General features: G+C 46.4%; 7 protein-coding genes across 10 annotated transcripts; 4 read left to right on the top strand and 3 right to left on the bottom strand.

The window, feature by feature from the left end:
• The first annotated feature begins 28,165 nt into the window (after positions 1-28,165).
• LOC136490679 (uncharacterized) lies at positions 28,166-58,076 on the top strand. 2 transcript variants are annotated; one of them, XR_010767838.1, is made up of 6 exons: positions 28,166-28,454; positions 28,630-28,707; positions 28,807-28,874; positions 28,971-29,164; positions 55,747-55,940; positions 57,739-58,076. XR_010767838.1 is itself a non-coding variant. In XM_066486879.1 (5 exons), the coding sequence occupies exons 1-5, from the start codon at positions 28,270-28,272 to the stop codon at positions 57,817-57,819; spliced, it is 606 nt and encodes a 201-aa protein (XP_066342976.1). In that variant the 5' UTR covers positions 28,166-28,269; the 3' UTR covers positions 57,820-58,071. The 2 variants fall into 2 exon arrangements, 1 of the variants encoding a protein (XP_066342976.1); XM_066486879.1 differs by lacking the exon at positions 55,747-55,940 and having other exon boundaries at positions 57,739-58,071.
• Positions 58,077-60,315: 2,239 nt separating this feature from the next.
• Positions 60,316-63,683, top strand: LOC136490680 (uncharacterized). Of its 2 annotated transcripts, none has more exons than XM_066486880.1 (5): positions 60,316-60,597; positions 60,772-60,849; positions 60,949-61,016; positions 61,111-61,304; positions 63,333-63,683. In XM_066486880.1, exons 1-5 carry the CDS (start codon positions 60,413-60,415, stop codon positions 63,405-63,407), a joined length of 600 nt encoding a protein of 199 aa, XP_066342977.1. In that variant the 5' UTR covers positions 60,316-60,412; the 3' UTR covers positions 63,408-63,683. The 2 variants fall into 2 exon arrangements, with proteins under 2 accessions (XP_066342977.1, XP_066342978.1); XM_066486881.1 differs by having other exon boundaries at positions 60,421-60,597; positions 60,678-60,849.
• A 7,523-nt stretch (positions 63,684-71,206) lies between these two features.
• On the bottom strand, positions 71,207-71,605 carry LOC136491928 (arabinogalactan protein 1-like). Its single transcript, XM_066488124.1, has one exon. It carries the CDS (start codon positions 71,603-71,605, stop codon positions 71,207-71,209), a length of 399 nt encoding a protein of 132 aa, XP_066344221.1.
• Positions 71,606-76,263: 4,658 nt separating this feature from the next.
• On the top strand, positions 76,264-78,636 carry LOC136493072 (histone H3.3). Its single transcript, XM_066489111.1, has 5 exons — positions 76,264-76,384; positions 77,568-77,668; positions 77,846-77,922; positions 78,018-78,108; positions 78,210-78,636. Exons 2-5 carry the CDS (start codon positions 77,597-77,599, stop codon positions 78,378-78,380), a joined length of 411 nt encoding a protein of 136 aa, XP_066345208.1. The 5' UTR covers positions 76,264-76,384; positions 77,568-77,596; the 3' UTR covers positions 78,381-78,636.
• Positions 78,637-81,912: 3,276 nt separating this feature from the next.
• Positions 81,913-84,329, bottom strand: LOC136493074 (uncharacterized). 2 transcript variants are annotated; one of them, XM_066489113.1, is made up of 3 exons: positions 84,089-84,329; positions 83,735-83,873; positions 81,914-83,539 (listed from the first exon to the last, which is right to left on the bottom strand). In XM_066489113.1, the coding sequence occupies exons 1-3, from the start codon at positions 84,106-84,108 to the stop codon at positions 82,103-82,105; spliced, it is 1,596 nt and encodes a 531-aa protein (XP_066345210.1). In that variant the 5' UTR covers positions 84,109-84,329; the 3' UTR covers positions 81,914-82,102. The 2 variants fall into 2 exon arrangements, with proteins under 2 accessions (XP_066345209.1, XP_066345210.1); XM_066489112.1 differs by lacking the exon at positions 84,089-84,329 and having other exon boundaries at positions 81,913-83,539; positions 83,735-84,081.
• A 14,761-nt stretch (positions 84,330-99,090) lies between these two features.
• LOC136493075 (uncharacterized) lies at positions 99,091-104,916 on the top strand. The gene is made up of 15 exons (XM_066489114.1): positions 99,091-99,332; positions 100,234-100,299; positions 100,389-100,437; positions 100,557-100,696; positions 101,183-101,284; positions 101,367-101,423; positions 101,543-101,643; positions 101,730-101,811; positions 102,131-102,223; positions 102,317-102,381; positions 102,976-102,988; positions 103,082-103,162; positions 103,996-104,104; positions 104,188-104,360; positions 104,630-104,916. The coding sequence occupies exons 1-14, from the start codon at positions 99,195-99,197 to the stop codon at positions 104,304-104,306; spliced, it is 1,215 nt and encodes a 404-aa protein (XP_066345211.1). The 5' UTR covers positions 99,091-99,194; the 3' UTR covers positions 104,307-104,360; positions 104,630-104,916.
• Positions 104,917-109,442: 4,526 nt separating this feature from the next.
• Positions 109,443-111,458, bottom strand: LOC136490681 (7-deoxyloganetin glucosyltransferase-like). The gene is made up of 2 exons (XM_066486882.1): positions 110,866-111,458; positions 109,443-110,792 (listed from the first exon to the last, which is right to left on the bottom strand). The coding sequence occupies exons 1-2, from the start codon at positions 111,380-111,382 to the stop codon at positions 109,828-109,830; spliced, it is 1,482 nt and encodes a 493-aa protein (XP_066342979.1). The 5' UTR covers positions 111,383-111,458; the 3' UTR covers positions 109,443-109,827.
• Positions 111,459-143,524: the final 32,066 nt, after the last annotated feature.

Raw genomic sequence — 143,524 nt, forward strand, 5'->3', positions numbered from 1 at the left:
TCTCTGGAATCGACCGGACGCTGGGTGGTAGCGTCCGGTCGCTACCACCGGAGCGTCCGGTCAGTGGATCTCGCGCGTCAAGAACTCTTTTCCCTTTTCCTTTTCTGTCGCGTTTTGGGGTTATTTATTCGAACCTTCGTTCTTCCTCCTTGACCTAGCCCGAGCCGCCGCCGCATCGCCACCGTGACCTGCGCCCAAGTCGCCGCCGCACTGTTGCGCCGCCGCCTCCTTGCGCCTCACCTCACGCCCGCGCCTCCGTACCGCTGTCCAGCTGCGCCGCCGCAGCCTCCCGTGCCCGTAGCCGAGCCTCGTGCCCCGGCCTAGCGCGCCACCAAGCCTCGCGGCTCGTCCCACGAGCCACCGCCTGCTCAGCTCCTCGCCGGCCTTCTCGCACCCAAGCTCGTCGTTCCATCGGTGCCAAGGCTGTAAATCCTCGCCAAGTGATCTAGCCCTATCCTCCCATTGTTTGGTAAGGCAAATCTTGTGGTTCAATCTTGATCTCCAATTGTGACCTAGATCAAATTCTAAATACATTGATTCCCCATTGCATTCAGGGCGCTTGACCTAACCCTAACCGGTTCCGAGATCCCCCACGTGACATCTTATCTATTCTCGGATCACTGATCGTCAGGTAGAAAGCCATTCGTTTCAATTTCGCACCTACATTGCTTTCTCTGCTAGGTTTTCGCATCTATTAGACATATGGTATTTATTTGTATATCCATCTATTCTATCGTGCAGCGAGTCGGTTCTGTTGTGGTTCAATTGGCAGTTGGCAGTAAACTCGGAGCCAAGCTCGCGAGTAAGGATCGAGGCCAAGCCTCGAAAGTAGTAGTTTGACAGTTGAGCTTCATTAGCGACAGTTCACCATCTTGTCAGTTCAGATGGCTCGCACCAAGAATGTTGGTGGTGGTCCAGGTGATGATGATCGGAGGCCCCCGCCTCGTCAGCCAGCCGGATCCAAGGGTAAATCAACCAAGCAAGTGACATCCAAGAAGCGGAAGTACCCCGACGCAGAGACAGCCAGAGCAGCAGCTGTTGCAGAGGCCGCAGAGCGTGCCGAGAGAGGTGGCACCCGCAACGGAATTGTCATTGCAGATCAGCCAGTTTCACCCACAGTCAGAGCTGCGATTGAGGAGGTTGAGCGTCGTCATGGTAGTCCAGCTGGGACTGCCACGTTTGCAGGACGACGGGTTGCCATTGAGGAGGGTCCGTCAGCACAGCAGCAGCCTCCACCAGCAGAGCCTCAGCTAGCCCAGGAAACTCAGGAGAGTCAGGAGACCGAGCCGGCACCTCAGCTATGCCGCTCGAGTCGTACCAGTGCTGCAGTTCCACCGAGGCCAGCTACACGGCGCAGGGGTTCACGCCCTCCGCCCAGACCACAGGGTCCGCCTCCAGTGGTTCACCTTGACTTGAGGGCCGCTACAGCCAGGCAGGTTCAGCAGCTACGGTTTGTTGAGTTTGAGGTTTGGTTTCCTCCGAGGAGGGATGAGAGAGCAGCTGAGGGGTTCTACACGCCACTGCAGGAGGATTTCTACAATGCATATCTAAACAGTGGGGCACTGTTTAGATCATAGAGGGTCTGTTCGATAGAGTCCATTGTGGCAGCAGCCGAAGAGGGCATTCGGCAATACTTGTCATATTTGCCAGGACTGTCAGATCTGATTGGACGGACAGGGATATATGTACCTTCTTGGGTTCGTCAGTTTTATGCCTCGCTCTACATCGATCCTCATCACAGATTCATTCACTTTACCTTCAACGGCAAAGACTATAGAGTGACGAGTAGCAGGGCCAGAGAGATACTGAGACTACAGGAGCAGCCTGTAAGGATGCATGAGGTTTGCTATGGACATCAGGAGCCTCCCAGGCGTCCTCATGGAGGGTTGGTGCCCCCTACAGACTTAGTGCGCCATTGCTTCAAGGAGCCGTTTGGTGAGGGGTCGAGCAGGAACCCCAGTGACTTGACTCCTACAGCGAGGATACTAGAGGCCATCATCAGGAGGACATTGCTTCCCAGGTTGGGATACAGGGAGGGCCTGACTCGCTTACAGCTCTGGCTTCTCAATGCCATCATGCAGATGACAGTGTTTGACATCTGGGACCTCCTTCTTTCAGAGATGGAGGATACTATAGCTGAGGGATTCAAGGGTCGCAGGCAGCTTCCCTATGCTCACTGGATCACGTTCCTCATCCGCAGAGTTGTGATTGATAAGCCCCCTGGCATGATGGATGAGTATACAGGTGCCACTACAGAGTTCCCTGCTTACAACCTGTCACAGAGGATCAGACACGCCACTCCTCCGGCACCCAGACAGCCTAGCCGTCGTCCCGACGTGCCAGAGTCCGTAGCTCAGCAGGACGAGATCATCAGAGGGATTGCAGCCACTGAGGAGGCGGAGCTAGAGGCACAGCAGGAGGTGAGTGAGTACAGTGACAGCTCCGACGACGACTACCAGCCTATACCTCAGATGCCTCCACGCAGACATGATGCAGAGGCCGGTAGCTCCAGTTCTGCTCCACCTGCTCCACAGACAGACCCCGCTCTCATTGCTATTCTTGAGCGGATGCAGCAGGATCAGACACGACAGGCATAGGAGACAGCTACAAACTTCGCACAGTTTCAGGCTCGTCAGGACGAGTTTCAGCGGCAGCAGTAGCTCCTTCAGCACCAGCAGTTACTTATGCAGCAGCAGCTCATGGGATTCATGCAGCATGTAGTGACAGCCATTGGGATCCCACTGCCACAGACTTCGCCTCAGCTTGCACAGCCTCCTACCACTTCGACGACTCCAGCAGTACAGCCCATCGGGCTTCAGAGTCAGGGACAGCCTCCAGCTCAGTTTACTTCACCTCCTGTACAGGTGTCCCAGTGGTTAGCTTCACCTGGTGTAGCCCTGTAGTTCACTCCTTATCACATGGGTTTCTCACCAGAGCAGTCTTCCTCGCTATTCGTGCTTGAGTCGTTAGTCTCCAGGAGTCTTGGAGCATCATTCAGCGAGTTGACCGGCATGCCTACTCCGCCTCACATGCATAGTGCCGGTCCGTCTACAGCAGCTCCAGCTATCATGACTACTCAGAGGCTCCCCTCGTTTGTCGCCTCGTCAGATCCTACGACAGACATACTTGCAGCTTCACAGGCAGCACCAGCCCCAGCTCAGACCCAGACCGCTTCAGCGACACTTCCTGCTTCAGAGGGTCAGTCAGTTCAGAGCTCAGGGTCAGATGATGATGGCGCCCAGTTCCACCTTGCTCCACGTACTTCAGCGCCCGACTCGTCCGCTGCAGCCCCGCCGACCGACCCTTAGGTTTTGGTGTTTGACGCCAAAGGGGGAGAGGGTTTGTGTATGTAGACTTAGGGGGAGCGAGTTTTAGGGGGAGCTAGTTATCTAGTATTAGCTTATTATATACATTTGGAGTTTTATTTGTGTGATACACTATTACTTATGCATTCGTTTGTTTTCTTTCATGCATACTATTATATATTCATGTGATAGTGCTATCTACATGAGTGTGATATTTGACATATGTGATCTCTACTTTGCTTTATCTATATGTCATATCACTTGTGGAATGCTCATTTGCTTTTGCTTCCGCGCTTTTACTTCGAAGCAAATGAGCTTTGTTATTTGTACTCATGCTTAATTCATATCCTTTGAGTACATTGTGTTGGCTTGGGTCATATAAGCTTGACTAACTCTTTTGTTCTTATTAACAAAAGCTTATATGAACCAAGCCCGTCAAAAACCTCACTCCATAACATACTCGAGGTGGTATTGTCATCAATCACCAAAAAGGGGGAGATTGAAAGCATCTAGGCCCCTAGTTGGATTTCGGTGATTAATGTCAATACAAGATTACTATGACTAATGTGTGTTTTGTAGAGGCAATTAAGTTACGTCATGGTAATGGAGATCGATTAGGCAATCGAGGTTGTCATGCCCCTACGATGGAAATCGTTTCGGTTTTCAAAGGATGGACGACAAGGTTAAGGATGACTAGTTCTAAGTGTCGATTGGAGTTGGAGAGACACTTAGAGTAGTTTAGGACTTTGTTTTTCCTTTGGCCGTACTATGAAGGGGGGTATGAACGGGTAGCTTGACCTAGTTGAGTCTAGTGAGTTAGGTGTGGTACACACTTGTTAAAACTAGCATAGGTAGCTCCTATGAATGCCTAAGATCCTTTGGAGCAAACTTCATTCACATATGTTCGGAAGTTGGAAGTGAATGGAGGGTCAAATACTGACCGGACGCTGGCTCCGGTGCGACCGGACGCTGGCCGCAGGGTCCGATCAGTTCATTTGACCGAGAAGTTCAAGTCTGGTGTGACCGGACGCTGGGAGGTCATGTGACCGGACGCTGAGGGCCAGCGTCCGGTCAACTCCAGTAAGGGTCCAGACTTAGAAAAGTGTGACCGGACGCGTCCGGTCAGTGTGACCGGACCCTGAGTATCCAGCGTCCGGTCGTTTACAGTAAGCATCCAAGAGCGACCGGACGCGTCCGGTCGGTACTGACCGGACCCTGACAGCGTCCGGTCATCACTTGAATGCTGGTTCACGGGTTGAACTGACCGGAGCGTCCGGTCATCACGACCGGAGCGTCCGGTCACCCCGCAGAAGCTCATAACGGTTAGTTTTTCAGGCTGGCTTATAAATAGAAGCTCCACTCATGAGTGGAGCATCTTTTGCTCATTCCAACAGCTGAGAAACACGTTTGTGAGTGCCAAGAAGAGCAAGATCCTAGTGAGGTGTTTGTGATTTGAGAATCCAAGAGAGTAGCCTCACTAGCAAATCAAGAGTAGCAAAGTGTGCATCCATCTTCTCATTAGGCTTCGCGTGGTCAAGTGAGAGTTCGTGCTTGTTACTCTTGGTGATCGCCATCACCTAGACGGCTTGGTGGTGATTGGGAGTTTGGTGTTCACCCGGCGGAGCTTGTGGGTGACCCAACTCAAGTTGTGAGCGGCTTTGGGTGATTCGCCGCGACGGAGTGTCGAAGAATCAACCCGTAGAGAGCACTTGATTCTTGCGCGGATCAAGGGGGAGCTACACCCTTGCGCGGGTGCTCCAACGAGGACTAGTGGGGAGTGGCGACTCTCCGATACCTCGGCAAAACATCGCCGCGTTCCTTTCTCTCTCTACTTACTTTGAGCACTTACTTTGAGTATTTACTTTGAGCAATTCAATACTTGTTTTACATCCTTAGAATTGCTTGCTAGAGTAAGTTTGGAACATAGGTTGAGAGGTTGTCGTGCTTTAGTTTGATATAAACACTTTTCTAGGCACAAGGGGTTAATTGGGCTATCCGTAGGATTTGATTATTGCAAGAGAATTTAGAATTAGCCCAATTCACCCCCCCTCTTGGGCATCTTGATCCTTTCACCCCCTTTATGTTTTGGATCGGGCCCATCCTTGTGATGGCTGATATCTTCTCTGGGTTGGCTTCGATGCCGCGTTCGGAGATAATGAAGCCAAGCAGCATGCCCCTTAGAACCCCGAAAACACATTTTTCGGGATTGAGTTTGATGCCGTTTGCCTAGAGTTTCGCAAAGGTTTGTTCGAGGTCGGCGACAAGGTGGTTAGCCCGTTTGGACTTAACTACGATGTCATCGACGTAGGCCTCAACGGTCCACTCGATGAGGTCCCCGAAGTAGTTGAGCATACAGTGCTGGTAAGTTGCTCCTGTGTTCGTTAGACCGAATGACATTGAAATGTAGTAGAACGATCCAAAGGGGGTGATAAAAGACGTCGCGAGCTGGTCGGACTCTTTCATCGCGATCTGGTGGTAGCTGGAGTATGCGTCAAGGAAGCAGAGGGTTTCGCACCCTAAGGTGGAATCGACTATTTGGTCTATTCGTGGCAAAGGAAATGGGTCCTTCGGACATGCCTTGTTGAGGCCCGTGTAATCAACACACATCCTCCATTTCCCACTTTTCTTTTGCACAAGAATGGGATTTGCTAACCACTCTGGGTGGTGTTCTTCCCTAATGAACACAGCAGCCAATAGTTTTGCTATCTCTTCATCGATGGCCCTGCGTTTTTCCTCGTTGAAGTGGCATAGGAATTGCTTCACCGGCTTAGAGCCAGGGAGGATTTTCAGGGTATGCTCGGTGACCTCCCTTGAGATGCCCGACATATCCAAGGGTTTCCATGCAAAGATGTCTTTGTTATCGTAGAGGAAGTCGACGAGTGCGCTTCCTATTTAGAGGAGAGCACGGTTCTGATGCGGACTTTTTTGCCCTCGGAGCTGCTGGGGGTCCACGAGGACCTCCTTGGACCCTTTCACTGATTCGAACAATCCGGATGACCTCTTTGCGTCAGGTGTTTCTTCAACAACCTCCTCCCTGAGGGTGGCGAGCTCTTCAGAGGCAACGACTGCTGAGGCATGGCCATAGCATTTGACTTTGCACTCGTAGGCACGACGGAAGGAGGTGCCGACGGTGATGACCCCGCGAGGGCCTGGCATCTTCAGCTTGAGGTATGTATAGTTGGGGATGGCCATGAACTTCATGTAACATGGACGTCCGAGGATGGCGTGGAAGGTTCCGGGGAACCCTACCACGTCGAAGGTTAGGGTCTCAGACCTATAATTGGACTGATCCCTGAAAGTGATGGACAGATCAATCTACCCTAGTGGTATGGCCTGTATGCCAGGTACGACGCCATGGAAGGGCGCTTGGATGGGGCGGAGGTTTGTTCGGTTGATGCCCATCTCGTCGAGTGTCTTAGCGTACATGATGTTGAGGCCACTGCCTCTGTCCATCAGTACTTTCGTGAGTCGCTTTGGGCCAACAATCGGATCGACAACCAGTGGTTGCCTTCCTGGGTGTGGGACGGCATCCGGATGGTCGGTCCGGTCGAAGGTTATGGCGGATTCTAACCACCGGAGGAAGGCAGGCGTGGCTGGTCCAGCCGTGTAGACCTCATGACGTGTGACCTTCTGGCGGCGTTTGGAGTTGTAGGCTGCTAATCCTCCAAAGATCATGAGGGCATCGTTCGGAGTCAGGAAGGCATTGTCCTTCTCCTCTGCGTTGTCTGTGGTAAGGATAGGTTCCTTCCCCTGCTCCCCTTTGTTGAGACCCCAGACAAGTATTTGCGCATGAGGCCACAATCCTTGTATAGATGCTTGGCCAAGAAAGCATGGTTTTGGCATGGCCCCTCGAGCATTTTCTCAAAGTGGTTTGGAGCACCCTCCATGGGCTTCCGACCACCCTTGCGGTCGGTGGTGGCCATGAGCGAGCTGTCGTGCTGTTGCTTCTTGTTTTTTCTTTTGGCGGGACGGTTGGAGGTGCCCTCGCCGACGTCCTTGTCCCACCTGGCCTTGCCGTCGGAGTGGTCGAAGATGGCTCCGACCACCTCCTCCCCTGAGGCATGGCTAGTGGCAATGTCTAGGAGCTCCTTGGTAGTCCACGGGCCCCTTCGCCCTAGCTTGTGAACCAAAGACTCATAGGTTGTCCTGGATAGGAAGGCTCCTATCATGTCGGCATCGGTGACATTTGGGAGCTTGTTGCACTACCGGGAGAAGCGTCGGATGTACCCGCGGAGGGTTTCATCGGCCTTCTAGCAGCAGTTCTTGAGGTCCCATGGGTTTCTGAGGCGTTTGTATGTGCCCTGGAAGTTCCCCACAAAGATCTCCGTCAGATCCACCCAACTTTGAATGGTGTTGGATGATAGGTGCTCCAACCATGCTCGCGCCAAATCGACCAAGAATATTGGGAGATTGCAAATAATGAAATCGTCATCACTCGCACCACCGGCCTGACATGCAAGCCGATAGTCTTCGAGCCAAAGCCCGAGGTTTATTTCCCCAGAATATTTAGGGATGTTGGTTGGCGGTCGGTACCTTAGTGGGAACGCAGCGTTGAGGATGTGTCGGCCGAAGGCCTGAGGGCCTGGTAGGCCAGGGCTCGGGCTTCGGTCCTCGCCGCTGTCGTAGCATCCACCGCGTCGAGAATGGTAGCCACGGTGGGCTGCCTCTCCTACGTCGCCGTGGGCGCGCCTGCGGGCGTCGATGGTGCTATGCACGTCGCGGTCGTGACCGAGATGTTGATGTACCAGGACGGTGGAGGGCTACCTACCACCTGGCGGTGTCTGGTGAACAGACATGTCCTTGGTGGGGCGCACCGAGCGCATGCACTGGCTGGCGTCGGGCTCGCGTCGTCAGGACAATGAGCTTTCTGCCTGCTGCGTCGCCGCACGCTTGAGCAATGTGCGAATTTCTTGGTGGGTGCGATGATCCTCAGACATCGCAGCCTCCGAAAGGCCGTGCAGCAAGGCCGTCGCAGCTGTGATGTTTTGGCTTGCCCGAGCGAAGTGAGGGAGGGTCCCATCGTCGGTGAGGATCCTTTGGTGTACATTTCGGGCCATGGCGTGCGCGCACCCCCCCCATCTACGCGGTGTTCAATCTCGCGATTGATGTCCGCGTACTCCTGGACAAGCCCTTGCCCAGCCTCATTGATCTCTAGCTTGCGGGCCCTCAGCTGCTCCATCCTTAGGCGAGATAGGGTTGCCGCCTCCTCCCCGGACCTGCCGCTAGGGTTGCTTGGGGTGGCCTCTTCCCCGAAGACACTTTCGACGTGCCCCTCAGGGGTCTACGCTATGAAGCATTCCCGAGAAGGGTGGTGGCTCTCCCTGCTGGAGTTAGAGTTGGAGGACGATCCTGGCTCCTCTGTGAGGAGCCTATGGAGAGTCTCCGTATCATTTTCAATTATCCCCATGAACTCACTGTCTATGGGCGGCTGAACCATGCATAGTGCCAGAAGGTGGCTAGCGGTCGCCGCGGCGTTGCGGAGACCGAACAGAAACGCTATCGGGGTGCTCCGCATGGGGCCTTCTAGAGAGAGGGTGATGCAGCACGGGGCCTCCCTGGAAAACTAGGGACCAAGGGAGTCACCGGGCTGGCCCTCAAGCCTCTAGTGGCTGAGGCTAACGAAAGGGAGAGATTGCACGACTGTGTGGGCTAGTGCCAGCTCTCCTCCTAGTGTGACGATGAAATCTAGGTCACCGAAACGCACGTGTGCACCCGGAACCTAGCTGATTGCGTGGGTGGCCATCTGAGGCCTAATTTGGAACACGCAAAGGCCCCTAGCTGGCACGCCAACTGTCGGTGTTTCGTACAAGCACCGGCAAGTAAATTTATAGTAATACGCGTTAGGCCTAGATGGTGCGCTAAAGGACACAAGATTTATACTGGTTCGGGCCGAATGTCCCTACGTCTAGTCTGTTGCTGCTCATGTTATTAGCACCGAAGAATAGTTCGTAGTAGGGGGTATAAATGATCGAGAGAGGGACTGGTCCCAAGTCTCTGATGGAAGGGTTGAAAGGATGCCAAGAGCTTGGTAGCAGCTTGACTGTGTGTGTTGTGTGTTGTGCTGTCAAAAGTCGGTCCCCTTGTTGGAGGAAGCGCATCTCCTTTTATAGATGAAGGGGACGGCTTTACAAGTGAGAGGGCTAGGGTGCGTACGCTACCTAGCCTTGTTGTTCACGTCTACCCAGCCTTGTTGTCCATTCCGGTGGGTGCGAAAGGATGATAAGCGCCTACAATACTGTCGATGCCACTGTAGAATGTCAGGATGGCTTCAGAGTACTGCCCCATGCAGGGTATGGACTTTGGTACAGTGGTTTTGACTTATGAGCCTCGTCCAGCCTTGCTCCGCATGCCTTCTGGTTCCTATGAGTCTCTGTCGGAGGGACGCGGGGTTGGGTTCCGGAGTAGCGCTGTGGGCAAGGTCTTCCGATTGGAGAAGGCGTCCGGAGGCTGAAGAGAGCTCTCCGATCTGGTGGACCCGAGGGGTCAGGAAGCGGACGCCGTTCCCCTGCGATCATAACATGGTGACCGCACATCCATCATTTGTGGAGGACGCGAGTCCTTTCCTGGACTGTAGTGGTTGTCGTATATCTTCGTCGGGTTTCGTGTCCCAGAGCTGAAGGCGGCGCCTATAACTCTACAGGGCGAAGAGCATGCACCCGCAACACTTTTCAGACTCTGCTACGTCCAGGAGGGTCTAGAGCACCCATCCCATCGTTCCTTGGCAGTACTTTTCCTGCCGAGGTGTAGGGTATGGTCCTTGAAGCCGTGGTTGACCCGAATGTCTTGTCCTACCCTGCACCTATCATCATGAGGGAACGGGGAGAGGTTGTCGGGCGAGGCGGAGTCTAGTCCTTGGACATCGAGTGAGGCGAGGTTCACCCTCAGACGTCGGGTGAGGTGGAGTCCAGTCCTTATCCCTCGGGTGAGACTGAGCCCATCCCTCGAGGGTTGGGCGAGGCGGAGTCAATCCATAAGCTCTCGGGCGAGGCGGAGCTAGCCCTTATCCCTCGGGCGAGACCGAGCCTGGCCCTCGGGGGTTGAGCGAGGCAGAGTCTATCCCTAAACCCTCGGGCAAGGTGGAGTCAATCCCTAAGCTCTCGGGCGAGGCGGAGCTGGCCCAAAGGCGCCGGGCGAGGCAGAACCAAACTCCCGTCACTCGGGCAAGAAACGCAGCGGCGCCCTTGTCCGTCCAAAAGTTTTTAACGTTCAATGTTTATCGGTTCCACCACCTGGGGTACCCCGGTGTTAGGTCCCCGACAGTAATGATATTTCTCTAAACTTGAAAAATTACGATGGCATCAATAAAAAATACTATTCTATTCTACTACGCGTTCCAGTTTCCACGTGCCTATTTTTATTACGTTGCGGTCTTTTTCTGTACAAATGGCCACATCATCGTGGTTCTCCTTCCCGTCCGCGTTGCCCTACCTCCTCGGTCTCACCTTCGCACTTGCCGACGACCAGGAACAGCAGGCTCCCCAGCAGCTGAGGCACCTGCACGCTCGATTGTCGCGCGTGGCCATCGGCGCGCCGAACACCTAGCACGAGTTCTGCACGGACATGGACACGGATAGTGCCGCTGCGACGACGCCCGCCGCCAGGACTAGGAGTGTGGATGTGAGGTCAAGGCGGGGCGGAGCTCCCGCGTGACCATGGTGGAGTGGAGCTCCAAAGTGCACGCACGCCGACACCTAAGGGAGGTCGAGGTGGATCAAGGGGGCGAGCTTGGGCCAGGATTGTGGCGGCGCTCGCAGATCAGAATGGCAGCAGCTGGCCGGAGCTCTGCTGCTGCTCGGCGGTGCTTCGCGCGAGCTCGGAGCGAGAGAGAGATAGAGAGAGAGAGAGAGAGAGAGAGAGAGAGAGAGCAGAGAAGACCAAGAAGAAGCTGCTCGCCTGCGACGCCGCTGCCATCCTTCTCCCACTCTCAGGCTCGCGCCTGCGTGCTGCTGCGCCGCCACCGGACGAGAAGGCAGCCGCGTCACGGCCGGCGAGCGCGCACGAGCAGGCCGCCGCACTGCTGCTGAGCAGGCGAGCGAGCAAGCTGCCGAGCCGCCGCCGGTCTCGCGCAGGGGCCGGGGGGGCTGCTGTCGCGCAGATGGTGGTCGGCCTCGCCCCCGACTAGCCATGGCAACGACGAGCGCGTGCATCTGGAGCTCCGCTCCGCCTTGGCCGCGCAAAGGTGAGCATAGCCTACATGAGCACGCCTCGGAGCGCGCCGACGCTGGCCCCAGCACGGGTATGGGCACGCTGCCGGTTGCCGGTGAGGAGGCAGGCGAGCAGCTGGCCTGAATGTGCAGCCCCTTGCGACGGCCATTGGTAAGAGAAGGAGAGGAAGGGGATGACCAGTGGGGTCAAAGCGTCAGTGACTGCAAGGAGGGGAGTAGCTGAGTGCAATATAGTCTAGACGAAAATACCAGTATGTCCGGTACGTCTGCAGGTGGGGTCCAAGCCTTTCCCAAACGTACGCCGTGGCGTATTTGATTGAATTGAAAAATTATAATGACGTCCTTCAAAATAGGTGAATAGTAATGATATTTCTCTAAACTTTGAAAAATTACGATGGCACCAATAAAAAATACCATTCTATTCTACTACGTATTCCAGTTTCAGCGTGCCTATTTTTATTACTTTGTGGTCTTTTTCTGTACAAATGGCCACATCATAACCCTAGCTTGGGGAAAAAAATGGCCACGTTCTGACTGACCACGTTCTCCTTTTTAATATACTGCTAGTTTTTTTTTTAGAAAAAGGGAAGTATATTTCATTAAGCGAATGAAAAAAGTCCCAGCCTCTAATATATAGTGCTAGATGGCTCACAGAGATAGATCTCACGGCAAGGACAACATCCACTACATAGAGCGAGATAAGCAAGAAGCAGCACAAGCTTATTGCTTCAAGCTTCAGCCCTTCAAATCCCATGGCTGCGCTCGGTTCTTCTGTTACCTCCACAGGCTTGGCACTTCACACCTCTGTGATTCTTCATCGTCGCCAAGGGAATCCAGTGGTCTCGGCATCCTCTCATCACCAACGAAGTCTTAATGGCTTAGCAACGAATTCTTCAGGCATGAACAATGCCTTACCTATCAGAGGAACTACTACACGGTAAACGCATATCTTGCCATCAGCTGCCGTAGTCTTACCTATCAGAGGAATAATGCCTCCTAGGATTCACCATGTAGCAGGTCTTCTCCAGACTTTACCTTTTTGCATGAAGTTCACACGAGGGGCTATTGCTTGAAGTTCATTGTACTACCACAGTACCACTTCTCATAATGTTCTTTGTGTTTATTCGTTTGTTGGAGGTACGTGCTGATCTGGTAGTCTAGTGCCTAGCATCGTCGTGAATCACGACTCGTGATCGTGAGAGTGACTTCTTGCATGCATGTGAATAGGAACGAAAACGGTAAGCATATTTTCCGACCGTATTCGAAACCGAATCTGTTTAGAGGGGTTGAGATTTGTCCGTATCCGAGTCCGGATATCCAACATCCGATACCGTATCCATATCCGAATACTCAAATCGCATATTTATGATGTCGATATCCAATCGTATCCTATCTGACATAGTTGACACTATCCGTATTCAAATCCGAATTCGAACAGAAATATGAAAACAAATATAATATCAGCGATATCCGTCGGTATCCGATCCGTTTTTGTCCCTACATATGAATGCAACACTTTTCCACGTTTGGCGGGCATGGGGCCGGTTTCGAACTGAACGAACGCTCTGCGCCGTGCGATTCCTGGCGTGGAAAGCGTGCGCTACTTTTTTCCGTTATTTTTTCTGTTTTCTACATTTTTTCTCTATTTTCATTTTTTTCCCTTCTTTCTTATCTAGTTGAATCTCGTGATCCCAAATCTACAAAAGTTACGATGAAAAATTATTGTGATACATTGTCACGTAATAAGTTATGCTTATAACTTTGCAACTTTTTTAAAAAAAAGATCATGAAACTTATTTAGAAAAAAGAAAGTAAAAAAAGTTATTACGAGACATTGTGGTGATAAGCTGTCACCTAATAAGCTATGTATATAAGTTATGCATATAACTATGTAACTTTCTAAAAACGAAAAATATGTAAATATTTTTTTTGAAAAATGTAAGCCAAAAAAGTCATGATGAGAAATTACGGTGATAATTGTAATATAATAAGTTATATAGATAAGTTATGCATATAATTCCGTAATTATATAAAAAGAAAGTTACGTAAATAGTTTTTCCTAACAAAAGAAAGTAAACAAAAGTTATGATGATAAGTTGTGGTGATACGTTATCACGAACTCCGTATTGTAGAATGTTATACATATAACTTTGTATTTTTCTAAAAACAAGTTGCAAAAAAAAATTTGCCAAAAAATTAAAAAGTTGCCGGTTCTTTTTAGTAGCCACAATTTCGTAGCCCCTCGTGTAAAATATTTCTATACGTTGAGGTGAACAGCTGAAAGACAGCGGCTGACCACACTTGAGGAGGTGTATGCGTGTGGCGAACTATGGTGGTTGGCAAAACTGACCCTTAGGATGCATCTACATGTGGTTATCTTTTCCCCAGTTATTAGCATAGCCCTAGCTCCAGGATCTGGTTTAGATCTATAGTTTGTATAATTTAATTTAAAATGGTTTGAATATTGGCATTTGATCTAAACTATAAATAAACAAAATGGATCAACCAGGTACAAGTACTCTCAACTTTTCTTCAGCTCTAGAACCAATATTTCATAGAAAGCTACAAATACTCAGCTATATAAATCCATGAGCTAAAGCTCAACAAAATTGTGTCTATATATATAAAAATAAATATAAAGCGGATAACTATTGTGCTCGCTTACCATGAGCAGGTTGGCGAGATAAAGAAAGAAGTGGATTCAACTGTGAATCCTATAATCAACAAGTTTGTGAAGGATAAATCCTAGAGAAGGAACCAAGAAGGATGAGAACAAATGGTGAATTAAAAGGAGCAAACATTGCTTGGAAGGTAACCAGAAGAAACTACAGAAGCAACGTGACGCGTCTAGTATCATCTCCTGTTTATCTCATTCGATGTTTATCAGTCACATGCTTATACAATCATTGGCTTCCTACAAACTCCGAGATAAGGCCTAAGAAAGTAGACGATTTTATACTGTACTTGCACGTTTCCGTGAGATGGCCCTGTTAATGACATGAGCAAAATATATAGCCGAATTTAACATTGTGTTTGATTCGGAGATAAAGAGCGATAGAATGAGGCCATTCTAATTTCTCTAGGGTGGGATGGTTCGATGTATCTGTTTGGTTTAGCAGATGGGGGGTATGGTGTCTGTTTTGTGCTTGGTACGATGGAGGTTGACCAATGAGTCGGTTCGCTGGTTGGTTTTTGGGCTGATAAACCCGGCTGATGCTAGTTTGTTGTGAGAGGAAAATACTGTTGGCTGGCTCATAAGCCCTGGCTGAAAGCTGAATGAGAAAGAAGGAGTGACTCTAGAGGTTTGCCAAGTTGACACCGCCATTTGTTGCTAACACAATGTATAGCCAACTATGGTAGCTAACGAAACTTGTCTTTAGTGTGCACCTGCCTAAGATTAAGTACAAATATAGCGAGATTAATGTTCCCCTCGGTTGCATTGCTTGAGCTGGTTGATGAGATATAAAGAAAGAGGTGGATTCAATAGTTGATCCCATAATCGATAAGGTTGTGAATGAAGGAGGGATCACATAGAAGCAACCCATAAAAGGGTTGGAGAAATTTCACCCTTTTTTATTTAGCCTGTTTTAATTTAATATTTTGGTGAATAGCATGCAGAAAACTAAATTTTCAGGAAGTAGGGTTTTTTTGGTCAAATTTGGTCACATCAAGCTGCCGAGTGATGAGACTATTGGGTGTGGTGTCTGTTTCGTGTTTTGTACGATGGAGGTTGACCAATGAGCCTGTTCGCTGGTCGGTTTCTGGATCGATAACACTAGTACAGAGACAAGTTGTACTCTCGGTTGGGAAACCCCGTCAGTCCCGGTTTTTCAATCAGGAGTACGAATCCAGGACTAAAGGGCCTCTTCTTTAGTCCCGGTTTCTCACCCGGGACTAAAGGTCGGTTGGTAATACCAACCGGGGCTAAAGAGGCTTTTCGGCCTGGCCACGTGGGCCGGCCCTTTAGTCTCGGTTGGTATTACCAACCGGGACCAAAGGTTTTTTTTTTCTTTTTTTTTTTGTTTCTATTTTCAATTGATGATTCATTTTGGTTTTTGAATATGTTTTCAAATACGCATTCTACGTTGCTAATAATATACGTATTCTACACGCTTATAATATTCAAACATTTTGTACAAACTAAAGTATGAAACTAACGTATATATTACATGCATATACATATATTGTATGTTATTTTATGTACATATAGTATGTATATATATATATATATATATATATATATATATATATATATATATATTACAAATAAAGCTTGCATTGTATATTCTATCATATCTTTGGGATAACAAATTCACTATATCTGGTTTGGCTTTCATGTTTCGTTCATGTCATTGTAGAACTCGTCGGCGGGGTTTAAGACCTGGTCATTAAGAAATCCTGCTATGGTCTCTTGAATTGCTTTCAGTTGGTCACGTCGTATGACTTTTTCCTTCAACCATAGAGTCTTCAATAAAAGTTAAAGGAAAAGTATTAATATATATATATGTGTGTGTGTGTGTGTTGGTCACGTGATTACTTATATATATGAGTAATAAAAGAAATTGTGAATATATGAATATATTTATATAACATATTGTGAGGATCTCTTCAAAAATTCTTTTTGAGTACGCCATGATGAACTCGCAAACATAGTATCCGCAGTAGTTGGTCTCTGTTCTTTCCTCAGAACTCACTTTTACGAGAAAAAAGATCCGATAAATTGAAAGCATGCATGGTGTTAATTGAATTATATATATATATATATATATATATATATATATATGTAGCGAGTACTTACTTTATGTGCGATTACATCCAGTGGCGCTTTGCAATGTTTCATGTGGTGTTTCTCAATGAAACTTTTCCAAACACTACGTCCAATAAAATAAAAAATTAATTTGGCCTTTAATAATTGTTGCAGTTAAGAGATCGGGGTATATATAGTTGCTAAAGAGACCAAATTACCCTTGGATAATATCTATCATGTCTTGGTACTCTGTTTGCTCTTTTCTTAACGAGTCTAAGATGCTCAACCGACTATTGGCCATATCGATGACCATCAATATTCAGTGATTGCTGCATATGTTTTTATACACAAATATGATCGACATTAACTAGAGTCAACATATATATATGAAAGATATCTTAGTTAGTAATAAAATAATTGAACAAATGTTCATATGATCGACATTAATTATTTAACACTCACTTGAAGTTGTAGAGGAAGAATATGTCCTTGTTTTGTTGGTTCACTAAGAACCTCATGAGATTTTTCTATTGTGCTCGCTTACCATGAGCAGGTTGACGAGATAAAGAAAAAAGTGGATTCAACTGTGGATCCTATAATCAACAACTTTGTGAAGGATAAATCCTAGAGAAGGAACCAAGAAGCATGAGAACAAACGGTGAATTAAAAGGAGCAAACATTGCTTGGAAGGTAACCAGAAGAAACTACAGAAGCAACGTGACGCGTCTAGTACCATCTCCTGTTTATCTCATTCGATGTTTATCAGTCACATGCTTATACAAACTCCCTGAGAGGGCCCTGTACTTGCACGTTTCCCTGAGAGGGCCCTGTTAAATATATAGCCGAATTTAACATTGTGTTTGATTCGGAGATAAAGAGCGATAGAATGAGGCCATTCTAATTTTCTAGGGTGGGATGGTTCGATGTATCTGTTTAGCAAATGGGGGGTATGGTGTCTGTTTTGTGTTTTGTACGATGGAGGTTGACCAATGAGCATGTTCGCTTAACACTAATATAGAAATAAGCTGTACTCCTGGTTGGAAAACCACTTCAGTCCCGGTTTTCCAACCGGGAGCACGAATCCGGGACTAAAGGGCCCCTCCTTTAGTCCCGGTTTCTCGCCCGGACTAAAGATTCACCTTTAGTCCCGGTTTATAATACCAACCGGGACTAAAGAGGCCTCCCGACCTGGCCACGTGGGCCGGCCACCAACCGGGACTAATAGTTTTCTTTTTTTTTTGTTTCTATTTTCAATTGTTGATTCGTTTTGGTTTTCGAATAGGTTTTTGAATACGCATTCTACGCTGCTAATAATATACGTATGCTACACGCTTATAATGTTCGAACATTTTGTACAAACTAAAGTATGAAACTAACGTATATATTACATGTATATACATATATTGTACGTTATTTTATGTACATATAATATGTATATATATATTATAAATAAAACTTGTATTGTATATTCTATCATATCCTTGGGATAACAAATTCGCTCCATCTGGTTTTGCTTCCATGTTTCGTTCATGTCATTGTAGAACTCGCCAACGGGGTTTAAGACATGGTCATTAAGAAATCCTGCTATGGTCTCTTGAATTGTTTTCAGTTGGTCACGTCGTATGACTTTTTCCTTCAACCATAGAGTCTTCAATAAAAGTTAAAGGAAAAATATTAATATATATATATATATGTGTTGGTCACGTGATTACTTATATATATATGAGCAATAAAAGAAATTGTGAATATATGAATATATTTATATAACGTACTTTGAGGATCTCTTCAGGAATTCTTTTTGAGTATGCCATGATGAACTCATAAACATAGTATCTACAGTAGTCGGTCTCCTGTTCTTGCCTCAAAACCCAGTTTTACGAGAAAAAAGATCCGGTGAATTGAAAGCATGCATGGTGTTAATTGAATTATATATATATATATATATATATATATATATATATATATATATATATAGAACTACTATCCTGTAGCTGGCTACAGAATAACTTATTCTGTAGCCACTTTGAGTTACGATAATTACTATGTTAATTTACGAGATTATAGTAACTCCTTACTAAGTGGTTTAATATAACGTTATGGTAAATATCCCTATGTGTTATAGTAACTCAACTATCGTAAATATGTATTGACATTATGGTAAATTAGTATATAAAATATATATATAAATGTAGCTAGTACTTACTTTATGTGCGATTACATCCAATGGCGCTTTGCAATGTTTCATGTGGTGTTTCTCAATGAAACTTTTCCAAACACTGCGTCCAATAAAATAAAAAATTAATTTGGCCTTTAATAATTATTGCAGTTAAGAGATCGGGGTATATATAGTTGCTAGAGAGACCAAATTACCCTTTGATAATATCTATCATGTCTTGGTACTCTGTTTGTTCTTTTCTTAATGAGTCTAAGATGCTCAACCGACTATTGGCCATATCGATGTCCATCAATATTCAGTGATTGCTGCATATGTTTTTATACACAAATATGATCGACATTAACTAGAGTCAACATATATATATGGGAGATAGCTTAGCTAGTAAGCAAATAATTGAATAAATGTCCATATGATCGACATTAATTATTTAACACTCACTTGAAGTTGTAAGGGAAGAGTATGTCCTTGTTTTGTTGGTTCACTAAGAACCTCATGAGATTTTTCTCGAGTTCAGCTTTCCATTCAAGCGGGGGGATTAGGGTGTTGGAATACGACATTTGGATCAACGAAACCAACATCATTATCCTTTCTCTTTCTGAGTTCTATCATCTCATATCTGCATATATAAAAATATAGTGTGAGGATATATAATTTATATATATACATGTAGCTTTATATATATACTTTAATAGTAGAAAATAATCACACTTATAGATAATAGCAGCTAATAAGACTTTTATCGAGAGAGTCTAGGAGGCATAGTTGGTGTAATTCTAAAAACTCGACATATATAATGTCATCGCCACGATAGTAATGTTGGTTTCTAACTCTAACAGAAACAAAGGTTGTCTCTCCCCGTTCACACGTCGTCATGTACCACTTGTTTAGCAGGTATATTTACCTACCTAGTTCACCTAAGGCCTCAGGATTGTATAGACTCTTTTCATGTTTAGATTTCTTCCAATGATCCACTTTCGGAGCAGATGGTCCTTCAGCGAGCACTTGGGCAAGGTTCAAACCAGTATCCTCGTAAAACCAAACCAGGTCCTCAAAATCGACGTCCAGTAAGTCTAAGTTTGAACCATATTTATTACGAATGACAAGAGGGGGGACTGATTGTTGCGATTATTGTCTAAGTTGTGCAACACCTTTCCCTGCTCTAGTCTTTTTCTACGCCGCCTCAAATGACGTGGTGAGAGAGCGGTCGTAGTCCGATTTTGGCAGGGTCTTTTAAGATTCCCGCTTTTTTCTGGTCCACCTTCTTTCTTAGAAGATTTGGAGGTAGGTAGAAGTACGGGTTCTCCGGGTTCTCCCTCGCTTCTCGTTGCTTTCTTATTTTTTTGAAGAAATTGTTCGCATCTTTTTATACTGCAGCATTTAATTCCTTTTCACTTTTCTTGTAAGACAGTTTTTGGGGAATAACTAGATTAGAGGAGGCTATCTTCTTTGTCGGCTGGTGGGTCAACGACTTCGTTTGTGGGGGCAGACCTCTTGGAGCTAGCTGCTTCTTAGTCATCAAGGGAGGCGGGGCAGCCGTTGGAGACCTCCTTGGAGGCGTTGGAGACCTCCTTGGAGGTGGCGGCAGTGGCGGCATTGTATAATCATTGCCTGGAGCACTATGATGATCTAGAGATTGAATAATTGGACTTAAGTTGGCGGAGGCCCTGCTGTGTGAGTACAAAAAAAATAATTAGGTATAAGAAATTGTTATTATTAATCATGCATGTCAATAGAAAATTAGTGAAAAAATTATTTCGTTCCCTTTTGTCCGCACCAATTGTCTGGTAGTTGAGAAAGCGGCGGTGGACTAGAGACCCTTGGAATAATGATGTAGCGCTTGCGTCATAGTATGAATGTCTTCTCTGCTTCTCCTAAAGTCTTCTCCCCATCACCTCCTAGAATGTCAAGAGCCAGATCACCAAAACCTTTGTTAACTCTATCCACTGAGACGCTAACATATCTAGGTGGTATTATTGCCCTATGCATTCTTGGTGTCTTGGTAAGATCTGAAGGAGAAAAAACACCGAGAGCCACCATGATTGTAGCATTCCCTTTTAGAATATGTAGCTCACATGATGTAAATGGTACAGTGATGTCATCCACGGGGAAACATAGCATTGCGTCATCTTGATTTGGCAACTCCATGAAAGCGTGGCTGCTTTTTAACTGATCAAGGAGGCTAATATTAATGTTGATTCCTGGATTTGATGCCTGCCTTTGGGAACTCATTGCTATTTGCACTTGCTTTATGATTTCCTCCTGCATTCTAGCTTGCATGTCTTTTTCGTGCTCCTGTGCTTGAAGCAACGCCTCCCGTGACTCACGAACATATTGCTCCAACCTGCTGATCTACGTTGCTTCCTCATCTTTTCTTCTCTGCCGGCTTCTGTAGGTATCTTTGTCGTTAGAGAAACCATGCTCCTAAGAAATGTTCCGTCCTATACCTCGCTAGTATTTTTTTGCACAATATTTTCTTGCTCATTTTCAAGAGCCAGGTATTGACTCCCGTCATCTACATCCTGCTGGTCACCATTGGCAAATTAAGTGCCGGTGTTGATAATATCCATCATTTCTTCATCCATGTTGTCTCTTGGGACAGCCATCTAGCTTTTACACCACTAGATATATCTATAAAAAATAAAAACCATATATCTATAAAATAGATCGAGTCATGTGCTTAAAATTAATTAAATAACTACACTCGAAATTCAAGTCTCCAAAGTATAACTTTGATTTCTTATTTTCTAGAAATATTTATTGGCAAGTGATATATATAACAAATATATATATATGACAATATAAATTTAAAACTATATAATATGTATAACAAATATATATATATAACAATACAAATTTATAACTCTCTAATATGTATGTATAACAAATTTATATATATAACAATATAAATTTATAACTTTAATATATATGTATAACAAATTTAGCTATATAACAATATAAATTTATAACTCTCTAATATAGATGTATAACAAATTTATATATATCAAAATACAAATTTATAACTCTCTAATATATATATAACAAATTTATATATATAACAATACAAATTTATAACTCTCGAATATATATATATATATATATATAACAAATTTATATATATAACAAATTTATATATATCAATACACAATACGGGGCCGGCGGCGTTGGTGATGGCCGACAGCGTTGGTGGCGGCTGGCGTTGGGGCGGCCGGCCGGCCGTCGCGGAGGAGGTGCACGGGGTTCTACGGCGGCGTTGGTGGCACGCGGGGCGGCCGGCGTTGGGGCGGCCGGCCAGCCAACGTGGAGGAGGCCGGGTGGCGCGTGGGGCGGCCGGTTCTACGGCGGCGGGAGCCGCGCGACGTCGAAGAGGTGGCCATGGGCGACGGTGACGAGGGCGGTGGCGGCGACAGTGGCGATGGGCGACGGTGACGAGGGCGGTGGCGGAGGAGGAAGAAGAAACGGCCACCTTATATAGGGGAGGGACCTTTAGTCCCGGCTCCTGTAAACGCCTAGGACGAAAAGACCTTTAGTCTCAGCTGGTATTACGAGCCGGGACTAAAGGTGTATTTTGGCGGGCCGCAAAAAATGCATCCCACCTTTAGTCCCAGGTGGTAGACCTACCTGGGACTAAAGTTGGGTTATAGTTTCACTTCCCGCCCATTTCAAGCTCTATTTGTTTTTTTTATATATTTCTTTCTATAAAATGTTAAAGTCTTGTTAATTGCACAGTAAATTAAATACAAGGCATAAAATTGTTTTAAAAGAATATGAATTTACTTTTGCTTTATTGCACACAGAAAAATTATGTGACCTAAAGTTTTTTGTTTTTTCTTATAAATATTGAAACATAATGTCATTAATAATTACTATTTTATTAATGCAAAAATATAGTGTTTAATTTAAATCATTAAAATTTTTGTTTTCGATTGGAAATTTGTTTTCACATCATTTTAACATAAATCTTTTCATTTTTTTTCATCACTCATTGTCCAAAAGCGACATGGAAATCCCACCATCAAACACAAATTTAATCTGAACTGTGTAGTGTGCTTTATTAAAATAATTGTCCGGCGCACCAATATATGGTTTCTTCCCTAGTGTCCCCTTTCCACTTAGTCTCCCCTCGTATTGTGATTCAGGAACACCAATCGGGTCAAGGTCGGGAATAAAGTCAACACAAAACTTAATGACCTCCTCTGTTTCATAGCCCTTGGCGATGCTTCCTTCTGGCCGAGCATGGTTGTGAACATATTTCTTTAGGACTCCCATAAACCTCTCAAAGGGGAACATATTGTGTAGGAACACAGGACCAAGAATGCTAATCTCCTTGACCCGGTTAACTAGGAGGTGTGTCATGATATTAAAGAAGGAAAGAGGGAACACCAACTCAAAGCTGACAAGATATTGAAGCACATCATTCTATAGTTTAGCTAGATCCATTGGATTGATTGCCTTCTAAGAAATTGCATTAAGGAATGCACATAGCTTCACGGTGGCTAGACGTACATTTGAAGGTAGAATTCCTCTTAATGCAACTGAAAGCAATTGCGTCATGAGCACGTGGCAGTCATGGGACTTTAAGTTTAGGAATTTCTTCTCTGGCACATTAATTATACCCTTTATATTCGAGGAGAATCCAGATGGTACCTTGATGCTTGCTAGGCATTCAAACATGCTTCCCTTCTCTTCTTTACTAAGAGTGTAGCTAGCAGGACTTAAGTAATAACGTCCATCATCTATCTTCTCTGGATGCAGATTGTCTCGTTCTTTCAAACACCGTAGGTCCTGTCGTGCTTCAAGTATGTCCTTAGGCTTCCCATACACACCCATGAAGCCTAGCAGATCACACAAAGATTCTTCGTCAGGTGCATCACGTCGATAGCGCTACGGACCTCTAGGACTTGCCAATAGGGTAGCTCCCAAAATATGGACTTCTTCTTCCACATGGGTGCATGACCGTCGACGTCATTCGGAATAGGTTCGCTGCCATGTGCCTTTCCAAATACTACTTTCACATCCTTGACCATATTGAGTACATCCTCACCAGTTCGGTTGCCTGGCTTGGTCTGGTGGTCTGCCTTTCCTTTAAAATTCTTGCCTTTCTTTCTTAGGGGGGTGATTGAAATCGACGATGGCCAAGGTACATGACCTTTCGATATTTTTTCAAGAATATACCTTTAATGTCATCGAAACAGTGCGTGCATGCATTATATCCCTTGTTTGATTGTCCTGAAAGATTACTTAGAACAGGCCAATCATTGATTGTTACGAACAACAATGCTCGCAGGTCAAAGTGCTCCTATTTGTGCTCATCCCACACATGTACACCTGATCTGTTCCACAAAAGTAGAAGTTCTTCAACTAGTGGCCTTAGGTACACATCGATGTCGTTGCCAGGTTGCCTTGGGCCTTGGATGAGCACTGGCATCATAATAAACTTACGCTTCATGCATAACCAGGGAGAAAGGTTGTAGATACATAGAGTAACAGGCCAAGTGCTATGACTACTGCTTTGCTCCCCGAATGGATTCATACCATCCGTACTTAAAGCAAACCTTAAGTTTCTTGCGTCATTTGCAAACTCCAGGAATTCTCTATCGATTGCTCTCCACTAGGACCCATCAGCAGGGTGTCTCAACATATTGTCTACCTTACGGTCTTCTTTGTGCCATCGCAACAACTTTGCATGGTCTTTGTTTCTGAATAGGTGTTTCAAGCGTGGTATTATAGGAGCATACCACATAATCTTGATAGGGATTTTCTTCATGGGACGTTCGCCCTCAACATCACTAGGGTCATCTCGCCTGAGCTTATACCGCGATGCATGACATATCGGGCATGCATCTAACTTCTCGTACTCCTCGCCGCGGTAGAGGATGCGGTCATTAGGACATACATGTATCTTCTAGATTTCTAATCCCAAAGGGCAGACTACATGTTTTGCTTCGTACGTAGTGGCGAGCAATTCGTTATCCTTCGGAAGTATCTTTTTTAAAATTTTCAGTAACTCCCCAAATCCCTTGTCAGATACACCATTCTTTGCCTTCCATTGTAGGAATTCTAGTGTGGTACCCAACTTTTTCTGTCCCGCATCATAAGTTGGGTATAGCAATTTCTTATGATCCTCTAGCAAGCGCTTGAACTTGATCTTCTCCTTTTCACTTTTGCATTCTCTTTGTGCGTCACAAATGGCCTGACCAAGATCATTAGCGAGCTCATCTTCTGCCCCTACCTCTTCTTCAGTTTCCCCCATTGCAGTATCATTGAAGGCACCATATTCAGCAATAATGTCATCATCGTCCCATTGTTCTTCTTCACCTTCTTCCATTACAACCCCGGTTTCTCCGTGTTTCGTCCAACAAATATAGTTAGGCATGAAATCTGACTTCAACAAGTGTGAATGAATACTCTTTGAGCTAGCATATTCCTTCAAATTTTTACATATGGCACATGGGCAGCACATGAAACCATCGCGTTTGTTTGCCTCGGCCACACGTAAGAAAGAATGCACGCCCTCAATGAACTCTTGGGAGCGGCGATCAGCATTGTACGTCCAATGCCGGCTCATCTACATTACATGACATACATATCATATTAAAACCTAGAATATAATTAGTTAATTATATGACATGCATGCCACCACACAAGGTATTAATTTATGAAAGTCTCGCTACAATGTAGACAATCCCAACTACCACTAAAAAACCTAAAGCTAAAATGTACTTCAGTAGCATAAGGATTTCGCAACCAATCCCAACTAAAACAGACAGATCATGCGTTTATTCAACATCTATGGGTTTCTTTCGTAGGATCACTGCCTCATCAGCCGCCGTAGCCGCCTATGCAAGAGAGTTTTGCACGTGTTCAACATACTCTTCCTCTCAGTACTAGCCTGAACATCCAGTGACATCCCACTGAAATTAAAACAAAAAATTAGAACTTTAATCACACTCATCATGAAAATAAGTATAAATTAACCATAATCATCAAATACGATAAAATAACTCACATTACGATCCGGACACTTATAGAAGATACGGCCCTTGTTGGGACACTCCTTCCTCACCCGGTACTCCATCACAATCTTCTCCTCACACTTGCCGCATGCAATGAGAGGGAGGTCCGACCTCAGTCGCTTTGGAATCCGATGAGAGGCCGAGGACCTAGAAGCAATTGCCATCTACTCTCTATACTCATTTTTGATATAATATAAATTTCTCATTTTATAAACAAATAAAATTAAAAAAACTCTAAAATTCTCTATATTTCTAAACCATGAAGTGTGCTATGCATGCTAGAAATGAAAGCTGAATACTAGTTTTGAATAACTACTTTAACCTTCCTTCATCCAAATATGCAAACTTTAAAGTGATTTTGAGCTTAAATGACTTACAAATAAAAAAATCTACCATAAAAAAACCATATATATCTAGTCCACAAAATGAGATATGCTACAGATGAAACATGAGAGTATAAAGTTGGTAACCTTTAGAACCGAAGAATCGATGGAGGAATCGAAGAAATCTTGTGATTACCGGTGATGAGTAAGAAGAGAGGCCAGCGATGAAGCAAGAACACTGAGTTCGAAGTGGATCAGGCTCGGGGAGAAAGAAGGGGTATATAGGAGGAGATCTTTAGTCCCAGTTAGAGATAGCAACTGGGACTAAAGGTCCCTTTCTAGTCCCGAACGAAGCCTCCAGGCGGAAGTAGACTTTTACTCCCGGTTGGAGGGACCAACCGGGAGTAAAAGTTAACCTTTAGTCCCGGTTAGTAGCTCCAACCGGAACTAAAGGTCCCCTGCAGCAAAAGCCTACCACAGTAGCCGTTGGGCAGGGACCTTTAGTCCCGGTTAGAGCTACCAACCGGGACTAAAGGTTTCTCTAGTCCCGGGCGCAAAAAAATATCGGGACTAAAGCCAAATTTCAAAGTGGATCAAAAGTCGTTTCTCTACTAGTATTTCATTTAAAAGTCGGTTAGACTGCACCTCGATTTCATTTATTAGAATATAGAAATGCATATTTAGAAGTGGCTATTACAAAGACAGATTTAAGAACACGAGAGCTCGTAGTTTTTTTTATTGCGAGAGCTTTTATTCTAGGGTTATTTGAATTGATGCCATTGTAATTTTTGAAGTTTGAAAAAGTATCATTACTATTTACATATTATGAAGGGTGCCATTATAATTCTTCTCCTTTGACAAATGTCACGCTATACGTCTTTGGGACCCTTGGGCCCAGCTGTAGCATATGGGGAATTCAAGTATTTTCGTATGGACGATATTGCCCTCAACTACTTCCCTCATCCTCGTCACTGACGTGTAGGCCCCACTCATCATCCCCTTCCTCTGCCCGTATCAATGGTGGTTCTCCTTCCCGTCCGCGCCGCCCTACCTCCTCGGTCTCACCTTCGCACTTGCCGACGACCAGGAACAGCAGGCTCCCCAGCAGCTGAGGCACCTGCACGCCCGATTGTCGCGCGTGGCCATCGGCGCGCCGAACACCTAGCACGAGTTCTGCACGGACATGGACACGGATAGTGCCGCTGCGACGACGCCCGCCGCCAGGACTAGGAGTGTGGATGTGAGGTCAAGGCGGGGCGGAGCTCCCGCGCGACCATGGTGGAGTGGAGCTCCAAAGTGCACGCACGCCGACACCTAAGGGAGGTCGAGGTGGATCAAGGGGGCGAGCTTGGGCCAGGATTGTGGCGGCGCTCGCAGATCAGAATGGCAGCAGCTGGCCGGAGCTCTGCTGCTGCTCGGCGGTGCTTCGCGCGAGCTCGGAGCGAGAGAGAGATAGAGAGAGAGAGAGAGAGAGAGAGAGAGAGAGAGAGCAGAGAAGACCAAGAAGAAGCTGCTCGCCTGCGACGCCGCTGCCATCCTTCTCCCACTCTCAGGCTCGCGCCTGCGTGCTGCTGCGCCGCCACCAGACGAGAAGGCAGCCGCGTCACGGCCGGCGAGCGCGCACGAGCAGGCCGCCGCACTGCTGCTGAGCAGGCGAGCGAGCAAGCTGCCGAGCCGCCGCCGGTCTCGCGCAGGGGCCGGGGGGGCTGCTGTCGCGCAGATGGTGGTCGGCCTCGCCCCCGACTAGCCATGGCAACGACGAGCGCGTGCGTCTGGAGCTCCGCTCCGCCTTGGCCGCGCAAAGGTGAGCATAGCCTACATGAGCACGCCTCGGAGCGCGCCGACGCTGGCCCCAGCACGGGTATGGGCACGCTGCCGGTGCCGGTGAGGAGGCAGGCGAGCAGCTGGCCTGAATGTGCAGCCCCTTGCGACGGCCATTGGTAAGAGAAGGAGAGGAAGGGGATGACCAGTGGGGTCAAAGCGTCAGTGACTGCAAGGAGGGGAGTAGCTGAGTGCAATATAGTCTAGACGAAAATACCAGTATGTCCGGTACGTCTGCAGGTGGGGTCCAAGCCTTTCCCAAACGTACGCCGTGGCGTATTTGATTGAATTGAAAAATTATAATGACGTCCTTCAAAATAGGTGAATAGTAATGATATTTCTCTAAACTTTGAAAAATTACGATGGCACCAATAAAAAATACCATTCTATTCTACTACGTAATCCAGTTTCAGCGTGCCTATTTTTATTACTTTGTGGTCTTTTTCTGTACAAATGGCCACATCATAACCCTAGCTTGGGGAAAAAAATGGCCACGTTCTGACTGACCACGTTCTCCTTTTTAATATACTGCTAGTTTTTTTTTAGAAAAAGGGAAGTATATTTCATTAAGCGAATGAAAAAAGTCCCAGCCTCTAATATATAGTGCTAGATGGCTCACAGAGATAGATCTCACGGCAAGGACAACATCCACTACATAGAGCGAGATAAGCAAGAAGCAGCACAAGCTTATTGCTTCAAGCTTCAGCCCTTCAAATCCCATGGCTGCGCTCGGTTCTTCTGTTACCTCCACAGGCTTGGCACTTCACACCTCTGTGATTCTTCATCGTCGCCAAGGGAATCCAGTGGTCTCGGCATCCTCTCATCACCAACGAAGTCTTAATGGCTTAGCAACGAATTCTTCAGGCATGAACAATGCCTTACCTATCAGAGGAACTACTACACGGTAAACGCATATCTTGCCATCAGCTGCCGTAGTCTTACCTATCAGAGGAATAATGCCTCCTAGGATTCACCATGTAGCAGGTCTTCTCCAGACTTTACCTTTTAGTAGTAGCTTGTATCTTGGCAAGATATACGGTAAGTTTCATGCAGCTACTTCGTCACCTGTTTTGGTTCAGAATTCCTGCAGTTGGTCCGAGCCCTGCAAATCCGTCACCGTCTAGAGGAAACCTCCCAATACCCAAGATTCTTCCATTGTGAGTGAAGAACAGATACGCGCGTTGCTTGTTAATTGCTTGTTTCTGAATGTGTCTGATCGATTTTCTTCTCGCGCGCCAAACCCATCCGCTTCTCAGGGCCAAGTGGGTTTTTAGTGCCGCCATATTTGCAGTGCCTATGTACAGAAGGTTCAGAACATTAGAAGGTAAACAGAGATCGTATGTTCATCGATTTGTGAAATCATTTCCTACAATTTCTAGCATGCATATACATTTTTTTATTGTGAATCTCGCGGTAGCAGATAAGATAGAGAAGACGGCAGAGGTGGCAATCGAGGTGATCGACAAGGTGGCAGAGGCGACGGAGAAGGTCGCCGATGAGGTTGCGGAAGAGTTCCCCGGCAATGAGAGTATCAAGAAAGCAGCCTCCAAGATTAAGAAGGTCATGGACGTGATCGAGGAAGATGCCGACAAAGCTGAGGCCCTGATCGAGAAGGTTAGTTTGATTACGCAATCTATTGCTAGCTAGTTGCTACTACATCAGATTCAGAGCACGTTAGGCGTTTGACTACGGCAGCTGCTAATAAGACTATGAGCAACTTCATGAGATTGACCAATTGCAATTCTGTTTCACTATAACGTGAAAAACGAGCTTCAGCTGATCCTTTTTTTCTTAAAAAAAATCTCAATCCTCTAAAATCTCCCCTCTCATTCTCACAGAAAAAAAAACCCAGCAATTTTCTCACTTCTCAGTCCCTTTTCTTACCTTCCTGTTCGTTGACATCTCGGGCCACCGCAGCACCGTACCACGTGAGCGAATAGTCCGTCAAGCTGAGCCGGGCCGCCACCAACCCTCAAGAGTATACAAATAATCCTTAACTATTTACTAATGACAAAAATTAGAAAACATGAATGAGATATCCAGCATGTAGGAGAATATTCCCCTACGAGGGATATCCATATCTAACTCGTTGGCGAACTAAACATGGCTCGTTCATTGACTGCCATCTCCCATCCAGAGATATCCATCAAACCAAACATATCCTTTTTTTCTAAGTTAAATTTCTCTAAGTTGATCAAAATTTAAGAAAATATAATAGCGTCTAAAGATTCACGTAAATGAACTATCAAAACCTATTAAATGGATAGTTTAATGTTGTAGATGTTGGTACATTTTTCAAAAAAACTTTTTCAAAATTGGGAAAAAAACATGTTAAAACTAAGGTGGCACTCGAAACACTTGGCTAATATATAAGGCGGAGAGGTGTAGTCAACTAAACAAGTCCTTGGCAAATGAGTCTCACGTTTAAACAATCAAATAATCTATCTTCTTATCCTGGCTCGAGGTAGGAGCCAATGGAGTTCGAGGTCAGGTGTTACAGACTTCTAGAACAGAGCACTGAATACCAAGTAAAGGTGGATATAGCAGAGAATGCAGATATATAAAGGTGGAAGCAAGTAGATATAGGTTAGTTGTTAGGGTGACTATGTCCACTTGAGATATAGCACAAGGTGAGGCATTCTCTTAATGGTTTCTGTGCCAACGGGTGCAGTATCCTTTCTAGAGAATGTCAATAAATTCCAAAATACATTTCGTCACCCAGTAGCTACGACCGTTTTTTTAACCGGTACTGCAGTAGCTCTTTGGTTAGGTATTGGAGCAACATTACTCATTGATAAATCCTTAACTTTAGGTCTTTTTTAGTTTAGGGATTTTTCGAGTTGATTCATTCCACCGCGAAGTCCCCTGCATGGGTATCTAGGAAATAGTTACTTCCAAGTAAATCTTCTCTAGATACCTAAAATCTATTTTATTATGATCCATTTCGTGAAAATATAGATTGTGCCAAAGATGCAAAATTGCTTTCTTTTTTCTTTTTATTCTAACTCAAAAAAGAAGAAGAGGAAAAAATTGTAATGATTTAAAGTGAGAACTTGTTCTTAGGTAAATTAATTGGGAGATGCTTTACATGCGTTTTTTTCTGGTTACACGTCAGCTGCTGCTATTGCTTGAAGTTCATTGTACTACCACAGTACCACTTCTCATAATGTTCTTTGTGTTTATTCGTTTGTTGGAGGTACGTGCTAATCTGGTAGTCTAGTGCCTAGCATCGTCGTGAATCACGACTCGTGATCGTGATAGTGACTTCTTGCATGCATGTGAAGCACCGGGGTCCGGGTGTCTAGGTTGCATGCAACACTATTCCAAGTTTGGCGGTTTCGAACTGAGCGAACGCTCTGCGCCGCGCGATTCCTGGCGTGGAAAGCGTGCGCTACTTTGTTTTCCCGTTATTTTTCCTTTTTTCTACATTTTTTCTCTATTTTCGTTTCTTTCTCTTCTTTCTCATCTAGTTGAAATCTCGTGATCACAAATCTACAAAAGTTATGATGAAAAGTTATTGTGATACATTGTCACTAAATATGTTTCTGAAAAAAAAAATCCTGCATCTTTTCTTTTTGGGAAAGTTACAAAGTTATGTATATAACTGATTGTACTATCTCTGTCAAAAATTATGCAACTACGTGTTGCGTGCTAGTTAAAGTGGTTCACGTTTGACTAAGTTTTCAGCCAATGTTATTCACATTTATCACTGCAAATCAATTTACTAGTAAAATATATTTATAACTAATTTAATGATATTTATTTGATGTCATAAATATTGATAGTTTTTAACCTATAATCGGTCAAATTTAAGATACTAAAACATGACACTGTGCTAGAATTGCATCTTTCTAAGACGGAGGGAGTACCACTTTTTTGTGATAACTTATTATCACAGTGAGATTCTTCGTACTTGCGACTCTAGGAGTAACATCCATCTCTTGAGCACTTGTGACACTCGCCGGTGATTTGGTTTTGGATTTGTTAGTCTTGGGTTCTTGGAACCCTAGGCGGCTAGGTGTTGCCCGTTGAAGCACTCATCTCTTACTTGTGAGGTGCTCCCGGAAGTTTGTATAACCCTCTTTGTTCGAGTGATATTTCCTGGATTGATCTTTGTGGTCGCTAGGGAAAGAGGAGAATTGAAAGAGACTCTAAAGACCTTTGTGGTCGCCTCAACAACGGGGATGTAGGCACAACTTTGTGGTTTGGCCGAAGTGCCGAATCTCAGATAAATCTTGTGTCCCCATGTGCTTGTGATCTTGTGATTGCAAATCTTGTATTATTTGTTGTGGTGGCCCGATCTATATTGCGTATAGGTATTGGAGCAAGCTATAGCGTGGAATCACTTCATATTATATCCCTATACGGTGGTAAAAACATATTTGTATTTTTGTATAAACTGAATTTTGTAACCCTAGTTCGTTCACCTTTCACCTGGGCCATGTTTTGCCTATTCACCGCCCCCTCTAGGCATTGTGATCCTTTTAGTGACACCATCATCGTTGGAGTGGTCAGGAACGTCTTTAGCTGATCGTGGGCCTGCTCCAACTTCTTGGGCAACTGGTATGTGGGCATCCCCCACTCTCCTAGTCGGGAGATGAAATGGCTGAGCACCGCCATGCATCCCGTGTGTTTTTGGGCTTCCTTCAGGTTGTTTATCAACCCCATCTTCATGGCTACTGAAATTTTCTCTGGGTTGGCCTCGATGCCATGCTCATAGACGATGGATTTGAGTTGCTTTCCCGATGGGACCCAACAACATATTTTCTAGGGTTGACTTTGATGTTGAACCATCGTAGGTCCGTGAAGGTCTCCTCCAAGTTAGAGATGGAGGCAGCGACGGTGAGGGTTTAGGAGAGGAGGAGGCACCGATGAGGTTTGAGAGAGGAGTTGCGAGGTGTGGGGGGTACGACCCTAGATACCCATGGCAGACCACATGGGCTGCGCCCCTAGGGGTGGCCCAGCCCACAAGATGAAGCCTTGCGGGGCACGACGCTGCTCGGCGTCTCCCGCAAGACACCGGAAAGATATCCTGAAGATAAGTACGAGATCTATTAGGATACGTATAATCCCATGATTCCTGTAATCTGTTATTACTTTTCCGTTATCTCCCAGATCTAACCAACTTTTAACCCTGCCCCCGGACTATATAAGGTGGGCAGGGACCCCCTCCAAACTCACGCAATATCATACGATAGCCAATACAATCCACCAGACCACAAGAGTAGGGTATTATGCCATACGGATGGCCTAAACCTATCTAACTCGTGTGTCTCTGTTGCCTTTTTATTCTCGATTACACGCATCTCTACCGATCAATCTACCTTCGTGGGATACCCCTCGGAGGACTGTCGATGATATTCTATCGACAGTTGGTGTGCCAGGTAGGGGTGTGCGTGCTGTTTCCACATCGAACAAGATGCTATGTTTTGCAGGCTCTTAGTCCCTCCCATAGGCCAACCAAATCTTCACGGTCGGATCGATCTCATAGATCATCAACGCTGACGGAGTCGGAGAGCTCATCGAGCTGGTGTAGATTGATTCTGCGCTGATCACCCCAACACATGCGACTGCAGATCCGATCTTAGAACCGCTTCTGAGGTCATCTTCGCCGACAACTCGCTGCCTGCTCCCCTGCTACCAGAGGAGGTGAATTAACAACGATGATTTGATCGCATCCATCGATAAGGTCGGCCAGAAGCTCGCCAATTGCCTCTCCATCACAGAATCAGCTCTGACCACTCTGGTTCAGCACCGACCACCCTCCAATCTAGATCTAACAGTGGCTGCTCAGGAAATTCCAGGGGTTATGGCCCTACCCTTTGGGCTCACCAACGTCGCCGTCGCCTATCAAGATGCCCTAGGGGCAAATTCGCCGACCAGGTTGGAGATGTACATCCTCTCGCCGACCAGATCACCGACCAGCTCCCGTCGGCTATCAACATGCTACACGTCGGTCGACACCCTGCAACATCCCTCCAAACTATCCTGGAGGAGAATCCAGACTCTGAGTCCTAGGGCTCTACGGAGACTGTCGTCGAAACCACCGCTGAACAACTTCCTTTCCCTCCCTTTCGTGGAGGCGTAATCTTCAATGTCAGCATCGATGGCCCCCTGCGGGAAGGGGAAACCAAGGAGGACCGCGCCGCCCGCATCAATAGGAACATCAACCGTGCGCAGCGTCGAGCAAACGAGGCTACCCTTGCCATGGCTGAGGCTCAACTCGACTCACAAGGAAGGCCACGCCAACTCCAACACAACCTCAACAATGAGTTTGTCCATGTTGACGGCCACGATGTCTACAAAACCCCAAGCGCCAACTTGGCTGTGGCCGCCAATGAGCTCGCCCAGCTCCCGTAGACACAGGAGGTCACCAAGGTCACTGCCATGCTTAAAGCGGAGCACTGTCAGGTCAATGAGATCCGCCAGGATCAGAGACCTTCATACTCCACAAGCTCGATTCGTCGAGATCTGATCGCCGCCCAAGTTGTTTCACCGACCAGCACCATGACGACAGGCAACCCCTCTAGGGGGAGCTAGGGGCAACCGCATTGAACACCCTCACCAACATGACCAGGAGGTCGACTAGGACGTCCGAGTCCACCTCAACAATCTCTGAGACACGCGATGACGTATCAACGAGCACTGCTTCGATCGCCATGAAGAAGAAGTATGCTGCCATCAAGAGTACGAGCAAGAGTTCGATAACCCAGACTTAGCTCTCGAGCCGCTCAACACCGGCAACATTGCAGACCATGGCGCCGACAATCCCGAAGGGCCCCTCAGCATTTACGAAGGCACTTCGAACACTCCAGTGGCCCCGTGGTTTCAAAATCACTGGGGTTGAGCCCTATGAGGGAAGGATGAACCCCACACAGTGGCTATAGGCTTACGCCACCGCTGTGTGCGTCGCCGGAGGAGATACCAGCGTCATAGCAAACTATCTTCCCATCATGCTCATGCCAACTGCGATGAACTAGTTCACAAGACTTGCCCCGGACTCCATCGGATCCTGGGAAGAGCTAAAGAATGTCTTCACCGACAACTACATGGCTACGTGTACTTGGTCGGGCACCAAGCATGATCTAAACTGCATCTATTAGAAGCCGTCCGAGCTCCTCTATAGATACATCCGATGCTTTTTCGAGATGAGGAATTCTATTCCTAACATCACGGAAACTGAGGTCATCGCCGCCTTCGTCCGAGGACTCCATCACCATGATCTCTGCTCCAAGTTCAACCGCAAGCCACACATGAGGATTGGCGGATTGGCGAGATGATTACGACCACCAACCAGTACATCGACGCTGAAGAAGCCAAAGTGCATTTCAATGAGGATATGGGCCCTCATCGCCCAACTCGCCACAGCGATGATCGCCCCAACAACCGACGCCACAGTGACCGCCGCTACGACAACTGCAGTCACCATCGGGATAGTGGCCATGATCGGCCAGAAGGATCCAAGTCTGATCAATATCGCCGCCGCCCACCAGACCACATCGTCGCCGCCGTTGATGAACCTCGCGCCAAGCGCAACTATGACGAGTAGTACAACAAGATCCTCGATAGCCCATGCCCTTTCCACAATAACACCAAGCATAAGATGAAGGACTGTCTCGGCTTGGCTAAGGAGTTCTAGGCTAAAAAGCCAGACGACGACAACAATCACGGAGCTGGAGGCCACTGACCACCTAGGGGCAACAACAATGCCTTCTAGGATCATGACAAGGTGGTCGCCACCATCTTCGGGGGCCTCGCCTCCGCCAAGAGGAGAAGAGAGCGGAAGCTCACCGCCCACCGGGTGCTCTCCATCAATACGGAAGACATCGTCGCCAACCCCAGCTATCGCCCCTGGTCTGAGGTCCCCATCACCTTCAGTAGGGCCGATCAGTGGATGGATATTCCTGACATAGGATGTTTCCCCCTCGTCCATGATGTAACCGTCTAGAAAGTGCTCATCGATGGCCGGAGCGCTCTGAACCTCCTCTTCACCAGAGCCCTAAAGGAGCTGGGGCTCAAGATAGAAGATCTCACACCCTCCAACTCCTTCTTCTGGGGTGTGGTACCTGGTAGGGCATCCAAACCACTTGGAGAGATCACCCTACCAGTACAGTTCGACATGGCAAGCAACTACCGCGTCGAGCACATCAACTTCTACGTCACCAACTTCAACACCACCTATCACGCCATCCTTGGTCCTTTAGCTCTGGCCAAGTTCATGGCCGTACCACACTATGCATATTTGGTGTTGAAGATGCCTTCGCCTGCAGGAGTCCTGGCCCTACAGGCCAACCTCTCCATCGCCTACGCCTATGATATGAGACAGAGAGTCTCGCCCTCGCCAAAGCCACCGACCTCTCCATTCAGATGGCCAGTGTGGTCATCAACGCCAAGACGGTGTCTGCCGATGACCTGGAGATCCCATCGCTGGAGCCTCCTCACTCCTCCACCAAGTCTAAGGAAACCAAGGAGGTCGGCCTTGGCCTCAATGACCCCTCCAAGACCATGAAGATTGGGGCTCACCTTGATCCCAAATAGGAAAGCGCGCTCGTCTCCTTCCTACGTGCCAACGCCGACGTGTTTGCTTGGAAACCTCCAGACATGCTAGAGGTACCATGGAAGAAGATCGAGCACTCCTTGAATGTCTCACCGACCACCAAATCGATCAAGCAAAAACTCTGATGATTCACACCAGACAAGAAGGAGGCTATTAGGGTAGAAATAAAACGGCTCCTAGCTGCTGGATTCATAAAAGAAGTGTATCATCCTGAGTGGTTAGCAAACACTGTTCTAGTTCAAAAAAAGAATAAAGAATAGAAAATGTGTGTTGATTACACTGATCTTAACAAACACTATCCTAAAGACCCATTCGGTCTGCCTCGAATAGATGAGGTTGTAGACTCCACCATCGGCTACGAACTACTCTCCTTCCTTGACTATTACTCCGGCTATCATTAGATATCCCTGAAGGAAGATGACCAGATCAAGATGTCGTTCATCATGCCTTTCGGTGCGTACTGCTATACCACCATGTCCTTTGGACTCAAGAACACCAGGGCGACCTATCAAAGAGCCATCCAAATGTGCATTGATCAACAGATCGGCCGCAACATCGAAGGTTACATGATGAGGACATCACTACTTCATTGCATACAAGCCAAGGAGAGGAGGAGGTCTAGCATGGGCATCCAATTCATCTTTTTCATGGTGGAAGCCCAGTCCAACTCAAATTCGAGTCCAGCTCGGGCTCTAGGACCAGTCTACCTTAAACTGGTCACCCAGGACGCATCCGGACTCCATTTTCGATGATCCACATATGGATGGAAAGCTAATTGGATAAGGAAGCCAACCCAATTGGTTTCATATCGAAAGCCCTTCGAAATCAACAGGAATCGTCGAAACAAGTCAGCATCCAGAATCTGTCAGGGTGCTGCGACACTGTCTTTTGGTCCGTTGGACCGTGTATCGTGTTTGGGCCCATTAGGGGCCATGTCTAGGGGGTGATGTGACAGAACCGCCCAATTTATACAAGATCAAGTATGGTTGTCCCCGCTAATACATTGACACTCTGATACTTTCACTCATATAAACCCGGTAGTCCGCCAAGTGTCCCGAAAGACCTCGGTAAATCAACATCACAACCAAGATCGCGTGATTAAGCAAATACACATCACATACATTGGGTTGCAGCAGAAATAATATTACAAATGGGTTAGCAAATAATAGTACAAGTTTGGGTTTCAAAACCACTTAGTGAAAACAACATAGCTTTCAAATGATTACATTAATATAAGTTCCAAATATATTGCTAGCATAGTGACATCATCCGACAAAAGCATATAGATGAGAAGTAAGTATAGAATCACCGAGCCCATCGGTGGTTTGCCACCATCATCAATAGGTCGAGAACATCACCTACAATAAGGTGGGATAAACCCTAAGTACTCGAATGTACTCAGCCAGACTTACCCGTCTTAAACCAAAATAAAGCGACACCAAGGATTATGCATGGCTTTCTTTAGTGGGCTAGCTGACTTGTTTGCGAAAAGCATAAGCTATCATGAGGAAACCATTTTAAGTACTTTGCATCATCTTTATTATGACCTATCCATCTAGGTAAGCACCTGTACTATAGCAATCACTTGATTAACCAATAACATCCAGTTACCAATTTAGATTTAGCATATCCCATACCATCTAGATAACCGTCATTGTTCCATAATAATTACTACGATGCAGTAACTCGAGTCAAGTGCTCACTATCCAGGAGCGATGGCGATTCGAATCGATTCCTAACCAGCTGGTGATTTATTCCTTACACAAACCTCACTCACCTGCTAAAGTGAGATATTGATCACTGAGTCAACTTTCCAGGAATCTCGAGTTTGCTAGGAACCACATGTACCCGGGGGCCGACCGACTGCACTTTGGTCTTATCATCTCGCCCCCGTGTCCTACCATACCTGCTCTGGCATAGTGCGCTGCGGCCAATCTACTCGGCCCGAAAAATCTCCCAGCTTCGCGGTCGGAAGGTACTTTATCCGACCAGCTAAATGTAAGGCATGCGTTCAACATGACTCGAGGGCCAACAACGGTCGGTCCTTAATCGACACAGACGGAAACTAACAGCACCCCAGAACCCTGTCTGGTTGCCTCCAACTTTTTCTGTCCGGTCTCCAATTATCCATCACAAATGATTAATTCCAGGATATCATTCTTTCCATAGCTAAATTCTTCCAGTAACCACCTATAATGTAGGTGACCGGATATCACCGATCGCTACCGGTCTAAGCAAGGCTAAGCAGTTATTCGATCCTGACCTAACAGGGTAACAAGGTAGTAAGGTAGTCAAGGATAGTAATAAATGCATCAACGGTTTCAATCAACTCCTACAACTTAATGCAACAATATAGATAAACACATATATATAGAAAGAATTGCTTTTATAAAGTAGGAGACTTAGAATGCTCCGGGGTTTGCCTGGGATCCGACACAAGTCAGTTCAGTTAGCTTGCACCATCCTGGTGACATCTCAGGTCCGAGCACTGGCTTAGTCCTTCCATCTTCAGGATAGATCCATCAAACACTGTCTTCGGGTTCGGCTCCAACATCATGTTCTTCACGTGGTTCATCTAGCGCACCTAGATGAGATGCAAGATGCGTGTGTATGAATGTGATGAATTGTAACACAAGATGCATCACATAAACATTCAAGACAAACACAAGATTATGCAAGACATAGACACCAATAGCTATTTAACTAACCTCACACCACTAACTATAGAGAGCAAGCCACTCACATAAACTCATATCAAGCAAACAAGTTATTCACAGAAATCACAGAGTCAAGGCTGCAACAGCAGCAGCTAATTTTACTCATAACAAGAGTTGTACTAATCCAAAAGACATGCAACAAGACAATCTGGAAAGCTTATGGAATTTTCTACAATTCATCTTTAATCATCTTATCATGATTCTCAAGTTAACTAAGTCAATTATATCCATTTACAGAATCTGGACCACAATTGACAGAAAGCAGCCATTTCTGAAACCCAACTTTAAACAGGCATAACTCACAAACCACAAGGCCAAATACCACCAAATTTTAACAGCAGCTAGATACATGAATTATCTACAACTTTTGTATAAACAAGTTTCACAACAAAGCACATTATCATAAAGAACTTTGCTAGGTTCCCAGATCTGTCCAAAACCACATTTGCAAGAAAATAAATATTAACTTATGTTGCAAACACATAATTAGGCAAAACCAACTTTACCAACATGTCACACATGACTAAAGAACACCAGAAAACCTAGTGTCCATGACCAAATAAATTCTTTTAATGCATTTCTTAATTTATTTTAGATAACAAGGTGACTTAATGAACATATACCAAAAGTATACAATAAATTCTACAAAACTTACAGTGGCTCACATATCCTCTCAATAGTATACTGTACAAATTTCACTCCATTTGAATATGTATAGCAACCTCTATGAAAAAGACAAGTTGCTAAAGCAAGAAATCATGTGAGAGCAAGATAAACCAATAACTCACTCATACTTCATCCAATACTCATGAAATTTTTACCACACATCAACTATCACATTAGTAGCATGCCACAAAAATTTCACTTCATTTGGAGCCCTAGATCTTTAGTTATGAAAAAGACAAATACAACTAGAATTAAAAACCTAGACGCATAAATCTATTTTTACAGCTAAAACTTTAACTAAAACATGACATCTTATAGGGCTGCGCCCCTAGGGGTGGCCTAGCCCACAAGATGAAGCCTTGCGGGGCACGACGCTACTCGGCGTCTCCCGTAAGACACTGGAAAGATATCCTGAAGATAGCACGAGATCTATTAGGATACGTATAATCCCATGATTCCTGTAATCTGTTATTACTTTTCCGTTATCTCCCAGATCTAACCAACTTTTAACCCTGCCCCCGGACTATATAAGGTGGGCAGGGACCCCCTCCAAACTCACGCAATATCATACGATAGCCAATACAATCCACCAGACCACAAGAGTAGGGTATTATGCCATACGGATGGCCTAAACCTATCTAACTCGTGTGTCTCTGTTGCCTTTTTATTCTCGATTACACGCATCTCTACCGATCAATCTACCTTCGTGGGATACCCCTCGGAGGACTGTCGATGATATTCTATCGACAGTTGGTGCGCCAGGTAGGGGTGTGCGTGCTGTTTCCACGTCGAACAAGATGCTATGTTTTGCAAGCTCTTAGTCCCTCCCATAGGCCAACCAAATCTTCACGGTCGGATCGATCTCATAGATCATCAACGCTGACGGAGTCGGAGAGCTCATCGAGCTAGTGTAGATTGATTCTGCACTGATCACCCCAACACATGCGACTGCAGATCCGATCTCAGAACCGCTTCTGAGGTCATCTTCGCCGACAACTCGCTGCCTGCTCCCCCGCTACCAGAGGAGGTGAATTAACAACGATGATTTGATCGCATCCATCGATAAGGTCGGCCAGAAGCTCGCCAATTGCCTCTCCATCACAGAATCAGCTCTGACCACTCTGGTTCAGCATCGACCACCCTCCAATCTAGATCTAACAGTGGCTGCTCAGGAAATTCCAGGGGTTATGGCCCTACCCTTTGGGCTCACCAACGTCGCCGTCGCCTATCAAGATGCCCTAGGGGCAAATTCGCCGACCAGGTTGGAGATGTCCATCCTCTCGCCGACCAGATCACCGACCAGCTCCCGTCGGCTATCAACATGCTACACGTCGGTCGACACCCTGCAACATCCCTCCAAACTATCCTGGAGGAGAATCCAGACTCTGAGTCCTAGGGCTCTACGGAGACTGTCGTCGAAACCACCGCTGAACAACTTCCTTTCCCTCCCTTTCATGGAGGCGCAATCTTCAATGTCAGCATCGATGGCCCCCTACGGGAAGGGGAAACCAAGGAGGACCGCGCCGCCCGCATCAACAGGAACATCAACCGTGCGCAGCGTCGAGCAAACGAGGCTACCCTTGCCATGGCTGAGGCTCAGCTCGACTCACAAGGAAGGCCACGCCAACTCCAACACAACCTCAACAATGAGTTTGTCCATGTTGACGGCCACGATGTCTACAAAACCCCAAGCGCCAACTTGGCTGTGGCCGCCAACGAGCTCGCCCAGCTCCCGTAGACACAGGAGGTCACTAAGGTCACCGCCATGCTTAAAGCGGAGCACTGTCAGGTCAATGAGATCCGCCAGGATCAGAGACCTTCATACTCCACAAGCTCGATTCGTCGAGATCTGATCGCCGCCCAAGTTGTTTCGCCGACCAGCACCGCGACGATAGGCAACCCCTCTAGGGGGAGCTAGGGGCAACCGCATTGAACACCCTCACCAACATGACCAGGAGGTCGACTAGGACGTCCGAGTCCACCTCAACAATCTCTGAGACACGCGATGACGTATCAACAAGCACCGCTTCGATCGCCATGAAGAAGAAGTATGCTGCCGTCAAGAGTACGAGCAAGAGTTCAATAACCCAAACTTAGCTCTCGAGCCGCTCAACACCGGCAACGTTGCAGACCATGGCGCCGACAATCCCGAAGGGCCCCCCAGCATTTACGAAGGCACTTCAAACACTCCAGTGGCCCCATGGTTTCAAAATCACTGGGGTTGAGCCCTATGAGGGAAGGATGAACCCCACATAGTGGCTATAGGCTTACGCCACCGCTGTGTGCGCCACCGGAGGAGATACCAGCGTCATAGCAAACTATCTTCCCATCATGCTCATGCCAACCGCGATGAACTAGTTCACAAGACTTGCCCCGGACTCCATCGGATCCTGGGAAGAGCTGAAGAATGTCTTCACCGACAACTACATGGCTACATGTACTTGGTCGGGCACCAAGCATGATCTAAACCGCATCTATTAGAAGCCGTCCGAGCTCCTCTGTAGATACATCCGATGCTTTTTCGAGATGAGGAATTCTATTCCTAACATCACGGAAGCTGAGGTCATCGCCGCCTTCGTCCGAGGACTCCATCACCACGATCTCTGCTCCAAGTTCAACCGCAAGCCACCCATGAGGATTGGCGGATTGGCGAGATGATTACGACCACCAACCAGTACATCGACGCTGAAGAAGCCAAAGTGCATTTCAATGAGGATGCGGGCCCTCATCGCCCAACTCGCCACAGCGATGATCGCCCCAACGACCGACGCCACAGTGACCACCGCTACGACAACTGCAGTCACCATCGGGATAGTGGCCATGATCGGCCAGAAGGATCCAAGTCTGGTCAATATCGCCGCCGCCCACCAGACCACATCATCGCCGCCATTGATGAACCTCGCGCCAAGCGCAACTATGACAAGTAGTACAACAAGATCCTCGATAGCCCATGCCCTTTCCACAATAACACCAAGCATAAGATGAAGGACTGTCTCGGCTTGGCTAAGGAGTTCTAGGCTAAAAAGCCAGATGACGACAACAATCACGGAGCTGGAGGCCACTGACCACCTAGGGGCAACAACAATGCCTTCTAGGATCATGACAAGGTGGTCGCCACCATCTTTGGGGGCCTCGCCTCCGCCAAGAGGAGAAGAGAGCGGAAGCTCACCGCCCACTGGGTGCTCGCCATCAATACGGAAGACATCATTGCCAACCCCAGCTATCGCCCCTGGTCTGAGGTCCCCATCACCTTCAGTAGGGCCGATCAGTGGATGGATATTCCTTACATAGGATGTTTCCCCCTCGTCCAAGATGTAACCGTCTAGAAAGTGCTCATCGATGGCCGGAGCGCTCTGAACCTCCTATTCACCAGAGCCCTAAAGGAGCTGGGGCTCAAGATAGAAGATCTCACACCCTCCAACTCCTTCTTCTGGGGTGTGGTACCTGGTAGGGCATCCAAACCACTTGGAGAGATCACCCTACCAGTACAGTTCGGCATGGCAAGCAACTACCGCGTCGAGCACATCAACTTCTACGTCACCAACTTCAACACCACCTATCACGCCATCCTTGGTCCTTTAGCTCTGGCCAAGTTCATGGCCGTACCACACTATGTATATTTGGTGTTGAAGATGCCTTCGCCTGCAGGAGTCCTGGCCCTACGGGCCAACCTCTCCATCGCCTACGCCTATGATATGAGACAGAGAGTCTTGTCCTCGCCAAAGCCACCGACCTCTCCATTCAGATGGCCAGTGTGGTCATCAACGCCAAGACGGTGTCCGCCGATGACCTGGAGATCCCATCGCTGGAGCCTCCTCACTCCTCCACCAAGTCTAAGGAAACCAAGGAGGTCGGCCTTGGCCTCAATGACCCCTCCAAGACCATGAAGATTGGGGCTCACCTTGATCCCAAATAGGAAAGTGCGCTCGTCTCCTTCCTACGTGCCAACGCCGACGTGTTTGCTTGGAAACCTCCAGACATGCTAGAGGTACCATGGGAGAAGATCGAGCACTCCTTGAATGTCTCACCGACCACCAAATCGATCAAGCAAAAACTCCGATGATTCACACCAGACAAGAAGGAGGCTATTAGGGTAGAAATAAAACGGCTCCTAGCTGCTGGATTCATAAAAGAAGTGTATCATCCTGAGTGGTTAGCAAACACTGTTCTAGTTCAAAAAAAGAATAAAGAATAGAAAATGTGTGTTGATTACACTGATCTTAACAAACACTATCCTAAAGACCCATTCGGTCTGCCTCGAATAGATGAGGTTGTAGACTCCACCATCGGCTGCGAACTACTCTCCTTCCTCGACTATTACTCCGGCTATCATCAGATATCCCTGAAGGAAGATGACCAGATCAAGATGTCATTCATCATGCCTTTCGGTGTGTACTGCTATACCACCATGTCCTTTGGACTCAAGAACACCGGGGCGACCTATCAAAGAGCCATCCAAATGTGCATTGATCAACAGATCGGCCGCAACATCGAAGCTTACATGATGAGGACATCACTACTTCATTGCATACAAGCCAAGGAGAGGAGGAGGTCTAGCATGGGCATCCAATTCATCTTTTTCATGGTGGAAGCCCAGTCCAACTCAAATTCGAGTCTAGCTCGGGCTCTAGGACCAGTCTACCTTAAACTGGTCACCCAAGACGCATCTAGACTCCATTTTCGATGATCCACATATGGATGGAAAGCTAATTGGATAAGGAAACCAACCCAATTGGTTTCATATCGAAAGCCCTTCGAAATCAACGGGAATCGTCGAAACAAGTTAGCATCTAGAATCTGTCAGGGTGCTGCGACACTGTCTTTTGGTCCGTTGGACTGTGTATCGTGTTTGGGCCCATTAGGGGCCATGTCTAGGGGGTGATGTGACAGAACCACCCAATTTATACAAGATCAAGTATGGTTGTCCCCGCTAATACGTTGACACTCCGATACTTTCACTCATATAAACCCGGTAGTCCGCCGAGTGTCCCGAAAGACCTCGGTAAATCAACATCACAACCAAGATCGCGTGATTAAGCAAATACACATCACATACATCGGGTTGCAGCGGAAATAATATTACAAATGGGTTAGCAAATAATAGTACAAGTTTGGGTTTCAAAACCGCTTAGTGAAAACAACATAGCTTTCAAATGATTACATTAATATAAGTTCCAAATATATTGCTAGCATAGTGACATCATCCGACAAAAGCATATATATGAGAAGTAAGTATAGAATCACCGAGCCCACCGGCGGTTAGCCACCATCATCAATAGGTCGAGAACATCACCTATAATAAGGTGGGATAAACCCTGAGTACTCGAATGTACTCAGCCAGACTTACCCGTCTTAAACCAAAATAAAGCGACACCAAGGATTATGCATGGCTTTCTTTAGTGGGCTAGCTGACTTGTTTGCGAAAAGCATAAGCTATCATGAGGAAACCATTTTAAGTACTTTGCATCATCTTTATTATGACCTATCCATCTAGGTAAGCACCTGTACTATAGCAATCACTTGATTAACCAATAACATCCAGTTACCAATTTAGATTTAGCATATCCCATACCATCCAGATAACCGTCATTGTTCCATAATAATTACTACGATGCAGTAACTCGAGTCAAGTGCTCACTATCCAGGAGCGATGGCGATTCGAATCGATTCCTAACCAGCTGGTGATTTATTCCTTACACAAACCTCACTCACCCACTAAAGTGAGATATTGATCACTGAGTCAACTTTCCAGGAATCTCGAGTTTGCCAGGAACCACATGTACCCAGGGGCCGACCGACTGCACTTTGGTCTTATCATCTCGCCCCCGTGTCCTACCACACCTGCTCTGGCACAGTGCGCTGCGACCAATCTACTCAGCCCGAAAAATCTCCCAGCTTCGCGGTCGGAAGGTACTTTATCCGACCAGCTAAATGTAAGGCATGCGTTCAACATGACTCGAGGGCCAACAATGGTTGGTCCTTAATTGACACAGACGGAAACTAACAGCACCCCAGAACCCTGTCTGGTTGCCTCCAACTTTTTCTGTCTGGTCTCCAATTATCTATCACACATGATTAATTCCAGGATATCATTCTTTCCATAGCTAAATTCTTCCAGTAACCACCTATAATGTAGGTGACCGGATATCACCGATCGCTACCGGTCTAAGCAAGGCTAAGCAGTTATTCGATCCTGACCTAACAGGGTAACAAGGTAGTAAGGTAGTCATGGATAGTAATAAATGCATCAATGGTTTCAATCAACTCCTACAACTTAATGCAACAATATAGATAAACTCATATATATAGAAAGAATTGCTTTTATAAAGTAGGAGACTTAGAATGCTCCGGGGCTTGCCTAGGATCCGACACAAGTCAGTTCAGTTAGCTTGCACCATCCTGGTGACATCTCAGGTCCGAGCACTGGCTTAGTCCTTCCATCTTCGGGATAGATCCATCAAACACTGTCTTCGGGTTCGGCTCCAATATCATGTTCTTCACGTGGTTCATCTAGCGCACCTAGATGAGATGCAAGATGCGTGTGTATGAATGTGATGAATTGTAACACAAGATGCATCACATAAACATTCAAGACAAACACAAGATTATGCAAGACATAGACACCAATAGCTATTTAACTAACCTCACACCACTAACTATAGAGAGCAAGCCACTCACATAAACTCATATCAAGCAAACAAGTTATTCACAGAAATCACAGAGTCAAGGCTGCAACAGCAGCAGCTAATTTTACTCATAACAAGAGTTGTACTAATCCAAAAGACATGCAACAAGACAATCTGGAAAGCTTATGGAATTTTCTACAATTCATCTTTAATCATCTTATCATGATTCTCAAGTTAACTAAGTCAATTATATCCATTTACAGAATCTGGACCACAATTGACAGAAAGCAGCCATTTCTGAAACCCAACTTTAAATAGGCATAACTCACAAACCACAAGGCCAAATACCACCAAATATTAACAGCAGCTAGATACATGAATTATCTACAACTTTTGTATAAACAAGTTTCACAACAAAGCACATTATCATAAAGAACTTTGCTAGGTTCCCAGATCTGTCCAAGACCACATTTGCAAGAAAATAAATATTAACTTATGTTGCAAACACATAATTAGGCAAAACCAACTTTACCAACATGTCACACATGACTAAAGAACACCAGAAAACCTAGTGTCCATGACCAAATAAATTCTTTTAATGCATTTCTTAATTTATTTTAGATAACAAGGTGACTTAATGAACATATACCAAAAGTATACAATAAATTCTACAAAACTTACAGTGGCTCACATATCCTCTCAATAGTATACTGTACAAATTTCACTCCATTTGAATATGTATAGCAACCTCTATGAAAAAGACAAGTTGCTAAAGCAAGAAATCATGTGAGAGCAAGATAAACCAATAACTCACTCATACTTCATCCAATACTCATGAAATTTTTACCACACATCAACTATCACATTAGTAGCATGCCACAAAAATTTCACTTCATTTGGAGCCCTAGATCTTTAGTTATGAAAAAGACAAATACAACTAGAATTAAAAACCTAGACGCATAAATCTATTTTTACAGCTAAAACTTTAACTAAAACATGACATCTTATAGATCTACTGCATAGACAATTTCACAAGGATTCCAAAAAGTCCACATTTACTATTTTATAAATTTCTTATGAATTACTAGGCATTTCCAAAGTTCTTGCAAAATAATCACAAACCAGTTCTTACGGCACTATTCATATGAGTCACATGTTTCGCAACTGGACCCAAGAAAAAGCTTCTAAATACACGTGAGTCCTCCTTCTTCAACCTCACGGAGATAGAGCAGAGCATCGGCTCGAGGACATGGCCGGGCTCCGGGAATCCGGCGGGGAAGCGACCCTAGGGCAGCGGGAAGGGACCGCCGGCCTAGCCGCGGCCAGCTGTGGCCCACGCCTGGCCATGCCGCGGCCGGCTGCAGCAGCAGTGGCCCAGCGGCCGGTGTGCCAGAGGCATCAGCCTGCAGACGACTGCGCGACCGAGGAGATGGCGCAGAGGAGCAGCGCGAGGCCAAGAAGAGGAGGACAAGGTTGGTTGGGGCGGCACGGTGCTGCTTGGTGGTCGGCCATGGAGCTCCACTCCCTGTCCATGGTGACCGCTCGGACTAGAGAGCGGAGAGAGGCGCTGGGGTGGCAGAGGGAGTGGGGAGGCGAGTGAGGAGGGATGAGTGAGCGCTCGGGCTCTCTAAATCGACGTGCGCGGCGACGTGGTGGACATGCGAGAGAGCGTCGGGCCACGCGGCGGTGAAGCGCTGCGGCTGGTCGGCCATTGCTACTGTTCTGAAGATTCAAAAATGTAATACCACCTCAAACTTACGACTGAAGTTCAATTTTCTCCCCTCCATATCTCTCGAAACGATTAGTAATTTGATCAACCAATTAGACTGTATGATAGAGCTACATGAGTACAACAACTTTGATTAAGAGACCTAGGATTGATTTGGCCTATTTTGAGAGATAAAAGGCTGCAAAGTAGGCTACCTCAAACTGAATCCTGAGTTTCAGTTTTAAGTAGACTAAAACTGCATTCTTCACCCTCTTCTAACTCATAAACGAAGTGATGAAAAACCAAACCAATTGCACAGTGTCGTAGAGCTATATGAGGATGACAACTTTGCTTAAATAATTTTGGCCAAGTTCGACATGATTTGCAAACTAAAAATCACCAAAGGCAGGTACATGGAAACGGAATCGAGAATTTCAGTCATTCCAGACTTAGCCGATTTTCGAACCCTGAAAACAGCACTGGATTCGATCTTGCGAGCGACATTTGACTCGGCTAGGCACTAAATTAGCTCTTGATCCTTAAACAAAATTTGTTCTACCTAACATGAGCTTCAACTTTTATTTAATGTCCAACTTCAAAACAGGCGTAGAAGCTATAGTTCTACTTTGACCAAAGAAGGACCACAATAAAGCTTAAATTATCCTTTGTGATTCATTGGAGCATTTTCTTGGCATTTGCCCAACATGAACCTTTCATGACTTTTGTTGTAGAGTTCATCTAGAGTCATTTGGGCATGGTTGCAAGATTTGGTTGATGACTGAGAATTCCATTCACTTTATAAATTAATTCAAGCAAGGACATAACTCGTCATTTCATGTGACTTTTTGATTCCAAACTTCATGAAACTTTTCGAGTGCCCAATATAGATGGGTATTGATGTGAGACACGTGAAGATATCCCAATCACACCACCCAAGCATATATCTTGAAAAGGGGTCTATAGGCAAGCAAAGGTGCAACATCCAAGTTTAGGTTGGGGCTCGTTTCTATAGGTTTGACCTTGACATCTTCATCATCACTTAATATACCATGTTTTAGCTCCAACCCATTGCTTAACTGGTGGCAAACACCTGGGGTGTTACAGGTGACGCCCAAGACTCTATAAATACCAGTTGTCGCTCTCCTTAGGGTTTGGGTTTTATTTAGTTCTTGATTTTCTCGTGAAACGACGTCATTTTGCTGCAACTGTCGTCGCCAAGGCCGCTTACTGTGAACCAGGGCCCTAGTTCTTGATCTTGTTCGCCTGTGGCGATTAGTCCTTTCGAATAAAGACTTGAACTCTTTCTTATTTTCATAAGCCTCATATTTATTTGCAATTTCAGATTGCGTTCATCCCGTTCTTGCTTGTGTTCTCGATTCGCTTGCAGAAAAGCCTTCTCAACGAGGTCAATCGCGTTCGCGTGGTTGATAACCAATGGAGCAGTGGTGTAATGGTTGTGCAGGTCCAAATCAGTCTTGGTTCGAAGCCTAGATCGTGAACATCGAGTCTCCACCAATCGACGCTATCATACCTTTCGGAAGATTGGGCCTAGTCTACATCATTACATCGACGATGTGGTCGTCAAATCCAAGACCGCCGATGATCTTATCGCCGACCTCGAAGAAACGTTCGCCAACCTAAAAAGGTACCGATGGAAGTTTAACCCTTCAAAGTGCATCTTTAGAGTTCCATCCAGTATACTGCTGGGCTACATCATCAGCGCCCGTGGCATCGAACCCAACCTTGATAAGGTCTCTACCATCACCAGCATGAAACGTCCGACCCACGTAAAGGACATACAGAAGCTTACAGGCGGCATGGCTGCTCTAAGCCGCTTTATATTGCACCTCGGTGAAAAGGGACTATAGTTCTTTAAACTCCTCAAGGCCTCTGAGTGCTTCTCCTGGTCGGATGAGGCAGATATAGCTTTTGAGCAGCTCAAGTTGTTTCTAATGAAGCCTCCAATCAAGATAGCACCTCGACTAGATGAAACTCTACTGATCTACATCGCCGCCACTTCTCGCGTCGTTAGCACAGCTATTGTCGTCGAACGTGAGGAAGCTGGGCACGCCTATAAGGTGCAACATCTGGTCTACTTCATTAGTGAGGTCCTTAACAAGCCCAAAACTCGTTATCCTCAAGTTCAGAAACTGTTATATGCTATTCTGATCATGTCAGGCAAGCTCCGCCATTACTTTGAGTATTACAAGATCGCCATGGTCACCAAGTTCCCTCTGGGGGACATTCTCCACAACAAAGAGGCTAATAGCCGCATCATCAAGTGGGCTATCGACCTCGGCACTTACTCCATCGAATTCAGAAGCAGACCTACCATCAAGTCATAGGCGCTCGCCGATTTCGTCGCAGAGTGGACCGAGATCCAAGAGCCTATCGTCGCCACTTGCCTCGAGCACTGGGTGATGTACTTTGACAGTGCCCTCAACATCAACGGTGCTGGTGCTGGCATTATGTTCATTATGCCGACCAAGGATAAGCTCCGATACGTTCTTCGAATATATTTTCTGGCCTCCAACAATGCCGCCGAATACAAAGCATGTCTCCACAGACTCCATATAGCTATCGAGCTTGGCGTCAAATGACTCATGGTATATGGAGACTCCGCACTGGTCATCAACCAGCTTAACAAAAATTGGTCCTGCTCCAGTGAGAAGATGAACGCATATTGCGCCGAAATCAGGAAACTTGAAGGAAAATTCTACGGCATCGAGTACCACCACGTGGTATAAGATCAAAATTAGCTCACCGACCACCTATCTAAGATAGGCTCTTCTCACGCTGTGATTCCGCCTGGGGTCTTTGTTCAAGATCTCTTTACGCCATCCATTAAGGAAGAGAAGGAAGTTCAAGAAATTTCCCCCACCGAGCAGCTGGTACTTACAGTACCTTCGTTGGCCACCGTTTGGAGGGAACAGTTCATCAAGCACCTCACCAGTGCCAAAGTACCCATCGATAAGACCAAAACCGAATGCCTAATCCGTCGAAATAAGCATTACGTGCTGGTGGACACGAACTTGATGAGGAAAAGTACCAAGGAAGGGATACTGCAGAAATGCATCACCTAAGAAGAGGGAGTGAAACTACTTCTCGAAATTCACTCTAGTTCCTACGACAACCACGTGGCCTCGAGAAACCTGGCCAGCAAAGCTTTCCGAGCTGGTTTTTACTAGCCCACAGCCATCTCCGATGCAGAAGATCTCGTCCGACGTTGTGAAGGATGCTAATTTTTCGCCAAGCAAATCCACGTGCCGGCACAAGAACTGCAAACCATCCTAGCTTCCTAGCCTTTTGCTTGCTGGGGACTAGACATGATCAGGTCTTTCAAGTTAGCGCTAGGTGGTTTTCAATACGTGTATGTTGCCATCAACAAGTTCTCCAAGTGGATCGAATACAAACCGCTTGTTTCAGCTACTGCAAAGAAGGCAGTCGAGCTATTCAAAGATATCATCCACAGATTCAGTCTCCCGAATAGCATTATCACCGACCTCGAAACTACATTCACTGGTCATCATTTTTAAGACTTTTGTGAAGATCGATGCATCTTTGTCAAATACGTCTTTGTTGCCCATCCTAGAGCCAATGACTAGGTCGAATGGGTGAACGGCATGATTCTTGATGCCCTCAAGAAGAGGCTATATCAGAAGAGGAAAAGCATCCGGGCAGATGGCTCAAAAGAGCTACCAACTATGGTCTGGGGACTGCGCACTCAAGCTAGTCGCAGCACCGGTGTGTCTCCATATTTCTTGGTCTATGGCTCAGAATCCATACTACTAGCAGACATTGTCTTCCGAGCACCTAGGGTGGAACATTATGATAAAGAGCAAGCCACAGCTGTTCGGATAGAGGACATCGATAGGGCCGAGGAAGAACACCTGATCACCTATGTCCACATAGCCAAATACCTAGAAGGCTTACGGAGATACTACAACCGCAACATCAAATGTCGTTCATTTGCTGTCGGTGACCTCATTCTCCGCAGAAAATAGAAAACCGATGGGATGCACAAGGTCTCCTCCCCTTGGGAAGGGCCCTACGTAGTCAAAGAGGTTACCCGACCAGGGTCTTACCGGCTATGCGACTTGGACAGACTCGATGTCCCCAATTCATGGCACATTGAGCACCTTATACGTTTCTATCCTTAAAACGCTCCAGATATGTATTCTCCACTCCATAATGAATGAAGTTTTGGTCACCATAATTTGTCTCCATTATTTCTCTATTACGGTTTAATCTCCATTTGTGGTCGCCAGCTCTAAGCTACTCAACGAACTCCAATACGAGATCTCCATAAACGCTTCGCCATGTTTCTCCATATCTCCAAGATATTTTGCCGACCACCGAGCAACACACATTTTGTTCTGTGCTATATGGAGAAGACCCAGTCTCCGATCTCTTCCTACACGTGCTACGGGCTCCACGCTCTACGTTATGGGTGGTCGACTACGGTTCCTTAGTCACGCCTGTTCCTCCTACATGTGCATGGGCTCCGCGCTCGACATTATGGACTATGGGTTAGCCAAGGCCAAGAGCTCAGTAAAAAAAACTAACTGCTCGGACGCCACTTATACTATGTATATCTCTAAGTTAATTCGCCAACTGCCAAGCAGCACACGGTCTGCTCTGTTCTCTATGGAGAAGACCTAGTCTCCAATCTCTCCCTACACGTGCTACGGGCTCTACGCTCTACGTTATAGGTGATCGGCTACGGTTCTTTGGTCACGCCTGTTCCTCCTACACGTGCACGGGCTCTGCGCTTGACGTTATGGACTATGGGCAAGACAAGGCCAAGAGTTCAGTAACGAGCTAACTGCTCGGACACTACTTATACTATGGATAATTGCGTTAGGGTTAACACTACAATGATTTTTTCACCGCAATACTAGCAAATTGCATAAACATGCACATAACATTTAACAACATTTATACATATATGTAAATGTTTGTCTGTGCTCTTGCGCGCTCTAACTACTCTCTCTAGTTATTATAGAATATTCTCCGAGCAGATCATTGGGCTTCGCCATCACCGTCCATCTCACCGAACAGGTCAACGTCACCGGCCAGTTTCTTCGTTGCGTCTTCCACCTCATCTTCCAGCTGTTGATGCTCCGTTGCCTCCGTCCCTCTAGTGAATCCGGCCCTTATCGCTTGAAGGGCAATGGCTGGGTAGTGGGACCGAACCACCGCTAGGGTGTCTGTAATGATGGTGATGGTGGCGTCGCGGTTGAAGCTCTTGAAGTTCTCCCATGCTGCCTTGCACCGGTCAATGAAAGTCTCTAGACACGCGGCCTACCGTCGGGCTGAGGAGCCACCTCCAGGTCGACGTAGTCGAGCACAGGCTTGACTCTGGCAACTATGGCGTCGAGCTTGCTCCGCTAGGTTTTGGCCTCCTGCTCCAGCACATCCAACTGTGCCTTGACCCTTTGACGATAGTCTGCAAGCATTACAAGGGTCCATCAAGCAAAGAAATTACTCCAGCAATAACTTCGGCCACGAAGTGCTCACCTTTCAGCTCCTCGGCCAGCTTCTTCGCTCCCCTGACTCCTTCGCCTTCTCCTCTTGGAGTTGCCCGACGGTTTGGCGCAGTTGGCCGAGCTCCGCATCTCCCTCTACAAGCACAACAGTCGTCAGCAACAATATAACTGTTCAGCAATACAAAGGAAAATTGCCGATATGCCATACCTTTTCTCTGCTCGGAGACATTTTGGAGCTGCTCAGACTTCCGCTCCAACTGCTCGGACACACTCGTCAACCGCTCCGAGACAGTGGCCAAATGCTCATACTTGCCCCGCAACTGCTCGGATGCCGTCGCTAGCTGCTCGGATAGGATGTCGTTCTGGCATTCCAGATCCCGCATGTTGGATTTAGCAAGATCCCGCTCGCGTTGGGCCCTCTGGACGTTTTTCTCCATGAGTTTCATCGCCTCCTTCAGCTTTTCATTTTCTTCGGCAAGGGGCTCCATCCTCTTGATCAACTGGCATCGTTGCTCGGCAGTCCGAGCTATCCCCTGCAAACGCACCAAGACTATGAAGAACTCCGATCTCCAACATCAAAGACAAGAATTGCAAACACAGTACTGACCTTGATTTGCTTCATCACTGTGGCAAGAGTGGACTCCAATCTCCTAAGCTCCTTGGTGGTGTCCTCCTCTTCAAAAACCATCACCTCGTTGCCTCGCTTATGGAGGATTCGGACAGCTTGAGGTCGTGATTCCTCATGCTCAATCTCTTCTACTTCGTCCTCCTCCGTAGCTGGAGGCACCACCTGGGGGCTCGGTGGCCGGACAGCATGTTCGACCATGCCCTCCGACACTTCAGGGAGCGTCGTCTGCTTCCCTGACACCATAGGCTCCTCCGCTCTAGACTCCGGCGCGGCGTCGATAACTCCAGTTGTTGCCTCTGAAGACCTGGTGGCTACCGCCGTTGCCCCGAGCACCGCCGCCGATTCATCCACTGTTGGCGCCAACCATTCACCGCCCCCAAGTCCACCAGCAGGAGTGCTTGACTCCTCCGCAGGCTACCGAGCACCCGGGGACTCCGGGACGGGATCTGTCGGCGTCGCCTCCGCGCTGGGACTAGCCCTCGGCTGCTCGTCGGTCTAGACGGATGGGTTCAACTCCTCCGTGTGCCTTGCTCTGCATCAGATTGGCTCGTCAATCGCTACCATGATAAGGATCCGACATCAAATTAACTCTAAGACAAGGATACTTATGTGTCGGCTTGCCGGTATACTTTTCTGAACCAGCGCTGCCTACCCGAGTCCCTAGATGCAGCCCTAAGGTCAACTCCCGCACCCTGGGATGGAGGTCTCGCGGTCTCCGCCGTCGGCCTCTCCTCTGCCTGCTGCTCGGGGACTCCCTTCGCCGGCTGCTTGGGGACTCCCTCCCCTCCCTTCGGTTGCTCCTCCACGCGCGTGCTGCGCGGAGGCGCTTCAGTGCTTGGAGGAGGAGCTACTGGAGCTTCGTCGTCATCCGACCACTCGGACATTACCACACTCCGCGTCCGAGTGGTCTGGTCACCGCCAAACGAGATGCTGCCCGGCTTGCGGGGAACGGCACCCGCCGTCTTCCTCTTCTTCTAGGCCGGCTCATCTGTCGCTGCCCTCTTCCCCCGGACTTTCTCCGACACTGGGGGAGTGCACTCCGTCCAACTAGCGTCGGCGCCTCTGAATTCCGACGATGCGCTGACAGCACCCTCCTTAGGCTGAACTGGTGGTCGGGCGTCTACCGCCTGCGGCCAGTCGCCCCTCGACACGTACGAGAAGTACACCGCTCGTTCCTGCGAATGGAGCTTTCCATAAGTGCATCAGTTCACTGCTCGGCAACAGTAAAGGATAACAAGCATCAAGAACAAAACAATTGGGATGTTTACCTGAGGAGATGGATTTATACAGTTGAAGGCCCTCGTCTGCTTTGATACGTTGGACGAGGCATTTGGAGTGAACAGCTCTGCGGTCCACTCTAACACTTCATCCTTCGTCAGTCTTCCCGTGCTCTCCCGGGTACCATCGTTGTCACCCTTAAAGTCATAGCCCGCGTGGGCCCTCTCCTTGCAGGGCCGGACGCGGCGCACTATGAAGCTCGCCGCCACCAGTCCGTCGTTAATTTTTCACACCCTTTATCAGGTCGAGGAGCTCCCTCACCTGCTCCATGTCGGCACTGCTCGGTTTTTCCGACCAATTCTCTGGTTCTCCGGAATGTGGTCGACGTCACAGCGGATGACGGGATGGCTCTGCTTCATGTAGAACCATCTGGCATTCCACCCTTTCAGTGAGGTGTTCACCGGTACAGTGATGTACTCGCCCATCATCCCATCGTGAAGTTGAAGATACACGCCGCCGACCACCTTCGATCCGCTACTGCTAGCATGCATATTTTGATTGCAACTGCAACTTTTTTGCGGTAACAGATAAGATAGAGAAGACGGCAGAGGTGGCAATCGAGGTGATCGACACGGTGGCGGAGGCGACGAAGAAGGTCGCCGGCGAGGTCGCCGACGCATTCCCCGGCAACGAAAATCTCAAGGAAGCAGCCTCGAGGATTAAGACGGTCACGGATGCGATCCAGGAAGATGCCGATAAAGCCGAGGCCCTAATCGAGAAGGTCAGTTTAGTTACGCAATCTATTTTTCTCAGCGAAGAAAAAACGCGAGATATTGCTAACACGAGAGTATTGATTACGGCAGCTGCTAGTGTTGCTACTACGTAAAGCCCATATGGTACTACAGTCTTGCAAGTTTTTTTTATCGGGTCTTGCAAGTTACTGCCAGCTACTTTTTTTATCGGTGGGTGGGGCCGTGGGGTGGGGCCGCGTGGGGAAACCATTTAAGAGGAAAATTGTATTTATGCCCCATTCGTGTACCCTTAAATCTGGTTTGATCTGCTTCTTTTTTTATTCGAAACAGTATTTTTCTCTCACAAATTCCTCCAGAATTTCTCTAAACCATCTAAATTCCTTCAGAAGCATACCATTCGAACGGGCCTATGCCGGTTATTGGTAGAAGACAAGTGACTAGGTACGATTGGTACAATTAATCACAGATCACAGGCTAAGAGTGGGGTCCTGGCAATGTGTTCAGTCAATTACCATTTTTAGCTAGACGAGTTGTGACTGGCGAAAGTAGCCCTTAGAATACATGTACATGTGTTTATATTATTACTTATCATGCCCGTGCGTTGCAACAGGAACAAAATAATATCACAGTAATTTTAAGCTTAATCATACATATTAGCCTGCGAGTGTTATTTCTTTATGTGATTACAGCATTTCATTAGATTTCTCAGCTTTTCTTCAACAGTCTCCATAAGGGAACATGTGCGTTGTAGAGATATGATTTTCGACGTGGAAGAGTTTGTTTCTGAAACGGTTTTTTTTCTGCTGTATCTTTTTTTCGCAAACTCTTTTTTGCCATATTTTTTTTTGAAAACAGGGATGTGGAAGAGTTTGATTTTTTTGCCTTGTATATGTTTTTTTGGAAACGGTTTTTTTTGTCGTATTTGATTTTTTTTGTTTGAAAACGGGGAGGTTGGTTTTTTTACTGTGTTTTTTTTTTTTTGCTGTGGGGCGGGGCGATGTAGACGATAGCTGTAGGGATTTTTTAGGTGGAGATAGATAGAAGATAGCTACCTATGTGGACGTGGCGATCGCGTACATAATGATTGTCTCCTTTTTTTAGTGGTCCGATCCGGATTGCTTGTGGACAGGCTAAGACTGATCCAGAATTTTTCTTTTGGCCAAGACCTATTCGGATTTTGCATGTGGTCATGCACTTGCACAGTATATCCTGGGGGCGAGCATCCGAAATTTTCTTTTTAGCAAGACCGATCAACGTATTCTCGGGGGGCAAGCGTGTACACTCTAAGGCTTTTTAGGTGGTACTAATTGGCGGCGTTGGGTGATCGCGTAATTGATCACGATTGTTATGGAGATTGAGCTGATCGTATGGAGCGAGTGCACGCTGCATTTCTGATATGATCGCATGGAGGGAATTGATTTTTGCCTTCTTGATTTGTTGCGGCAGTTAAGGGGATTGAGCTGATCGCATAAAGCAAGTGCACGTTGCCTTTCTGATCTGATCGCATGGAGGGAATTGATTTTTGTCTTCCTGATTTGCTGTGGTTGTTATGGGGATTGAGCTGATCGCATGGAGCGAGTGCACATTGCCTTTCTGATCTGATCGCATGGAGGGAATTGATTTTTGCCTTTCTGATTTGCTACGGCTGTTATGGGGATTGAGCTGATCGCATGGAGCGAGTGCACGTTGCCTTCCTGATCTGATCGCATGGAGCGGCTTTGGTGTAGCCTGTAGACGGGATAGCTATGAATGTTTTAGTTGTAGAGACATAGATATGTATAAATAAATATGAAGAGGATAACTATTGCGATCGCTTATATTGATCAGGTTGACGAGATAAAGAAACAAGTTGATTCAATTGTTGATCCTATAATCGACAAGGCTGTGAAGGATAGTAAAGAAGCATAGACAAGGAACCAAAGAGGACACAATAACAGGCGGTGAATTGAAGGTGTAAACATTGGTTGGGTTGGTGATTGCCAGAAGAAACTACGGAAGCGGACATGAAGCATCTCATATCATCTCCTGTTTGTCTCATTTGATGTTTTCTAGTCACATGCATGTACAATCTATCACTGGCTTCCGTACGAACTACTGTACTACGAGAGAAAGGGTAAAACTACATGACATTTTTTATGCTTCGATACTGGCACGGCTACACAAACGAATATGTGCAGCGTTGCACTTTTGCACTTTATGGCGGGCATCTATTTTTGCCCGCTTTGGTAAATCCCACGATTTACCACGGCGGGCATTTTTTATTTATCGCAGCGGGCACTTTTGCCCGCCACGGTAAATCGATTTACCGTGGCAGACATATTAAGATGCCTGCCACGGTAAATACCCTATTTACCGTGGCGGACATCGTAAGGTGTCCACCACGGTAAATCAATTTACCGTGGCGGACAACGTTAAAAGCCCGCCACGGAAAAGGCCTAGGCCCATCAGGCCCAAGCTGGCCCGATATTCGTCTACACGTACATATAGGTATACTTAGCGCAGTCGGCCTCTCTTCCTCCCCACTCTCTTCCTCCTCCCTCTCTTCCTTCCCACGCGCTGCAGGTCAGGCCGCCCCAACGGCGGCGGTGGAGGCCCCGACGGCGCCCCTTCGTCTCCCTCCTTCGGCCGGCGTGGAGGCCCCGACGCCGGCATGGAGGCCTCGGCGGCGACGGCGGATCCTGCGCAAGGTGTGAAGCCCTCTTTCTTCTCTCTCAGATCAATGGTGAATCTTGTCCCTCTCACACTCGCACCCTTGCAAATCCCCGACGACGGTGGCGAGCAGCGGCGACAGGTGCTCCTCCGCGCACGGTGGCGAGCAGCGGCGTGGCCCGTCCGGCGCGGATCCACGGCGGGGCGGCGCCAACCCGCCGCGACGGCACGGATCCACGGAGGGGCGGCCCCAACCCGCCGCGACGGCACGGATCCACGGCGGGGCGTCGTCTCCCTCCCACCCAATCGACGGCGGCACAGATCCGGTGGGCATGGCGCCCACCCCGGCCCTTCCTCTCCCTCCGACGGTGCGGCGGGTTGGAGCTGCGGCGGATCCAATAGACGGCGGTGGATCGACGGCGGCGGTGGGATCTAGGTTCAGTGCGGCCTGGATCCAAGCCCGTGTGGGCTTTTTTTGTTTTTTTTTGTTTTTCCTGAACGATTTGCCGCGGCGGGCGTTCTTGTCCGCCCGGGAAGCCACGATTTACCGTGGCCTTTCGGCGGCGGCGGACCGGTTTGCCCACCGCGGGAAACCCAAAACGCCCGACACAGATAAATATTCTGTAGTAGTGTGGTACAAGTTGTTGTATTTGACTTAAACATAAACTCACACCACACATATTTTTTTCTACACCTATACCTAAAGACATACACGTGGCACAAACACAACATCTTGATCATTGTAGAGCATCCACGCTTGAGGCTGCAACTTCAAGCTGCAAAGAAAATGGTTAAAAAACCCAGTAAGAAAACCTACCTGGTGAGCAGCGTTTGAAGTATAAAACCCTAACCCTACCAAAGGGGGGAATGGTCTAACCTTCTTCATCCCTAACGACGATGTCATCTTTGTTGCCGGTGTTGACATTGGCGACCCTTTGACTCGCTTCGTGCTTGTGCCCAAACCCTTCTTGGTGATGATCGACTCCATCGCGCCTTTTCCCTGCCCGGCGGTAGGGGTCACCGCCACCGCGCCTTTGCCCCACCTGGCCGCGATCGACGCCGCCGCGGCTTTGTCCCATCCGGCGGAGCACCCCCCCCCCCCCCCCCCGTTCTGCAAGGCGAGGCGAATGACGGACGACTTCACCTCCTCGTCGAAGTTGATGAGGTAGAAGACGTCGTTGTGCACCGGGATCCATCCCCCTCCATTGCGACCGCCTGAGGGGGCGAACTGGCCACGCTTGTTGCATGCCCGCATCTTGGCGTTGAAGCCACGGCGGGCACTGGACATTGTTCCGAGCTCAAGGAGGATGGAGGCGGCGGAGGCAAGGGTTTAGGAGAGAAGGAGGCACCGATGAGGTTTGAGAGAGGAGTGGCGAGGGTTTGGGAGAGGAGCCGGAGCGTGCGAGGGTCGCTCAATAGACTGTGCCTATATTTCATTTATTAGAATATAGAAATGCATATTTAGAAGCGGCTATTACATAGACAGATTTAAGAACACGAGAGCTCGTAGTTTTTTTTTTTATTGCGAGAGTTTTTATTCTACTACCCATTCCAGTTTCCGCGTGCCTATTTTTAATACTTTGTGGCCTTTTTTCTGTACAAATGGCCACATCATAACCCTAGCTTGGGAAAAAAAATAACCACGTTCTCCTTTTTTAATATACTGCTAGTTTTTTTTTAGAAAAAGGGAAGTATTTCATTAAGCGAATGAAAAAAGTCCCAGTCTCTAATATATAGTGCTAGTTGGCTCACAGAGATAGATCCCACGGCAAGGACAACATCCACTACATAGAGCGAGACAAGCAAGAAGCAACACAAGCTTATTGCTTCAAGCTTCAGCCCTTCAGATCCCATGGCTGCGCTCGGTTCTTCTGTTACCTCCACAGGCTTGGCACTTCGCACCTCTGTGATTCTTCATCGTCGCCACGGGAATCCAGTGGTCTCGGCATCCTCTCATCACCAACGAAGTCTTAATGGCTTAGCGACGAATTCTTCAGGCATGAACAATGCCTTACCTATCAGAGGAACTACTACACGGTAAACGCATATCTTGCCATCAGCTGCCGTAGTCTTACCTATCAGAGGAATAATGCCTCCTAGGATTCACCATGTAGCAGGTCTTCTCCAGACTTTACCTTTTAGTAGTAGCTTGTATCTTGGCAGATATACGGTAAGTTTCATGCACCTACTTCGTCACCTGTTTTGGTTCAGAATTCCTGCAGTTGGTCCGAGCCCTGCAAATCCGTCACCGTCAGGAGGAAACCTCCCAATACCCAAGATTCTTCCATTGTGAGTGAAGAACAGATACGTGCGTTGCTTGTTAATTGCTTGTTTCTGAATGTATCTGATCGATTTCCTTCTCGCGCGCCAAACCCATCCGCTTCTCAGGGCCAAGTGGGTGTTTAGTGCCGCCATATTTGCAGTGCCTATGTACAGAAGGTTCAGAACATTAGAAGGTAAACAGAGATCGTGTGTTCATCGATTTGTGAAATCATTTCCTAGAATTTCTAGCATCCATATACATTTTTATTGTGAATCTCGCGGTAGCAGCTAAGATAGAGAAGACGGCAGAGGTGGCAATCGAGGTGATCGACAAGGTGGCAGAGGCGACGGAGAAGGTCGCCGATGAGGTTGCGGAAGAGTTCCCCGGCAATGAGAGTATCAAGAAAGCAGCCTCCAAGATTAAGAAGGTCATGGACGTGATCGAGGAAGATGCCGACAAAGCTGAGGCCCTGATCGAGAAGGTCAGTTTGAATACGCAATCTATTGCTAGCTAGTTGCTACTACATCAGATTCAGAGCACGTTAGGCGTTTGACTACGGCAGCTGCTAATAAGACTATGAGCAACTTCATGAGATTGACCAATTGCAATTCTGTTTCACTATAACGTGAAAAACGAGCTTCAGCTGATCTTTTTTTCTTAAAAAAAAATCTCAATCCTCTAAAATCTCCCCTCTCTTTCTCACAGAAAAAAAAACCCCAGCAATTTTCTCACTTCTCAGTCCCTTTTTTTTCCATCCATATCTAACTCGTTGGCGAACTAAACATGGCTCGTTCATTGACCGCCATCTCCCATCCAGAGATATCCATCAAACCAAACATATCCTTTTTTTTTTCTAAGTTCAACTTCTCTAAGTTGATCAAAATTTAAGAAAATATAATAGCGTCTAAAAGTTCACGTAAATGAACTATCAAAACCTATTAAATGGATAGTTTAATGTCGTAGATGTTGGTACATTTTTCAAAAAACTTTGTCAAAATTGGGGGGAAAACATGTTAAAACTAAGGTGGCATATGATTTGAAGAGAGGCAGCACTCGAAACACTTGGCTAATATATAAGGTGGAGAGGTGTAGTCAACTAAACAAGTCCTTGGCAAGTTACATGCGTCTTTTCTGGTTACACGTCAGCTGCTGCTATTGCTTGAAGTTCATTGTACTACCACAGTACAACTTCTCATAATGTTCTTTTGTTTTATTGGTTTGTTGGAGGTACGTGCTGATCTGGTAGTCTAGTGCCTAGCATCGTCGTGAAACACGACTCGTGATCGTGATAGTGACTTCTTGCATGCATGTGAAGCACCGGGGTCCGGGTGTCTACGTTGCATGCAACACTATTCCAAGTTTGGCGGTTTCGAACTGAGCGAACGCTCTGCGCCGCGCGATTCCTGGCGTGGAAAGCGTGCGCTACTTTTTTTTCCCGTTATTTTTCCTTTTTTCTACATTTTTTTTCTCTATTTTCGTTTTTTTCTCTTCTTTCTCATCTGGTTGAATCTCGTGATCACAAATCTACAAAAGTTATGATGAAAAGTTATTGTGATACATTGTCACGTAATAAGTTATGCTTATAACTTTGCAACCCTTTTTAAAAATAAAAAAGATCATGAAACTTATTCAGAAAAAAGAAAGTCAAAAAAGTTATTACGAGACATTGTGGTGATAAGCTGTCACCTAATAAGCTATGTATATAAGTTATGCATATAACTTGGTAACTTTCTAAAAACGAAAAATATGTAAATATTTTTTTGAAAAATGTAAGCCAAAAAAGTCATGATGAGAAATTGCGGTGATAATTGTAATATAATAAGTTATATAGATAAGTTATGCATATAACTTCGTAACTATTTAAAAAGAAAGTTACGTAAATAGTTTTTCCTAGCAAAAGAAAGTAAAAAAAAAGTTATGATGATAAGTTGTGGTGATACGTTGTCACGAACTCCGTATTGTAGAATGTTATACGTATAACTTTGTATTTTTCTAAAAACAAGTTGCAAAAAAAAATTGCCAAAAAATTAAAAAGTTGCCGGTTCTTTTTAGTAGCCACAATTTCTTAGCCCCTCGTGTAAAATATTTCTATACGTTGAGGTGAACAGCTGAAAGACAGCGGCTGACCACACTTGAGGAGGTGTATGCGTGTGGCGAACTATGGTGGTTGGCAAAACTGACCCTTAGGATGCATCTACATGTGGTTATCTTTTGCCCAGTTATTAGCATAGCCCTAGCTCCAGAATCTGGTTTAGATCTATAGTTTGTATAGTTTAATTTAAAATGGTTTGAATACTGGCATTTGATCTAAACTATAAATAAACAAAATGGATCAACCAGGTACAAGTACTCTCAACTTTTCTTCAGCTCTAGAACCAATATTTCATAGAAAGCTACAAATACTCAGCTATATAAATCCATGAGCTAAAGCTCAACAAAATTGTGTCTATATATATATATATAAATAAATATAAAGCGGATAACTATTGTGCTCGCTTACCATGAGCAGGTTGACGAGATAAAGAAAGAAGTGGATTCAACTGTGGATCCTATAATCAACAAGTTTGTGAAGGATAAATCCTAGAGAAGGAACCAAGAAGGATGAGAACAAACGGTGAATTAAAAGGAGCAAACATTGCTTGGAAGGTAACCAGAAGAAACTACAGAAGTAACGTGACGCGTCTAGTATCATCTCCTGTTTATCTCATTCGATGTTTATCAGTCACATGCTTATACAATCATTGGCTTCCTACAAACTCTGAGATAAGGCCTAAGCAAGTAGACGATTTTGTACTGTACTTGCACGTTTCCGTGAGAGGGCCCTGTTAATGACATGAGCAAAATATATAGCCGAATTTAACATTGTGTTTGATTCGGAGATAAAGAGCGATAGAATGAGGCCATTCTAATTTTCTAGGGTGGAATGGTTGGATGTATCTGTTTGGTTTAGCAGATTGGGGGGGGGGGGGGGGGGGGGGGGGGGGGGGTTGAGGGGGTATGGTGTCTGTTTTGTGTTTGGTACGATGGAGGTTGACCAATGAGAAGGAAGGAGTGACTCTAGAGGTTTGCCAAGTTGACACCGCCATTTGTTGCTAACACAATGTGTAGCCAACTATGGTAGCTAACGAAACTTGTCTTTAGTGTGCACCTGCCTAAGATTAAGTACAAATATAGCGAGATTAATGTTCCCCTCGGTTGCATTGCTTGAGCTGGTTGATGAGATATAAAGAAAGAGGTGGATTCAATAGTTGATCCCATAATCGATAAGGTGGTGAATGAAGGAGGGATCACATAGAAGCAACCCATGAAAGGGTTGGAGAAATTTCACCCTTTTTAATTTAGCCTGTTTTAATTTAATATTTTGGTGAATAGCATGCAGAAAACTAAATTTTCAAGAAGTAGTTTTTTTTGTCAAATTTGGTCACATCAAGCTGCCGAGTGATGAGACCATTGGGTGTGGCGTGACTTAATTAGCACACAACCAAGTTAGAAGTTACACCAAACTCTTTAGTGTGACTAAATGGTTACTTTTAAAAATGTAGTTCTCATGTGTTATTGTTATTAAAATTATAGATTTAAAAAGGCTAAAACAAAAAGAAATTAAAGAGAACTAGAGGAGAGGAATAAATAAATTGGCAGATGAAAGAAGCACACACTAGTTCGGCAGTAACCAGAAGATGCAAAATGCCGTGTGTCACATGATCCCGTGTTTGCCTGATTGCCTCAGTCGTTGTTTTCAGTCACGTGCTTGTTACAGTCACTGACTTCTGCGAACAAAAAAAAAAGTTTGTCGACACTTGTGGACTCTGCCGACAAATTGTATTCAACTGCTGCCATTACAGTGAAATGGTAAACCGGTAAAAGACCGTTCTTTCCCACTCCGTGGCTCCAGCCTTCTACAGTGAAACGGTGAACTTCCTAGCCCCTCTGCAACGCGGGGTTTTTTCCGTTTTTCCTGTAAAAAATGGACCAAATTCTATAAAATTTCTGTAAAATCTCTGTGAAATTCTTGCGTTCACTCCCGCAAGAGGGCAGGGCCGCGGGCGTTCGGCCCGGACGTCCCGCTCTTACACTCCTACACTCCCACATGGGAGCAGTGCAACGCCTCGGCGCGGCAGCAGCCGGCAGCGATGTCGGCCGCGCGTCCTACTGGCACATGCTTGGAAGTTCTGATCCGGCCGATCGAGCAGCCTGGACATGCCACGGCCCTACCACCTGCTGAGTTTTCTATAGCTCTCAGTGCTAGCGCGTTCGCTGCGGTTTGGATCGTGGCCGGGTTGGCCGGCCAGCTCATGAGCGAGAGGGACGAGACGTCAAGAGTGTAGGACAGGCTGCGATATGCACAAAGGGGCTGTTTGGATTGAACCCTGGGAGTAAAGTGCCTCGCCTGTAGCCTGCCGGAGAGCTGCCTGCACCGTATTTGGTTGCAGCCCTGGTGACCTGCCTGTCCCAGGCATCGCCGCCAGGCTCAGGCGCATGAAAATGGTCGCCTGGCTGCCGCTGCTTCCTTGCCTGGATTAGTTACCTTGCATTAGCTATTTAATTAAGGTATACGTGCACCTGTTGAACTCTGGATTCCTTTTTAGCTAGCTATATCAAGTATCCGTGACCAGTTAAGATGCAATGAAAAAAATCATCATATATTAATGGTACTTATTTTTCATCGAATTATGTAAATACTTTTATGTTAAATATATGTACAAGAGTCATTTAGTTAGATTTTTTTTCAATCTTACTAACTAAAAAAGATAAGGTAATCTATACCATACGTAGTGAGTCACAGTGTATACTAATCGTATGTACTAATAAAAATTAAAAATGTTGTATCGATACTGTGCACATTTTGTCACACAAAGATTAGTATGCAAAATACAATTATTTAATTTAATGTAAATAAATAAATATCTTACTGTTCATAACCATTTTTTTCCAAATCCAGATTAAGATTTCTTATATTGATTACTTATTTTTTTATTTATCCTCACATTATTTAATCAAAAGTATTAAAATCATATATTATACTAAAAGACATAATTTATCAATATATTTCCTATTTAATCTTATTAAACGTGATTATCTAATATTAAACACAGACAGCAATAATTTACTAAATTATATATTTTGGTTAATCAGATTATAAAAATACATGTTAACTATACAAAGATAAATAAAAAACACATTAATTTAAGCATATTATAAATTAAAAAAACTCACTTATCTGTTTTTATTTTATCACCGTATGTTTATTTGTGTATATTTGAGGTATTATTAATTAAGAAAATGAATTAATTACCTCTCCAGCAGATAAGAAAACACATGATCTCTATTCATTAGCTTTCTCAGGCCAGGCATCTAACCAAACGAATAACTCTCAACTTGCCTGGCCAGGCAGATTCTCTCAGAATTCCAGGCAACTCTCAGGCAACACTTTTCTCCAGGCAAGTCATCCAGGCTTCCAACCAAACGTGCCCAAAGAGCCGGGACAACTACTGTGCAGCGAACTGTACCTTACAGCAAGGGGCCATGGATCAGACGACGACGTGGGATTTGGGCTAGGTCATCTTAGGGGCATGAGCAATGTTGAGCCACCTTGTTGTCAAAAAAAAAATGTTGAGCTACCTAGTATGACCCCACTAATTAGCAAACGACCGCCGGTTCGATCTAAAACCAGTGATCAATCCCACATCTCCCGCAACTTTGTTTCTGAAAAAAAAAATCCTGCATCTTTTCTTTTTGGGAAAGTTACAAAGTTATGTATATAGCTGATTTTACTATCTCTGTCAAAAAATATGCAACTACGTGTTGCGTGCCAGTTAAAGTGGTTGACGTTTGATTAAGTTTTCAGTGGATGTTATTCACATTTATGACTGCAAATCAATTTTGTAGTAAAATATATTTATAACTAATCTAATGATATTTATTTGATGTCATAAATATTGATAGTTTTTAATCTATAATTGGTCAAATTTAAGATACTAAAACATGACACTGTGCTAGAATTGCATCATTCTGGGACGGAGGGAGTACCACTTTTTTGTGATAACTTATTATCACAGTGAGATTCTTCGTACTTGCGACTCTAGGAATAACATCCATCTCTTGAGCACTTGTGACACTCGCCGGTGATTTCATTTTGGATTTGTTACTCTTGGGTTCTTGGAACCCTAGGCGGCTAGGTGTTGCCCGTTGAAGCACTCATCTCTTGCTTGTGAGGTGCTCCTAGAAGTTTGTATAACCCTCTTTGTTCGAGTGATATTCCCTGGATTGATCTTTGTGGTCGCTAGGGAAAGAGGAGAATTGAAAGAGACTCTAAAGACCTTTGTGGTCGCCTCAACAACAGGGATGTATGCACAACTTTGTGGTATGGCCGAAGTGCCAAATCTCGGATAAATCTTGTGTCCCCATGTGCTTGTGATCTTGTGATTGCAAATCTTGTATTATTTGTTGTGGTGGCCCGATCTATATTGCGTATAGGTATTGGAGCAAGCTATAGCGTGGAATCACTTCATATTATATCCCTATACGGTGGTAAAAACATATTTGTATTTTTGTATAAACTGAATTTTATAACCCTAGTTCGTTCACCTTTCACCTGGGTCATGTTTTGCCTATTCACCGTCTCCTCCAGGCATTGTGATCCTTTTAGTGACACCATCATCATTGGAGTGGTCAGGAACGTCTTCAGCTGATCGTGGGTGTAGGGTTGAGATGGCGGATTAGAGGAGGGGTGAATAGTCCTTTCTAAAATTAATCGCGTCGGCTAACCGAAACAAGTGCGGAATTAAAACTATCGGTCTAGCCAAAACTACACCCCTCTATCTATGTTCTCTAGCACCTTCCAAAGATACTAATTAAGCAACAAAGGTGTCGGGCTAGCTAGAGCTCACCTAACCAATTCTAGAAGCAAGGTCACACAAACCTATGCCACTAGTACTTTAAGCAACAAGGGAGCTCCTACACATGCTAGTAAGCAAAAACACAAAGCCAACTAAGCTCACTAGCAATGCTCAATAACAAGGCAACCAATGCCAAATTAGAGAGCGCAAATACTTAGCTACACAAACTAAACAAAGTGACTAACAAGGTTACACAAACCAAATTAACCACACAAGGGAGCTACTTCTATGCTACACAAGCAATAAGGTAACTAGTAAGCTACACAAGCTAACTAATTACAAAAGCAACTACACAAGCACAATGTATATGAAAGTAATTACAAGCTTGTGTAACGAGGATGCAAACCAATGGGAAGAACAAGGTTGACACGGTGATTTTCCTCCTGAGGTTCACGTGTTTGCCAACACACTAGTCCCCGTTGTGTCGACCGCTCACTTGGTGGTTCAGCGGCTAATTGGCATCACCCGCCAAGCCCGCACGTCGGGCACCGCAAGAACCTATCCCGAAAGTGAGGGTAGCTTCTCACAAAGCTCTTCTCCAGAGCACCGCACAAGCTTCTTGCGGGCTTCAACGGAGACCACCACCAAGCCGTCTAGGAGGTGGCAACCTCTAAGAGTAACAAGCACCACCGGCTTGTAACTCGATCATCTAGTGCCACTCGATACAACCTCACGATGCAATCGCACTAGAATCGCTCTCTCACGCAATCGAATGATCACTATCAAGCATATGTGAGATGGAGGGCTTCCAAGCACTACCACACAAGCCACCAAGGCTCTAGTGTGCTCAGCTCTGCCAAGCTTGCGGCCAAAGGTCGACCACCACTTCTATTTATAGCCCCACGGGCTAAACTAGCCGTTACCCCTTCACTAGGCAAAACTCGGGACGATCGGACCCTCCAGTCGTATCGACCGGATGTAGGACTTCAGCGTCCGGTCAACGGATGCTCGCCACGTGTCGCCTCCATTCAACCTCAGTCGCTTGATCTCAACGGTCAAGTGATGACCGGACGCAGCAACCCCAGCGTCCGGTCATTTCCAGTAAGGTACCAGTCGCGACCGGACGCGTCCGGTCAGTCATGATCGGACGCAACGTCAGCGTCCGGTCCTTCTCCAACTTTTTTGCCTGACCGGACGTCTCCAACTTCTCCAGCATCAGCCTACGTCACTATACGTCAGCCTGACCGGACGCACCCTACCAGCGTCTAGTCACTTCCAGCGCCAGCGTCCGGTCGAAGACCGACGCCTGCACGCTCTCTGCCACCACTGACCGGACATAGGACCCCAGCGTCCGGTCACTACGTGACCAGCATCCGGTCCACTCTGTGAGACCCTATCTTTTCTGTATAGGGCGTCGGTGGAGTTTCAAACCCTTCTTGCCTCTGTTTCATCGCCGAGTTGATCCACATCAACTCCAACTCCATCTCCTTTGCAAATGTGCCAACACCAACAAGTGTACACCTCCATGTGTATATGTGTTAGCATTTTCATAATCATTTTCCAAAGGATTAGCCACTCAACTTGCCACGCCACTCAATCCTAGCGATGATGCAAAGTTAGATCACTCGAGTAGCACTAGATGACTGATATGCAAATAAGTTTGCCTCTCTTGATAGTACGGCCATCTATCCTAAACCTAGTCATCAACTTCTCTACACACCAATGACCGGTGAAATAAAATGCCCTAGGTTATACCTTTGCCTTGCGCATTCCATTCCATCTCTTCTAATGTCAATGCAACATATGCACCAACATGATCAACAATGATATGATCCACTTCATATCATCATGTGATCATAATGGTTCATCGATCTTGACTTTACTTGCTTTTCACCGTTGCCTTCGTTCATCGGCGCCAAGTCTTGCTCAAGCTTCACCGCCATGCGGTCCATCGCTCCAAAGCCTCCGACTTGCCCTTCACGCTTGCAACCGGTCCATCAAGCCAAGTCTTGTCTTGATCTTCTCCGCCTTGATCACATGACTCAATGTCATGTCTCATGTGCAATGAGCTCCTTCATCATCACATGTGTGAGCTTTGCAACATCTCCAAGCCATTTTCACATTCATGGCATATGTTGCTCACACATATGTACCTGTGAACTAATCACTTGTGTATCTCACATAAACACAATTAGTCCACCTAGGTTGTCACTCAATTACCGAAACCACACAAGGACCTTTCAGTGGGCCTGCTCCAACTTCTTGGGCATCTTGTATGTGGGCATCCCCCACTCTCCTAGTCGGGAGGTGAAATGGCTGAGCACCGCCATGCATCCCGTGTGTTTTTGGGCTTCCTTTAGGTTGTTTATCAAACCCATCAACCCCATCTTCATGACTGCTGAAATTTTCTCTAGGTTGGCCTCGATGCCATACTCAAAGACGATGGATTTGAGTTGCTTTCCTGATGGGACCCAACAACATATTTTTTGGGGTTGACTTTGATGTTGAACCATCGTAGGTTCGTGAAAGTCTCCTCCAACTCAGCGACAAACTGTCCCGCCTTCTTAGACTTGACGATATCATAAACATACACCTCGATGTTGCATAATATCTGGTCATGGAAGCATTTCTTCTTACACCATTGGTAGGTGGCGTCCGTGTTCTTCAAAGCAAATGGCATCAGTACGTAACAAAATGAGTCGAAGGGAGTGATGAACGAGGTCGATCTAGTGGTAGCATGAATACACATTTAGGAAACAGAGGGTTTCGCACCCTATTGTCGATACCAGTTGATCAATTCAAAAGAGAATGGATCCTTGGGGCATATTGTTCACGATCCTATAGTTAACACATGTCATTTGAGCTAGATTTCTATGAGCCTAGGGCCTGTTCGCTTAAACTTATCAGTATTTTTCTCTCACAACAAAACAGCTTCAGCCGACTTATCAGCCGGCTTTAATACCAGTCGAACAGGCCCGTCGCGCCAAGGTCTTCTAAGAAAAATAGATATACCATCCTCTCCTTAAAAAAATTTGCTCACTAGCTTTTCTAATTTTCTCGAACTTAGTTTAGTCATATTTTTTTCATTTATAATTGGATTCTCGGTGAAAATAAAAATAAAAATCCCACTAAACGTTTTGAATATTTTTATTTTTTTTACCACTGTTTTAGAACTTTAAACTAGAACAATCAAGAATAAATAAATACCCATAATAAAGTGATTATAAGCTGAAACAAACATGACCTTTGCTGCTCGCACTACTCTCACAGGTCATAGAAAGCAACTGAAAATTGGAAACTAGGCTATGAATAATCCATGTCAAACAGAGTATAGTTATCCTAGCTAGGAACCAAAGCTAAGAGTTTATGCAAATACGTAGCATCTTAAGAGTAAGAATGGAGAAATGGATAAATTAAATCAATGATTATAATTACAACAGTTCATAGTTTCATACGAAGACGGAGAAGAAAAGGGAAAGAGAAAAACAAAAGCGGGAGCAAACGAAGTGGTCAAGAAGCAGAGGAGGGATCAGGACCACTGGATAATCTAGAAGGCGTAGACGGCCGCGGCGACGGCGACGGCGGCGAAGGCGAAGGCGAAGGCGGGGCGGAGGCCGGCGGCGGCGCCGGCCGGGGTCGCCGGGGGCTCGGCGGAGGGCGAGGGGGAGGACGCGTCTGGGCCGGGCACCGGAGGGGAGGCGGTGGGAGCCTCGGGCGCCGGCGCGGACGCGGACGGCGTGGGGGCCGGGGTGGCCGCGACCTTGGGGGCCGGTGCCGGGGCCGCCGTGGGCGGGGCGACCGGTGCCGGTGTCGGGGGCGGGATCGCCGGGGGAGGGGTCGCGGGGGGCTTGGGTGCCGCCGCGGGAGCGCCGCTGGGCGCCTGCGCCGTGGCGGCCACGGCGAGGAGGGCGAGCACGGAGAGCACGGCGAAGTGAGAAGCGGCCATTGTGGTGAAAGAGCTCAGCTCGGGTCTCTTGGCTCCCTTCTCGCCTGCCTTGTGCTTGTGCTGCGGTGAGAGCCCGTGAGAAACGACGGCGAGAGTGCGTGGGAGAGGACGTGCAGACTGCAGAGGCGTGGGGCTTATAAAGGTGGCAGCTTTTGCGCGAGCACCGAGCTGAGCGACGGAGCGAGCGGCCGTTGTGCTGGACAGCGCCGATGCAGCTGCCCTTGCCTGCCTGCATGATTGCCTCGCACGTCCCTTGCTTCCATTATTGAGACTTTGAGAGGCTTTCACGTTTGGAATTTTGCTTTGGTGAGAGTGTCTGATCAAATCATCAAACGTAAACTGTTGTTGGTAATACACTAAAGGATTAATGATGAGCTCTCTAACCACAGATTATATCCCTCCGCCGCTTCACGTCGTGCCATACTGACTGACATGCACGATCAGAAGAAACACAAGCCTCTGGAATGAGGGACCTCGGGGTTGTGGCCCCGCTTGTCAGCTAACCACCACCGGCACCACGTTGCTTTGCTTGTTGACACTTGGCAGGCGAAGGCAGGCAGCCTTGAAATGAGAAGTTGGAACTGCAATGCTGACTGAATGGATGTCTGAACCTTTAATGGTTTTTCTTTTCACCTGAAATCAAGCCAATCGGTTGGCACTGCATCGTATTCAGCACCGACTGATCGATCGATGACTCTGAACGCCAGCGTTCAGTTTCCATCACATGCAGATCACACGAATTCTCGAAGTGTGGCTGCTGACTTGATGCCGCAATGCCAATGCGTGGACGTTGGGCCTTACGTACCTTCAAGCATGCCCTGCCGCCGTCAAGAATTTCACGATTTCACGTTTCACCTGGTGACCGCTAATCAGGGATCAGGCAAAGGCCAATTGCCACGATTTCATGTTTCACCTGGTGCCGCCCGGCCACATGCCAGGGTGGACCCGTGTACGCGCGGCGCCGCTGGCGCATGTGCGTGAGTTGGACCCTAGGTGGGGTTCGTTCACGATAAGAGAATACTGCCATCTCAAAAGGTGCTTTAATACCTTGCCTGTCTGTCTATGCTGTCTGCAAAGATTGGAAAGAGAGGAGGAGACAGCTGGGGGAGTGGCCGAATGGGGAGGGGGGAAAATGATCAGATTCTCCTCCCTTTTCTGTCGTGTCAATGAAAGATCCGTTGGAAGAGAACCCAATTTCATTTGGGCATCAAAATGGAACAAGCTAGGCATGTAGTAAAAGTCGAAGATGTACTGGAGTATCTCTCTAAAAATACATAAAACATCACATATGGCTATATACTCCTATATAGAAGCACTACCCCTCAGTAAAAATCAATGATGCACTGGCGTCAGCTTATAGCTGATCCATACGTGTAGATGCATGGTTTGCTGTTCCTGATAATAGATGTTGAGGCTGAAAGCCTGAAAACCAACAACAGCTGATGCCATTCTGCCTAGCCACAGCTATCTGACTCAAGGGTCCCAACCAAGTGCTCGTACAAAGCTCCTAGAATGCTGAAGCGGTGGTTATTACTTTATCTGAGATAGACAAATGCTCAACGAATTTAAGTATTTTGTGAATAAATACATGGCACTTTGATGCTACTCTGCACAGAGATGAAAATGGTCACTTTTGCTCATCATATACTCCAATGGTAAAGTTAGTGTCCTTTAGGAGCTGAGTACTTTATTGTTTTTTAATATTTAAGCCGACTCAATGTTTTCTATAGCATCAGTTCTCAAGAATAATACAGCTATCCATGGATCTGCCTGACATTGTCTTCCCTGACAGCTTCCTTTTGGCTGTAGCCAAGATGTACTGAATGTCAGCAAAAGCATCTGATAACATAAGCAAAGGCATAAAGGATTAGTCCCAAGCTTAATAGCAGAGTGATCAAAGAAACATTGAACTTAATCTCAAAATCCAATTGTAATATTGTATATAGCTACCAATGTGAATACACTGCTCCAACATTGCCAGCCTTCCAGCAGGCACTACAAGCAGATTATTATTGCCAGATGGGGTGTTGTACTGTTGTACCAGACGGCATGCAAACACAAACCTATCCGTGCGATACAGAGAGTTGAGGCAAACACAAATACATCACCAGACCATGGCCGTCAAGTATGGTATGGGCAGTTGCACTGCACCTGATGAAAAACTACATCAATCATCAAAGGATACCTCACGCTCAACTAATCTTCAACCTTCTAGCACTGTCATTGAAAAATCAGAAATATATTCTTAGGGGAGGAAAGGAAATTAGACAACTTTGAAAAGGCAACCAATGGATGCTGATCCAATGGATGGGGTGAGGGGGCTTAAGCGCAAAAAAAAAAGACCAGCGGGTGAGGGGCTTAAGCGCAAAAAAATCCCACCTCTCACCAATCCATTAGATCAACATCTAGTGGTCCTGATTGATAGTTTTCAAGTTTACACAGGTTAGTTGGTTTGCACCTAATACGTTGCCCTTTGAAAAGGCATACGACAAGGTAAAATGAGATTTCTTACACCAAGAGTTATGGATGAAGGCTTTCTACCCAACAGTGTGCTTGGTTATATCTTTTTGTCAAAGGTGGTAACGTAGGGATTAAGGTTAATGATCAACTGAGATCCTATTTTAAGAATAGAAAGGGCCTTAAGCAAGATAACCCACTATCCCCTATCTTTATTTCTCAAACACACATGAGAGCTGCATATCTTTTATATTAAGAAAAAAGTATGAGAAATCCAAAAATAACAAAGATCAAGACACCTCAACACACAGCCACAACAAAGCTCACACACACTCACAAACAAGGGATGAACGACCAACGAACAAAACAATTGGGCAACACCAAGTATCCGTTCGGTCAACAAGGTGATGCCCCTGACATTCGCTGGACTCCATAACTTTGCTTCTTTGAAGACCATAAGTAGGATACCGTACACATTAGGCGAAGCACAATCAAAGACACACTAATTCAGTAATTCCAATGGGCCCAAAGCGACTAGGCTCTAAGAATTTAAAGAATTAAGACCCTACCTATCCTGACCATCGATAGTCTCAGTGGATCGGCACTACCACTTCAAAGGAAAGCTCAGTCAGCTGGGGAGCAAGTTTCTGTAGCCTAAATTTTTGTGTAAAGAAGACACAAGACCAATAGGTCATTGATGGTTTCCACTTCTTGATCACACAATAAACATTTGTGGTAATGCTGAAGATCCCCCCAAGCAAGACGATCTATAGTCCAACACTTATTGTGCATGACCAATATCCCCTATCTTGTTTAACATTGTGGTGGATATGTTGGGAATCATCCTAGCCAGGGGCAAAGAAGATGGTTAAGTGAGATGGTTAGTGTCACATCTGGTGGAGCATGGGTACCCATTTTACAACATGCAGATGGCACGGTATCATTATGGACCATGATTTTGAACAGGGAAAGAACATGAAGCTTCTTCTTTGTGCTTTTGAACAATTATCAGGTCTTAAGGTTAACTTCGACTAGAGCGAAATCTTCTGTTTTGACCAGGTAAAATCCTGTGGGGGCACAATACTCACTACCATCCCTGAGGAATAGTGAGTCTATGACGATGACTACTTTGAGCGCTTTGCCGACGCCTCGATCACTCATTGTTCCACGTCTTCTCCAAGGGCATGGCGAGCATGGAGGTTGTGGCCCTGAGGAACAAGGACCCACTGTTGCCATGCTCACGATGGTTGTTTGTGGGGCGTAATGGGAGGTGGTGCTCAAGGAGGGCCTTGGGCATCCACAGTGGTGGCTATGGGAAGAAGTAGAAGAAGATAAGGTTGAGAGGGGAAAGAGATTTGAACAATAGAATTTGTACCCAAGGTAAAAAAAGCAGACAATTTTTTCAACAAAAATATAAATCTGTTGATAGATAAATAGCAATTCTATAATGTAAAACGTTTTGGTTCGAAATTTTCACACATTTGTAATAGCTGTGGTTTGAGGCTCTCCGTTCTGAAAACGAGGTAGAAGCCAGTTTTTTTTTTTTTTTTGTTGAGAAACCGAATATTTTTCATTATTAAAAAAATAAATATTCTTACTGGAGATACTTTAGCGTAAGTATGGCCCATTGTCGTTCTGGCCTGAGGCACTTCTTCTGTTCGATCTGGCTGGTGAGAAGGAGACCATGCCACTTTGGGCTTTGATTCGTTTACTGGGCTTAGCGGGGGACCAAGTGTAACGGCAAGTGCAGTTGTGCATATGCTTAGCAGGCCGGCCCAGTACCTTCTCTGTCTCCTTGCTATACTCTGGGCCCCCGACCACACCCGCAACGGTTCTTCAATCACACGAAAAAAATGTGACCTTCCACTCATAAAAAAAAACGAAAAAATGTGACCTTTGCACCAAAAAAAACCGGAAAAATGTGACCCCACAGGTCAGCTGACAGACGAACATCGCCTTCAGCCTTCCTGTACGTACAAAAAAATACAAAAAAATCTCGGCCGTACACGGCATCCTCTTATTAGCGACCCCACTAATCCAAGATCCCCGTCCTCCAGGTCCCAACCAATAGGAGCGCGAGCTTTACCCTTTTTGATCCGTGTCACAGCTAAACGGCCATCATCTACCGTCCGATCGTGCGCAGCCAAGCACAAAAGCGCCCGATCCGCACCGTCCGTTTGAACCACCAGGATTGACTGCCCCATATATAAATCCCTACCCAACCGCCGCCTCTAATCGCCAGTTCTAATCTCAGGTTGGGGCAAAAAGCCTCGCGGGTCGCAAACAGCTCTCCGCTGATTTGGGAATTGGGAGGCGCTCGAGGTAATCATGCTTTTTCGATACCGTATTTCGAATTTTCGATTCCTGTAGTTGATGATTCGTTCGTGGTTCTTGCTAATTTCTCCCAGCGGCGCTCGCCGCGAATTCGAATATCTGTCGCGATTAGGGTTCCATGATTAGGGATTAGGGTTGGTTGTTCGGTGGGATTTTCGGTTCGCTCACGCTTAATCTCGTGTACATGTGGTTGCCTGTGCTTATTGGCTGCGGATTTTTGCGTTTGGAAAGTACTATCGTAATGTGCGGTTGCCAGTCGCATGATTTCGCCAGTATACATGATCAGCGTCTTAGGCATCAATCATTTACCGCGAGTATTCGATTTCATGAGCTATAGTAGTATTAATTTTCGAATAATTCGAGTACATGCTGTGTGATTTGTAAGTTGTAAATTTCCTCATTAGAAGAACTTATGCTACTGAGATATCGTAAGAACTGATGGTTATAGATGTGGTGTAGTTGATGCTTGTTATATCATGCCTTATCATTGGATTAAACAAACCTCGTTCTTTTATAGTTAGGCATCGGATTGTGAGAATGTCCTTGTGGGTCTCTTGAATGTCGTCTTTAACTATTGAGCAACAATAATTCTACTGGTGTTCTGTATGCTTAAACTAATGTACATGGTGTATTTATATGTGTTCGTGTATTGCTGCATAAAAGCAGCAATGTTGATGTTAATTGTTTTGTTCCTTATTAAAAAAAATGCCCAAACCTGCATAGAAACTGTTAATGTGACACAAATATATAAAATTTAGTATTGATATTTCACGTCTGGGGTGGTTCACATTATCATTTTATGGATGAATCAATTTGTTGAAAGACAGGATCATGATATTTTGTATCATTGGATTGTTATATTTGTGATAGGATGGGATAGTGATCTGGCTACATTATCTGTCTATTCATATTGTCTGTTCCTTATTCATAGTTGTTTATACTGTTTGTTGTGGGTCATCTCCCCAATGTTGTTCTTTTGGGTTAGGATAGGTTGAACTTTATCATTTAGAATTTATATTTTCCAAGAAAATTATTCTATAGCTCCATCGTGCAGTAGAACTAGTAGATTTGGTTTGACACCTCTGCATGGGTGACTTAGTTATGCAATTGATTTGTCAGGAGTATTCTAAGGATTTTGGCTAACCTTGTACTTATTACCTTATTTTTTCAGTTTTCAGGTAAACCATTGTTTGGTGACTCATGGCTCGTACTAAGCAAACTGCTCGCAAGTCCACTGGAGGGAAAGCTCCTAGGAAGCAACTTGCCACCAAGGTTTGTTGCTAGTAATCTGTTCTTATTCGTTTTTTTGTTACTATTTGTAGTTATGCTGTACATACTTCCACTTTTGTGTATAAAACTATAAACTGGTCATAAAAATGTGAATTGGACAGTAGGTCATCTTAGTTTTCTTTGTAAAACAATCATTAACTTAGTTTTGTTATTTGACAGGCTGCCCGTAAGTCTGCACCCACAACTGGAGGAGTAAAGAAGCCTCACCGTTACCGCCCTGGAACTGTTGCTCTTCGGTACGAGATAAATAATTCTCTCATTGTTTACTGTTCACACTTCAAATAAGTGTGCCCTATTGACAAAATCCTAATTGTTATCCCTGACTTTGCAGTGAAATTCGCAAGTATCAGAAGAGCACTGAGCTGCTCATAAGGAAGCTTCCATTCCAGAGGCTTGTCAGGGAGATTGCCCAGGATTTCAAGGTGAGATTTGTTTTCATACTGTCTCTTGTGCTCAGTCATGTAATCTTGCAATTCTGAAGTAAACATAGAAGCTTATTTGTCATCCTGTTGTATTTGTGCAGACTGATCTGCGCTTCCAGAGCCATGCCGTCCTTGCGCTGCAGGAGGCTGCGGAAGCATACCTGGTCGGTCTGTTCGAGGACACAAACCTGTGCGCCATCCACGCCAAGCGCGTGACCATCATGCCCAAGGACATTCAGCTGGCAAGGAGGATCCGTGGCGAGAGGGCTTAGTTTCCCTGTTACTGAGAGTGGCTCTGGTAGTATGGTGTGCATCTGTTCGATGCTTGCTTTTGTGGTGCTTAACATTTGTGGGTGTTTGAACTCTAATGTTCATTCGTAGTGGAGTGGTAGGAAGTGCTGCAATCTTACTATGTCTTTAGAATCTATAATTGTTGCCGATTAGTATTTGTCTAAGTGCTGGTTTCGCCCATCAACCTGATGGGTTATCTGAACCTCGAATTTATATGTTAAGTTGTGAACTTCGTTATATTGTGTCAGCAACTGTTTCATTGTATTGTGCTGAGGTTATTGTGTGTCTGCATGTTGTATGGTATCGATGTGCCGCTTCATCTTTCGGCGGCAGCAGTCATGAACATTTCTGCTTCCTTGCTTCAGGACAGTTTTCTGTCCAGCCCGTTACCGACAGGAGGCGGCAGGCCGGCAAACCGCTGAGTAACAGCGCGAGAAGGCTGCATTCGCCATTCGCCCATAAAAAAACAGAAGGAAGGCTGCATTTTCGTTTTAATAGACCCGAAAGTGGCGTCCTTTTGGCACGCGCCACGACCAAGGCATTTTACCCGTGCAGCCTTGACTGACCGGCCGCTCTTCCACTCTTCCATCCCGATTGTTTCAGACCAACCCACCATTCTCGCATCGCTAGTTGACGGTTTCCTCTCTTCCCATCGTTACTGAACTCCGGCCAATCCAAAAAACTTCAAGCTCATTGCGTGATTTAACTTTTAAATCCTTATGATATGATTATTATGTCTGACCTGTGAGCTTGACCCGTTTGTTGATTCGAGCATGAATCACACACACCTAGCCCTGCTAGTGGGTTGTAAACTTGTAATCCTGAGTTCCTGACTGTATTTGCACCAATTCATTTCTAATATGCAAAATTAATTAATCCATACTCGAGCATCACAGGCGCATCCAAACGCTAAAGGCTGCCGCGCTGTTAATGATGGCATGGCCGGGTGCTGTCAAGATGTTGTTTTACAAATATAAACAGGGTGTTGTTTTAGAAATATAAACAGAATGGTCAGGTCAAGTCTGACTAACCTGGCTGAACTCAGCGGCCTTCAGGCAGCTTTCGTAATACTACACACGAAAAAGATGTGATAAAAATCGTTCCGACTACGTTGATCAGCAGCCTGTTTAGTTCAGATTGGGTAGTTTTGTTGTGTGTTCGGTTGGTCACGCTCACGCACTGCTGACAGGCCAAATTCCCCGAGAGGTCGACAACGGCGTGCTCAGTTAAACTAAACAAACAAAATCGACGCCCTTCTTGTCTCATCAGCGTGTACCAACAACATTTACTCATAGAAGAGTTTAATTAACGCCTTTCAATTGCTTAACAACACCATGTCTACCAGCGATTTTCAAGAAACAAAGTAAAGGTGATCGATTCAGTACGATGCCAGGCAGCATCATATGATATCCGCAGATATTTTTTCCCCATCACTCATGATTCATGATGCCATTGCCTAGGAGAGCTTTTCATTTTCTTGTAGCAGTAACACTTTCACCAGGCGTCCAGAGACATGGACTGCTAACTGAAAGTACAAGACTCTTTAGGAACGGGCCTAGAATCACGTCTGATGCAGTGCAAGCTTTGTTTGTTTTTCTAAGCTTTTTCAGGGATTTTCTCAGATTCTGTCGAAGGGTCGGTGACACCAAGAGGATCCACGTCACAAATCCCAGTCGCTGATTGATCCATTTTGTTTGCGGAAGAATGGTCAGCCGTGCAACTTTGTTTACATACAGGCAGGACCGCAGGAGGCAGCAGTCGAAAGAAAACCGGCAAGGGCCATTGAGTAGACGCAGACGCCGAAAGGAGCTCATCTTTACTTCGTGCTGCAGCACTGTGGATGCACGAAGCTTAACTCACTCGTTTTACGTCAGGAGCCATGCGCCGTGATTTGCTCTGTCATTATTCAAGCAGAAGTGATCACCGGCGCCTTTTTGAAAGTGTGGAAATGATCAAAGATGCCTTTTTAGATGAAATTCTAAGAAAGCCTTGATACTAGATGATCTGCTTGCCTGATCTAATGAAGCATGGAGAAAGACTCAAAAGTCTGCTCTCTTTGTTCTGCCTTGTCAATGGTGATATTGATTGCCAGATGGGTTCTAAACAACCAAACAATCCACAGTGCTAGGAACAGGTTAGCCTCGTCCATTCTGTTTTGGACGCCTTTTACATCTATGTGCAAACAGCATTTACGTGGCATTTTTCAGTGGTAAGGTGATGGATAAGAAGACAGATTCTTTCGGAGCTATGGACATTGGCTGAACTTAAAAGGTTCCTTTCTGTACTGAAAGGATTGTTGGCGAGGCATCAAAGCAGGCCACTTCATATATAATCATAATACTAGATTAAAAAAACATATTGTGGGATCTCTTCTAGTTCAATGTTGAAAGGAGTATAACGTTACCACGTCAATAATTTTGCTTCTTTCTTGGCATTGGAATGAAAGCAACAACAGCTCACTAGGTAGGACTAAGAATGCGTATCGGCAGAGCCTACCCTACCCTGCTTATGTGCTCCTTTCTTGGCATTGCGTGCTAGGCAAACGAGAAAAACGCTGTGCAAGTTCATTTCCAAGCTATGTTATGTGAAGGTTCAGAGGATCGGAGCAGATGGCTAGGCGGAAGACTTATGGTTACAATGAAGGTTCAGAGCAAACGCCTTCACTGCATGATAGAGAACATGCCGTCCTAATTATCTGCACTGACAAATGGCCGCCTTAGCAACAGTTGACTTTTGCGTTGTGGTTCTAGAAGTTTAAATGTCAAAAAGGTTACGCCGAAACGTATCCAAAGTTTAAATGTCTCTGTTTTGGACCCCTTTTACATCTATGTATGTGCAAACAGCATTTACGTGGCATTCTTTCGGAGCTATGGATATCGGCTGAACTTAAAAGGTTGCTTTGTGTACTGAAAGGATTGTTGGCGAGGCATCAAAGCATGCCACTTTAGATAATCATATTACTAGATTAAAAAAACATATCGTGGGATCTCATCTAGTTCAATGTTGAAAGGAGTATAACTTCATCGCATCAATAAATCTGAAGGTAGGACTAGAATGCGTATTGGCAGAGCCGACCCTGCTATGTGCTCCTATCTTCTTGGCATTGCGTGCTAGGCAAACGAGAAAACCGCTGTGCAAATTCATTTCCAAGCACTGTTAGGCGAAAGACTTATGGTTACAATCGACCTGTTCGCTGGTTGGTTTTTGGACTGGTTTGGGCTGGCTGGTGATGGTTTGTTGTGAGAGAAAAACATTGTTGGCTGGCTGGTTTGGGCTGGCTGAAACCAACAAGCGAACAAGCCGAATGAAGGTTCAGAGCAAACGCCTTCACTGCATGATAGACAATATGCCGTCCTAATTAACATCTGCACTGACAAATGGCCGCCTTAGCAACAGTTGACTTCCCGTTATAGTTCTAGAAGTTTAAATGTCAAAAAGTTTACACTGAAAGGTATCCAAAGTTGCACCTTCTTCCAATCTTATCACATCACCTTCAGATAATCAGATTCGACCCCTTTTAATCATTGTGTCAGCCCTATGACTATAAACTGTTGAATTTTCAGCATGAAAATGCCAGGCTCTGGAAACAGTTGAAATTTCAACACAAGAAACATGCATATCTGATTCAACAACTTTTCATTTCTCGTGTATTCAGACGAACAGAACAGAAGTACAGAACTACAAGCAGTATATCGAAAAAAAATTAGAGTGTGTGTACTGGCGCTAAATTCGGCTTGTAGAAGCTTTTCCTCCTGAACAAATCACCGAACTTGCGGAATATCGGCCTCTTCTTCTTGTGCTTCATGGAATCCTCCATGTCAACGTAGTGGCTCTCGTCGACGTGATCGAACTCGTCGTCGAAGTCCTCCATCGCTGCGTCTGCTGCGGACTTGAGGTCGGCAATGTTGCTCAGCGACGCGAACACCCGGTCCTTGGGGTTCAGGTTCCTCATCCGCGCCGACTGCGAGAGGCCCGTCTTCAGCTTGCCCGGCTCGCCGATCGAGTATCCCCGGCGGCTCGGCGTGCGTGGCTTGTCTGCCATCCACCGCTGCGACGCCGACTGCGGCGTTCCGTTCTTGCTGCCAATACCATTTGGCAGGCGCTGGTCGAAGCCGTAGTCCGGCGCGGGGGCGGTCTTGGCGGACGCGGGCGTGCTGCACACCGTCGTCGTGGCGGCGAGGAGGCTGTTGAGCTCCTTGAGGCTGCCCTGCGCCGCGGCCTCGCTGACCTTGATGCTCTCGTACTCCTGGCGGAGGCTCTGCAGCGCGCTTTCTTTGTCGGCGACGGCGTCGTTGAGGCGCGCGTTCTCGGCCCTGGCGAGCTCGAGCGAGTCCTTGATGACGTTGGCCTCGGCGACGGCCTGCTTGAGGATGTCCCGCAGGCGCGCGTTCTCGTCGCGGATGACGCGCTGCGACTCGACCAGCTTGGTGTTCTCCTGGCGCGCCCGGTTGACGTCCTCCTCGGACGCGCGCACGCAGTCGAGGAAGACGCGCTCCTTGTCGCCCCACGCCGCCACGCACTCGTCGGCCTCGAGCCTGCACCGGTCGCGCTCGGCGGACACGGCGCGCAGCTCGGCCTCGGCGGCCTCCAGCTCGGCCTGCGCCTCGGCGAGCCAGGCCTTGACCTGCTTGGCCTCCATGGTGACGTCGGAGAGCGCGACGGATAGGTCGTCCAGCGCCTTGCGGCTCCTCTCCTCGCCCTGCATCGCCGCCCGGAGCTCGCCGCGCAGGACCCTGATCTCCTCGTCCGCGCCGCCGAACATGAGGTCCCTGACGCTCGTCCTCTGCTCCACGCCCATGCCGCCGGCGCGCCGCGCGGACGCGGCCTCGAGGCTCTTGTTCGCCTGCTGCAGCGTGGCGATCTCCAGCTTGGCCTCCTCGAGCGAGATCTTGGTCTGCTCCAGCTGCTTCGTCTGGTATATCAGCGACTCCAGCATCTTGCGCTCCGACTCCTTGGACTTGTCCACCTCCCGCTCCAGAAGCTGCACCTTCTCCGCGACGGCCCTGGCGCCGTCCTCGCCGTCCCGCCTCAGGTCCTCGAGCTCCCTCACGGCCCGCGCCTTCTCCTCCCGCTCCCTCCGGAGCTCCTCCTCCAGCTGCGCCACCCGCTGCTGCTGCATCGCGCCAACGCGGCGCCGCCTCTGCCGAACAGGAGACCACCAAGAGCCGCCGCCGCCGTTAGAAACAACAAGTTTAAATGTCCTGTCCTTAATATATACCGGCCGCGGCCAGCGCCCCTGATCGGTGATCACTCCATTCCAAAGCCGTCGGCTTCGTGCGTAACGTAGCGTGACTAGATGGCGACAAATTAAAAGGCAGGGCAGGGCAGTACGTACCTCCGGTGACGGGGACGCCTTGGAGCCGGCGGATGAGCGGCTGCGCTGGAGGCGAGGGGACGACGGCTTGCGGTCCCTGGAAACGGACGAGGCGGTGGCGGTGGCGGCACCCCTGAGCCCGGCCTCGAAGGAGCCGGATCTGCGAGGCGAATCCCAGCTCATGAAACCGTATCGCCGGGCTAAATAGTCAAACAATAAAAGAACACACAGACACAGGGAGGGAGTGGCAACGGAGAGATCCCCGACCCCGAGCCCAGCCGGGAAAGAAGGATCTATAGGCAGGGAGGGAGGAGGAGGGAAACAAGCCAGTCAGGACTCAGGGTCTCGGCTGCTGAAAGCTGAATTCTCACTCACCTCGGCCTGGCGGACAGCATCTCGAGCACGCGGCGGGCGGCGCGGACTCCGAGGCCGGGAAAAGAAATCCGTGTCAGAGGGGAACGGAATAGAAGAAGGCCTGGCGCAACATGGCGCAATTAATACCAGGCCACCGCCGAGGACGGACGGGGGTGATCGTGGAATCAGAGAACGAAACCGAACAGCGAAGTGAGGCCACGCCGTGGGAATGGAAACGGATATACTGAGAAAAATAAACGGAGCCGGCTTGGATTTGTTTACATGTAGCATTGTGCGCGTCGTCGCGGCAGGCGAGGGCCGCAAATGGCGGGTCGTGGACTTGTGGGTAGGAGGAGCGCGGGAGGAGGGTCCGTGCGTTCGGAGCCTGGTGCGGAGTGCGGACAGGGCTGGGGTCAACGGCGGTGGTTTTGGCTCGGTTGGCGCGGTGTTTTGCGCCCTATTCGTTTAAAGTCTACGAACAATATTTTTCTTTCACACTAAATCAGTCAACGGTACTTTCAGCTATGACTTATCACCCAAATAAACTCAAACGAACACGGCGTTGGCTGGTTTTCTTTGATCGGGCACGGGGACTGTGAGTGGCCGTTTGTTGTGTATGTGTGCCGGCGCGGACTGCGGACGGCCCCCCGTCGTATGCGTGGGTTGCCTGCCGGCTGCCGACCGGCGCGTGGAGGGCCGAGTTTTAAATGGGCGGGGGTGCGGTTGCTCGGACTGGGGACTGCTGAAAGAAAAATTCCGTGGAAGCTGCGGCCACGTGAGAGGCGGCCCGTTTCAGGAGCGGGGGGTGGATCGCGTCGCGGTGAACCGGTGACGAGCGGTCGGCGGCAGCCCGAACCCGAGTGCCCGACCCGGCTGCTGATCGTTGATCGTTGATCGTTGAACGGGGTAGGCAGGTCCAAGTTTTCTCAGCTCATCGTTCCTACACGGATCTTTCCCTTATTTTTTCGGTTGAAAGTCCGGTGAATGAGTGAATGGGTCAATCAGATGATCACGGAGTTTCACAAATCTTTTTTCAGAATTGCAAAAATTAATTGCAGTAGACCATAACAATACCTTGAGTATATACGAGCAAACGAACAAACTTTTAGTATTCAGGCGCAGCTGTCAACACTGCTGATGAGCTGAGCTCATGATGGGTGCCGAGATACTCGTAGGAGGCACCAACGTGTTGATGGCCTCGTTATTGCAAAAGAATGAAATATCCAAGCAAATCAAATTGATCTGACATGACGTAACGATCCGCAATTATAGGTGGAAAATCTCAAGTGCCGGCTCGATTTTGGCAGCCTATGTTTATTTTCCTGTATTTTTCATTCACGAGCACTGCCATTTCCGCATTTATTTTGGGCTTGGTCTTGCATCTCTCTCCCATGTCGACGAGGAGTGAAGTGCGTTTTAGACATGTGCTTATGCACAAACACAAAAGCTTATCACAAGTTCACTACCTAGCACTCAATAGTCTTAGGACAGCTCCAACAGTACAATCTAGTACTCAATATTCTTAGGGCAGCTTCAATAGTGATATTTCAACTAACTCATAGGAATGCACCTTAACATTTTGCTTATGCGAAGAAGAGGAACAACAGAGCAATTTTTCATTCCCCCGATCAGGCTCAAACGAACTACGAGACTGTTATTGGGACCATGCATGGTGATATACGTATACGGGTGAGGAAAAAGAAAGGGTTAATTGGATTCATACCATTATAATTTTCGATGTTTAGATAAACGTCATTATTGTTCGTCTATTTTGAAGCATGACATTATAATTCTTCGTTTCCCAAAAAAAAAACCACTAAATATGTATGGACACAGCTTGGGCCAGCTGCAGCGTATACGAAGACGTATACTTCATCACCCCTGTCGCTGGCACGCGGGTTCCACATGCCATCTTCTTCTTCCTCCTCTCCTCCTCTCTCTCTCTCCATCCCGACGCGGCCACGTCCACGGCGAGCAGCAGCAGCAGCATGTCGGCAGCCCGCGAGCAGCAACCCATCTCCTCCCGCTCCTGTCGCGACCAAGCTCGCCTGCCGCGAGGACCAGGCCCCCTCCTTTCCTTCCGCGTCCCCCGCTCTACCCTCACAGCAGTCGTAGCGCCATCCGCACACCTCAGGCGCGCCAATCACAGCCGCCATGGCGGCATGCCTCTGAGCTCGCGACCGGCTCCTCTTCTCTCCCTCTCTGCCCTGTATAAGCTGGGCCTCGGCACCGCGAGCACACGCCTCCACCACTCCACCACTACCCGAGCCCTTCCCCACTCTCCAGCACCCATTTTCGCCGGCACAGCAGCCATTGCCGAGCTCGGTTTGAGCTCGCTGTTCTCAGCGCTCCGACCGCCTCCGACCTCATTTCCTCCTCCGTCGAGTTCGCAGAGGCACTACGAGTCCGTGAAACCGCTCCTTCGCATCAACCCACGCCAGCAACACCTTCGCCGCGAGCTCGCCGGAGTTGCCGTCCGCCTCGCCTCGGCTCCCTCCCTCTCCGGTCAGCATTCGACGACAAGAAGCCCACCATCGGCGTCGTGGTGAGCTCCTTCTCCGTTTGCATCTCTCCCCAGCGTATCCCGTGGCCCCTAGCTCAACTCTGAGCCGACGCGCGGCGAGCAAGCCATGTTCAGAGTGTGCAAGGGAGAGAACAGAGAGGAAGACAGCCCGCAAGTAGCAGCAGCAGCACGCCGCGGGCGAGCAGCGGCACGTCGGCCAAGCCGCGAGCTCCGCGCCGGCCGCGTCCTCGGCGTGCTGCTCGGGAGGCGAGCTCCTCACCGGCCGCGTCCTGCTGCTCGGCTGTGGCGCTCCCGTCGCCGGCTGCTCGCCCATGGCGCGCGGGGTCACGACAGCGGCTCGTCGGCTTGCCCGCAAGCCCACAACCGCCGCATCCGGCAGCACCCGCCGTGGCCGCGTCGGGATGGAGAGAGAGAGCCGGAGAGAGATGAGGAGAGGAAGAAGATGACATGTGGGGCCCGCGTGTCAGTGACAGGGGAGATGAAGTATACGTCTTCGTATACGTCTGCAGCTGGCCTCAGGCTGTGTCCATACGTATTCAGTGGCATTTTTGTGGGAAACAAAGAATTGTAATGGCATGCTTCAAAATAGGCGAATAGTAATGGTGTTTTTTCAAACATCGAAAATTATAATGGCATGAATCCAATTAACCCAAAAAGAAATGATATGGAACCCATGTCAAGATCCTTATAATTAGATTATTGAAAAGCTTTGTATTATTTACTATCTTTAAATTGATGTAGCAAAATATGAGTTAGTTTTCTAGTTCAATTCTTAGAGAATAGAGATGCCCTCACAATGGAGGAACTTAATCAACCTGGGATCCAAAATTGTTACCTATTTAAGACCTAATGTAACTATTCCCACTGCTTCATGCAATGGGCGTTTCATTTTTTTTAGAAACGGGAATATGAACTAATATTCCAGCCTCTATACCGATTGATACATAGCTGTCCAAAAGCACACCCAACAGTACGTCCAATATACAAAAGAAAAGGAAAAGCACAAGGTTCGCCAAACTTAGACGCCTAAGCTTAGGTACAGGGAAGTCTTCCAGTGAAATTCTAGCCATGAGAAGCAAAAACATCCATAACGGTCGACTTAAGCACACGACAATGGGCGTTTCATAGTGGTAGTAAAACAATTATGCTTTAATGATGTCGTGTTGACTTAAGAAACTAAAATGATACCTATGTGATTTTTCAGACAAAGCTAAGCGTTGTTTCTGTCTCATTAATGAAGTAAATGATTCTATTGTTGTTAAGTCATCATCACATGGCTTGTGGTGAGCAAAACATAGTTAAGTCAGGCCATGTGTCAGCAACACATCGGACATGTTTAGTATGTTTAACTCTGTGCCGGATCTAGAAGTGCCACACAAGAAGACTATTACAAAGCCAACTTTAGTTAAACTCACTGCAATCCTTAGTTCCTCTAGGAAAACCAACTAGGGGTACAATGATGGCATGATGAACCAAAGAATGGCTTTCACTTATAACAAAACTGACCCAACCCCTATGCGTTGTTGCTTCTTTTGCTTTTTATTATTCTCTTTGGAGCTATGAGTATTTTTGAATTTTTTTCACGTGTTTAGTGTTTTTTCTTAGTTACTTATGTCCAATCGTAGAAGGGCAGGCCTGGTGCAGTGGTGAGAGCTGTCTCACTGAGTCACCAGGTCATGGGTTCGAAGCAACCTCTCCGTAGATTTTGCGGGGAAAGGCTTGTCTCGGTTTATCCCTTCCCCAGACCCCACTCATGTGGGAGCCTCCGGCACTGGGTCTGCCCTTTTTACTTATGTGCAATCGTCTATACTCTTTTTGAAGACTAAGAATCCTTAGTTCCGCTTTAGGGCATGTGTCAGAGATATGGGCCAGAGGTACCTGCACCGCCTATATATATGACTACCACCGAGCTATCGGCCTAGCAGCCGTCAAGGAGGAGGCCCGCAAGGGTTGACGCGATCAACCAACGTGGAGATCAAGGCAAGCCAAGGCGGACGTATCTGGACGATAGCGAGGATCAATCTGTGCTAATAAACTAGAAAATAATCTGTTAGCCCGATCGCCCTCTCCGTAACCCTACCTCTCCAGCCTATATAAAGGAGGGTAGGAACCTCGGGCTCGGGATCCAATCTTCCACCTTTTCCATCTACCTCGTAGCTAGGAGCAACAGCCCCTGTAATTGAGCATACGAACACAAGAGCAGCCGTACCACTGGAGTAGGGATTAGTGTGCACCACTCCCCGAACCAATATAAATCTCTGTGTCTCGTGTGCTACTATCCGATTTCGTCTACGCGATCACGTTGCTGGATATTGCTGGAGCAAAATAATCCGACAGCATGGGTCACACAAGCCCTAATATGTTTGCGACAAATCTTTGACTAAGGTAGGTAGGGCGTTTGGATGTGACAAAGAACTATGCTTCTCTTCATAATCACTAGAAACCTCATCAAGCGGTTAAAGACACTATTGATTTTAGGTAAAAACACTTATAGTGATTCTCCCTTTTTGTAGAGATCAAAATCAAATCTAGGGTAGCTTTCCTACCTTCCCTCTAATCTAGAAATATTTTCTATTGATTTTCTTTAAGTGAAACCAATTAAATTGATTGCTTTTGAATTGTTCTTCACCCACAAAAATACCATTTTTTTTTTGTAAGACTCATCTATATTTATGATTTTTCATGTAAAACAATGATTTCCGCCAAAGAATGAGAATCCAGGGATCTAGCCAAACGATTTGAGAAAGCGATTATGATTCACCGGAAGAAACATTTCTAGCTAGGAAGAAACTAAATTCGAAAAGTTTAACCTGAATCTCTACCAAACACACATACACTTAATTCTTGTGGCAAAAAAAAAAAAAGGATATAAGACTAGATAAGAAAACATAGTCTATGCTTTATTATGGATCAGGATGTCAGGTGGCTAAGAAGTCAGAGAAAGAGCTGTGTCAAGTATCCCATACTCCGTGTACTATTAAAATTATGGCTACCTAATCTTAAACTCCTTTTGGATCCGGGGCTAATCACTACCCAGCTAAAAATTAGCCCAAATTTCTCTAGCCCACCCTAACAGAAAGCTAATTAATGGGCTATTTTTTAGCCTAGCCTCAAACTAGTGACTAGCCAAGAAACCCCAGCTATTTTGAGCTAAAACTAGCTCTATCTTTAGCTGGCTAAAAATTAGCTCTAGCTGATCCAAACAGGCCTTTAGACACGGCATATTTAATTGCCAATCTAACGTGACTCTATTAGTAAGTTGGTAAAACATTTTGTCAGTCCCGCTGCCGCTGCCCTCCTATTGCACTTCCTCCCAGTCTCCAACCTCCAACCTCCAATCCAATCGATGCCGTCCTGGAACTGGTAGTATATGCCACACATTTACGGGAAGGCCAGCAGTGAGCATCATCACAAATTTCCTTCTCTGAGAAAGCAACAAATGGCAGGCGAGGACGAGAACATTGACGGGAAAGCAGCATGTGCAGACTGAAGTCTAGCAGTAAGGTCGTCACCGTTGCTCCTGTCAGCTGTTGCTTTCTGGGCCGGCAAGTCCGGATCTGCGACTCTGAATCCCATGCTGGGATCCCCAGTTTGGGACGCGCATGCGGCGATGCTCATGAGTGGCGGTCCTTCCCAAGAAGGCAAGATTTAAAGAACGCGTTTGCCCTGCAGAAAATGAGAGGGCACATCACCGATGCCGCAGCCTCAACACCGCCCTGTAGGTTGTAGGAATAGGCAGGTTGGGCTCGGAAGTCGGAATCGGAATCATGCACGGGGCAATGAGGCATGTGCTCCTTCGGGCGCTGGACTTCGTTTCCCGAACCGGGCGTCGGCCATTGGACGTCTGAAATACTCCATCCGTCCCAGAATATATGTCGTTTTCGATGTTCGTGCCACGACTTTGACTCAATTTGTATAAAATATGTACAATATTTGTTTCTCCAAATAAATTTGTTAAAAAACTAGATTCAAAGATCTTTCCAATGATGTTAATTATGTATCATAAATAATAATATTTTTTAATATATATTTTGTTAAAGTTGTTTCTCGGGAAGCGAGAACGACAGATATTCTGGGACGGAGGGAGTAGGTGCCTCTCACACACATTGCGTCAGTTTGGATTAGACATTAGAACATGAAAATGGAATTGGAAATGCTGCGGACAGGGCATCCGTTTGGTCCGGACACTCACGTTGGTGGGCCTACCCGACCGGCCAACACTGTCATCTATCTCCCTGATGCTCAAAAAATATCTCCGCTCTCACTTTCCTCTTGAATCGTCACTACGTCTGCATCCATTCTCGAACCTACCCTTGAATCGCCGCCGTGCCCACACCACCGCAGCGCACTCCATCGTGACTGCGGTCGCGGTCGCAACGCGACGACGTGCTGCACCACACCTGAGCGCCACCACTGCCTTCCTATCTCCCCACCGCCACTCACCACTCGTCGCCGAGTTCTCCGCGCCGACGTGGCGTGGTCCACGGCGACTGCTCGACGCGGCGTTCTTCACCGTGCCCAACTGCCAGCCTGCCGCCATCCTCTCTCTCCACTACACCCGAGCGCCGCTTGCTGGCTACCGCAGTTCCCTACCAAGTGGGCCATGGCCACCGGCGATGTCGTGCTTCTAGTGTTTCACAAGCATGTTTTCAAATATTTTATCTGGATATTGCGTATGTTGCAATGGCTAAAGTGTTTCAGGTGTTTAAGACGTATCTTTCAAGTGTTTCATCTGGATGCTGCAGAAGTATATGTAGATGTTGCTGAGCATGCATGTTGCAATCATATGTTTTAAGTGTTTCTGGTGTTTCATACATATGTTGCAAGTGTTTTATCTGAATATTGCAAAAGTAGATCTAGATATTGCCGCGTTTGCAATGGCTTTTCAAGTGTTTTCAGGTGTTTTGTAAGTGTTTTAGGCGTATGTTGTAAGTGTTTCAATTGTTTTAGATGTGTGTTGCAATTATTTCATCTGAATGTTGTAAAAATAGATCTGTTATTGTACACGTTGCAATGGGTCTACCTGCCGCAGCGTCTGCTGCAAGCTGCTTATGCACCACCGAACGGGCGCAAACGGTTGCTCGTGGGAAACAGAGGAGGCACGAGCGATCTCCGCGTGCTGTCAGTTGGGGCGGGCGGCGCGTGCGGTCCAGGTGGGGCTAGCCCCTGCATGGGCATGGAAACGAGGTGCTGGTACTAGCGCACGGACGTGGACGTCAGTCCATGCATCCGAGCGCTAACAATCCCCCAAATGAAATTCATCGTTATAATGTGCTACCAACGTGTCTCCAGAAACTCTACACACTCTAATTTTGCACGTGTGTCCCCGGACTGATACTACAATGTTGTTACTCATTACAATTGGGAGCTACTTGCATGTTTCGAGCTACGTACAATTCGAACTTCCGTTCGAAGGTGGATTTTGTTTTACACTGTGGATCGACTAGGGTAGATCTAGACGGTTTGCTGTTGAACATGATGAACTAGAACAAGTAGAGAGTGGGAGATAGGGTAGAGATGCTTGTGTTGAACCTGAGCCTTCGGATGAAGTCGCGGTTGAGCTGGCCATTACTGGTTCGTTGATGGAGGCAGCACACGGACAGCGACGGGTGGAGTAGAGGTTGCACGGACGTCGATGCAGTGGAGACGGGACGTAGCAGTGACAACGGCGACGGTCAGCGGAGCTTCCCGTCGCTGGCTGCGCGCCCTCTTAGATCGGTCTAGGGTTTTTCGGTGGGTTTGCGGCTCACGGCGAACCTCGTGCTTTGAGCCGCCGGCCCCCACCTCTTTATATAGCGCAGTGCGACGAGGGCCCACCAACCATGTAGGGTTGGGCGCCCCCGATCAGGGCGCGAGACCAAGGCCCAATAGGCCGTTGGGCTTATTGGTCAGGAGATCAATCTAACATTCTCCCCCTTGATCTCACTATTACTTTTATCTTTAAACTTTAAAACTTCAATCCTTTTATCCTTACTCATTTCTTCATAGATGATGCATAGAGCATGTCTCATCGTCACGGTCAATCGCCGATAGATTTAACAGCTACAATGCACGTCTCTGATCTGAAATAGTTACTTTAACTTTTGGGCCCTTTATAGTTCAGGAATCATAGGCTTTCCCTTAAACCCATGCCGGCTACATGTTCTCTGAACACGTTGGGTGGTAAGCCTTTTGTAAGCGGATCCGCGAGCATCTTTTCGGTACTTATATGCTCAAGATTTATCATTTGATCCCGGACTTTATCCTTCACAACATAATACTTTATGTCAATGTGTTTGGCAGCACCACTTGACCTATTATTGTGAGCATACTGTACTGCTGGATTATTATCGCAATATAACTTCAGTGGTCTATTGATGTCTCTAACCACCTTCAAACCGGGTATGAACTTCTTTAGCTAGTTCACCTGTTCCGTTGTCTCATAACACGCTACAAACTCGGCATACATTGTGGACGATGTAGTGACAGTTTGCTTTGAGCTTTTCCATGAAATAGCTCCCCCTGCGAGAGTAAACACATATCCAGACGTGGATTTTCTATTATCTCCCGCATAATCAGAATCTGAATATCCCACTATATGGAGTGAATCAGATCTTCTATACGTCATCATGAGGCCTTTCGTTCCTTGCAAATAACGCAAGACTTTCTTTACCAATTTCCAGTGTTCTATTCCAGGATTGCTCTGGAATCTGCTAAGTAACCCGGTGACAAATGCCAAGTCAGGGTGCGTACACACTTGAGCATATTGCAAGCTTCCGACAGCTGAAGTATATGGAACCACTTTCATTTGATCGATCTCATATTGGTTCCTGGGGCATTGAAAATCCCCATATCTGTCGCCCTTGACTATAGGAGCAGGTGAGGGATTACATTTGTGCATACTGAATTTCTTTAAGACTTTTTCTATGTATGCCTTTTGTGACAGTCCTAATACCCCTTTACTTCTATCTCGGTGAATCTCGATCCCTAGAACAAACGAAGCTTCACCAAAATCTTTCATATCAAATTTTGAGGACAAAAACTTCTTTGTCTCCAGTAGTAGACTGACATCACTACTAGCAAGTAAGATATCATCCACATACAGGACAAGGAAGATAAACTCATTCTTAAACTTTGCGTAGACACAATTGTCCTCAACATTATCTTTAAACCCAAAATTCTTTATTGTCTGATCAAACTTCAAGTACCACTGTCTTGAAGCTTGTTTTAATCCATAAATAGATTTCTTTAGGCGGCATCCCAAACGTTCTTTTCCTTTCATGACAAAACCTTTCGTTTGTGCCATGTAAACATTTTCCTCTAAGTCTCCGTTGAGAAATGCCGTCTTTACATCCATCTGATGTAATTCCAAATCGTAATGTGCCACTAATGCCATTATGATTCTGAAGGAATCCTTACATGAGACTGGAGAAAAGGTCTCATTGTAATCAATCCCTTCTCTTTGTGTAAAGCCTTTTGCCACAAGTTGGGCTTTATATCTCTCTATATTCCCTTGAGAGTCAAGTTTTGTTTTGTAGACCCATTTACAGTCTACTGTTTTGGCTCCTTTAGGAATTATCTCCAAATCCCAAACTTTATTTGCATTCATTGATCTCATCTCATCTTCCATGGCCTCAAGCCACTTTGATGAATGATCACTTTTCATGGCTTTTTCAAATGAGGTGGGATCACCGTCCATTTGAAATTCTTCAGTGTTGTACACCTCATAATCAGCAGGAATAGTTGATTTTCTAACTCTTTAAGACCTTCTAGGGGCCTCCTCAATTGGCATATTTTCTGTTTGAGGCTGTTGTTGCTCCCCCTCATGTGTGGCGATAGGCTCTATAGGATCCTGAGGCACAGATTCCTCATCATCATTCATTGTTGCCACAGGCGGGATAACAACAGGTGCTGGCACCACAGTGTCTTGTACTGTTGGTGCAGCAACTGCAGGTAGTGAGAAAAATGGCTCATGAATGATCGGAGTGGGTGCATACACCCGCTTCTCTTCAAGGTCAATTTCTCGAGCTACCATGCTCCCCCTAATCATTTCAACCTCTAGGAAGACAGCGTGTCTCATTTCCACAAACTTTGTATGTCTGTTAGGACAGTAGAAACGAAAACCTTTTGACTTTTCTGGGTAGCCAATGAAATGGCAACTCACTGTTTTGGGATCTAGCTTCCCAATGTTTGGGTTAAAAACTTTAGCCTCAGCAGGGCTCCCCCACACACGCAAGTGGTTAAGTGAGGGTACTCTTCCTGTCCACAACTCATACAGTGTTTTGGGCACTGACTTACTTGGTACTCTATTGAGAATATGAATGTCGGTTTCTAACGCCTCCATCCACAGACTCATGGGTAAAGTGGAGTAACTTATCATACTACGCACCATATCCATCAGGGTATGATTATGCCTTTTAGCTACTCCATTCTGCTGAGGTTCGTCCGGTGTTGAATACTGGGCGACTATACTATTCTCCTATAAGAACCTTGCAAAAGGTCCAGGAACTTGTCCATATGGGGTATGCCGACCGTAGTACTCTCCTCCACGGTCAGACCTGACTATCTTAATCTTTAAATCATGCTGATTTTCAACTTCTACTTTAAATATTTTAAATTTATCCAATGCTTCTGTTCTTTCTTTAATTGGATAAATGTAGCCAAACCGAGAGTAATCGTCTATGAATGTTATGAATGAATCATAACCATCCACACTTTTCACAGGAAAAGGACCACATATGTCTGTGTGAATAATCTGTAGAATTCCTGTGCTTCGTTTGACATCTTTCTTAATTTTCTTTACATACTTTCCTTTTATGCAATCTCTACATTGTTCTAACTCTGAGAGCTCTAATGGAGGAAGAATATCATTCCTCACTAGTCTTTCTATTCTTCCCCTTGAAATATGGCCTAAACGACAGTGCCATAATTTCGACAACGCATCGTGAGCTCTCTTTCGTTTTCTGTTTCCATTGTTCGATGAGGATACATTTTCATTCACATCACATACGGAATTCACATTTTCACGAAGTGATAACAAATAAAGCTCGTCTTGTCGGAAGGCAAGACCAACACATTTATTATTAAACAATATCTGACATTTGCCATTTCCAAAATGGCAATCATAACCATCATGGTCCAACTTTGATACACTAATAAGGTTTCTTTGCAAAGAAGGTACATAAAGAACATCTCTAAGAAAAAGTATGAAGCCATCTGTAAGCTCTAGAGGAAGATCTCCAACGGCCTCAACATCTGCTTGTACTCCATTTGTGACTTTAATGAAACTTTCGCTTCTTTGCAAAGTTCTCATCGAACGGAATCCCTGTAATGAATTAGCAACATGAATAGTTGCACCTGAATCAATCCACCAAGTAGATTTTGAAAACTTTATATACAAGGATTCATTTACGAACGTAATAATATTCTCACCTTTATTCTTCATTATCATCTTTAAGAAATCAGGATAATTCTTTTTATAATGTCCTGTCTTCTTGCAGTGGAGACACTAGTCTTTGGCCACTGGAAATTGCTGGTTCTGAGACTGTTGCATGGGACCTTTTCCAGATAACTTGGAGGAAGAGCTGTTATTATAGTTCTTTTTCTTATCTTTTAGGTAGTTGACAGAACCACCTTGTGAAACTTTTATTCTTTCCTCCTCCTGCACACACATGGCTATGAGCTTTTCTAAATCCCATTTTTCAGGCTGTATGTTGTAATTAACAACAAATATGTCAAATTCTTTGGACAAAGAAGCAAAAATCAAATAAATAAGAAACTCATCCTTGAGTGCCAAATCCATTGGTTTGAGCTTAGATGCCAGATTGCTCATTCTCAGTATGTGCTCTCTAATGCCACTGCCGCCACCAGAGTACCTTTCTGTAACCAGCTGCTTGATCAGCTGGGTTGCATATGTCTTTGAAGAGCTAGTGAACTGACTCTTTATTCTGTCTAGGTACTCTGTGACCGTGTCATAGTCTAGAATTAAGCCCACAATAGCAGGCTCAATGGTGTTCTTTATCACTGCCAAACACTTCTTGTTGGCAGTAACCCATTTCCTATGCTCAAGGTCATAGGACATCTTTACGGGAGCAAAATCCCGCTCTCTATTCTGCCATGCAGCATCAGTCTCATCTGTCTCCCTCACGGGTGCCACAGGTTCTTTAGGGCACGGTGTGGTGACAACCCAGTCCACCTCAGCGAGGATAAAGACCAGGTCTATCTTTTTCTTCCACTCAATATGGTTATCACCTTTTAGAGTGGGGATCTCTTTGATACAACTCATCAAGTTGTATCTTCCTGAAAACACAATTCAAATAGTGTGAGAATAGAAATAACAACAATAATTGCATGCCTTAGTTTAACGTTGGTCAAAATTAAAACATACAATTATTTTCTACACTAATTCTACATCACCGTTGGGCAGAAATAGAATTAATGTATAACAAAAATATTATAATATTGCCATTAATCAACGTTGGTCAGAATAACAACAATATTATAATCAATTTAAATCATTTCCATTTTCAAAATTAAATTCTCCCGTTGGTTCGAATTTAATAATAAAAATTACATCTTTAAATACGCAGTGGAAACTTTAACATTTAATAATCTTTTTCCTATTTTCCAGAAGCAAATTTACTATTTACTGAACAAAAAATATCGTTGGATAAATTTTGTACAGAAAATTATCATAAAAAATCAATTTAAATTGATCAAACTGTTTTCTAGAAAATAAGAAAAACAAAAACTGTGACTTTACTATTTATTTGGCCATTTTGGCCCAGCCAGCACACGCGCGGCCCACGGCCTGCTCACGCGCGCACGCGCGCCAGCGCATCCCCGCGCCCAGGCCGCAACCTGGGCCTGGGCCGGGAAATCAACCAGCGCCCTTTCCCGCCTGGGCTGCGGCGCTGGCCCAGTCGCTCGTGGCCGTCCATCTTCATCCGACGGCTGCCCGCGTGCGTCGCGAGATCAAAACCCCGGCGACCGGCGCGGCGCCCTTGACCTAGCGTCATTCGGCTTCGCTCTCTCTCTCTCTCTCTTCGCCCCTCACTGCTCTCTCCTCTCCACTCAGTCCCGCCGCAGCAGACACCGAGCGAGGAACTTCGACGGCGAGAGAGATCAGCAAGCCCCGGCGCCGTCTCCGGCCCCCTCGCCGGCGTGCGCGCTCCCCAGCGGGTGAGCGCGCCGCCGTCGAGCGACCTGGTCGCGGCGCCCTAGTGGCCGTTCCGGCGAGCAGATCACCCTCGGCCGGCCCTTTCTTTTCCCCTCGCGGCGGCGTGCACGACGGTGAGGTGAGCCGAGCCGAGCCACCCTCTTCCTTTTCTTTCCCCTTTCGGGTTTTTTTTATTCGGATTTGGCCCGATTTTCCGATTAGGGTTAGGGTTTGCTTTTCCGATTTGAAATCGGTTCTTTTCCCCTTCTCAGTCAATCACCGAGCGGGTTAGGGTATAGGTTGGGGACGGCACTGTTTTCCCTGAGCCACGGCCGAGCCGGGCCTCTGTCCGCGCGCCAACCATGGCGGCGATGATAGCTTTTCCGCGCGACGGCGGTGTCGGGAGGACCGGGTAGGTACCCCTCTTCATACTATTCCTTCCCTAAAACCCGATGTAGGGTTAGGGTTTCATCAGATCCGATTCGAGATCGGGATCCTTTTCATCCTTTTCCCGTACCCAGATCTACCGCTAGAAAAAAATGTCTCTGGTACCGTTGTTTTACACTGTGGATCGACTAGGGTAGATCTAGACGGTTTGCTGTTGAACATGATGAACTAGAACAAGTAGAGAGTGGGAGATAGGGTAGAGATGCTTGTGTTGAACCTGAGCCTTCGGATAAAGTCGCGGTTGAGCTAGCCATCACTGGTTCGTTGATGGAGGTAGCACACGGGCAGCGACGGGTGGAGTAGAGGTTGCACGGACGTCGATGCAGTGGAGACGGGGCGTAGCAGTGACGACGACGACGGTCAGCGGAGCTTCCCGTCGCTGGCTGCGCGCCCTCTTAGATCAGTCTAGGGTTTTTCGGTGGGTTTGCGGCTCACGGCGAACCTCGTGCTTTGAGCCGCCGGCCCCCACCTCTTTATATAGCGCAGTGCGACGGGGGCCCACCAACCATGTAGGGTTGGGTGCCCCCGATCAGAGTGCGAGACCCAAGGCCCAATAGGACGTTGGGCTTCAGGAGATCAATCCTACGCATTTCATATTGCTAACGGCACGTAGTACGTAGAGTGCTCGTTATTAAGCCGAAAAAGCCCCCAAAAAGCCGAAAATATGAAAAAGGATTGCTTTTTTTTAGGGGAATGAAAAAGGATTGCTGGCTTTTTGCTCCTTCATGACCGCCCGTTTAGCCCAAGCGTAACTCGAGAAAATGAGGAGAGTTAAAGGCCTCAGGATTTTGGAAATTGGAGCCCAACGCTGCATTTCCCAACTGGAGGCCCAAAATCAACCTCAGCCCCATTTCCCTTTTATTTCCCCTCTCCTCCATTTCTAGGCGAACGAATTTTCTGTTTGCTAGTCTCGCACAAAACCTGAAGAAACTCGAAGCGGAACCGAACCAAACCGAGCGCGAGACTGCGAGGAGCGGAGCAGAGGCGAGCCGGGGCGGGGAGGGCGAGGAGGAGCAGCAATGGAGGCACTGCTGGAGCTCGAGAAGGTGCAGAGGGTGCTCTCCCTCATGAGTTCACGCGGCCTCTCCCACACCGACTCCAGCGGCGGCGGCGGCGCTGACGCCGACCGCTTCCTCGCCCAATTCCTCCTCTTCATGGTACAGTTTTTGGGGTCGCCCCTCTTCCTCCGTCTCTACGAATTCAATCGACTCGGATGTGTTGGAGCGTGATCCTTACGAGTGCGCCGGTGGCCTCGCGCAGGGGCGAAAGGGCAAAATAGATGAATAACTAGGCGGCTAAACTTCAATTTTCCTTCGATTTGATATGGTATGGAGTGTGTCTAGGATAGCATAGGGGGGCCTCCGCCGCCCCTCTCTGCCTTCGTCCCTCGCGGAGGCTTTTGGTTAGGCCACGGGTTTAAGCGCGTATGTGCTGTTCGTTTTGCATTTTGATGGGTTTATTCGATGAGGACGGTTTCGGTTGTGTATTTGCGCACGCGGAGCTCGTTGCAGTGTGACCTCCGATCGATTTGATGACATGTTGAATGTTGTATTGACCTGCCGTTGATTGGTGACATGTGCTCACTGCTCTCGCCAGGTCTGACGTTTTGTTGGCAATGACAAGCAACATGTGTACTTGTGCAGCTGTGCTCGTGTTCTCGAGTTTTAGTCCAGTTAGCTAGGTGCCTAGATCGAAGGAGATTACACCACTAGTGCAAGTATGGTCCGTCGAGATTCATAAATTGGCAGCAACTGGAGACTGGATCAGACTGATTTGCCACATTGGTCATGAGCAGACAGCAGTGTAGGTGCTTTGCATAATTTATTGAATTTTGCTGTGGCTTATTGTTAGCTAAGATTTTTGAATTACTATTTAACTTCAATGATGCAACGCAGTTACTTCATTACCTTGCTTTGATGATCAGATTCATCACACTAGTTTGCTTTATTGTTTTCATTGCTCCTCTGAATTTGGTATCTCCTGCTAACACATCAAAATGGGACACCAGGTGCATCTAGAACTTCTTTCAAAATTATGATCAGAAAATCTTTTGTGCAGGTGCAACCATTTGATTCTCTTACCGTGGAGAATAAGTTCCTTTTGGTCTCTGAGCTATTACCAAAGGTAATTGTATTGACACCGTTCAACTTCTTGTTCATCTTTATCCATGTGTTTTCTATGAAGAAATCATAGTGGAGACCTTTCTTTGTTAGGCTACTCCTGATACTTTGGAAGAAGTGCAGCATCTCACCCATCTGGAAGGTAGTGGTAGTAGTTGCGAAGTAATGATGATCTTACCTTGACCTTATGAGTTTATCTGGAAATTTTCTTGTTGATTGGGTCTGGAACTCTGATAAGACATAGGACTCTTTCAACCACAGCTAATCAAGATATATCTTCTGGAGGTTTACTCCAGCCAATTAAGAAGTTTAAGATGCATGCCGAGAAATCAACCATTCAGGCTGTGCCGATGGTTGGTTTTGATGCGATGACAAGAGCTAAGTCTACACTTGAAGATTTTGTACGTATTCTTTGTAGTTGGTACCCGTAAAATCCTTAATGGAAACACTTTCATGACTTAATCCTGGAGTGACCCAGGTCTTCTGGGCCCTGCTTTAGTTCTTCTTCTTTTATTTTCTCAAGAGAAACCAGTTTGCTTTTGCTTTTCTTACATCAATAAAATTTTTACCACATTAGGGGATTCCCTTACTGTTTTCGCTAAAAAAAACACTGTCATACTGCCTTTTGTTTGAGATTCTGCAATGGATGTGCTACAAAACAATCGAACCCACTTAGAGGCATTAAGTCCATGTCAAACTATCAAGTTAACTTGGAATGTATTTTGCTGTTTCTTTATTAGTCTTATAGAGAAACTGGGTCACATGTTGTTCTAAATTTCGATTTTCCCTGTTCAAACATTTAATTTTTTTGCGCCATGAGTCTATCTTGGGGACTTCCAGACAATTATATTTCCCTAAAGTCATTTTTTTCCTTCCTGAGAAAACAGTGTAGATCGTACTTTATGTTTCATGGTTTGGATGTTAACAAGCCACAAGCCATTTTCAAGTATCTACCTGTTCTTTCTTTCACAGAGAGCTACATATATCAGGTTTTTCTCCTGAAACGTGCTTCAAACTTTCTTCTTATAGTTTACGTTCTTCACTGAACAAACTAAACATTTTTTGTTGCAGTTAGATGCTTCAAATGAAGACTGTTTACATCTAGTCCCAGACGACAACACTTCAAAAGTAAGACCTGGATTATAGTGAAATAAGATATAGAGATATAGAATGCAAGTTTTGTTAAATCTGATCTACATAGGCCTTGTATTATAGTGTATACATTAGCGACCTTATCTACCATACAGGTGTTGGGAAAGAAAGAAGAAGCTCTCAATGAAACATCCTTGTCTCAAATGATTGAACCCCTTGAAGGCCTTCTTCAGTGTCAAGGATTAATGACAGATCGGTTGGAAGCTTCTCTATGTACTTGTTATGCAATAGATTCACTAATATTTGAGCTAAGTTACTCACTTTATTTTCTATTGTTTATAGACTGCGAACTGAACTCAAATCAGGCATTCAGTATTGGTCTCTAGAGAGGAAGCTCTGCCAAGCATTACTAAGAAATGAGAAGGTATGCAGAGACTTTTCTTTTGCTGTAGTTTAAAAACAAATAAGTTTCCTGATAATAGCGATGTTTCAGTAGACCATCTGTTGAATTTGATCAGACCTGTTGATCATCATTTTTCTTTTGAAAAGCTGTACGCTCTTGATACTTCAAATAGGAAGCAATGGATGCCAAGTAACAAACTATATTGGTACTTGAACTAAAAGTGAATCCATTAATAGTTAACTTACTGAATTTTATATTTCAAATCTATTGAAACTGAATGTAAGCAATATTTCCTCTTGGCAACCTCAAATATAATGCTTAGTGTTTTTTTTCCCTGTAGATCTCGATTGAAGATGTTATGAAGGCAATCCATCTCAAATCATTTGACTATCGAGTTCTTAACCTGTTGATGTTTCAACTTACTGGTCAGCATGTATGCATGCCTCTTTGTTAATAACCTACTAAATTCGATTCTGACATCTGTTTTTAAAACATGGCATCATTTTCTTTCTTGTTTATTTATTAGGTCAATGAATTGCATATGGACTTCTTGTCAGTTTCAGAATTTTTGGTTGAGATATCTGATGACCTGTGAGTATGCTCCGAATCTTACTCTCACATGCACAACAGCATATCGAAATGGTGGGAACTGCCTACTTTAAAAAAAATATGTCATGGATGATTGGCAAATTTGTAAAATCTGAGGCAAGGTAGTGCATGGGTTTCAGATGGAACTAGCGCTTCTGTTGGAACTTTTGTAAATATGAGATGTCGGTGTTGTATGTAAATTGAAACGATAATTTTATTTCGAATGACATTGTGCTTTAGTTATCATGTAACCAAACTATGAAGTATCTGCGGAAATAGAAACCCAACAACTTATGTACTGTTAGTGTACCTTAGTATGATCTGTGGGAAAATCATCAGATTAGTAGCCTTGTTATATGAATGTATATACAGTCCTGTACCTTTTTTTCCTTCTTAATTAATGAAATGACATGCAGCTCTCCTGCATTGTTCTAGACAAAAAATGTATATAGAGTCCTCAGGGGCCAATATAGGCCTAGATGCACCATGCGCTGAACAGAAACTATGAATAACTTTCAGACTTTTTTTTTGTTTTACAAGCCATGTCATCAATTGAAATAGCTGTTTCACCCGTAACTTGTTTTTGAAATCTTGCAGGTACGATTATGAGGTTAGTTGGACTACTGAATACTGATGTTCTCACTCTAATCTTAGCCGTACTAGTGTATGTCCAACTGTTGATGAAGTTCAATTTGTTTTGTAGGATGATGTTATGAACAATACTTTCAATATCCTTCGCATGTTTGCTGCAATATATGGACCATTAGAGGCACCGAATATGCTGGTGGGTAACAGACAGTCTATATGTTTAACTAAATGGCACATATCTCTCCTGATAATGTCACTCTTTCATTCCTTTATTTCAAGTGCTATCAGATATTCAATTTATTTCCTGCTTGCAAAATTGTGAGTTACGTAGGCATAAGCACATCGTGTGCTGTTTTGATATTTTGTTTATGTATCAATAATCTTGTCCAAAATTTAAGATAGTCTTTCAAATTCACTGGATGTCAACTGAGAACCAGCAGCTGATAACCATTGTACATTAGAAAAATATATTCCTCATTGCCACTGCATTTCCCATTTGTTGGACACAGCTGTAGCCAACTGTCTACATGGGTATTTCTTCTTAGGATATTCTTGTGTATTCATTGAGTATCAGCCATGTGTCCTGTTTGTTCCCCGGTAACTTGTAGATTTTAAGTGTATATGATTATTGTTCACTGAGCCAAAGCTATCGGTATGGGCATGAATAGCTGACTGGGCTCATGGGAAAACTGAGGAGGTTTACAAATCCAGTGAGAAAATAAGTACTTAAAGATAGGAATAGGTTCTACTAGATTCATTTTTGTTTATTCGGAAAAAAAGATGTATCTTTGTCTTACAGAGATAGGTGATAGGTCTATCTATTATTGGTAGCGGACACAATTTTTTTGCCCTTAGGGGTGCTCCCATCCCCATGGCCCTTGTGCATGGGGATGGGTGCACTGCATGGGAGCAAATGCCCCTAAGGCATATTTCTCTTTACAGTCTTGTGATAGGTTTACTGGATATACTGATTAGTCATATGTTGAACAGTACTGTTTGTAATGGTAATACTTGCCATGGCTGTTGTAGGCCAAGTGCATAGGTGAGGCTGAAGAGAAATATGAGAGCTTCTCAAAGAAATTGGAGCCTAGTCTCTCAGGCAGTTACTGGAGAAGATGTGAGGAAGCTACAAAGGAAGGTAGGAAAGATATTTTAGGTTCGTTTCTTCATCTGATCTGTTTTTATTTTTGGAACGCTGTCATGTTTACCATCCTATTGCAGGCGGAAAAATATCAGGCCATGCATATGGAACATGGAATATCCCTCGTGTGATAAGCAATGAAGAGTCTTTCCGACGTGAAAGATCGAACAAACACGATTCTTGTGCTGTGATAATCTGATAGGCCAATTTCATGTTCCAAGCATCTTCAGAATTGAAGCTCAGTACACTGCTAGTAAGTGTCTTACCCGTACGCACGTTTCCATTCTTGCCAGGTCAAATGCAGAAATGACCTGCAACCGTTGATGTAAGGTGCTAGGGTCTGCTCAGTGGGAACTCCTTGAGGCTATAGTAGTCCTTGGCCTACCTTGGGCCCCTTAGATGCTCATAAATGTACCCATTTCCAAGTGAAATTTCTATCTGAGCAGTTAGTCCTTGCCCTCACTTTACCTAACATCCTTAAAGTTTCTTTCCTCTGACCAAATTCTCTTGTTCCTTTTCCAGACCGTTCAATACCGATGGTTCATACGGCTATTTCATACCAACTCAGTACACAACGAGTGTCCTTGCATCTGAAGTATATTGGTTTGGTACGGAGCAATGCCGCGGTCATTTGTACTTAGGTACAATCAAATCAAATGTTTCTGTTTTCTTAGTGGCACAACCTCCACAAATCATCTCTGAAATGAAAAAGGAGGTAAATTTGGGGCATGGCAGTTGTAGTTAATGTGAGTTGTTGGTTCACAAAGATCTTGAAAAAAAAACCCTCCACCGGTGTGTGTGTGTGTGTGTGTGGGGGGGGGGGGGGGGGGGGGGGTAAACAGCCCTGAATATTGTGCTTAAGAAGAAGACCTTATCGCGCAGGTCTAGAAAAACCTCCGAACCCTGTAACAAGACATGCGAGGGGATTTTTTTTTACAACGCGCAAACTGCTCATGCGGAGGTGGGGGGTTGAACTCCCAACCTGGACCACTGGGAAGCTACCAACCGAGCTATGTGCTCGTCCGCCAAAGATCTTGACAAGCCGTTGCTCAATTCTTTGTTTTTCTGCTTGTAGCAAAAAAATTATATTATGTGTCCACCGTCGCCAGTGATTGATGCATGCAGATATCGTGACACGATTCCCTGGCTCTGAAGTCACGTACTGTATGGTCGCTGCACACAATTGACGAGATAATATACACAATAGCGGCATAGCGTGGTCCTTTGTCTTTAATGCCGTCTTCTGTCTTCAGACCATGACGCATAAACTGTTTGGTGGTGTCAGACTTTGGGGGAGGGCATTTGTCGTGGGCCTTGCATCAATTTACTGGTGGATGGTGATGCGCCGATGCATTCGGGCCTGACGTGGGTCTCGTTTTCCTGAATCATTAAACGGAGCTGCAGATTGCATCTGATCTGCAACTGCATGGGGGCGCAGATTATGCAAGAATAAAGATGGCAACGGGACCCGATACCCGACGGGTATTTGATTTATTAGGGGGACGGGGATGGGATTATATCTTTACTCGCGGGCATCTAGATGGGCAAGAATCCATACCCGATGGGTATAGCGGGTATGTGAACGTTCCCTGTTTATCCGTCCCCATTACCCGTTGGGGAACCTGACTATTTGAGCTATCATGCGAGTATTAGGCTCAAAGAAGCTCAACATAGGTATTTTGGTCCAAATCTGAACAATCATATATATAGTTTGTGTGTTCTAGGAACCCTCGTTCAATTTTTCCTCACCATCTCCATCAGCAGCACAAGCACGCATGTCTTACGAGCGCTCGTGCCCCTCGCTTCCTTAGTTCGGTCTCTCTGCCACCTTTGCTCGTCCTCCTCGCAACCTCGCTCCTTCTCCTCGGCATCTCCGAGACTCCGACACTTATACCCGGGTGAGGAAGAAACGTCTCCGATTGCAAAGCTGCGACCCTAAGTGTCCTTGTTTATCGGGTATGCAGTTCTGTTACCCGACCGATACCCGACGGGTACGAGGATGGGCAAGAATTTATACCCGAGACAGTTAATGGGGATGGGGATGGGATAAATTCTCCGTAGCGGGGAAGAGAACGTTCCGGCGATACCCGACGGGTATATACCCGTTGCCATCCCTTATGCAAGAACCTGGCAACCGTGGTTGGTGTTGGTTTTGTTGGATACTTGGGCCCAGTTTAGATTGCGAAAAATTTGGCAAAACGACACTGTAGCGTTTTCGTTGTTATTTGGCAATTAATGTCCAATCATAGTCTAATTAGGCTTAAAAGATTCGTCTCGTGGATTTCGTCTAAACTGTGCAATTAGTTTTATTTTTTATTTATATTTAATACTTCATACATGTGTTTTCGTATTCGATGTGACAGAGAATCTTAAAAAATTTGACGTTCTAGGAGGGAACTAAACAGGGCCTGGATTTGATTCATGGTGCAAGGACAAGCTGGTGGGCGCCCGGCACTGGTCATGTCTGTTTTTGCATTTAATAATAATACTATAATAATAGTGGGCTGCTGTCCTGGCGATCATGGTTGATCTTACGTATCGTCCACATGACCACAAAATGAGGGCCTCGAGGCATGGCCGCCTGGACTCGCCCATTGCTCGACGCAGACTTGGTAGAGGCCAATCCACAAGTAAGGCCTTGTTTAGTCAGGGGAATTTGGATTTTGGGGCTACTGTAGCACGTTCGTTTTTATTTGATAAATAGTGTTTAAACATGGACTAATTAGGCTTAAAACGTTCGTCTCGCAATTTCCCACCAAACTGTGCAATTAGTTTTTCTTTTCGTTTACATTTAATGCTCCATGCACGGGCCGCAAACATTCGATGTGACATATACTATAGCAACTTTTTAGAAGTTGGGGTGAAACTAAACAAGGCTAGTTCCACATATTTTCGCTCGGCATTTAGCTAGCGCAAATTGCCTGCGTCTGCGTGGGTCTGGCCGTGACTAAAAAGCTGCAGCACCGATCTCGCGCTGTAGCAGTATATATACTGTATCATTTATTTTAATTTTTTCCCAGATGCGATGGAGACGGCGGATCGCTCAACGTTGCTCTCGCTTGTGCAACTTGTATCTATAGTAGCGTTACTATCCCTCTCCTACTGGCTGGTGACAGCGTGTGCCTATGTGTGGTATATACGGCCTCTGTGAGACGCAGTATTCTAAATATAGAAATAGACAAATTATAAAATAGAGCTCACTAACATTTTGAAACATGTATTGAAAAAGACATGAAATTGCTAGAATGAACGCTGGTGCAAAATTTGACGTGCTGTGTGGTCTACGTGCGGTCTTATCAAGCCAAGGCAAATGACGACGACAAAAATTAACGATTCCTTTTTTCTGTTTTATGATATAATATTATTTAATCACATGTTGATTTAAAATCCTGTCTGGATCTAATCGCATGTTGATTTAAAATCTTGTTTGGACCCGTAGAGCTAATAGCTACTACTAGTTGCGAATATTTGGCTTATTTGGGTTCAAACGGTTCTAACTAATAGTCTACCTAATTGTTAGCTAATATCCAACCTAACAACTATCTCGCTAATTAGATCAAACTAGCTAATATCAACTAATATTAGTTATGAGCTATTAGCTAGCTAACTATTAGCATCTCATGGATCCAAACATGACCTAAAAAAGTGATAATGTATAGACGGCACCAATTTGTTTGTTTCTCTTGCTGCAGATGAGACAATCTCTGTAAAATTTGTTTGCCATGTTGAAGAACTAGTTTCTCTTATCAGAAGTACAAGTCCATTAGCTAGCAAGTTGGCACAAGCTCTATAAATCAGATATAGGCGTGTCTAGATAACCTAGGGCTAAAAATTTACTCAAATTAGCTTAGCTAGTTGGTTGACAACTAGTCGTAGGCTTGACTAATAAATTAGATCATCTATGTTGGGATGAGCTAGGGCTAAAAATTAGTTAGCTTACAATAATTAGTCCTATGTATCCTAACAGACCCATAACTATGCAATACATATGATATGATATAGATTCTGTGAGAAGGAAACAAAGTCGGCCTCGCGTGCGCCTGTCGGACTCACTTGTGGCCACGCGAGTCGATCAGCATCCGATTAACGCTGGGCTACAGTGACAGATAGATTCTACTCCTCCTCCTTTTCCAACCCATCACCCCACACCAATGCCGTCCTGACTTCACGTTACTTTGCTGTAAAAACGCACAGTACCACTGGCCTGGTCTTTGCATGGAAGTTCTGTAAGTTTGAAGCACCCAATGGAACAGCAAATATAGCTTTGCAGCCATATTGACACAGTATGTCGCCATGACCGGTGGTACATCATTTTAACCATCCTTCCACTAATCACAATCTTTTTTAAGAAGCCAGAAGGGTTTCCCCAGTGATTAATGTATCTTCAATAGATGATTTAATAGTTAATCCACATTGTGGATGCAAATAAAATCAAGAAGATCAGCTAGTGGTTTAGGAAAAGAGAGAAAATACTGTAGCAATTTAATAGCTTTTCTCGATGCCATGAACACGTTGATTTGATTTCCATAGCACAGAGAGGTGGACATCTACCCACTCAAAAATAAAAGAGAAGTGGACTTCAACGTGGGTCTGACCTACCATCATTGTGTATGCTTTGGTTTGGTCTATATATCTATATACTCTTATAATATAATAAAACCAAACCTTACTATCATCATGTACGTATGAATCAGCTATCACCTACTAACACACATTTACATGTTCACGTTAAAATGAATTTATACTAGTCTCACTAGTCCATGTCCATGGATCACTGCCAGGTTCAAACCTGGCATCACTGTTGGAATTGGACCTGACAGAGAGTAATTGGCAATGAAGGACTTCCTTATCACTGTCAGTTCCAAGACTCGCAGCGATAGGATGATGCTCACTGCCAGGTTAATCCTCTATCCAGAAGTGATAGTACGAACCTCATTGCGGGATTAGCTGCTTCAACCTAGCAGTGACATATTTCTTATTTTTTGTTGATATATTTTATTATTAAATTAAATAGAGGTTTTTGTCAAATATTTTACATTTGATATTATTAATGCATCACACTGCCATCAAGATTATACTACAATTACAATGAGTTTGGATCTCCGTCACATGATAAAACCATACATAAGATTTTGAAAAGGTATATATTATGACTTTGACATATGATATTGCATAGTTAATTTAATACACTGCATGTAGTACGACTTTAGTCAAAATACATAAAGTTTGACGGTTTCAGAAAAAAAGATAGCAAGGTAGACGTATAAAATACACTAGAACGTAATATAAAACCATCATACAACAAATAGATCGCCTAGAATGCAATGAACAGTGATAAGTTTCACATACAAGAATCAACTCGTTTATTTTGTGCCTATGGTTTTAAACTGGAGCGAATAAGGTCCGTTTGGCCTAGGTCCTGTACACCCACCTTGTTCGGTTGTTCCATACACAGTTATTGTGCCCATTCGACACCAGTCCCAAATAGTACAATCATAATGCCAACAAGAGGACGCATAATACATATCACATACGTACTAGAGAGTACAACTACACGTACAACCATTATTTGAGTACGCACACATAAGTGCATTTGATGGTTCAGAACACCAGACGAATGTTATAGTTGAGCTTTATCCCAAAACAAATGGTACGGTCGTGCCGTCGTGGCATGGATATGCACGCACATGGAGCAGTGGTAATAGTAATAGCAAAGAGGATTAAGAACTCTTGCCATTGCCACCCGAGAGGAGTACGTCGGTCACCAGCTTCTCCAGGTTGGCGTACGAGCGCCCGCCGGGCTGCGTCGCGCGCACGGCGGTCTCCCGCCACTCCACCGCGCGGTGACGCATCTCCTTTCCTTTCTCCCCGCCCATGGCCTCCCGTATCTTCTCCTCCACGGCCTCCCGCCGCACGTCGTGGCCGATCTCCACGCCCACGCCCCACTCCGTGCACTTGTACCGGCAGTTGGTCTGCTGCTCCGCGAAGAAAGGCCAGCACAGCATCGGCACCCCGGCGCAGAGGCTCTCCAGCGTCGAGTTCCATCCAGAGTGCGTCAGGAACACGCCCACCGCCTCGTGACGCAGCACGGCGTCCTGCGGGCACCAGCTCGCCAGCAGGCCGCGCCCTTTGACCTCCTCCAGGAACTCCGGAGGCAGCACGGCGGCGTCGCCGCTGACGAGGTCCGGCCGGATGATCCACAGGAAGTCGTGGCCGCTGTTGGCCAGACCCCACGCGAACTCCACCAGCTCCGCGCTGGTCATCACCGTGACGCTGCCGTAGTTCACGAACACCACGGACCTGGGCTTCCTGCCGTCAAGCCAGGGGAAGCAGCAGACGTCCTCCTTCCAAAGGTTGGAGCCCAGCGAGTCGAGCTGGCCGCCCTTGGGCACGATCTGCTCGGCGAGGAGGGCGAGCGGGCCGATGGCGTTGATGGACGCGGCAGGTGGGATCACGGCGCGCATGGCGTCGAGTGCCACCTGCTCGAGCTCGTCGAAGGTATTGAGGAGGACGGCGTCCGCGCCAGCTATCTGACCCGTCACCCTAATGGCGTAGTGGACCATGAACTCGTCGGGGTCCGTGGAGCGGATGAAGCTTGGGAAGTCCTTGAGCCGCATGTGCTTGCTCATCCCGGGCGGCGCGCACTCCACCGGCGTGTCCAAGAACCCGTTCGTCAGCTGCTCCTCTGCACGCCCAATAAAACAAACACGTGAGCACTTGCCGTACACTGAGTCGCGTGCGAGAGAGATTTCAACCACCTTTCAAGGGGAAGATGCCCTTGTCGATGAGGGTGCGGTAGTAGCGGTAGCCCATGTACCCGCAGGCGCTGGCAGTCCAGAACAGAGCGCACGGTACGCCGATCTCCCTGGCGGCTTCCAAGGTGAAGTTCATGATGTCGTCGCCGACGACGCAGGTGACCGGCGGCACGTCGGGGGAGGCGTTGAGACCTTGGAGCAGGGCCCTGAAATGCGGGAGACAGGTCTCCTCCGTGGAGCGGCAGAGGGAGGGCACGTCTTGGGTGGCGTCCGCGTCGGACGGCGGCAGGCCATCCGGGATGGTGGCGAAACGGAAGCCCGGGAGGCCGTCGAGCGCTCCCGCGCCGCGGGACCGGAGCAGGCGGCGGTGGTTGTACTCGCTGTTGACGAAGGTGACGTGGAAGCCCCAGCAGTGGAGGATCTTGCCCAGCTTCAGCATCGGCGTGACGTGGCCCTGCGCCGGGAACGGCACCAGCACGGCGTGCGGCTTGCCGGCGTCGGCAGCAACGTCGGAGCCCATGTCGATCTGCGCCTTGTGCAAGTGTAAACGGCACGTTGCTGGTACACCTAGCTTGTGTGTAGATGAGGGTGATGAATAAGAGCTGCTACTTCTATTTATAGAACAACCGGCATCTCACTGATTGGCCTATATATTTCATGTATATTCGGCCTGTTCGCTGGTTAATTTCTGAGCTGATAAGCTCGACTGCTACTGATTTGTTGTAAGAGAAAAATATTATTAGCTGACTGATAAGCTCTGACCGAAACAAACGAGCGAACAGGCTGATTATCTTGTCACTGTGTGCCACGACCAGATGTGACTGGAGAGAGCCAGGGCATCCTGTCACGATATCTGCAAGCATCAAACACTGACGACGGTGGGGACACAATATAATTTTTTGCTACAAGCAGCAGAACAAAGAATTGAGCAACGGCTTGTCAAGATGTGTAGTGTGAACCATCATCTCACATTAGCTACAAGTGCCATGCTCACATAAACCCTCCCGAGAAATTTACCTCCGTTCTCATTTTTCAAGGATGCCTTACCTACCTCCTTTTTCATTTCAGAGATGATTTCTGTAGTGGCGTTGCGGTTACACTGAGGCGGAGTCGTTTTGGAGTATTGGATATATATGTTGGCAGAGTTATTAGCAATGAGAAGATTGGTGCATCCCTGCTGTATAGTTTGGAAGCGGCAATTGGCCTTGTTCGTCGATGTTTTGTGAAGGCCGTCTGTGAGATGTCAAAGATTTCTACATGGTTCTCTATAATTTGGTCCACCATGTGGTGTGGATTCGTGGAGTTTTTCAGTGCCCACGTGTGAGGAGCAGGAGGCGTGTAGAGCGCAGCGTGTATTGTTTTGTTGCCTGTTTGGATACATGTTCCTCTTCTTTTTGTGTTGTGTTTTTTTTTTTCGTGTCTTTCTTTTCTGTACTTAGTGCCACCTGCTAGTTGCTTTCTTCTTTATGAATAGAAATAGACACTGTCAATATCTCATTAAAAAATAAAATCAAAGTCAATAAGGTAATCTCTCATGTGCAAAAAAAAAAATGGGGGACCTCCCGCGACTGTTCAGTACACAGTACTGTTCACCACTAAGTCTGTTATTATTTTATACACGGTTCACTACTCTTTACAAGCCTGTGGTTGTTCGCATACCCTTTGTTGAGTTCATCAACCCACAGCAGCGAAGCCCACATTATATGTGTCTTTTATAGATTTATAGGTTTTACTGTGTAACTAAACATACTGTATATTTAGATGCATATTTTTCTGCGAAAGCATATTTAGATGCATATCAAAATCTATACGCCTAGAAAAATCAAAACGACTTATAATTTAAAATGGAGTGAGCAGCATATATTTTACAAACCTGTGTCGCCCACAACTTCATTGTCCTTGATGATGCAGAGTTTCTTCGTCATCTAGGCCCACACTCTTTAGTATTGGGCGCAAGACTTCACATTTGCAAAAGCATATTTAGATGCATATCAAAATCTCTATGCCTAGAAAAATCAAAACGACTTACAATTTGAAATGGAATGAGTAGCATATATTTTACAAACCTGTGTCGCCCACAACTTCATTGTCCTCGATGATGCAGAGTTTCTTCGTCATCTAGGCCCACACTGTAGGATTGGGTGCAAGACTTCACAGCCAACCTCCCCTTTCATCTTGGCTTCTTGTTATTTCGAAATAGCTGGTAATCAAAGTACAACGCAGACACTCATAACACACACACTCACCCCTATGAACGTATGCACGTGAACCTTACCCCTATGCGTATCTCCGAAGACTAGGCCGACAAATCCTCGAGATTGACGAAGTCACCATAGATGCCTCGCTATTGATGGGCATACCACTAAAAGCACAACACTGTTAAATCCTGGAAAATTCGCTCCCTCAGGGAGTCGAACCCAGGAGCTGAGGTGCTACTAAGGCTTATGTAACCACCAGGCTACATGCCCTTTTGCAACTGGTAATCAATGTAACACCCCAGTGTTAAGCATTGCATTTGGCACCTGCATTTCATGAGCACAAGCATCATCCAAGCATTCATGAACATGAGCATAAGAAATTTTATCTCATTATTATACCTTATCACATGAAATGTTGATTTTATATATATGCTTATGCTTGTAATCATATGTGACCAATATATGAAATGGTTGTGAGGTCATGAAAACACCTTAGAAACATCTAGAATGATAATTGGAACAATGTTTATATTCATGACATAGACCAAATTTGCTTCTAAGTGTTAGTTTCATTTGAAATGCCATTTTCATGGTACTAGTTTGACTAAAGTTGAACAATAGCTTAGAGTGTTTGCATGGCTGTGTGACCTAAATAAAAGTTGTAGTTCATGTCATGTAGAACAAACTTTGTTTAAGGGTCATGAGCTCATTCAGTGCCTAACTTAGTCAAATAGAGCTCACAAAATTCAACTTGTTGTTGTTTCGGGAACTTAGAAAATTATCTAAGTCTTAAACAGTTCACAGTTTCGTATAGCCATCCTTGGTGATTTTTAGTTTGCAAACCATTGGGAATTAGGCCAAACTCCTTTAAGCATTTTTGTAGTACTCACTCAGCTCTACAAATTTGATTAAGGAAGTTTTCAAGAATTCACCACGGATTAAGAGTTATAGAGTCACGAAGTCGCGTTGTCAGTCGGGTTCAGCGGCGTTTGAATCGGTGCCGCGCGCGCGTCGTGGCCGACCGGCGCAGGCCGCGCGTGTCGCGTGGTGGCCGTACGCCGGTGCTGGCCCCACCGGTCAGGCCGACACGGCAACAAAGCCACGTGATGCCGCTACCCTCCTCACTCGCTCTCACTCGCCTCACTCTGCCTCTCTCTCGCCTTCGCCGCGCCCGAGCGAAACTGAGCGCCATCGCCATCGCCGTCGCACCCTCGCCGAGCTTGCACACCCTCGCCACCAAGCCATTGTGCGATTGCTCGCGCACACCGCTCGACCATCACCTCCTCCACCTCGCCGACCCGCCATTGTCTTAGCTCGAGCCAAGGTAAAGGCCTATGGGCCGTCGCATCGCCGTCATGGTCACGGAGCGCCGCCGAGCTCTGAGCTCACCGTGGCTAGCCTTATCCACCGCTCCTCCTACCTCTCTCTCCCTGGTTCCATCATCGCCTTAGGTCATAGATGCTCACATCGTGGTTTAATTAACCGCTACCACCACCGTCATGCGGGAACACACGACGTCATCGTGCGCGTCCGTAATGGCTGCAAGCGCGCGCTCGCCGCTGCCAACTTCATCGACCGGCCTTAGCCCGCTCTGGTACCTGCTACCATTTCGCCTAGAGGTGTAGCACCTTCCCCGATGATGGAGACCTACCTTCGGCCATCATCTCTTCGGAACGGTGACACCACCGCCATGCTCCGTGTGCCGCCGTGCCGCCATGCACGTGGCTGGAGCTCACCGCCGCTTCACCGTGGCTCGATCCGCACCGTAGAGCTCCGCTAGGGTTCGTAGAAGTCGTAGCTGTGCTTGTTTGGTCACATCACCTTAATACAATGTTGTTGTAAACACCTATGAGGATGCATTTCAACACATCATATCATATCATACATATCATTATATATGCATCTATGATATCTTATTTCATGCTCATGCATATAGGATCGTCCGAAGGGATAACTCTTTTAGAGTTCAACGAAGAAGAAGAGGAGGAACAACAGGAAACACCTCAGGCCGTAGCTCTAGAAGAAGAGGAGCAAACTCTTGAGGACCTCCCTGAGTGCCTAGATCACATGCCAACCTCTTTTCTCAAAGGCAAGCCCCGGAGTATTCTAAATCTCCTATGTTTTATAAAATATCACTTGAGTCTTTTATGTTTGATGCATTAGGTTATAAGAGTTGAATTGAAAACACTTGATGCATAGAACTATCTTGTCCAGATAAATATACCTTTAACCCTGTGTAGGTCCAGGATAGAATATATGCTTAGCCATGCTTAGCCTATAGAAGTCGGGTGATTTCCTGTCACCTGTGAGATATAGGTGGATACCGAGGCACGGTTTGGCTATATTTGCTATCGTGAAACAGAATCATGGGGTAATGTAACTAGAGGCCGGATGGAGTCTATGTGCAGGTTGACTCATGTGATTCCGTTTGTACCGGTTAAGGACCATATCGTTGTTGGCACTTCTGACAAGATTGAACGCATGCCTCTCACTTAGCTGGCCGGATAACTCGTTCCGACCACGAAGCCGAGTACCTCAACTTAGGTCGGGCCCCGTTCTACAAAAGTGCACACTCTGGATGGCAGTAAGGATGTGCGGAGAGCCAGATGTGAGCCTAAGGGCAGGCCGGGCCTGAACATCCTGACAGCTGGTTGTCCCTAATTATACGGCGCTGAGCGAACTTGAGTTATACCAAAGGTGACCTAAGGTGACCGTTGATCTGGTCTGTCTGGGTTTGTGTTAGAAATAAATTCCTAGCTGGTTGAAATCGATTCGAATCGCCGTCTCTCCCAGATAGTGAGAAACTTGGCTAGCTCCAATATCGTAGTAACTGTATTATGGAATGATGGTTATGATAAACATGGAATTATTATACCGGCTATGGTTACTACTGCATGCTATTAAAAGATATACCACATGTTTAGCACATGTTAGTTGCTAATCTAGAGATGAATATCTATAATTAACTTGATGACCGAATTATAACTGTATACTTGAATTGGTAAGCTTTTTATGTAAAATGTTGTCAAGATAGCTACACTTATGAAGCATTGCATGATCCTTGGAGTCATTTTATTTTTAGTTTATGACGGGTAAGTCTAGCTGAGTATCTTCTCGTACTCAGAGTTTTATTCCCATTGTTGCAAATGGTACAATTTATCATGGCTATTGCAAGAACTGCTTCTGTCCTGCCGTGGACGAGGAGTAAGCTCTGGGCATGCATCTCTTATTAATCCCTCTCTTATGCTTTTTGTAGAAGTGTGATCGTGAGCTGACACTATATTTAAATAATATTGCAGATGTTGGTTTCAAACTTTTAAATTGCTTCCGCTACTATGTTATCTGAACGTAATTTGTAATAACTTTAATTTGTACTCTGATGGATGAATTGTATTTATGAACTTTATGTAGCGTGTCACATGTATGTTGAATCATGTACGATCTTGATTGTATGTTGGTTGAATCGAGACCCTTCGTGGTACTCGACGGACTACCGGGTTTATATAAACTCAAGTATGATAGTGCGACCGCTTGTGGGCTGACATTATACTTGTGGTCTTATAAATTGGTCGGTTCTACTACAATCAATTGATTATTTTGTCCTTCATTTAATTATAATATATTATCTGTTTCAAAATTTAAAGGCACAGATTTTTCTATACCACCTTACCTCAATATCTCCCATAGACTACTTCCTTCGTCCCAGAAAGAAAGATGTTATGAGATGCATATAGGTCAAACATTCTTAACTTGGATTAGGATTTTAGAAAATGCGTGCAACATTTATATCTCTAAATAAGTTTATTATAAAAGTATATTCAATGATATATCTAATGATACTAATTATGTATTATAAATGCTAATATTCTTTTATATATAATTAGTCAAAGTAAAAAAATAACTTTTTGGAAAGCCATAATGTCTTCTATCTTGGAACACGGGAGTAATTACCAATGAGTATAGTCTTACGAATTTATATGAATTGACTTATGGAGACCGTACTATCTTAATCGTAATCATTGCATTTTCTCTCTAGCTAACACGGGAGTCGTGTTGTTCTCTTCCAGTATTCAGCCTGTTCGCTTGTTGGTTTTAGCTAGGGTTTATCAGTCAGCCAACATTATTTTTCTCTTACAACAAACCAGCACCAGCCAGGCTTATCAGCCCAAAAATCAACCAGTGAACATGCCGATTAATTCACTTGGTACGTTAGCACCAGCCAATGGACCTTACACACATTCATGGAGAAAAAGCAAATGCGTAGGCAGCTGGGCGCCTACCGTGATAACAGAACTGCTGGCGTTTGGATGTCTGATCAGATATTGATTCATCGGACGGTATTGTGGACCGGGCCGATTCGTTTTCCCGACACATCCCTCACTCTGCACCACCCGTCCGTGTCTACTTTTCACGCGCCCATCTGGAGCCTGTGCTCGTGGGAACCGCTAGCGACCTGCGCCCGCTGCTCCTCACGTCTAAATGGACGGTCGCACAGACCGTCCTCGTCTGCCTTGCCCCTACCTCGCACGCGCACCCTGCCCCCATCGCTGCGCCCCGCTCCTTCCCTCGGACCCTCTCCTCTCTCTCCGTGTGGGCGGGACACGGGAGCCAGCCCCCAGCTCGCTGCGCCCCCGTCCGCTGGTCCCTAGTGCTACTGCGTCCCATCCCCCGGCGCATGGGCCATGCGCCCATCACTCACCGTGCACATATGCAACATCCAGATAAAACACTTGCAACATGTGTGAAACATATGCAACATACTAATAAAACATTTGTTGCAACGTACGTCTAAAAACATTTTTTCAAAACGTTTGCAATATAACACTGAAAACACTTACAAAAAAATGCAACATGTGCAATATTCCGATCTACTTTTGCAACATCCATACGTAACAATTGCAACATACATCTGAAACATACGAAACACTTAAAATATACGTTTGCAACATAGGGGAGGGGAGAGTGGGGCCAGTTGATTCCGGTCATCAGGGTGGGATCCAGCGGCGAATGGCGACGCGTGAGCACCATCAGCACCAGCACCAACGGCGACGCACGAGCACCACCACCACCACCACCAGCCTTGGCGTAGCCTGGCAGGCAGCACGCGCTACGAGAGGGAGTGGGCTACGCGGCGCACTGCCGAGGAGCAACGTGCGGGTGGGGCATGCGACATGCGGGAGAGAGGAGCGAGTGGCGTAGGTGGGGCGCATGACAGCATGGTAGCGAGGAGCGAGCGAGCGTGCGGCGCACGGTCAGAGGCGAGTTGGGAGAACGCCGCAGCTGCGAGCGGAGGCGCAGCGTCTAGATGAGAATAAGAGACATGGAAATGAGCAGTGAATAAAAAAGTCAAAGTTATGGTGCACGTCACGTCACGCCTCCATCAAAGAGAGTCGCTGACATAAAATGTCCTGTTTGTAGCGTTACCGCGTGATAAATGCTGTGCCACGTTGATCCAGATCTAGATACATCGACCGCGCTGTTTGGTTGCTCCCTCGGCCAGACGGCCACGCTCTGCTCCCTTCGTGGCACCGCGTCCTGGATCGGCTTGAATTATGAGATGTGGTGATATTGTTGTAGCATCACTTCATATACTTCTTTGTCCTAAATACTTAAATTTTTAGGATTCAAATTTATTATAAAAATTTGATCTTCTCGCTTCCCAATACATTTTTGTCTTTTTAAACATATATTTTTTTCCTAATACTTCTTCGGTCTCGGTAAGAATGCAATTTTAGAATAGTGCTCTGTGTTAGTATTTCAAGTTCAACCAAATTTACATCAAGAAATGCTAACATTTATCGTACGAAATAGGTAGCACTAGATTCGTCATGAAACATATTTTTATAATATATATTTGATATTATAAATATTAATATTTTTATCTATATATTTGGTTAAACTTTAGACACTTTAATCGAGAATATATTTAGAGTTATATTCTTTTTCGGACGGAGGTAGTAATCGAGAATATATTTAGAGTTGTATTCTTTTTCGGACGGAGGTAGTATATATGTCTGTATCTCTATCTCTATCTCTATCTCTATATCTATCTCTCTTCCTTATTTTCTAACCCTCTTCTCATAAAAAGTGTTGTCCTCCACTTCCGAGAAATCAAATGACCTCCGTTCCAAATTATAAGTCATTTTAACTTTTTTATTCATCCATTTTGCTATGTATCTAGACATATTATTATATCTAGATGCATAACAAAATGGATGTACCAAAAAAGTTAAAGTGACTTATAATTTGGAACAGAGGGAGTATATAAGAAAATATTAATATTTATGATGCATAATATCATTAGATAAATCATTGAATATATTTATATAATAATTAATATTTTCTACAAATCTAATTAAATTTAAAAAATTTAACAAATATAAACTTCATAGCGACACTTCTTTTAAATAGAGAAAGGATATACACATCTTTTTCTTCCTCTTATTTCGGTGTCCAAACTAAAACGTCAACGGTTTTTTTTTTTTTTTGGAAAAACGTCAACGCTATTGATAGTACTACCGAGTAGCTAGGGCGTAACTATAGGTCGTACGCCACGGAGCGAGCTACTCGTAGATGGTTGCTTTTATTTTGCACTTCTCCAGTATTCTGAATTTTAAGATAATTTTAGACAATACTCTTGTATTACCGACTAATACAAGTAAATTTTTACTTTTGTGATATTTGTCTTTGTAACATATTGAATTTTTGTCTTTGTCTGCCTATAGAAATAATTGTTAATTGTCTCGTGTGCCAATCCAAATTAAATTTTGTCGGGTATGTGGTTTTGTCTAACGGGTTTTTATTCCATGTACCGAAAATTGCAGATTGTGTCTACAGAAATCGTAATGAACGAAATTTATAATTTTAGTATAAAATATGCAATAATCATCATTTGAAAGGAAACTAAACTTCAGGCACCTGAATTTTGGCAATTCTCTTTATTTTGAGGTGACCTGATTGTTTCATTTTTTAGGTGACCTCATCTATCTGCCCCCCCCCCCCCCCCCCCCCCCCCCCCCTACGGCCCACACATTTACGTAGGCATGGGTGAAATACTCGTAGTTCCTCATGTCAACAATTATTTGACTGTAGAGAGTATGATGTCCAAAAACAGTAGAGAAAGCCTGTGTTATTTTTCACAGCACAGCAAGCTGCGTGATCACCATGTTGGAGAGGGAGAGAGCGTACGTGTTCAGGTAGAAAATACATGATACTATGATAATGCGAGATACATCCAACGATGATCGGTCCCTTATCCCTCCATCCACCCTCGCGCGATGCGACTCCTCTTTTATGCTGCTAATGTCCCTGTTCGACCGTCAGCCCAACGCGAGCAGCGAGCCAGTGCAGTTTACATACTTGCACAAGCGCACATCGACATGGGCTCCGTCGCTGCCGACGCCGTGCTCGTGCCGTTCCCGGCGCAGGGCCACGTCACGCCGATGCTGAAGCTAGGAAAGATCCTCCACTTCTGGAGCTTGCACGTCACCTTCGTTAACACAGAGTACAACCGCCGCCGCCTGCTCCGTTCCCGTGGCGCGGGCGCACTCTCGACGGGCTCCCAAGCTTCCATTTTGCCACCATCCCAGATGGCCTGCCGCCCTCCGACATTGACGCCACCCAAGACGTGCCGTCCCTCTGCCGCTCCACGGGGCAGAGGAGACCTGTCTCCCGCATTTCAGGGCCCTGCTCCAAGGTCTCAACGCCTCCCCTGACGTGCCGCTTGTCACCTGCATCGTCGGCGACGACATCATGGACTTTACCCTGGAAGCCGCCAGGGAGATCGACAAGGGCATCTTCCCGTTGAATGGTCGTCGGGGTCCGTCGGCGACGACAACATGCAGAGGAGCAGCTGACGAACGGGATGAGCAAGCACATGCGTCTCAAGGACTTCTCAAGCTTCATCCGCTCCACGGACCCCGACGAGTTCGTGGTCCACTCGCTTCGTCATTAGGGTGACGGAGCAGATAGCTGTTATGGTGACTACTGACGACTATGAAGAAGCAACGGCAACCGGTGACGGCCCAGTACTGTAGCTGGTCCGACAATTCCCAAAACTGTCCAAGCACTCGCGTTGCTGGATGTATAAGTGGAGAGAGTGCCTGGGAGATAAGGCAAGACCAAACCTTGGGATCACACGCACCACCAGCTTCGGAGCAGGCCGTCCAGATTCCACCTTCTGGCACCATGGCTGCTCGGCCAAATGGGCACAACGATGACAACATCCACCGAGAGAGTGAGTTTGGGGTTGTCACCACCCTGGCTCATTCCGCGGTCACGGGTATGCCCCCAAACCAACCTCCGTCCAAATTGCATGGTACCGCTTATGATCTGTGTCTCGCTCGGAACAAACCACCCGATCCTGCACATTGGTCCACGGCCGGCTAACCAAGCTTCATTTCCCTACTTTTGATGGCGACAACACCCGTTTATGGATTTCACGCGCAGAGAGCTATTTTGAGATGCATTGCACAGATCCTGCCCTTTGGGTGAAGGTCTCCACCATGCACTTCAATTCACTGACACTGCTGCTCGTTGGGTCCAATCTGTGGAACACCAGCTGAAACGAGTTGATTGGCCATAGTTCTATCGGATGCTTCACGAGCGTTTTAGCCATGATCAACACCAGCTGTTGATTAGGCAGATGCTCCACATCAAGCAAGAGTCAACTGTTAAGGACTCTGTTGATCGCTTCGCTGAGTTGATCGATCAATTAGCCCTCCTACAATTCCAACAATGGCATGCTCTACTATACCACTCGCTTTGTTGATGGTTTACGCGAGGATATTCATGCTGTTATTGTTGTTCAACGCCCACAAAACTTGGATACGCACTTTGGCTCAATTGTAGGAAGAGGTGGTCGATTCGTCGCACAAGCACGAGGCCAAGCGTGCCCCCCATTCTATCCAAAATTGTCGTTCAAGCAGGCTCTGCCCTTCCTTTACCACCAGCAACTGATAAGGCGACCAAGGGAGTTGAGTCTTCTGCTCCATCGCTGCCCACCAAAACTGCCGAAGACAAGCTCCGAGCTCTGCGTATTTAGCGGCGTGTGCGAACGATGTGCCGAGAAATGGTCGTGTGACCACAAGTGCTCGGCCAAAATCCAATTACATGCAATGCTGGAGGTATATGGGACCTTTTCGCTCTGACTGATGTTCCTACTTACACTGAATCTTGTGCCCCAGTGGAGGAACAACTTCTGCTGGCTCTTTGCGGTGGTCTGGGTGGCCCTCGCACTATGCAGTTCATTGGTGTGACATTCATGGCCTTCCCATCTGTATTTTGGTCGACTCTGGCAGTACTTCTTTTATCAGTCAGCGTGTGGTGGATCAGCTACCCCGCTTACAGTTACAGCCGACTCATCATCAAGTGCATATAGCCAACGGTGGTCTGATGGTTTGTTCAGCAATGGTGCAGTTGGTCGATGGTGTCCTATTATTTTCAGCATCCTGTCAAGGACCATCCCCTCAAGTGTTATGACCTCATTCTTGGTATGGACTGGCTTATCCGCTTTAGTCCCATTAAAGTGGATTGGCAGCAGTAATGGATGCAAATTCCTTTCGGAAAAACTACAGCCATGCTCCACGGCCACGACACCACAACTCCAGCCAATATGGTCTTTCAGTTATTGTCAGTTCAGGAACAGTCTGCTCCTGCCTCTGAAATTCAGACACTGCGAGCTGAGATTCAAGCCATCCACAAGGACTTTGCTACTGTTTGCTCACCACCACAGCAGTTACTACCGCTAGTGCGCTCATGTGACCACCGCATCCCACTAATTTCAGGGGCGAGACCGATGAACACTCAAAGATGAGATTGAGCCCCAGGTCGTCACACGGATAGTCCAGCAGGGCTTGATTCAACAAAGTTCCTCACCCTTGATCTCACCGGTTCTGCTCGTTAAAAAGAAGGATGGTACATGGCGCTTGTGCGTCAATTACCGCTACCTCAATGATCTCACTGTCAAGGGTACTTTTCCATTTCCAGTATTCGATCAACTAATGGATGAGTTGGCAAACGCAAAATGGTTCTTGATACTGGATCTCTTTGCTGGTTATCACAAAGTCAGGCTCCACGCGGGTGAAGAACCGAAGACGCCCTTGGCTACTCACTCAGGCCATGGTGCCGAACCCTACGGTTCAAATTCAAAAATAGGTCCCTTAAGGGTGTAAATGTATTTCGAAAAAGAGTTAAAAAAAAAACAAAAGTCAGAACACTAACGCTGCAGCCGCTCTAAGGGGTTGTTTCATTGTTTGGATCTAGCATTTTATGAGAACTAGTTTCCGTAGAACCAGCTTTACTGTAACTACCCACAAAACTGTGTTTGGATCTTCCAACAAACTCCCGTATAAGATAAATTCATTTTCCATTAACCAACTCAAAACTGGTTTATCTAAAAACCTCTTTAAAACTCATTTAGCTAAAACATATTTATACGTTAGAGATCCAAACAAGTAAACAACCACTAAGTGTGCTAGTTGGGCCACGTTTGGAGTACATTAGGTTCGGAAATGACTTTGTATTATAGTTGATATCGTATATACACGTATCTATGGGTTTATGGGTTAGGATAGTGTTGAACTATAGCCATACCTATGAACTCAATGGATATAACGACACTGCTAGCGTCCGGACGGGCGCCCGCGTCCGGACACCCACAGCGGTAGTCCGTTTTCGCGCGTCCATGCGTGGGCCCATGCTTGCGTCTCGCGCACCCACGGTGGGCCCACGTAGCCAGAACGTCACCCGCGCCGCGCGTTCGCGGGGACCGCTCGCACCCCCTCACACTTCATCCCATATGAAACACCTGAGCTATTTTTGAAACATCCAAATGCAACACTTGCAACATATAAAAAAACACATAAAACACTTGAAACATACGTCTGAAACACTTGCAAAAACACTTCGCAACATCCAGATAAAACACTTGCAACACATGTGTGAAACATATGCAACATCCAAATAAACAAATTGCAGCATACGTCTAAAAACAGATAAAACATTAAGGACAGACGTTTGCAACATATGCAACATCCCGATGTAGCTTTGCAACATCCCGATGTAGCTTTGCAACATCCGTATGAAACAATTGCAATATGCCTCTAAAGCATTTGAAATGTGCGTTTGCAACATGCATCATATCCTGGTGCGGCATCCTCCGTCGTCTGCATCAGGGCGCCGCAGCCGTAGTAGGAAGCGAGGCCGGAGGGCTTCTGCGCTAGGGCCCGATGCTTCTCCTTGCGCTGGCAACGATGTCGACGTCGTCGAGCGGTGCAGCAGAGCAGGAGCAGTGGGATGGGCAACAGAGCAATGACAGGTGCAGCAAGGCAAGCGCGCGGAGCAGTGACAGGAGCAGCGCGAAGCAGGTGCAGGAGCAACGACGGCAGTGCAGGAGCAGGTGGGGCAGGTGGTTAGAGCATCGGAAGGGACATGAGGCGCGGAGTATAGCGGGATGGGGTCGGGTGCGACGCCTCCTATCGGTGTTTCGAGTTGCCACCGACTAGTAAATTTCTAATATTATGCGTCTGACTCGGATGGTGTGCTAAGAGGACACGGGGTTTATACTGGTTCGGGCAGAATGTCCCTATGTCCAGTTCATTGCTGTTACTCGTGTTACTAGCACTGAAAGTTCGTAATAGGGGTTACAAACGGTCAAGAGAGGGATAGTTCTCAAGTCTCTGGTCGTGAGAGGAGCGAACGGGTGCCGAGAGCTCGGTCACTTCCCGACTGTATGCTTATGTGTTCTGATCGGTTCAAGGTTCGATGGGTTCTAGTCCGAATCGATGCGATGTGTTGCGATGCCCCTTATGGGACGCCCTGCTTTTCCTTTTATAGGCCAAGGGAAAGCACGGGTTACAGTAGAGGGAAAAGAGGAGAAGAAGTCCTCCAGGATTGTCAGGTCCTTCTTTTCCTTCACGCGGGTCCCGCCGACCCTGCAGACGTCAACAGGGACAGCTCCATGTCGCGGCCCTGTCCATCACTAGCGCCATGCGCAGGCGTCGTCTCATGGTCGTGGCGCTCCACTCCGTCCTGGCGGACGTCGTGGTGAACTGACGCGCATGTCAGTCCTTGTACGAGGGTTAGACAGAACATCACCAGTATGCCCGACGCTGTTCTAGATGTGAATCCCTAGGTATGACCCGTCACGACCACGGGTTATATCGGGGCATGCTGGTGTCAGAGCTGAAAGCATCTAGGCCCCTAGTTGGATTTCGGTGATTAATGTCAATACAAGATTACTATGACTAACGTGTGTTTTGCAGAGGCAATTAAGTTAGGTCATGGTAATGGAGATCGATTGGGCAATCGAGGTTGTCATGCCCCCGATGGAAATCGTTTCGGTTTTCAAAGGATGGACGACAAGGTTAAGGATGACTAGTTCTAAGTGTCGATTGGAGTTGGAGAGACACTTAGAGTAGTTTAGGACTTTGTTTTTCCTTTGGCCGTACTATGAAGGGGGGTATGAACGGGTAGCTTGACCTAGTTGAGTCTAGTGAGTTAGGTGTGGTACACACTTGTTAAAACTAGCATAGGTAGCTCCTATGAATGCCTAAGATCCTTTGGAGCAAACTTCATTCACATATGTTCGGAAGTTGGAAGTGAATGGAGGGTCAAATACTGACCGGACGCTGGCTCCGGTGCGACCGGACGCTGGCCGCAGGGTCCGATCAGTTCATTTGACCGAGAAGTTCAAGTCTGGTGTGACCGGACGCTGGGAGGTCATGTGACCGGACGCTGAGGGCCAGCGTCCGGTCAACTCCAGTAAGGGTCCAGACTTAGAAAAGTGTGACCGGACGCGTCCGGTCAGTGTGACCGGACCCTGAGTATCCAGCGTCCGGTCGTTTACAGTAAGCATCCAAGAGCGACCGGACGCGTCCGGACGATACTGACCGGACCCTGACAGCGTCCGATCATCACTTGAATGCTGGTTCACGGGTTGAACTGACCGGAGCGTCCGGTCATCATGACCGGAGCGTCCGGTCACCCCGCAGAAGCTCATAACAGTTAGTTTTTCAGGCTGCCTTATAAATAGAAGCTCCACTCGTGAGTGGAGTATCCTTTGCTCATTCCAACAGCTGAGAAACACGTTTGTGAGTGCCAAGAAGAGCAAGATCCTAGTGAGGTGTTTGTGATTTGAGAATCCAAGAGAGTAGCCTCACTAGCAAATCAAGAGTAGCAAAGTGTGCATCCATCTTCTCATTAGGCTTCGCGTGGTCAAGTGAGAGTTCGTGCTTGTTACTCTTGGTGATCGCCATCACCTAGACGGCTTGGTGGTGATCGGGAGTTTGGTGTTCACCCGGCGGAGCTTGTGGGTGACCCAACTCAAGTTGTGAGCGGCTTTGGGTGATTCGCCGCGACGGAGTGTCGAAGAATCAACCCGTAGAGAGCACTTGATCCTTGCGCGGATCAAGGGGGAGCTACACCCTTGCGCGGGTGCTCCAACGAGGACTAGTGGGGAGTGGCGACTCTCCGATACCTCGGCAAAACATCGCCGCGTTCCTTTCTCTCTCGACTTACTTTGAGCACTTACCTTGAGTATTTACTTTGAGCAATTCAATACTTGTTTTACATCCATAGAATTGCTTGCTAGAGTAAGTTTGGAACATAGGTTGAGAGGTTGTTGTGCATTAGTTTGATATAAACACTTTCCTAGGCACAAGGGGTTAATTGGGCTATCCGTAGGATTTGATTATTGCAAGAGAATTTAGAATTAGCCTAATTCACCCCCCCTCTTGGGCATCTTGATCCTTTCAATTGGTATCAGAGCCTCGTGCTCACGTTTTTAAGCTTAATCGCTTAGAGCAAGATGTCTCACGGGGATGGACCTCCTCCTATCTTTGAGGGAGATGATTTTCCATATTGGAAAATCCGCATGGAGGCATACTTAGAAGCTCTAGATGTTGGAATTCTTAGAGCCGCCTCTCAAGGGTTCCCCGCACCTAGGAATGCCGCACAACTTCAAGGCGATGAAGTGAATTATGAGAAATGGAATGTAAAGGCTCGCAACACCATTTTTAGAGGCCTTTGCAAAGAGGTGTTCAATCGTGTAAGGAACCACAAAGACGCCCATGCTCTATGGTCGGACGTTTGTGCGCTCCTTGAGGGAACCAAGAGTGAGCGTGAGGAACGCTATCATCTTGTGATTAAAAAGCTAAATTCTTTTGAGATGTTTCCCAAAGAAAGTGCTAATGAGATGTATTCTCGATTAAATGTTCTTGTAGAGGAAGTCAATGGGCTTGGACTTACTCAAATGTCACCATCCGATGTTGTGAGAAAAATCTTGAGTGTCCTCCCCATTGATAAATATGGGCACATTGTGACCGTGCTACATCAAGGTGATCTTTCCACCGCTACACCGACACAAATCTTGGGAAAGATCAATGCTCATGAGATGTACATGCACATCACACCACAAGATGGCTCATCCTCTACAAAGAAGAAAGAGAAGGACCTAGCATTCAAAGCTAGCCAAGACAAGGGCAAAGCAAGACTTGAGTATGAGAGCTCAAGTGATGAAGATGATGAAGAAAGCCTTGCCCTCATGGTGAAGAAGACCACCAAGATGCTAAAAAGGCTAAACAAGAGTGGCATCAAGTTTGATGGCAAGAAGAAGAAGTTCTTCACTAGCTCAAGAAGAAAGCCAATCTCCGAGATGGATTGCTACAATTGTGGCGAACTTGGTCATCTAGCTCATCAATGCACAAAGCCCAAGAAAGACAAGTTCAAGAACAAGGGCAAGAAAGATGATTCAAGTGATGAAGATGAAAAGAAGAAGAACAAGCCATACAAGAAGAGAGATGGCAAAAAGAGGGAGTTCTACAAGAAGAAGAAGAGTGACAAGGCCTATACTGTCGGTGATTGGCTCATGGACATTGATTCATCAAGTGGATCATCCGATGATGATAGTGACGATGAAAAGGTGGCCGCCATTGCTATTGATCTTGCATCTTCACCACCACCATCGCCATCATCCTCTACACACCTATGTCTTATGGCCAAAGGTGAACGCAAGGTAACTAAGAGTGATGATAGTAGTGATGATGAACATGCTAGTGATGATGATAGTGATAGCGATGATGATGACTCACCTACCTATGATGATCTTGTCAAAATACTAAGAAAATATACTAAGATCATTAGAAAGAGTAGAGCTACAAATGAAAAACTTGATGCTAAAAATGACTCACTCTTAGCTAAATGTGACACATTAGAAAAGGCTAATGATGAGCTCAAAGAAACAAATGATTCTATATCATCCAAACTCAAGGAGCTCAAATCTTCTAAGAAAGAGCTTAAAGGTAAAAATGATAAACTTGAGTGGGTGCACAATGAGATTATCACTAGTCACAATAAGCTAAAAGATGAATATGCAACTCTAAAGATCAATTATAATACCCTTATTATTGCACAAGAATTCTTACCAAATGAGCCACATGATGCTACTAACCATGTTATTAAGATTGATATAGCTACCTCATGTGATGATTTAATTGATGAAAGCATTGAGCATGGATCTAGTAGCAAGGGCAAGCAAGTGGTTGAGTGCAATGACTACGATGAGTATGTCAAGCTCAAGAGTAACAATGAGAAGCTCATGAAAGATCTTGAAGAAATGAAAAGTCACAACACCATTGTGCTAGAAACTCTTGATCATGACAAAGAGGCGATCCTTGAAAATGAGAAGTTAAAAGAAGAAGTCAAGAAACTCAAGGAGGAGAAGAACAATGATCTTCTCAAGGAAGAGAACAAGAAGCTCAAGATGGAGAAAGAGCATCTCAAGGTGGGATTGAGTAAGTTTGCTAGGGGCAAGCATCTCCAAAGTGAGCTACTCATGAGTACCGTCATGAAGATGGATAGAAGTGGCATTGGATATATGGCAAGTGTAGAGAAGAAGAAGGCTCAAGCTCAACACCAACAATCAAAGCCAAAGCCAAAGCCAAAGAGATGTTTTGAATGTGGACAAGAAGGTCACTTTACTCATGAGTGTCAAACTCCACCGCCACAACCCTTGCCCAAGCATGCTAGACCCTTTGCTTTCAATGCTCACTACATGCTTAGAAAAGATTCGAGTGGAAAGATGAAAGTCATGTTCTTGGGTCCCCCCAACAAGAGTAGGCCTAAGAAAATTTGGGTGGCTAAGTCACTTGTTGAGAAGGTGAAGGGCCCTCAACAAGCTTGGATCCCTAAAGCTTAAATCTCTTGTGTGTAGGTGAACTACAAGACCGGTGGAAGTCATTGGGTTATTGATAGTGGTTGCACTCAACATATGACCGGTGATCCTCGTATGTTCACCTCACTAGATGAAGAGGTAGATGGACAAGAGAAAATAACATTTGGAGATAATTCAAAGGGCAAGGTTAAAGGATTGGGCAAAGTGGCAATATCAAATGATCATTCCATCTCCAATGTGCTCTATGTTGCTTCATTGAGCTTCAACTTGCTATCCGTTGGGCAACTGTGTGATCTTGGCTTTCAATGCTTATTCACCGAGAAGGAGGTGGTTGTATCCAAGGTAGATGACAATCAAGTGATATTCAATGGATTTAGATACAACAACTTATATCTAGTTGACTTCACCTCCGAAGATGCAAACTTGAAGACTTGCCTATTCACCAAAACAACACTTGGGTGGCTATGGCATAGAAGACTTGCTCATGTTGGGATGAGCTCACTCAAGAAGCTTATGAAGAATGATTTGGTGAGAGGGTTGAAGGATGTGAAGTTTGAGAAGGACAAGCTTTGTAGTGCATGTCAAGCCGGCAAGCAAGTTGCAAACACTCATCCAACCAAAGCTTTCATGTCAACCACAAGAGTGCTAGAACTCCTACACATGGATTTATTTGGACCAACAACATACAAGAGTTTGGGAGGAAATCTCTATTGTCTTGTGATTGTGGATGACTATTTAAGATATACATGGGTGTTCTTCCTTCATGACAAATCCGAAGTTGCATTTTGTTTCAAGAAGTTTGCTAAGAGAGCTCAAAATGAATTTGAAGTGAAGCTCAAGAAGATAAGAAGTGACAATGGCAAAGAGTTTGACAACACAAACATAGAAGCTTATTGTGATGAAGTTGGAATCAAACATGAAGTCTCCGCAACCTATACTCCTCAACAAAATGGTGTAGTTGAGAGGAAGAATCGGACTTTGATCACCCTTGCAAGGACAATGCTAGATGAGTACAACACCCCCGAAGCTCTGTGGGCGGAAGCAATCAACACCGCATGTTATGCATCCAATCGCCTATTTCTTCAAAAGTTCCTTGTCAAGACTCCATATGAGTTGCTCAATGGGAAGAAGCCGGACGTCTCCTTCTTTAGGGTGTTTGGTTGCAAGTGCTACATCTACAAGAAGCGGCAACACCTAGGGAAGTTTCAAAGGCGTTGTGATATAGGTTTTCTTGTTGGTTACTCATTGAAGTCCAAAGCATATAGAGTATTTAATCATGCCACCGGCTTGGTTGAAGAAACATATGATGTGGAATTTGATGAATCTAACGGCTCCCAAGGAGCACATGAGAATCTTGATGATGTAGGTGATGAACCATTGAGGGAGGCTATGAAGAATATTCCAGTGGGAGACATCAAGCCAAAAGATGATGAAGATGATGTACAAGTCATTAATCAACCCTCTTCATCAAATGTACCACAAGATGGTGAAAAAGTTGGGAGAGTAGAAAATGAAGATACTCATATCTCCCATGAGCAAATGGTGGTACAAGCACAAGATGTTGATGCTCCACAACCTCCTCCTCAAGTGGTCAATAGAAGAAATACACCTCTCCTACAAGATCATCCACAAGATCTCATCATAGGGAGTCCAACAAAGGGGGTGATGACTCGATCTCAAAAACTTACCTCATTTATTGCTCATCACTCTTTTGTCTCTTGCTATGAGCCTACCAAGGTAGAAGAAGCTCTCAAAGATCCGGATTGGATCAATGCCATGCATGAAGAGTTGAACAACTTCACTCGCAATGAAGTTTGGAATCTTGAAGAGCGACCAAAAGGTGCAAGAGTCATTGGAACGAAGTGGGTGTTTCGCAACAAGCAAGATGATCAAGGTGTTGTTGTGAGGAACAAGGCAAGACTAGTAGCAAAGGGGTTCTCTCAAGTTGAAGGTTTAGATTTTGGAGAAACCTTTGCACCGGTTGCAAGATTAGAAGCCATCCGTATCCTTCTTGCATATGCATCACATCATGAAATGAAACTATATCAAATGGATGTGAAAAGTGCATTCTTAAATGGCTTTATTAATGAACTAGTCTATGTTGATCAACCTCCCGGGTTTGAAGACCCTAGATATCCTAATCATGTTTATAGGTTGTCCAAGGCACTATATGGGCTTAAGCAAGCCCCAAGAGCTTGGTATGAGCGCCTTCGGGACTTCCTTATTGAGAAGGGCTTCACCATTGGGAAGGTCGATACCACACTATTCACCAAGAAGCTTGATGGGCATATCTTCATTTGTCAAGTATATGTTGATGATATCATCTTTGGATCATCAAATGAAGACTCATGCAAAGAATTTGGTGAATTGATGTCTAAGGAGTTTGAGATGTCAATGATTGGTGAGCTTACATTCTTTCTTGGTTTTCAAGTCAAGCAAATGAAAGAAGGCATCTTCATCTCTCAAGAGAAATACACAAAAGATCTTCTCAAGAGATTCAAGATGGATGAATGTAAGCCAATCAAGACCCCAATGCCTACCAAAGGACATCTCGACCTAGATGAGGGAGGTAACTCGGTTGATCAAACTCTCTACCGTTCCATGATTGGTAGCTTGTTATATTTAACCGCATCTAGGCCCGACATCATGTTTAGTGTGTGTATGTGTGCTAGATTTCAAGCTAGTCCTAAGGAAACTTATTTAATTACCGTAAAAAGAATCCTTAGGTATCTTAAGCACACACCAAGCATTGGCCTTTGGTATCCCAAAGGAGCTTTATTTGAATTAATTGGCTATTCCGATTCGGATTACGCCGGATGCAAAGTTGATAGAAAGAGCACATCCGGAGGGTGCCATTTGCTTGGTAGATCACTTGTGTCTTGGTCCTCCAAGAAACAAAATAGTGTGGCTTTGTCCACCGCCGAAGCGGAATACATTGCCGCGGGTGCTTGTTGTGCACAAATATTATACATGAAACAAACTTTACTAGACTATGGAGTAGTTCTAGAGAAAGTACCTCTTTTGTGCGACAATGAAAGTGCGGTAAAACTTGCAAATAATCCGGTTCAACATTCTCGCACCAAGCATATAGATATCCGCCATCACTTTCTAAGAGATCATGTAGCCAAAAATGATATATCACTAGAAGGTGTAAGATCCGAAGATCAATTAGCGGATATCTTCACTAAACCGCTAGATGAAGCTACATTTTGTAGATTGCGGAATGAGCTCAATGTACTTGATTTTAGTAACTTCACTAAAAATTGAGCTTGTGTTGTTCCTTGCATTCATTGTAATATACAACATGTTTAATTTGTGGCAATGCATATAGGGCTTGTCTATCATGGTTAAGATAACCGCCGAAAAGCGTGTGAAGAAGCTTAACCTTGGATCAAACTTGACAAGCAACTAGATTTACTTACAAGTATTACATATGCATGAATGTTGTTTTGTCGTTTTGTTCCATTTGCCCTCTTGTTGCCTATTTTCTTAAAAAGAATTATAGCCTAAGGCAAAATATTTTGAAAAATATGAGGGTTTGAGAGAGGTCACTCACATCAGTCCCAATTGGTGTTTATTTGGATCTTATTCAAGTTGGGACTTGATTGGGAACAGGTAGCGCGAAGGAATGTTGAAGGGTTGCTGTAAAAGGTGCACCGGACGCTGCACCGGACGCTGCTGTCCAGCGTCCGGTCAGTTCACGGGTGGTGAACTGCTGTTGAAGGAGTGACCGGACGCTGCGTCTGTGCGTCCGGTCAGAAAGGGCTCAGCGTCCGGTCGATCGGAGGATGACAAAGTTAAACTGACTGGACCCTGTCTGCGTCCGGTCATGGACCACCGGACGCGTCCGGTCGCGATTTCAGAGGATTCGGACCTCTCTGGAATCGACCGGACGCTGGGTGGTAGCGTCCGGTCGCTACCACTGGAGCGTCCGGTCAGTGGATCTCGCGCGTCAAGGACTACTTTCCCCATTTCCTTTTCTGTCACGTTCTTGGGGGTTACTTAACCGCGTCCTCTCACCCGCCGTGACCTAGCCCAAGCCGCCGCCGTGCCCTAGCCCGAGCAGCCGCGCCGCCACAGCCTCGCCGAGTCACCGTCGTCCCTCGCGCCACCGTGCTCGGTCCCCTCGCCAAGCCGCGCCGCCGTCCCGTGGGCCTCCGCGCCTGCTCAGTGCCGCGCCTCTACAGCGCCCCAGGGCCCGCTGCCGAGCTGCGCGCCCTGGCCTCGCGCGTCACCGAGCCCCGCGCCTGCTCGCCTCCACGCCGTGCTCCAGGCTTCTCGCGCCCTAGCTCATCGCTCCATCGTTGCCTCTTGCGCCGATCTGTTGATCATCAATTTGTGAGCCCTAGCCCTACTATCTCCTTTGTTTAGTACGAAATCTTTTTCTCAATCTTGATCTATACAATGGTGACCTAGATCAAATTCTAAATACATTGATTCACCATTGCAGTCAGGGCGTTTGACCTAACCCTAACCGGTTCCGAGATCCCCCACGTGACGTCTTATCTATTCTCGGATCGCTGATCGTCAGGTAGAAAGCCACTCGATTCAATTTTGCATCTACATTGCTTTCTCTATTAGGGTTTCGTATCTATTAGCAATATGGTATTTATTTGTATACCCATCTATTCTATCGTGCAGCGAGTCGGTTCCGTTGTGGTTCAATTGGTAGTTGACAGTCAACTCGGAGCCAAGCTCGCGAGTAAGGATCGAGGCCAAGCCTCGAAAGCGACAGTTTGACAGTTGATCTTCATCAGCGTCAGTTCACCATCTTGTTAGTTCAGATGGCTCGCACCAAGAATGTTGGTGGTGGCCCAGGTGAAGATGATCGGAGGCCCCCGCCTCGTCAGCCAGCCGGATCCAAGGGCAAATCAACCAAGCAAGTAACATCCAAGAAGCGGAAGTACCCCGACGCAGAGACAGCCAGAGCAGCAGCTGTTGCAGAGGCCGCAGAGCGTGCCGAGAGAGGTGGAACCCGCAGCGGAATTGTCATTGCAGATCAGCCAGTTTCACCCGTAGTCAGAGCTGCGATTGAGGAGGTTGAGCGTCGTCATGGTAGTCCAGCTGGGACTGCCACGTTTGCAGGATGACGGGTTGCCATTGAGGAGGGTCCATCAGCACAGCAGCAGCCTCCACCAGTAGAGCCTCAGCTAGCCCAGGAGACTCAGGAGAGTCAGGAGACCCAGCCGGCACCTCAGCTACGCCGCTCGAGTCGTACCAGTGCTGCAGTTCCACCGAGGCCAGCTACACGGCGCAGGGGTTCACGCCCTCCGCCCAGACCACAGGGTCCGCCTCCAGTGGTTCACCTCGACTTGAGGGCCGCTACAGCCAGGCAGGTTCAGCAGCTGCGGTTTGTTGAGTTTGAGGTTTGGTTCCCTCCGAGGAGGGATGAGAGAGCAGCTGAGGGGTTCTACACGCCACTGCAGGAGGATTTCTACAATGCATATCTAAACAGTGGGGCAGTGTTCAGATCACAGAGGGTCTGTTCGATAGAGTCCATTGTGGCAGCAGCCGGAGAGGGCATTCGGCAATACTTGTCATATTTGCCAGGACTGTCAGATCTGATTGGACGGACAGGGATATATGTACCTTCTTGGGTTCGTCAGTTTTATGCCTCGCTCTACATCGATCCTCATCACAGATTCATTCACTTTGCCTTCAACGGCAAAGACTATAGAGTGACGAGTAGCAGGGCCAGAGAGATACTGAGACTACAGGAGTAGCCTGTAAGGATGCATGAGGTTTGCTATGGACATCAGGAGCCTCCCAGGCGTCCTCATGGAGGGTTGGTGCCCCCTACAGACTTAGTGCGCCATTGTTTCAAGGAGCCATTTGGTGAGGGGTCGAGCAGGAACCCCAGTGACTTGACTCCTACAGCGAGGATACTAGAGGCCATCATCAGGAGGACATTGCTTCCCAGGTTGGGATACAGGGAGGGCCTGACTCGCTTACAGCTCTGGCTTCTCAATGCCATCATGCAGATGACAGTGTTTGACATCTGAGACCTCCTTCTTTCAGAGATGGAGGATACTATAGCTGAGGGATTCAAGGGTCGCAGGCAGCTTCCCTATGCTCACTGGATCATGTTCCTCATCCGCAGAGTTGTGATTGATAAGCCCCCTGGCATGATGGATGAGTATACTGGTGCCACTATAGAGTTCCCAGCTTACAACCTGTCACAGAGGATCAGACACGCCACTCCTCAGGCACCCAGTCAGCCTAGCCGTCGCCCCGATGTGCCAGAGTCTGCAGCTCAGCAGGACGAGATCATCAGAGGGATTGCAGCCACTGAGGAGACGGAGCTAGAGGCACAGCAGGAGGTGAGTGAGTACAGTGACAGCTCCGACGACGACTACCAGCCTATACCTCAGATGCCTCCACGCAGACACGATGCAGAGGCCGGTAGCTCCAGTTCTGCTTCACCTGCTCCACAGATAGACCCCGCTCTCATTGCTATTCTTGAGCGGATGCAGCAGGATCAGACACGACAGGCACAGGAGACAGCTACAAACTTCGCTCAGTTTCAGGCTCGTCAGGACGAGTTTCAGTGGCAGCAGCAGCTCGTTCAGCACCAGCAGTTACTTATGCAGCAGCAGCTCATGGGATTCATGCAGCATGTAGTGACAGCCATTGGGATTCCACTGCCACAGACTTCGCCTCAGCTTGCATAGCCTCCTACCACTTCGACGACTCCAGCAGTACAGCCCATCGGGCTTCAGAGTCAGGGACAGCCTCCAGCTCAGTTTACTTCACCTCCTGTACAGGTGTCCCAGTGGTTAGCTTCACCTGGTGTAGCCCCGCAGTTCACTCCTTATCACACGGGTTTCTCACCAGAGCAGTCTTCCTCGCTATTCGTGCCTGAGTCGTCAGTCTTCAGGAGTCTTGGAGCATCATTCAGCAAGTTGACCGGCATGCCTACTCCGCCTCACATGCATACTGCCGGTCCGTCTACAGCAGCTCCAGCTATCATGACTACTCAGAGGCTCCCCTCGTCTGTCGCCTCGTTAGATCCTACGACAGACATACTTGCAGCTTCACAGGCAGCACCAGCCCCAGCTCAGACCCAGACCGCTTCAGCGACACTTCCTGCTTCAGAGGGTCAGTCAGTTCAGAGCTCAGGGTCAGATGATGATGGCGCCCAGTTCCACCTTGCTCCACATACTTCAGCGCCCGACTCGTCCGCTGCAGCCCCGCCGACCGACCCTTAGGTTTTGGTGTTTGACGCCAAAGGGGGAGAGGGTTTGAGTATGTAGACTTAGGGGGAGCGAGTTTTAGGGGGAGCTAGTTATCTAGTATTAGCTTATTATATACATTTGGAGTTTTATTTGTGTGATACACTATTACTTATGCATTCGTGTGTTTTCTTTCATGCATACTATTATATATTCATGTGATAGTGCTATCTACATGAGTCACATATGTGATCTCTACTTTGCTTTATCTATATGTCATATCACTTGTGGAATGCTCATTTGCTTTTGCTTCCGTGTTTTTACTTCGAAGTAAATGAGCTTTGTTATTAGTACTCATGCTTAATTCATATCCTTTGAGTACATTGTGATGGCTTGGGTCATATAAGCTTGACTAACTCTTTTGTTCTTATTGACAAAAGCTTATATGAACCAAGCCCGTCAAAAACCTCACTCCATAACATACTCGAGGTGGTATTGTCATCAATCACCAAAAAGGGGGAGATTGAAAGCATCTAGGCCCCTAGTTGGATTTCGGTGATTAATGTCAATACAAGATTACTATGACTAACGTGTGTTTTGCAGAGGCAATTAAGTTAGGTCATGGTAATGGAGATCGATTGGGCAATCGAGGTTGTCATGCCCCCGATGGAAATCGTTTCGGTTTTCAAAGGATGGACGACAAGGTTAAGGATGACTAGTTCTAAGTGTCGATTGGAGTTGGAGAGACACTTAGAGTAGTTTAGGACTTTGTTTTTCCTTTGGCCGTACTATGAAGGGGGGTATGAACGGGTAGCTTGACCTAGTTGAGTCTAGTGAGTTAGGTGTGGTACACACTTGTTAAAACTAGCATAGGTAGCTCCTATGAATGCCTAAGATCCTTTGGAGCAAACTTCATTCACATATGTTCGGAAGTTGGAAGTGAATGGAGGGTCAAATACTGACCGGACGCTGGCTCCGGTGCGACCGGACGCTGGCCGCAGGGTCCGATCAGTTCATTTGACCGAGAAGTTCAAGTCTGGTGTGACCGGACGCTGGGAGGTCATGTGACCGGACGCTGAGGGCCAGCGTCCGGTCAACTCCAGTAAGGGTCCAGACTTAGAAAAGTGTGACCGGACGCGTCCGGTCAGTGTGACCGGACCCTGAGTATCCAGCGTCCGGTCGTTTACAGTAAGCATCCAAGAGCGACCGGACGCGTCCGGACGATACTGACCGGACCCTGACAGCGTCCGATCATCACTTGAATGCTGGTTCACGGGTTGAACTGACCGGAGCGTCCGGTCATCATGACCGGAGCGTCCGGTCACCCCGCAGAAGCTCATAACAGTTAGTTTTTCAGGCTGCCTTATAAATAGAAGCTCCACTCGTGAGTGGAGTATCCTTTGCTCATTCCAACAGCTGAGAAACACGTTTGTGAGTGCCAAGAAGAGCAAGATCCTAGTGAGGTGTTTGTGATTTGAGAATCCAAGAGAGTAGCCTCACTAGCAAATCAAGAGTAGCAAAGTGTGCATCCATCTTCTCATTAGGCTTCGCGTGGTCAAGTGAGAGTTCGTGCTTGTTACTCTTGGTGATCGCCATCACCTAGACGGCTTGGTGGTGATCGGGAGTTTGGTGTTCACCCGGCGGAGCTTGTGGGTGACCCAACTCAAGTTGTGAGCGGCTTTGGGTGATTCGCCGCGACGGAGTGTCGAAGAATCAACCCGTAGAGAGCACTTGATCCTTACGCGGATCAAGGGGGAGCTACACCCTTGCGCGGGTGCTCCAACGAGGACTAGTGGGGAGTGGCGACTCTCCGATACCTCGGCAAAACATCGCCGCGTTCCTTTCTCTCTCGACTTACTTTGAGCACTTACCTTGAGTATTTACTTTGAGCAATTCAATACTTGTTTTACATCCATAGAATTGCTTGCTAGAGTAAGTTTGGAACATAGGTTGAGAGGTTGTTGTGCATTAGTTTGATATAAACACTTTCCTAGGCACAAGGGGTTAATTGGGCTATCCGTAGGATTTGATTATTGCAAGAGAATTTAGAATTAGCCCAATTCACCCCCCCCCCTCTTGGGCATCTTGATCCTTTCAAGAGCTTTGACCCAGGCACATTCGCTTGGACCTAGAGTGGTTGGCGGCGGTATGGGTCTTCGTCGGGAGAGATGGATCCCCCGGCCTCGGGGTCGGTCAAGGCGGAGTCTCCCCCAGAGGCCGGGCGAGGCGGAGCTAGTCCTCAAAGGTTGGGCGAGGCGGAGCCCGCGGCCTCGGTGTCAGCCGAGGCGGAGCCCGTCCTCAGAGGTTGGGCGAGGCGGAGCCGGCCCTCTGAGGTCGGGCGAGGCGGAGCCCGCCCTCTGAGGTAGGGTGAGGCGGAGTGCAAACCCAAGGGTCGGGTGAGGCGGAGCCCGCCCCCAGAGGCCGGGCGAGGCGGAGCCAGTCCTTAGATGTCGGGCGAGGCGGAGCCAGCCCTCAGAGGTCGGGCAAGGCGGAGCCGGCGGCCTCGGTGTCGAGCGAGGCGGAGCCAACCCTCAGAGGTCGGGCGAGGCGGAGCCCGCCCCCAGAGGCCGGGCGAGGCGGAGCTTGCGCACCTAGGGGTCGGTTGGAGCTGTAGTCGCGCTCTTGACTGGTCGGATGAATCAATGTTGATGGTTATTAGCTCATTCTCTTTGGGTACCCTAGTATTGGTCCCCGACACCTCCACGCTGGAGAAGGCCGCGGCGAGCGGACCCCGCAATGAAGGCTCCTGCGGCGGTCGCATGCATGATGGAGGAGCTCGCGGTGGTCACATGCGTGCAGCTGTGGGAAAATAAAATGTCGCTGGTCTTTTTTCTTTTTGGAGAAACGTGCTTGTGGTGGAGCCGAGTAGTCCTATTGGTCCGGTCGCTGCACAGGCCCGCGAACAGGGCGTGCGGACAGATGCGCTAGGACGGACATCCTCACTAGAGCATTATCGAAGATATAAAATTTTTCTATTAATTAATATACATATAGGTAAAGGTAAGTAAATTAAACCATTTCATATCCTAATGAGGTAAAAATTCATCTCGTTTTGGATCACAGGTAGCCATTGCCTTCTCTTATTCTCTTAGTCCCACGGAGCCGGGCCGCGGCGCGCAGCTAACGCGGGAGATGGGAGCCGGCCGCCCGCTGCCGTCCTCGTTCGCATCGCAGAAATGTGATCGCACGAGGCCTGAGGTGTGTTGAGCGGCTGCCCCCGGCCGGCCGAGCTCCTTGCACCTAACGCCACAGGTGGTATTTTATTAGCCTGCCTTTCAAGTCTCAACTAACCCGCTTGATTTCAGCGCGCGCGCGCGCGTGTCGCTGAGCAGCAACGTCCCCGGATGAAGGCGACAGGGAAAAGCGCCGCCTGCACGCGCACGATGCCAAAGCGCGCTCTCCGTCGCGTTCACGATCATTCGCATCGCATGTTTAATGTGGCCGCGCTATACGTGTTCACATCGGGATCATGTTGGCACGCACGTGTTACTCGTGCGTCACATGTGTCCACTCGTGAGCTCGTGTGGTACACAGTATATATAGAGCGTGCCAAGCATCCAGTCTAGCTGCACCACCATAAGCACCAACGGAAAACCAGTGTTGGCTGCAGCGCCGCAGGCAGTAGATCGAGCCTTCTGTCCCCGGTCCGGCGGCCCCCCTGTCGCAACTTGCAAGTACGTGCTGCCGATCGACTACTCTTGCGGCCGGACTCGGTTGTGCGCCATGGCTCTGGACGCGAGGTCCCTTCCGGTAGTGTCCGCCCCCGCCCTCGAAGTCTGCTCGGTGATGCCGAGAACCAGGAACGGTGGCGGCGTTTCGTCCGCGACGGCCGGCACGGCGGAGGTGTCCGTCGTCGTGGACGTGCCGGCGCTGTGGAGCGACGAGGGAAGGATGAAGCGGGAGCTGGTCGCGTGGGCCAAGGCCGTGTCGTCCATGGCCATCAGGGAAACGATGATGCAGTGCTGACTGCTGAAGACCTGAAGTGCTGATTAAGGCGGATCAGTACTTCCTTCATGCATAGAGCCCTGAGGATGCACATCTCTTTGTTTTTTTTTTCCTCGTGCTGCTGGGTCCTTTCTTTGCCGAGCAAACCAGTTCACGCGACGAAGCATGGCGGCGGCGGCGGCTTTGTACATGTTCGGTTGATCATTTGGGCTTGTACATACATGTTCTTTTTGGAAAGGATGCAAGAGAGAGCTTCAGATGTTTTGTCGCACGGAATATATATTTTGGTATATTTTGGATGTGTCCTATGTTTTGTTTTCGCTCAAATTGTCACGCTGGGTTGAATTGACAGTGCGTCTGCGGAAAGATCGAATCTGGAGTTGAGCTGCTGGTTTCTGTACGCAGACTGTACACTGCATGCGCGCGACCGATCGTTGACACTGACAGTTGAAGCTAGGCCTCGACGAAAAACTGTAGCTCGCTACTTAGCTCGACTCGCTCGTTGGTGGCTTGGCTCGAGCTCAGCTCCTTTGAATTTTTAAACAAGCTGAGCCAACACTTTAGCTCGATTAATTAACAAGACAGCTCGATCCAGCTCGCGAGCCGCTCGCGAGCCCAAACGAGTCAAGGTAAATCAGATGACAGCAACTTGAATCAACCCATATATGCCATGGCCCATTGACCCATATGATAAAACTCTAGCCTCCAATTCCCACGCCTAGGCCCTAGACTTCCCCCATCTGTCGTTTCGTACAGGCGTAGCCGTAAACGCATGCACGTTCGGTGGTTCCCCTCCTGAGCCGCAACACGTGGCACACACGTAAGTCGTCCGGCGTCTACTGTTTGCTAGGGCCTTGCAATCGTAGCTTTGCTTACTCTATTGCAAGTCAACCCATAGCAGCAAGCATTAGCTTTTGTTTTTTTTTCTTAATTTTTCCAATCCAGCATCAAATTATTCGTCCTCTTATTTATTTTGCTTTTCCAAAATCAGTACCCGTCTCTGCCTTTTGCTAGATAAGTAACCTCAATATGAAGAAAAAAATTTAAGTTAGCTCGTGAGTCAAACGAGCTAGCTCGAGCTGCCAAGCGAGCCGGGCCGAGCTGAGCTTCTAACTTGTTAGTATAACAAGCCGAGCCGAGCCTGCTTGATAATGAGCCGAGCTATAACGAGCTGAGCTGGCTCGATATTCATCCCTAGTTGAAGCAAGTGCCCGGCAGAGGGCAGAGGCAGCACACTGCTCACTGTTATGCGTCATCAGCTCGGCGGCGGCAACCGCGCCCTCCGCCATCTCGTAAGTGCTGCTCCTATTTTGCACGCGAGAGTAAGTACAATGATGATTTTATTATAGTCAAACAGACGCTGATATAGAAGAAAAAATAACTTAGTTCTCAAACAAATAAGAGCACTTGCATTTTTTTGTGTCTTTTTCAACAGAATTGGCTAGCTTGTATCATAGTGATGAGAGCTGGCTTGAGTTCAAATGAGTCGTCGTTACAACCAAATACGTCGTCGTTGTAATGTTTGGACTATAGATGCACCAATTTGACAAGTTGTTGCACCATGTTGATGAGAGTTGGCTTGAGTTCAAATGAGTCGTTGTTACAACCAAATACGTCTTTTTCAAATGAGTTCAAATGTGCACATTCACTATCAAAGGAGTCGCTCAAGATGTCGTGTTACTTCACCTCTTCCCATTCTCCCTCTTGGGGACGTCATCGTTGTCACGTTTGGACTATAGATGCACCAATTTGACAAGTTGTTGCACAATTGTGCATCTTATAAGTCGTCGCTAGACTAATATGCACACACTTGCCAAGTTGTCACACTAAATTGAGTATTCTATAAGTTATTTGGACCAATCTGCACCCACCTTTCAAGTTGTTGTACGGTGGGTGCAATTTACTCAATAAAAAAGATATAACTATTATATAGCTTAGCTCTTACAATTTGATCTATAGCTGAACACTTAGCTTTATTATTGGGCTTACTCTAACCAAACGCCATCGCGTTAATTCTACTCAGGCGATTTATCAGTTGATTGGTTCCTCGCCAAGCCCATGGCGTACGCCGAGTGCAGGTTGTCCTGGAATCTGTTCGAGCATTATCCTCGCTCACTTCGTCCAGAACCTCTGGACTAGGAGGTAGTTTTCGGTTGGTAATTGAACACAGACATGTATCAAGTATACATATCCCTCTTGTCTTTATTTTCCTGATCATTCTTGAAGCGTCATATTATTGGATATTGAAGTAATCTGCTGTGATGTCGACGAACTCTTACAACAAGGCGTACATAAATTATAGAGAAAAGAAGCAGAGAAAAAATGGAACAACAATTTTTGATATAATCACTAAGCTCTAATACATGGTTGGACTGTATTTTCAAGTGTATCAAGTCCCTCTAGTTTCTATGATCCCCAACACACTTGAAAAGGCCGGTTGAAGGAGTATATATGGCCCCAAGAAAACCAACTAGTCATTGCTCTAACGGTCACAAATTTTTATAAGCACCGAATAATACGCTAACCCCAAAACAATAAGCATCAGATCATACAGTGACACATACTATTTCATCATGCTGTCTCACCGGTCTTTTAGCTATAACTCCTAGCTTCGAAATCCACTGTTTATGATCTTGTACTCAATCTATGCAAATATATCTTGTGAAGTGATTTACATGACCCTGCAAAACTCCCTACAAAATAAGGCACTGAACGATTGGAAATTGCATCGTATCATCCGCGCTGCTCATAGGATTCCAGCGTACCAATTCAATATTTTGGCAATATCTCCTAGCTCCGAACTCTGATTTTGATGATCTTGTACCTGTTGGAAAATATTATGAAGTGCTTACAAAGATTCTACAAAAACATTACCCCAAATCAGTAGAAATCCCGATATATAGGATCATCTGGTGAGCGTCATTAATCTGCGTATGTGTAAATGCTTCGTATTTTGGCCATTTCTCCTAGCTCAGACTCTGATTTTGATGATCTTGTACTTGTTAGAAAGTGTGTGAAGTGATATACAAGATTCTTCAAAAACAATGTGTTATATCTATAGAAATACCTAGCGGGTTATACAGTGAGGATCACTAATCTATGCATGGGTTGATGTTTTGGTATTTTGGTTGTGTTTTTCTAGGCTTTGATTTTGACGGACTTTGAACTCGTTAGAA

This window comes from Miscanthus floridulus, chromosome 11 (genome assembly GCF_019320115.1).
Source record: "Miscanthus floridulus cultivar M001 chromosome 11, ASM1932011v1, whole genome shotgun sequence".
In the NCBI taxonomy this organism is placed as follows: domain Eukaryota; kingdom Viridiplantae; phylum Streptophyta; class Magnoliopsida; order Poales; family Poaceae; genus Miscanthus; species Miscanthus floridulus.

What these genes read in the sequence shown, in the direction of transcription:
- LOC136490679 (XM_066486879.1), top strand. Translation starts at nt 28,270, where the DNA reads ATGGCTGCGCTCGGTTCTTCTGTTACCTCCACAGGCTTGGCACTTCAC. An exon ending in ATACCCAAGATTCTTCCATT is followed by an intron (nt 28,708 to 28,806) that starts GTGAGTGAAGAA and finishes TCCGCTTCTCAG; the next exon opens with GGCCAAGTGGGTTTTTAGTG. An exon ending in CTGAGGCCCTGATCGAGAAG is followed by an intron (nt 29,165 to 57,738) that starts GTTAGTTTGATT and finishes TATATTGATCAG; the next exon opens with GTTGACGAGATAAAGAAACA.
- LOC136490680 (XM_066486880.1), top strand. Translation starts at nt 60,413, where the DNA reads ATGGCTGCGCTCGGTTCTTCTGTTACCTCCACAGGCTTGGCACTTCGC. An exon ending in ATACCCAAGATTCTTCCATT is followed by an intron (nt 60,850 to 60,948) that starts GTGAGTGAAGAA and finishes TCCGCTTCTCAG; the next exon opens with GGCCAAGTGGGTGTTTAGTG. An exon ending in AAGGTTCAGAACATTAGAAG is followed by an intron (nt 61,017 to 61,110) that starts GTAAACAGAGAT and finishes TCGCGGTAGCAG; the next exon opens with CTAAGATAGAGAAGACGGCA.
- LOC136491928 (XM_066488124.1), bottom strand. Translation starts at nt 71,605, where the DNA reads ATGGCCGCTTCTCACTTCGCCGTGCTCTCCGTGCTCGCCCTCCTCGCC.
- LOC136493072 (XM_066489111.1), top strand. Translation starts at nt 77,597, where the DNA reads ATGGCTCGTACTAAGCAAACTGCTCGCAAGTCCACTGGAGGGAAAGCT. An exon ending in CCTGGAACTGTTGCTCTTCG is followed by an intron (nt 77,923 to 78,017) that starts GTACGAGATAAA and finishes CTGACTTTGCAG; the next exon opens with TGAAATTCGCAAGTATCAGA. An exon ending in AGATTGCCCAGGATTTCAAG is followed by an intron (nt 78,109 to 78,209) that starts GTGAGATTTGTT and finishes GTATTTGTGCAG; the next exon opens with ACTGATCTGCGCTTCCAGAG.
- LOC136493074 (XM_066489112.1), bottom strand. Translation starts at nt 83,896, where the DNA reads ATGAGCTGGGATTCGCCTCGCAGATCCGGCTCCTTCGAGGCCGGGCTC. An exon ending in AGGCGTCCCCGTCACCGGAG is followed by an intron (nt 83,540 to 83,734) that starts GTACGTACTGCC and finishes CCTGTTCGGCAG; the next exon opens with AGGCGGCGCCGCGTTGGCGC.
- LOC136493075 (XM_066489114.1), top strand. Translation starts at nt 99,195, where the DNA reads ATGGAGGCACTGCTGGAGCTCGAGAAGGTGCAGAGGGTGCTCTCCCTC. An exon ending in GCATCTCACCCATCTGGAAG is followed by an intron (nt 100,438 to 100,556) that starts GTAGTGGTAGTA and finishes TTTCAACCACAG; the next exon opens with CTAATCAAGATATATCTTCT. An exon ending in CAGAGAGCTACATATATCAG is followed by an intron (nt 101,285 to 101,366) that starts GTTTTTCTCCTG and finishes TTTTTGTTGCAG; the next exon opens with TTAGATGCTTCAAATGAAGA.
- LOC136490681 (XM_066486882.1), bottom strand. Translation starts at nt 111,382, where the DNA reads ATGGGCTCCGACGTTGCTGCCGACGCCGGCAAGCCGCACGCCGTGCTG. An exon ending in GGGCATCTTCCCCTTGAAAG is followed by an intron (nt 110,793 to 110,865) that starts GTGGTTGAAATC and finishes TTGGGCGTGCAG; the next exon opens with AGGAGCAGCTGACGAACGGG.